At 43.4% G+C, this 144,179-nt stretch overlaps 1 protein-coding gene across 2 annotated transcripts; it reads right to left on the bottom strand.

Moving 5' to 3' along the window:
- Positions 1–38,058: 38,058 nt before the first annotated feature.
- On the bottom strand, positions 38,059–108,498 carry MARCHF11 (membrane associated ring-CH-type finger 11). 2 transcript variants are annotated; one of them, XM_075585928.1, is made up of 5 exons: positions 107,578–108,498; positions 80,450–80,605; positions 61,518–61,580; positions 46,585–46,777; positions 38,059–38,528 (listed from the first exon to the last, which is right to left on the bottom strand). In XM_075585928.1, exons 1-5 carry the CDS (start codon positions 107,827–107,829, stop codon positions 38,203–38,205), a joined length of 990 nt encoding a protein of 329 aa, XP_075442043.1. In that variant the 5' UTR covers positions 107,830–108,498; the 3' UTR covers positions 38,059–38,202. The 2 variants fall into 2 exon arrangements, with proteins under 2 accessions (XP_075442043.1, XP_075442044.1); XM_075585929.1 differs by lacking the exon at positions 61,518–61,580 and having other exon boundaries at positions 107,578–108,494.
- Between the last annotated feature and the right edge of the window lie 35,681 nt (positions 108,499–144,179).

Raw genomic sequence — 144,179 nt, 5'->3', positions numbered from 1 at the left:
CATTAAGGGGCACATATGAATAAGTATAAATTTATAAAGGAATACTCAGAAAAGCCCCATATAGATAGCATGTTTATAGCACATTGCCCTGCTTTGTCTACGTTGAATTGCATAATATTATTAAAACATCATTATTGTTATTAATATGTAATTACACACTCCTATTTGGACAAATAGAGCTTAGTAATATTTTTCATTTTTTAATATCAATTAGTATTATTCGTTTAATTAATTGAATTATTATATGCTCTCCCAATCCGTGTTCATGCCTTTGTAATTATAATGCAAGCAATTTATCATATCTCATGTTATATGTTATTGATATATGTTATTCACATATGGCATATGATTAAGTATATAAACGATATTGTATTATCCACACAAGAGATCAGGTTCTATTTCATAATAGTCATCTGTGCAGGGAATATATTATTAACATTATCATTAGTGTTCTATGGATTACATCTCTAGAGGTACACTTCAATTTAATATTTGTTCCCATCAACTGTATTCACTGTACAGACTGACTTCTGATCATATTCACTTCACGAACTATCAAGCATCACTCACTCAAGTATATACCAAAACATGCTATCTATATGGGGCTTTTCTGAGTATTCCTTTATAAATTTATACTTATTCATATGTGCCCCTTAATGTTTCAAGCTCACACTGGTTATACTTGTGTTGATCCACTGCTAATATATTATTTCATATGTGATTTTAATTTGTTTTTATTTAAGTGTTGTTCATGTATTGTTAATAAAGTTTGTTTTAGGGAAAAAAAAGTGAAAAAAAGACAGTCAGAAAAAATCCAGTATACCACCTGACTGGCTGAGCCAATGGCTGTGCACACAGCGTCACCGCGACCCGTTGCGACGCGGGACGATGACGTCACACCAGGTAGCGCGAGGCACAGTCCAGGTGAGTATAAATTATGCAGTATCGTGTATGTTTGTCACCTTGATAAAGTGCTTAGTGCACGAAACGCGTAGGTGCGTTAGTGTTGCTCCGTTGTCCCCTTGCTGCACCACCCTGCAATAAAACCTGACCTGTTTTTCAATTGAAAGCTTACCTCATCATTTTTCCGGTTTCACTGGGAGCTGGAAATTGCGGCAGTGCTACACATCTCTACCCTTCTTCTTGCTGCATACTTACCTGGATGAACAGCACGCCCTGGATATCGAGGAGTCCTGCTAGCACCAAGGTAAAGGGCCATAGTGCCCCCACATATATATATATGGTTACCGGTGCCTGTTATCACGTTCTATTGGTTACTAGGAGGGGTCGTCATGGGGTTTTTTTCTGTGATGGTCAAGTGGACCTCACTAGACTCCTAGCCCTTACCTGACAAATTACCACAACATTTATGGACTTGCTCATGTTATCCAGTATTATCTACATATGTCATGGAGGAATTCTGACCGATTTTGATGCATCACAAACACATTTTTGTTCTTTACGCATCTTACAGTGATTGCTCATTGGACTGTATTCCATTATATTGAGGTATGCACTCTGTATAGGTCATTATATCATTGGTTACTGCAATAGTGGTGGTGCAAGCAATTTTCTTTCCCCTATTCTATGTTTAATAGAAGGGGAGTTACACGAGCTTAATGAATTTTTTCAACAAATAGTTATATGAATAAATACACAATATCATCTTCAGAAATATATATCAATTTAAAGTTTTTCACATTTTATTCATTTTTTTCATTTCTTCTGTAACTATGGACATGGAAGAAAGTGAACATGCTGATCCTGAAGATTCCACCAATTACATGTCTGGGTATTTTGATAATACACAAAGGCTTAGAAAAGCCAAAAAGGTTTTTGAGAGCCAAACAATTCTGGATGTTGAGGATATAACAGATCTGGAAGATCACTTCCAGAAACTCAGTAAATTGATGACCAATGATACCAGAATCTGGTGGGACCTTGTCTCTTTGGAAAATTATCTGCTTGTTAAGAGAATTCCAAGAGGCTTAAGAGTCAAAAAATCTCCGACATTTGGGTTTGTAAGCCCACAATTTGAAAACGATTGGAAAAGCATTTTAAATGACTGCTCGTTCAAATTGATGGAACTAATTGTGAAATTAAAAACTAAAGAAAAATTGGTTCTTGAAAAAGAAATTAAGGACTTGCAAACTTACCTGGCCAAATTCTGTAGAATGGATGGCTTTAAAGAATTAGACAATAATTTGGAAAAAAGCATTAAAGATCTAGAAAAAAATATTATGGATAAAAAACAACAAAAGTTTGAAAGGGACAAGTTAGATTACGTTCGGCATCAAGTGTACTCATGGGAAAGAACAACACCTAACAAACGTTTTAAAGATGCACGTCCCTATCACTCAACACCAGACGGTAAATCTAATCAGTCCAAAAAATCTATTCTTAAACCAAGGGGCTATTCTAACACTGCATATAGTGGAGACTCAGACACAGCGGACACTGACAATATGGCACACACAGTTTCCTTTGTCACCACACATGAGGAAGATCATTCCCAATCAGATGTGGATGCCCCTAAAGAACAACGCCCCTTCTGGGAGAGGAAGTATAAAGAAAGAGATCCAGAACAAAGACCCCAACAAGGATATTCCTCTGAGTCCTCAAGACCCTCTGAGATGTCAAAAAACCCAAAAGGACGAGGCGGGGGACAAAAACAACAAAATCTAAAAGGAGCTCCAGCGAAGAGAAAGAAAAACTCTTAAATCAGGACTGTGGTGTGATAAACATCTCCAATGTAGTTCTCTCAGACGACGAACTATCACTACTTAACAAGGGCTTAGGATATGTTCCGGACACTGATTTCAACTTATTCCACACTGTGATAGATTTGAATAAATTTATTAGTAAATGTACCCTGAAAAAATTCTATCATGACAAAAATAATCAGGGTAATGAGAATATTAGTGTAACATCTGATATAGAATGTATTTCTCCCATTGTAAGTAATGATATTAACATAAATTCTTTCAGGGAACAGTGTCTGGTTCAGGACATGGATGAGATTCAGGGATTTCAAGACCCCGAATTTAACCCCGAGAATTTTCTAGGGAGTTACAAAACAGGTTTGAGGAGAAAATCAGTATTTTTTCCCGCATTCATTAAAGGTAAATTTATATCCACATTTGAGTCCCTAGTAGAAAGAGACCTAAGACTTCTACACAAAGGTTTTTCATTCACTACCAAACATCGTGCCAAACAAGGTGATAATTTATCAATAAACGAAAGACAGGCACTAAAGGATTTACAGACCAATAAACAGTTGGTTATTAAAAAAGCCGACAAAGGAGGGGCGGTGGTGGTGCAGCATAGGGATGACTATCTCAGGGAGGCCTTGCGCCAACTTGGGGATCTGACTTCTTATGCTGCACTACCCTCTGATCCCACCCTTAAATTTCAAAGGGATCTCAAAAATCTACTAGACATAGGCTCTATGCTAAAAGTATTAAATGACAATGACATTGATTACCTGTTTAACCCCATGCCCACCACGCCCGTGTTTCACCATCTCCCGAAGATTCATAAGACATTGGTGTCCCCTCCTGGGAGGCCAATTGTCTCCAGTATTGATTCTTTGGGAGATGGTGTCTCACGGTACGTGGATTATTTCCTACAGCCCCTTGTTCAACAATTGCCTTCATACATTCGTGACAGCAGTGATTTATTAACCACTCTAGACCAAATTGTATGGAACCATAATATGGTGTGGGTAACGTTAGACGTAACGTCATTGTATACCATCATTTCCCATGAACATGGCTTGACAGCAGCACGTCACTTTCTTAATCTCTCTGATCTAGCACCAGCACAAGTCACTTTCTTGTTAGATGCCATTCACTTTTTGCTCACTCACAATTTTTTTCTTTTTGATGGGGTTCATTATCTCCAGAGACGTGGAACGGCTATGGGCACGAGTTTTTCCCCCTCATACGCCAACCTCTTTATGGGGTGGTGGGAGTCGTTCCACGTCTTTGGAGATAAGAACAAATTTAGGGAGCACATTGTATTCTTTAGACGCTACATAGATGATCTCCTGTTCATTTGGGAAGGAGACAGCAACACACTCCGGGAGTTCATTTCTGCACTTAATGACAATGAGTTTAATCTCTCTTTCACTTTTTCTTATCACCATCATCACATTTATTATTTAGATTTATGTTTATATGTTGACACAGCACTGTCTATTCAAACTACACTATACCGTAAGCCAAATTCACGGAACACATTCTTAAGACCAAGTAGTTGTCACCCTCAAGCCACGTTCATGGGAATACCAAAAAGTCAATTCATCAGAACCCGCCGCAATTGTTCAAATGATGAAGAGTTTAAAGTGAAAGCACAAGAATTATATGTTCGTTTCTTACAGAGAGGATATAAAAAAACAGACTTAGACAGACTGCTCGATGGCGTATGGAAGATGGACAGAAATAGTTTACTTAGACAATCAACAGTGAAAAGATCTAGAATTGATCTCAGTCCATCTTTCATAACACCATTCAGCAAACAAGCTCAATCTATTAAAGCTATCTTTAAAAAACATTGGAGCGTACTGTCGCTTGATCCTGTGCTGAAACCATACATGTCGCTAGGCCCAAACATCATTTTCAAAAGGGCAAAAACAATAGCCAACACGATATCACCCAGCCTATTCACCACAGCAGACGAGAATAAATCTCCTTTACCTAAAGGAATGTTTAAATGCACTAAATGTAAAGCATGTGTTTCCATGTGTCAGAGTAAAACATTTACTGTACATCTACAGTTACGAGAATGACATATAATTTCCCAGGTTTCATCAATTGTAATTCCACACACATAGTATATTTACTGAAATGTGGTTGTGGACGCCAATACGTTGGGAGGACCACGAGAAAACTAAAGACCAGAGTCCTAGAACATCTCCGACTAATTAGGAACAAAGATATGAATCACCCTGTACCAAAACATTTCTCCAATTGTCCTTATGGTAATGCCAATCTATGCACGGTCCAAGGTATTGAACATATTCCTGCTTCCCCTAGAGGAGGAGATAGGGTTAAGATGTTAGACAGACGCGAATCCTATTGGATTTTCACTCTAAGAACCAGGGAACCTCTCGGCATGAACATTGATTGGGATATAAGTCATTTCTTATAATTGAACACATTGCCCTGCTTTGTCTACGTTGAATTGCATAATATTATTAAAACATCATTATTGTTATTAATATGTAATTACACACTCCTATTTGGACAAATAGAGCTTAGTAATATTTTTCATTTTTTAATATCAATTAGTATTATTCGTTTAATTAATTGAATTATTATATGCTCTCCCAATCCGTGTTCATGCCTTTGTAATTATAATGCAAGCAATTTATCATATCTCATGTTATATGTTATTGATATATGTTATTCACATATGGCATATGATTAAGTATATAAACGATATTGTATTATCCACACAAGAGATCAGGTTCTATTTCATAATAGTCATCTGTGCAGGGAATATATTATTAACATTATCATTAGTGTTCTATGGATTACATCTCTAGAGGTACACTTCAATTTAATATTTGTTCCCATCAACTGTATTCACTGTACAGACTGACTTCTGATCATATTCACTTCACGAACTATCAAGCATCACTCACTCAAGTATATACCAAAACATGCTATCTATATGGGGCTTTTCTGAGTATTCCTTTATAAATTTATACTTATTCATATGTGCCCCTTAATGTTTCAAGCTCACACTGGTTATACTTGTGTTGATCCACTGCTAATATATTATTTCATATGTGATTTTAATTTGTTTTTATTTAAGTGTTGTTCATGTATTGTTAATAAAGTTTGTTTTAGGGAAAAAAAAGTGAAAAAAAGACAGTCAGAAAAAAATCCAGTATACCACCTGACTGGCTGAGCCAATGGCTGTGCACGCAGCGTCACCGCGACCCGTTGCGACGCGGGACGATGACGTCACACCCGGTAGCGCGAGGCACAGTCCAGGTGAGTATAAATTATGCAGTATCGTGTATGTTTGTCACCTTGATAAAGTGCTTAGTGCACGAAACGCGTAGGTGCGTTAGTGTTGCTCCGTTGTCCCCTTGCTGCACCACCCTGCAATAAAACCTGACCTGTTTTTCAATTGAAAGCTTACCTCATCATTTTTCCGGTTTCACTGGGAGCTGGAAATTGCGGCAGTGCTACACATCTCTACCCTTCTTCTTGCTGCATACTTACCTGGATGAACAGCACGCCCTGGATATCGAGGAGTCCTGCTAGCACCAAGGTAAAGGGCCATAGTGCCCCCACATATATATATATGGTTACCGGTGCCTGTTATCACGTTCTATTGGTTACTAGGAGGGGTCGTCATGGGGTTTTTTTCTGTGATGGTCAAGTGGACCTCACTAGACTCCTAGCCCTTACCTGACAAATTACCACAACATTTATGGACTTGCTCATGTTATCCAGTATTATCTACATATGTCATGGAGGAATTCTGACCGATTTTGATGCATCACAAACACATTTTTGTTCTCAAAACCGATGTGGAAGACTGACCAGCAGTTACAGGAAATGTTTAGTTGAAGTCATTGCTGCTAAAGGGGCGCCAGCAGGTACTGAATCCAAAGGTTCACATACTTTTTCAGACATGGATATTGAATTTTGAATCATTTGTGGATAAATAAATGTTGAAAAAGTATCATAGTTTTTGTTTCATTTGTTTGATCAGGTTATCTATTATTAAGACTTAGATTAAGATCTAATAACATTTTTGGTTTGAAATATGTGAAAATCCGAATGCGTTCACAAACTTGTTCTCAGGATTTTATACCACCTTCCTGGGTGTGCAGCAGTATGATCCTTTTACATTGAATGTTCTATGGTTTGGGACTGGCTGTGGGATCTTAGCATGTTTGCAAACTTTTCAGTGTGTGATGTTGCATGGTCGTGTACCATTCTCAGTGTCCTTAGTTCATTAGGAAGTTTTCTGTTGACTAACTTCTGTCTGAGGTTTGGTGGTTGCTGAAGTGCAAGGATGGGAGGTTTGGGGAAGGTGTCTTTTAATGTGTCATCATTTGTTCCATGGGTTGCAGATCTAACGTTTCACATACCACTAGTGGTATGCGTGTGGTGGTTTAATATTTTTGTATTGCAGCAGGTGTTCTCGTGGGGCTTTAAGTGCGGTTGTGATTGTTTTGGCAACAATCTTTGGCTTGTATCCTATGGGTCCAGAAAGTCGAGGGAGCGAGGGTCATCCTTCACGTTATGCAAAAGAGTATAAAAAGACACCAATAGTATAGTATAATATATTATAGTATGCAAATACTGGTATTGAAAACTATCTAATCAAACTCCAATGGTTACACTCACATTTAAGTGATTGAAAACAGGCAAATCACAGCCTGTGGCAATGTCAACGGATGCTGTGATGTGTGTGAGTTAATTCGAAGAAAAACAGAGAAACCTCATAGCGCAAATGTCTGTAACATTCTTTATAAAATGGAATTAAAAATAACACCCAACCTCAAGAGTGGACACTTACAAGAGGGCCACTCTTTGAAGGCGATGTATCATCAAACAAGTGAAAACAGGGTCTCGCTGACAAGTGGCAATCTCACCGCTTCCGCGACACTACACCAGTCGACATTATACAGCCATCCGTATCGGCGTCGCGAAAGTGGTGAGATTGCATTTCAAGAAACTGGGAAACGTTTTTTCTATTGAAGGTTGAGTGGAGGGTCCCATTTCACTTATCTGTGATTTTCTCTCTGTATATGACACATACAGTAATTTCACGTGATTCGACTTACTGATTTTCACTATAGTTATTCCTGTTGTTGGTATTTTTGTTCACGGCAATAGTGGCTTTTGCCACTAATCACATTTAGTCATTGCACTTGATCACATTTTATCCATACACAGTGTTATTGGATTTGGATCATAAATTTGACGTATCCACAATAATTACTACTGTATCACTTATCACTGTCTGCTGGAGAGCGATCCTAGTATTTTGTTCTTGTATCCACATGCCTCCTTTTGTCTGAAGGATTCAAGCAGGGTTGTGAGGTGTCTGTTCCTGTCTTTAGTGTCAGAGCATATACTGTACAGTGATATCTTATAGCCTGGTTTTGTATGAGTGGGATGGAAGCTGGAGTTATGGAGGTAACTATATTTGTCTGTGAGTCTCTTGTATACAGATGTATGTAGTTTCTTCAGTGCTACTGTTGTATCCAGAAAGTTCACTAGGTTTGCCGCATAAGAGCAATCACCGCAATATGCCAACCTATTTACAGATGCAGCGGCTGTTATTCGAACATATCATGGAGCTGTTTTCGTGTGCGCTTCTGTACTCCAGTTGGCCAATTACACGGTTGCTTTGTTTGAATTTCATGGATCCCGATTTCTTTGGGTGCAATTCTTTACGTTTCCGTGGCAGAAATGAATGAATTGTAATGTGTACAGTACTGTGTCAATTTGCAGGTGTTTAAAAACCAGAACACTAAAATGCCATTTTCTGCACTCGATAAAAACGAGTCAACACGCGGTAATGATGCACCATGACATGAGTATTTCGAGGTACACAACGCGTTATAAGTTCGAATAACGGTCGCTGCATCTGTATGGCAAATCTTAAACAGAGATTCCTAACCACATGCCTCCCCAAACCTTATAAATATTACATATACATTGATGATCTGTTTATAATATGGACAGAGGGGAAGAAAATCTAAAGCAATTTCTAAAATAATTTCAGGAGCCCTTCAATTCTTTCCATCCACCAATTAAACTCAATCATTATTATTATTCGGCAAACCTAGCTTTGTGAACTTTTTTTGGTACTCTTGTTCTATTCTAAATTTGGGATACATTTCCCCAACTACTCAGCAACCAACATCTATCAAACCGTTAGGTGTGTTCCCTGCTACATTATAATTTAAAAGGTGAACCATATGCTAATACATATAAAATAGAGAAATGAGGCAGTGTTTCTCAACCAGAATACCAGGGAACCCTGATGTGTCCCGCGACTCTCAACCAAGGGTGCCACAGTCCCAGTGGAAAAACTTAGGCAGCTGCTTAGTGGTCAGATTCCATGCTGTCTGCAGACATAGAGGCTGTGATCTACCTTTCCTATCTCCGCCTAATATAGATGAGAGAGAAGACTCTTCATCTCCAGACAGTGCAGGATGCGCCTGCTAAACTTCTGACATTTTTGAGGTGTGGGAAGAAAAGAGAAGGTTGTGTGTGGGAAGACTGAGGAAGGTCTTGGTGGGAAGGCTGAGGAAGCTTTGTGTGGGGTGGAGAAGGTGTGTGGTGTAAGTAAGAGAAGGGGGGGTTATGATTAAGAAATAGGATGAGTGCTGTGTGAGAAGGGGGTGGTGAATGTGGAGTGTGTGTTCAGTAGAATGGTGAATATGATGTGTGAAGGTAAATGTGGGGTGTGTACGAACAGGGTAGGTGAGTGTGATGGGTGTCTGGTTGTGAAAAGGAGAGTGAGTGTGAATGCATGATAGTGAGAAGGAGGTGAGTGAGGTCTGAAGAGCAGGGGGTTCCCAAAATTAAAAAAAAACCTTCAGGGTTGCCACTGCTCAAATAAGGTTGAGAACCACTGATCTAGAGAATCGAGTAACCACACATAAAAGATGGCCTTTAAGAATTACTCTACAATACATTATTTATATAAGGTACTTAATAGTAAACAGTGCACATTTGTATTGTTGCTTATCCAAAATGCCCCACTAGCTGTCACATACTTGGTACACCTATTCACAGCTTTTAAGAACAATCCAAGGATTAGAATGGAGCACAGCTGTAAAAGAATTAAGGCTAAACACCAGAAAAAAATGAGGTAAAAAAATTATACTTTAATCATGGCATATGCATGGGGAATATCAGGTAAAACACTCTGACGCGTTTCGGGCAAACGCGTCAGAGTGTTTTACCTGATGTTCCCCATGCATATGCCATGATTAAAGTATAATTTTTTTACCTCATTTTTGCTGGTGTTTAGCCCCAATTCTTTTACAGCTGTGCTCCGTTCTAGTCCTTGGATTGTTCTTCTCTGCTATTGACTGGCGTGATGCACGCAACAGGATAAACTGCCATTCATGTGAGTACTACATTTTCTCCATTATTCAGTTGGGGAGAAGCTGACCATTATAAGTGCTACTCTAGAGGAATATTTTCCAGTGGTGTACATTTACTGTATTATTATATATCTACACAGTAATTTGTCACCACTATGTAGATGGTTATTGCATTTTAAACCCTCATACTGTATGATATGCTTATGCACTGGGTCTATGAGTCTCACCAGGCTTGATCAGAGTTTATCCAACATACAATTACAGTACATTCATTATTCAGGACTTTATCTGAACTATTTGTTTCCTTTACATACTGAGCACCAATATTTGGAACTTGTTTCTATATATTCACAGCTTTTGTTTGTTTGTTTGTTTTGTTTTTTTAATACAGCTTTTAAGGTGCCACTGTCTCATGGACCTGATCAGAATCATACCAACATACAATATTAGACTACAGCAGCTACTTTGTGTCAACTTCCAAAACCAACATCATGGTGACATTAAATTAACACCAATAAGTTAATAATCTACAATGCCGTGACCTTGCTTTTGCATTAGCATGCGATTTTGGAAGTGATTACAATGAGCAACATGATTCAGTTGCTAGATATGATAATACAATTTGAGTGTAAAATGGGGTTAGTGATGTATCATTTAGAACAGGAGGAACTCCATCTGTCAAGTTTCTTAATTATGAGAGGTTGAATTTTGTTTCTGGAGACTGAAGAAGCTGTGCCAATTCTGAACAAGTGACCTTAAAAGGAATTAGACTAAGATAGAGGAAAAGTTTCCGTACAAAGGAAACAAATACATTGGCCGTCAGAAGCTGATGATCAATTAGAAGATGACAGTTATGTGAATTCATCTGATACAACAAAACCCGAAGTTTCAATGCCTTATCTCAACACCATTTCTCTTGTTTTCGGTAGTAGGAGATGACAACGCCTTGATAGACTATCTTTTATGGAGTTGACTAGACAAACTGGTAGACTCCTGTATCTTGCTAAAATGTATTAGTGTAAGAGGCCAAGCTAGTAGATGAAATCCAGGTCAAAGGAGTCTGTAGAAGGTCTGATTGTTCCAAAAGGAATGTAGCTAGGAGTTTGAGAAGATTGTGACAATAGTGGGTTCTCGATCAGGAGGCAACATATTGGAACCAGGGGTCTGGATATGAAAATGTCTTTAGAGTAGCTTGATGGATAGATTTGATATGATGAAAGGTTTGTTGGGATATGTGAATGTGAGGTTATGTTGGACACTTTATAAATTATCTCACATCATTATCAAGCTATATTTAAGAGACCTAAAACAATGGATAGTAAAAAGGCCAAAATGGCTTCTATCGAATATGAATAAGATACTGTTTGGCATTCCTGAATTAAACCTATGCTAAGGAGTATACCTTCATAGTGTTGGAGGCGGAAGCATGGCAAATTAGTTCATGATCTTTAGCAGTAAAGGATTTTATTGCATCATTAGATCAGTAAAGTCTGGAGAAGGTGTACGGTTCAATTCAGCTGCCAGGTAAAGGCTGAATAACAGCAATATAAAACATGAAAATGTATAGCTGCAGTATTAGTACAGCTAGGGATGAATTTACAGTTCATTTTACAGTTTGCTAAAGATGGCAAAGTCTCCACATGAACAGCATTATTGTTGGGAGGTAGATGTGGCTAAGTTGTCTCTTTAGAATTAGATGGGTTGGTGTGTCAAAGGATGGCTCCAACTGACAGCTGTGGCAATGATTGGATAGATTTTGAATAAAGCGGCTGTTTTATGGAAGTTTTGAAGAGTGAAGATTCGGAAGCTATTTTCAGAATCCAGACTTTTCAAAGATACTGTAGCATGTAGCTAAACTTGGGTGATGCATCTATAGTAATTTGAGGAAAGTCTCAAATGGGCTCAAAGAAGTAAAGGGAGCAGCCATCTCTTATTTACCTTTGCAGCCAATGCCCGGCAATGAGCACTATTGCTAAGCTTGTTGTCTATAAGCACTCCTTGATCCTTCTCCATCAAGGATTGACTTAATTTTGCCCCCTTTTATTTGTAAGTAGCCTCTTTATTCTTGCTTCCCAAATGCATACCCTTACATTTATCTGTACTAAACCTCATTTCCATTTACCAGGCCCAGTTTCCATTTTATCCAAATCCTTCTGTAAATAAATTGTACCCTGCTCTGGTTTCACTACCTTACATCATTTAGTGTCTTCTGTTGCTCTCTATTCCAACCTCAAGGTAATTAATGAACACGTTAAAAAAGTATCGGCCCCAGTACTGAACCTTGAGGTACTCAGTTTACAATTTTAGCCCAACCTGAAAAGGTTCCATTTATGACAACTCTCTGATGTCTATCCTTCAATCAGTTTTCAATCCAGGTGCAAATATTTTTTCCAACATCAATTTCCTTTTTTTTGTACACTAACCTCTTGTGTGGCACCAATCTAAGTAGACCACATCAACTGCATTATCCTGGTCTAAATTCCTATTTACCTCCTCAAAGAAACTAATTTGGCACAACCCATCCCTCATAAATCCATGCTGACTATTACTAATGATATTGTTATCCATTAGTTATACCTGAATATTGTCCCGTACTAAACTTTCAAGTAGCTTCCCCAGTATTGATGTCAGGCTTGCAGGTCTATTATTCTCGGTTGTGATCTAGCTCCTTTTTAAATGTAGGCACTACATCTGCTTTACGCCAATCTTATCGCTCTGAGTCTGTGGAAATTGAATCCTTCAATATTAAATATAATGGTTTGGCTATTACTGAACTTTGCTCCCTGAGAACTGGGTGCATGCCATCGGGGTGATTTATTTAACTTTATTTTATTATGCCGCCTTTGCACTTCTCCAGTTAACGGAGTGTTTGTTAATATAGAGATTGTGGCTTCCTCCTGTCGCAATATTTTTGCAATTGACTCCTCCAAGGTAAATAGCAAGGTAAGGCAATGAAACTAGCTAAAATTGTATTTTTATTGTTGAGGATTGTTACAGGAGGCCAACATGGACCCCCAGAGATCTGCAGGAACCCCTGGGGACCCCCAGAGATGAAGGACTACCTGGAAGCCTATGGGGACCCTGTTGCAGGCTACATGCAACGACACACGCGGGTTTCTTGACAAGGCTTATTTATTTAGCCTTAAAAGATATACAGCACACAAAAACAAAAATAGCTTTTCATCAGCAAACAAAAAGAAAACTGGCTTTTTCTTCAGCAGACAAAACAAAACAGTTTTTCTTTAGCAGACAGTGTAAAAATCAGGCAGCTATCCTTTTCTATGCAGGAGACAGACAGTTCATAATTCATGTACTTTAATAACAGACCTTGTTTCAGTAATCTCTTCAGTAGCTTACTCCTCTCTCCTCAATAGCCAGCCCCCATGTGTCTACAGCCTGGGGTTTTAACACACCTTGATTAGGCAGCTGGGATCCAACTAATTGTCCTGAGGTTCCCAGCTGAAGTTAACCTAGTCACTGCTGCACTGCAGACTAGACATAGGTTTTCCAGGCATATAGCTGGTGGCTTTTATTTACCCTGTCACAGACCCCCAAAGATGCAGAAACACAAGAGGACAGTGGAAACCCCAGGGGACCTGCGGGGACCTCTAGATTTCCTGTGCAGTAAAACTAAAATAAACTCTTTTTATGCCTCTTTCAATTCCTTTAGCGCCAGTCTGTAGCTGTAAGACTGCAAGTTTCTGTAGTACTATCTTCTTAGCACAGTTTAGTGAATAGCAGTTTCTGGCAAAAAAATGCAATTTCTGGCATTTTTGGCTTACCTCACGGCTTGTTTTTGCCAGAGTGTTATAGTACTATATAAAGCTGTTTTAGTGCGATATTGTCCCATTATCGGAGCTCTGTGAATAGAAACGCAGGCAATATCGGACTTGAGACGGGAGGGAGTAATCAGACTATATAATAAAAAGTTAAGCCCACCTGTTTACCCCTGGGACTGTGGGGTCCCTGGCAGCACCATAAGCCAGGGGCCCGGGATTATACATGTAATATGTATATATAAAATAAAGTGACCCCTGCTTTTCTTGTTTCTTGTTCCCTTTGCCCGGGAAACGTGAAACTTCTTGTGTGTAAGTTTTATGTCGGATATTTGGGTCGAAATGCAATTATTTTGTTTGCAGGAGTTCGGGGGCCAAAGTTACTGGTAGTCCCCTAATTCTCCCCGGCGTGCAGGCACTGTTTGCCGGTACACAGGTTAAAATACTGCGGGGCTGCCCAGTGTCCCCCAGACTCCTGGTTTTCAAGCCCAGATATCCCAGATCCGTTTCCCTTACATGTTGGCTTCGATAGCCAAGTTTCTTGATGTAATGAATGCTGTATGTCTGGGTATATTGAAAGCAAAACTACTCTGATTGGTGAATTGATGCCTGGAACTACAGTAATTAGGAATGAGATGCAGATAACTCAATGATAGACCTTTTCATATGGAAGGATTTCCTGTTTGCGATGCTGATTGAGCCGACTCTCCAAAGTGGGGAGGAGAAGAGAACAATAATAAATTATTTGTGGATGAGATGATCAATTTCTCGTGCACGGATATCGGAGAGGAAGTTGGGACACCTGTAAAGGGATGCTGGAATGGATCAAATGCCTGTATAAAATGTTTGGGAAATTAGATGAGATAATAGGCTAAAGCTTGACCAATGCTTCCCCCTGGGCCTTTGATAGGGCAGTTACATAAACAGAGGATGAGTGTGCTACTGATTTGACTAGAAATAGATTTTGGGCAAACTGGGGTTAGCTCTGTGACAGAGATATGTAGTGATCAGCATGAGCTGAATGAGCATCCCTGTTTATTAAAATGGTTATAGTACATATAGCTGAATGGCTTAAGTGGTGGATAGTTCTGCCAAGTTAGTCCACTTGAGGGCAATCGCTTGGAGAGTTGCAAATTGTGCATGAAATTAAGTTAAAGATATATTTTGTAGAGAAGAGCGAGGTTTAGAATCTTGCATTGTTAGAGGATACAGATGAGGGATAAGAAAAGGACAGCAGAATAGTTTGTTGTCTAGGACGTTCCTCTCAAATCTGATGTTAATTGGGACAATGCTGTTTCTTTTACAGAGCATGAAAGATGATGGTCATAGAAAGAAGTATCCCCATATCTCCAGTCTTGATCCACAATCTTGTACTGTATACTGTAGTAAATTATCAAATTCTTCCCTTTTATTTGTCTGGATGATTAGATGTAGGCGTTGTTGGCTGATCTTGGAAAAGGACATGAGCCTGCATAGAGGAGAGATATCCTTGGAAATCTGATATGAATAAATAAAGGTTAGTGAGAAGGTATCAGCACAAGTTCACTGCATGGTTTATTTAGAAGACATGATGAGTCGGGATATGATTGTGACCCTGTAGGTGAGCAGGGAACGGCAGATAAAACAGGTGTGATTTCTTGGGAGCGATGGAAAAAGGTATTAGTCTTTAATTCAATTCTGCGCTGAATTGAGACTAGACCTCTGACAAATGGATTGTTGAATTGTTGAGGACTATGACTGCAGGGACTTGGAGTGCATTAAGAAGTCTTCTTCGCATCTGACATGTTTGCATATTAAGCGGCGGTGAAGGAGAAGGAGAGGAACTGCAGGAGACAGAAGGAGCAGGAGTGATGACAGCTTGCACTGCAAGGTTCTCGTTGTCTTCCAGGTAAGGGGAGCGCATAGAAAACAACGCGGTAGATATGTGGAATAAAAATACAAATAATGGTGTAGCCAGTCATCAAAAAGTGAACTCCTCAACTATAAAATGTGTTAATCCCACTCACAGATTTCCGGTGGGTATATGGGCATATCAGAGATCCACCTCTCTCTGATGGGGGAAATGGTAATCCTCCTTAGGGGTTAAAGTGCTAGTATATCGTATTTCTCGGAAAATTAGAAGATAGACTCAATGGTGTACAGTAGTATATCTACAAAGTTACAGTATAATGAACAGATGTACAATATAAAAAAATTCACATTTTGTCCAAAATTGTGATTTGCGGAAGAGAACTTGGTCGGAGGTGTCTGCCAGTCGCTGTCTGCTCAGTTCTGCATACGTCACTTCCTGTAGTGACGTAACTTCAGGGCGGATGTAGCTATGGTCCGGTCACTCGGCTGCCAGGGCTCTGATCTCCAAGTCTCCAGTGATGATTCAACGCTTTTCGCCGGAGCTTCGTCAGGAAGCTGACGATCAGCTGCTATACATTTACCTATTTCCATTTGTTTTACTGTTTGGTGAAGGTTGCACATGTTTTTACTACGGTTATTTCACTTGTTTATTGTATTTAGATATATACACACTCACTTGGGGGCACTTGCATTTGTGTTATCTTTGCATAGAGATACATTCACTTTATTAGGAGCACCTGGGTAGACCCCTCTTTTACTGCAAGGTACTGGCAGATCGTAGGAACTATTGGCTAGAGTTGGATGAAATTTCTGTTAGAGTCAAATTCCACCACAGATTGGCCATTTCCTTTTAGCTGCGGAATTCCAGATTCTGTTTTTTTTCTATCACTAAAAATCCACCTAAGAGGATTGCTTAAGAACAATATTGAGTTGAAATCTAAGAGCTGGAGCACACTTGTGGCTTTGCGACGCTGCGTGGCTGCGTCCGCGTGTGCGCACCTCCGTCTGCTGGGCGATGTGTATATGGGCACTCGGAATGATCCGACACCATGCCCACACGTGACGCACTCAGCCTCCTACCCTGAGGGAGCAGGAAGCCAGGGTCCCTCTCGGCATCTCAAGCAACAGAGATCCCCCCTCCCCAAAACAAGGGGCTGCAATAAAGTTGTGTAGGACAGCCTGTGATTGCCTGAGACACTGACAAATAATCACACCGTCCAAGGATAATCTTGTCATGTGTATAATGTGCAGCGGGGACCGGGGTGTGTGAGCAGAGGGGACCAGGAGCAGTGGGGGCCGGGGGGTAAAAGCAAATAGTATTTTTTTTTCTGCCCCAGCTCCTATTGCGCACAGTCCCCCATCCCAATTTCAGCAGCCAATCAATGAAAACTGCAAAAAGGGTGTGTGTGAGGCACTTCTAATAGAGGTGCAGTGATTAAACCTTAAAAAGTGCTTAATAAATCAAGTGAATAATATATGTGTAGCCCCGGTAAGAAATGGGGGCTATATATCTTTCTCCTGCTGGTGTAAGTCCTGCTAAGGGCAAGCCGCCAGTAGTTAACATGGGTTTTCCCTGCTTCAAGCCTTGCCCTGATTGGTGGAGGTAGGCCCCCTGACTCTGTGTGGAAAGGCAGAGGCACAGGGGAGGGGCCTGCTGACATCATGATGGGCAGGGCTGTCTCAATTTAGTTGCAGTTCCTGTGTGTTCTGTGTCTGTTGGAGTTGGAGTGTCTGGCTGGACAGTCAGACTGTGTGAGCTAGCTAGGTTCCAGAGGAGTAGGGCCTAGTTAGCAAGAGGTGGACCAGTGCCTCTCACCCTGCCTAGGGGGTGAGGGAAGAGCTAGCCCCACCCTGAGCGCTTGCGGCTTGGGGTGGAGGCAGCGACACAGTGAGCACCCACAGACCATCCTGAGGGTGTGCAGTCTGAGGAGAGAAGAGACCCTGTACCTGATACCAGCGTGTGTGCTGTGACTACTGCTGCTGCTGTGTGCTGCTACTGATCTGCTGTGAGTACAATAAAGAGAGTTGCTGCTGCTTTTATAAAGAACTGACTGAGACTGGAATATCTCTTCCCTGAGTGGGAATTCTCTGTAAGGGTTCCACCCCATATCCCGGGGGCTTATAGAGATGGAGGCGTTGCACCATTAGAACCAGATGAAGGCATACACCCCAGAAGCCTGTCCCTGTTATCCCTAATACCACCACGGGAGACTCAGGCCCTCCTGTTCCTCACAGGTACACACCACCCACATACATGTAACCAGCCCTCACTACACCCTAGGGGTCCAATCTGCGACCGGGGGGGGGGACATGGGTTACATATGTGAATGAATATGTGAACCAGTAAACTTCGCAGCTTAACCCTTAAGGGGAAGATCCAATTCCTCCTTTTGTTGATTGCAGAAAGAAACTTGTGGGAAGCGCAGATGTCACCGTATGTGGAAAAAAAAATATATATATAGTGTAGTATGTTCTACAGGAAAAAACAGCTTCAAAAATCACAAGTGGGGACTCATAATTTCTCAATAAAATACCAGCAGTGTGTATATAGTATGGAAGACGTGCTTGACATGAAGTACCAGGCTTCAGCAGGACAAACCCTCAATGAAAGAGATTACACTCTTAGTGCAACATTGCACGTTCACTGTAAATGTATTTATAAAGCAATAAATATTGCACTCACATTTTGCACTATGTGCATAGACACGTAAAATTATAGATGCGCAGCTTTAGTGTTCTCCGTCAGCCCCACTCCCGAGGTCGCGCCGCGTCACTTCCGGTTTGCGATCGATCGCAGAATTGGTCCACACGGGTTCAGGGGGGTTCAGGGTGCACTTCTGGACTGCTGCTGTTCACTCAACGCGTTTCGCTTGTCTCCAAGCTTCGTCAGGACTCCTGACGAAGCTTGAAGACAAGCGAAACGTGTTGAGTGAACAGCAGCAGTCCAGAAGTGCACCTTGAACCCCCCTGAACCCATGTGGACCAATTCTGCGATCGATCGCAAACCGGAAGTGACCTGACGGGCCAAACCGGAAGTGATGCGGCGCGACCTCGGGAGTGGGGCTGACGGAGAACACTAAAGCTGCGCATCTATAATTTTACGTGTCTATGCACATAGTGCAAAATGTGAGTGCAATATTTATTGCTTTATAAATACATTTACAGTGAACATGCAATGTTGCACTGAGTGTCATCTCTTTCATTGAGGGTTTGTCCTACTGAAGCCTGGTACTTAATGTCAAGCACGTCTTCCATACTACATACACACTGCTGGTATTTAATTGAGAAATTGTGAGTCCCCACTTGTGATTTTTGAAGCTATTTTTTCCTGTAGAACATACTACACTATATATATATATTTTTTTTCCACATACGGTGACATCTGCGCTTCCCACAAGTTTCTTTCAGCAATCAATGAAAACGTCTGGACATTGATTGGCTGCTGAAACTGACGTCACGCTGCTGCAGCCTGGAATCACAGTTTTGAAAGACTACAGCTACAGCAGCGGCGACGACGCCGAGCTTCACAGCCAATGGTAGTTTCAACAATGAACACTACCATTGGCCGCCAGGGGTCGGTGACGAATGCGCGCGCACGAAAGCAGGCGCACGTCGTGTAGCGCAGTGTGTGCTCCAGCCCTAAGGCATCTTGTCTTGTGGGAATAGAAAATGAATAGAAGAACCCACACAGCCTTTGCTATTCTGGGTAGCAGTGTGAGCTAAAGCAGCAGCCGGGTAGCAGCATTGTCACAGCATACATTTCAGTCTATAACTGTTCACCCATGTAGCCCCCTCCCCTTGGCTTTCTTTAGATGCAGACCACTTCTACTTCCTGGCTGCCATTGTCTGTCAATGGTTCTTGTGCACAAAAAATAGCTGTAGATACAGGAGTGAACAGTAGAGGTCAAAAGAATGCTGTGACAACACTACTACTCACCAGCTGGTTTATCTCACACTGCTAGTACCCAGAATAGTGAATGTTGTGGTTTCTAACCCTGTTGGGCCTGACATCAGCACCCCATTCCTCACCTGGTGCTTTAGATGTAAACTCAATATAGTTCTTATGGAAATAATTTTAGGAGGTGTGGGATGTGAGTCCTTTTAAATATACTTTGCATATTTCATTAGCATATATCTCAGGTGTGCTCCTTTTATGAGCACAGGGGACTCTCCCTATATTGTTTCTGTCTCGCATTCTGAGGTATCTGGCTGGATTTATTTATTTATTTTTAGTGGCCAATCTGCCTTTGATGTCCAGTGTGCGGATCAGATTTTGATAAACCCAGAGCTGAAAATCTGCAGAATAGATTCCCACTGCTTCGCCCATCTCTACTGTTGGTTGACCTGGTCACTAAACCTAATGCAGTTCCGAAGCAAAACAATATTTTGGGGGGAAGGATGAAGTTGAGTGTGTTTTTTCAGGGGGGGGGGACTAAATATGGGAGGGATATAAAAAGGACAGGAAGGAAAAGGTTAAGTGTTCTACAATTCAATAAGTAAAAAGCTCTAAAAGGAGATCACCTTAACTGAAAAAAATAAAGCCTTGTTTATTTGACTTAATCTCAATGGCTGAGGTAAGGTAGTGTAGACCAGCGGTGCGCAAACTGGGGGGCGCGCCCACCCCCCCCCCCAGGGGGGCAGGAGATTTGTCTGGGGGGGCACAGGCGGTTGCAGAGGTCCCGCGCTCTTCCCTCAGGAATTTAAATTAAATGACGGGAGATCGCGTGAGGCCCCTGCAACTAACTCACCGGGATTCTGAAGAGCTGCAGGGACGTGTTGCAATGGCAACGCGGTGTTAAATTATGCCATGCTGAGTGATGTCACATGTCCATCTCCATGGCAACGGGGTCACGTCACGTGACCACCGCAGCATCATTTGACGCCGCAAGCAAGGTGAGGGGGGAGCGAGAGCAAAGTGGAACAGGCAGGGTTACGCAGCTGAAAAACTTTGCGCTCCCCTGGTGTAGATGAAGTAAAACTGCCAAATTAGTACCTAACAAACTAAAAACTATAGCTGGTGTTAGACCTGACTAAATTGAAAGCATCGGGGGGAGCTTCTATCTAAGCCACCAATGGAGAGCAGGGTTAGTCTTGGGATGGAAGGGAAGTCAACGGTAAGAGCGCAGACAAAAAAGGCAAGGAGAGCCCAGAGCTGCAGAGACACTTAAATGATGTACAGATGTAGCAAGCCTAACAGTCTTCTGTGCCACTGCCATGCTAGGTCACGTGACCACGGTGGCCATGGCACCGAAAGATTAAAGCTGCGGGGGTCCATTCAGAAGCACGGAGCCCCCACTAATCCTTCACGTCAATTGTCCCCGGCACCACAGACCTTTGCTTGTTCATCCACGGTGCCTGGGATAGTAAGTTTGGCTATATCTGTACAGGTAGGCTGCTGACACCAACTGCTCACTAGCACTTCCTGCATGCACTGATGACAGACAGCACTCCCTAATGAAGGGACTGAGGTCGGAGGCAGCACAATATTTAAAGCAGGTGTGAAAGGGGCCTATGCCACCCCCCCTCACAAATGCAAGCTTAAGCCTTATAAATATACATGTTTTCACCTCTTATCACATTTCTGCATATTCTGTTGTGTCAATAAAACCGAGCATACAGTACTTAAATATATTTATGAAATCTGCATTAAATGCATGTTACTTGAATTACAATTTCCCTGCATTTGATGCAGACAATTGGGATAGTAAATAACTTCTGCGCTGAATGATTCTCAGTCTACATTATACATAAAGAAATCTATATATATACTTATAGGAAGTTCACTTTTTTAAAGTGAAATTTGTGTTGCAAGAGTGTATTCCAAATACAAACAATTTCTCCGTGTGAAAAAGGCTTAAAATTCAGACGTGTGTAATGTTTCCAAGAATAAAACCATATTACTGATTAAAGACACTGGCGAGATTTCCAAAGGAAGCTTTTTGCCTAAGGCAACCAGCCTTGTCTGGATGAAGGTATGTTGAATAAAACCAGACATTTGAATTTGAAGATATAAGAAGAGTAGCCAGCTGTAAATAGCAAAATATGATGCAATTTATGGATACAGGTGACATCATGAACCACAGGCTAAATTGAAAACAGCAGTCCAGAAAAACAAGATTTTTATAGATGAGTTTAAATTCTAGTCTCTCTTATACTTTGATATGGCTTGATCTTCCCATCTACAAGAAAAGCCACAAAAAGTAATTTGTAGAATTATTTTCGTGTTGATCAAAATAATGTGCAATTAAAGTTGCAAGTGCAAACTATAATCAGGTCACACTTAAAAAAATAAAAATAAATTACCTACAAAAACGAAAAATGTAGCACATGATGCTTCTGTGTGTTTTCAGTATTGAAGATCAGCCTTTGGCAGACAGCTGAAACGATCCAAAACAAAAGAAACAGCGCAATACGCTCATGGTGAAGAAAATCAAAACAATATTGTATTAATAGAGGGTAAATATTCTGCGTACATAAAATAGATAGATTGTAAGCATATCATGTGATCAACACATGTGTTGCCGAACAACGGATAGGCGAGCTGGTCAGGAACGGGACCCTCAGGTGGACAGCCTCAGAAGATCTCAGGATGGCATCTTCTCCCCTCACGGAAGGTGGCTTCTCACACAGACAGCACTATCAGTCCTTTCCGCATGCGCCTCATCAGCAAACCCTTCTCGGGACATGTGGTGGGTGTAGAATACACCAAGTTGAAAAAAGTCCAGAATCGGAGAGAAACCTCTCACTCTTTCACTGCTCAGTCCTGCAGTCACCAAGTCTGTGTCGGTAAATAAACAGAATCATAGGATCACAGCAGTGGCAAAATCCAGAAATCACACTAATGATCATTTCATTAATGGTGGAAGCCCCAAGCAAACACAACCGGTGCAGGGTAACAGTCAGTGACGTCACGCGGGACTGAGCAGTGAAAGGGCGAGAGGTTTCTCTCTGATTCAGGTAGAAATGTGGATAGGAGGAGGGTGGGGGGAGTTGGAGAAAACAGAAAAATGTACAAAGGAATGAGGAAACGGCAAACAGAAAATGCAATAGTGAGGGCGTATTGGGGTGCAGGGAGAGCTAGGAGGGGAGAGTTCACAGGTATTGGAGATGAGGCATAGGAGGTGAAAGAGCAGATGTATGAAATCAGGCCTGGGAGGGCAGTGATTAAACAGCAGCTTAGAAAGTTAGTCTTTAGATGTGAAAAAATTGTCAGAGCATTTAGAAAGCCAAGTTCTCACAGTTTCATGGTTGATGATGAAGAGTCTAATTATTGTATTGTTCACCTCGAATTCACATGTGCCACTTAAGATGTTACACAGCCAATGTACAGTCTCATTACACAGGATTTGCAGCCTCATTGGCTGGGTGAGTGGCACTCAGCCTATCACAGAGGAATGTGCAGACATCCTTAAGAATAATATATATATAGATGTAAAACCAGGTTAGGAAAAACAGTTGTAAACAATTGCAGAATCCTCAATTATAATACATTTAATTTTCTATTTCTACTTAGCCTTCACACATGATCACTAGAAACAGTGAGGCTTTTTTCCTGATCACCCTGGCAGTGGGCACCATTGGGTTAATCCCTTCTCACTTTAGGTAGGACAGGAAGTAGACTTTTGCAGGTAGACCATATAAGGCCCATCCCTCTACCTGCACACTAGTCTTTTTCCTGTCCTCACAGCTAGGTGTAGGATTTGTTATTTTTTAAACAGGGCTCACCTACTGCACTTTGTGCAGAGAACCAGGGTCTCAACCTCTCTCCCCTGAAGCTCCGCGGTGCGCCCTGCGGGGGGCAAGTCGGAGACCCCTTAGAGTCGGGGGTGCCCCTGTTGGGTGGGGGGAAACGGCTGCAGCAGGAGGAACTTAGTGCAATGCCCAAGACACGAGGCGCACAATGCTGCAGCAGGGATCAATGGAGGCCCAGACTCACCGCATAAGCGCCAGTACGCTGCGGTAAAGTACCCGGCAGCCCGCCACAGCGGAAGGGGGAGCAGCAATAGCTGCGAACGGAGGAGCTCTGAGACCGCAACAGCGTGACAACGCGGCGGTACTACCCCAGGAAGCTGCGGGAAACTGAGGAGGTTCAGAGGACCGCAGGATACTGCGGGGAAGGGTACAAGGCACGTAGCCGCTCGGGAGCGCGCGCGTGCAGGCCGGCAGGTGCGTGCAGGGACACGCGAGCCGTGCGGGTGCACGAGCACAAGCACTGGATGACGTCACGGATGCGACGGCCACACGAGGATGTGTGAGTGAAGCTGCAGCATGGAACGCTCAGCAGGGAGAAGCCAAGTGCTGGATATGGATGCAAAACTGGAAACACCCAAAACATCAGTTCCCAAGACTGGGTGAGTCCTTAGTTTAGTTCTACAATGGGAAAAAAGAGATGGTATATATATGCATTAGGGTGTATGTTTAGCATTTATTTTGTTTTTATAATTTAGTGCGTTGGTTACCCTCCCAGAAGCGGAATCTTCTAAGGGGGCTGGGGAATCCCTGCAACATAAAAGTAAAGGAAAAGTTACTAAAAAAACGAAGTGGTGTGCAGCATGTGAGAATCCAGCTGTTATAGGAAAGAAATTATGCAAAGAATGTATTAAAACTGCAGCAGGTGATACCAGTGAACAGATGAGCACTTTCCTTGTGTTAATGAAGGAGGCAGTTAAACAGAGTGTGGATGAAGCAGTCCAGCAAGCTGTTAACCCTACGCAAAAAAGATCTAGATCCCAAACCAGTCTGGATAAAGGGAAAGGTTTTTCGTCAGATGAGTCTGAGATTGATTGTTTCCAGGTGTCAGAGGCAGATAGGGATTCATCAGAACTAGAGATTCAGGAAGAGGAATCTGAATTTGAAGTTGTGGATCCACTGATTAAAGCCATGAGGCTGGCATTGGAACTAGAAGACTCTGAGGAGTTAACCCATAAGAGGGATAAACTTTTTGGGGCAAGACAAAGAAAGGATAGAGAGTTTCCCATCCATCAAGTAATTAAAGATCTTATTCAGGTGGAATTGTCCCGACCAGATGCCAAAATATTTGCGCCTAAAAGATTGGGGAAAATGTATCCATTCCCACAAAAGGAAATGAGAAATTGGGAGGTTAGCCCAAAGGTGGATCTTGCTATTTCCAGAATAGTAAAAAAGACCACGATCCCCTTAGAAGAGGCAGCGTCATTAAAAGATCCTATGGATAAAAGGATGGATTATGCATTAAAGAAAGCATATGTTACAGCAGGAACAGCTTACAAGCCAGCTATAGCAATTACATCAACTGCTAGGGCTATGCGAGTGTGGATTGCCAATATTGAAGAGGCAATAGACAAAGGTGTAAAAAGAAGTACTATTCTTAAGGCATTGTCAGAGGTGAGATGGGCAACTGATTACATAGCAGAAGCCTCATTGGATGCAGTAAAAATAGCAGCCAAGTCTATGGCACTGGCGGTATCTGCAAGAAGAGCTTTATGGCTCAGGCAGTGGATGGCTGACACACCATCAAAGAACACTTTATGTACATTGCCATTTGAAGGTGAATTCCTATTCGGCAGCAAACTTGATGCAATAATAACAAAGGCATCAGGGGGAAAGAGTATTTTTTTGCCGCAGGAATACAGAGCCAGGAGATTCAATCTTCAACAGATGAATAAGAATCAATATAGAGAAGCAAAGGCATACAAACCTGGTAGGGCTGCTCCAAGGCAAACAACATGGAGAGGTGGCCAGAACCGGCTTTTTCGTGGCCCTAGAGGAAGAGGATCATTCACAAAGAATAAATCCACATGAAGGTCAGAGGGCCCAGCAGTTGTCCGTAGGAGGACGGCTGAGAAGGTTTTACACAGCATGGGCCCAAATAATACAGGACGAGTGGGTGTTACAAACCATCCGTCAAGGATACAGTATGGAATTCAGGGAAGTACCAAAAAGAAATATGGGAGTAATAACATGGATACACTCCAAAGAAAAGAAAAAGCAGATGAAGATAGCTTTAAGGAAATTACTACAGGCAGAAGTAATAGAAAAGGTACCTCAGGAAATCAGAGGAAGCGGAATTTATTCCAGAATATTTTTGGTAAGGAAACCTACAGGGGATTACAGAGCAATCCTAGACCTAAGAAGGGTAAATACATTCTTGAAGATAAGAAAGTTCAAGATGGTGTCTGTAAATCTGATTATACAAGAGGTACAACCAGGAGACTGGATGGTGGCGATAGACTTAAAAGACGCTTATTTACATGTACCGATAGCAAAAGGACATCAAAGATTCCTAAGGTTTGCAGTAAATCAGGAGCATTATCAATACACAGCACTACCATTTGGTCTGGCAACTTCCCCAAGGTCATTTACAAAGGTCCTAGCCCCGTTAGTGGCAGAAATGAGAAAAAGGGGGGTAGAGATATACCCTTACCTGGACGACATCCTGGTAAAATCAAGGGATCGGGAGAAACTCCAACAGGACCAGAAGATGGTTATAACCTTCCTAGAACATCACGGTTGGTTAATAAACAGAGACAAGAGCCAATTGGTACCCACTCAGCTCTTAAAATTCCTGGGAGTAGAATTCGATACAGAGAAAGGAGAAGTGAGATTACCAGAGGCAAAGAGGCTAGACATAGCCATGCGAACAAGGAAGCTCAGAAAAGCTACCAGGACTTCTGCAGAAGAATGCATGAGACTCCTGGGGAAATTCGCTTCAACATTAAGCGTCACAAAGTGGGCAGCGTTGCACATGAGACCTCTGCAAAATAATTTTCTACAACAATGGAACGGGAATCACAAAGACACAAGACAAAGAATCTTGTTATACCCACAAACAAAACAAGAGTTAAAATGGTGGGAAGATACCCAGAACCTGGTCAAAGGGAAAACGCTACAACCTGTGCACTGGTAAAAAATTACAACAGATGCGAGCAAGACAGGTTGGGGGGCTCAGATGGGAGAAAAAGTGGTGCAAGGAACCTGGGGAAATCAGGTAAACCACTTACCATCAAATCTACTGGAATTAAAGGCAGTACAAAAAGCCCTAGAGGTTTTCCAGGACGAAATAAGAGGTGGCTGTATAAAGATAGAATCAGACAACAGCTCTGTGGTCAAATATATAGCCAAACAAGGAGGAACCAGGAGCAGAAAGCTGATGAAGCTCACAGCAGAAATACTCGGTTGGGCAGAGTGCCACTTGTTGGACATCACAGCCATACATATCCCAGGACTAGAAAATGTCACAGCAGACTTTCTAAGTCGCAATATTATTCACTCAGGAGAATGGGCGTTAAATCCAGGAGTGTTTCAAGAACTGGTAGAGCGATGGGGTCAACCAGACATCGATCTGATGGCGACACACCAGAATCGCAAAGTAAGGAACTATTGTTCCAGACAATTTCACCCAAGCGCACAAGCTACAGATGCTCTCAGTCTCAAATGGGACTTCAAATTGGGATACCTGTTCCCTCCAATTCCTCTGATTCCAAAAACAATCAGGAAAATCAGAGAAGAAAGAGCAGAGGTGATATTCATAGCACCATACTGGCCAAGAAGGCTTTGGTTTACACACCTGGTAAATATGGCAGTGGATACACCATGGCGCATACCAGATCAAAAAGACCTGATGCAACAGGGGCCAATATGTCATCCGAATACCAAACAATGGGCTTTGACGGCATGGCGATTGAGCGGGAGACATTGAGACTGAAGGGTTGTTCAGAGAAAACAATTCAAACCCAATTACAAGCAAGGAAAAGTTCCACATCAACAGTATACCATAGAATCTGGCTTTGCTTTTGTGATTGGTGTGAAAAAGAGAGAGAAAATTTCCTTTCACCAAGAATTGTTTCTATAGTGGAGTTCCTGCATAAAGGATTTGAGAAAGGTCTCAGTCTCCGCTCATTAAAGGTACAAGTGTCGGCACTATCAGCTTTGTTGGAAAGAAATCTGGCAAGGGAAAGATTGATAATCAGGTTCTTTCAAGCAGTTAAAAGGTTAAAACCTCAAATTAAGAACAGAGTACCTACATGGGACTTGTCTTTAGTCTTGGATGTATTAACAGCAGCTCCGTTTGAACCAATACAGGACATAGGCCTAAAATGGTTGTCATGGAAAATGGCGTTTCTGATAGCAATCACCTCGGCAAGGAGAGTGGGAGAACTACAGGCGCTATCTGCTAAGGAACCATTCCTAATTATACATCAAGACAAGGCAGTTCTTAGACCGATACATCAATTCCTGCCGAAGGTGGTGTCACAGTTCCACATGAATCAGGAGATTGTGATCCCGTCATTTTGTCCAGAACCAAAAAATAAGAAAGAGGAAAGGTTACACAAATTGGACGTGGTAAGATGTCTTAAGGTGTACCTAGAAAGGATGAGAGATATCAGAAAGTCGGACAAATTATTTGTCATTCCAGAGGGACCAAAGAAAGGACAAGCAGCATCGAAGACTACAATTGCACAGTGGATTGTGTCTTGTATCAAAAGAGCGTATGAAACCAAAGGACAAGATAAACCTTTGAACGTGAAGGCCCATTCTACAAGGGCCATGGCTACTTCATGGGCATTCAAAGCCCAGGCCACACCAGGGCAGATATGCAAAGCAGCAGTATGGTCCTCATTCAATACATTTTTGAAATACTACAGACTAGACGTACAATCATCAGCTGACGCAAGCTTTGGGCGTAGAGTCTTAGAAACTGTAGTGAAATAAAGTGTAAAAGTGTATTAATAAAAGTTGAACTGATAAGACATTAAACTGGTGTTGTCTATTCTGATGTATCCCTCCCTAAAAATTGCACTGCTTGGGTATGTCCCAATGGTGCCCACTGCCAGGGTGATCAGGAAAGGAGAAAATGGAAACAACTTACCGTAATTTTCTTTTCCTGGAACCATGGCAGTGGGCACATAGTTACCCTCCCTAAGTATGTCTAATGCCTATCAGTTATATATTTTCAGCTATGGAAGAATCGTAAGACTAGTGTGCAGGTAGAGGGAGGGGCCTTATATGGTCTACCTGCAAAAGTCTACTTCCTGTCCTACCTAAAGTGAGAAGGGATTAACCCAATGGTGCCCACTGCCATGGTTCCAGGAAAAGAAAATTACGGTAAGTTGTTTAAATTTTCTCCTTTCCTATTCCCAGTTAGTATGTATATTACCGAAGACAGTCAATTAACATATTATGAAATGACAAATAACATCTTCATGATCAATGTATATTGTTTTGTTACATTTTATTTGCAGGGAATGGGATATTATTAAATAGATACTAGTAATTACTATAGTAGTAAATGGAAATGGTCCTATATTGTATTCAAACACTAGAGAGTGTCTGTCTGCAGCCACACGAGACAAAATTGAAACAAAGGCATGTTAGTGAATAGTGCTGCCTAGTGAATTCAGGAAGAATAGTAGCATATTTAAACTTTTCAGTACCATAAGGCAGCCCAATGGTTAACATACACTAGGCAATATTATGGCAACACGAACATCAACATTGCAATTTTGGTCAAGTATTTGTATATAGAAAAATATTTTGCCATCTTTAAGAGGCCTATTCATGAAACTCAAAGAGTGACATTTCTGTGTGAAAATGCCAATTTTTGCATGGAAACCCATCGTATTTATGAAATAGTTCTTTCGGGTCCAAACTGAATTTTAGTTCACTTTCTATATCTCTCCCTTTCCTCTCTGTAAAATCCATCCATCTTGTCTGCACGTGGGAAGTGAGAAACACATTGCATAATATAGAACACATTTGATGTGGAAACTGCATACACGTTATATATAATTTTTTTGTAGCAATCTTTCTTCAAAGATAATTCTTAATGAATATGACAAAAACTCCAGATTGTTACCACATCAAAGTGCATTCCACTTTTGGACGATTTTGTACGTCAAACTCGCAGTTTAATAAACAGGCCCTGAAGAGCTTTATAAATTGAGCATTTCAATTTAAAAAAGACTGGAGTGCGCAACAGGTTGACTTGTGACCTCAAGATGGCAACATCACTTTTTGCAGTTGGGATCACTTTTTGCATTTAACTATAACATTTTGAACACCTAATTCAAACATATGGGGAGACAGCATCTACCTAAACTCTGTGCACAAAATAACGAGACACAAAACTGGTAATAATTATGTATAATTATTAAGTTGGACATACACTGTCTCAGTGAGCTTGCTAAGACTGTGCATGTCTAATTGTAAATTGGAAACTATTTTGTGATTTAATCAGTAGGTCCTGGTACACACATGTGACTGATTAGTCTATTAAGAGATGTCTTCCCCCAGGAGAGACGAGGAGATGACCTTTACTGTAGCAACTAGCATGGGAAGTATAAATATATATTTTTTTCTTGCACTTTATTTTGTAGAATAGTTTTTTCACTATATTTATTAGGGCCCTTCTGGTTTATGACCAGTTTTAGCTGCAGTGTAGGAACTGCTGATAGGGTCTACCTTGATGTGGTTGCAAGCTTGGAATGTATTGGCCACAGGATTACACTAAATTAGCTATACTTATGAGAAGCATAAACAGAGAAAAAACAGAGAGTAATGAATTAAATAATATGTCATATTGGATGTAGCATTGGGGCTTCTTTATTTATTGTTGCAAGTATTCATTTGCCAGTAGCCTTGTGTATGATGCACTTCTAAACAGCTTGCTTTGGTGATTTGCATAGGAGGGAGGTGGAATCCAGCTCTGTGCTGCAAGGATCTGTGAGGTCCTTTTTGGTATGGTTCACCCTCTCCTAAAGCCCCAGAACTCTCTCCCTCTCCTGTGTACATGTATTTTTCAGATCTATGGTATTGGAGACATTTTTGAGCAAATGTACAACTACCAGGAGAAGCTACACCAGAGGAACGGCTACCACTTCTTCTAAAGATGAAAGAACCACTCTGTGGCCTAGTACCAAAGATGTAAGACCAAAATGGAAGCAAAGACGAGCAAATGTTTGGACTATGACACAAACCGGTATCAGGCAAAGTGGCTCCTCCGATACCAAACAGACAATATCCCCTCTTTAATGACAATGACCGATATAATGGACACAAGAGACATACTGTATGTGTTTTTTTAACTGTTTTATACTGTACATACTTACATACTGTAGCACCCAAAAGCAAATACCAAGATTGATGGAACATGCTTGAAATTAGCAGTGCCTGTGAAAACTAATTAAATGTTCCCAGGCACTAGAGAAAGTTTGGGAAAGTGAATTCCACCATGTTTCAATATCTGTAGTATGGAATAAGGGAGATCATATAAAGATTTTCTGCTACTGTGAATATCAGGAAGGATTTACCTGGTATCACAATGGTATAATTGAATCCCAGAATCACACTGTTAAGGCTCTGCTAAAATGTGCCATCAGGCTAATTGTAAAGTAAACATAATTATTGTTACAGGAGAGGGGAGAAAAGTGTGTTTCAATCACAGTACAACTACTTTTCTAGTTTCAAAAGAGCTTACACCTTCTATCATTGTCACTGTTACAAAATGTACAAGTGGAAAGTTAAACAAGAGATAGCGATGTGAGCAGATCAGAGAAGATCAATATGAATGTATTGGTTTTATCTGACCCAGAGCAGACACAATTAGTGTCTAAAAGAATAAACTCTATAAAGTATGTACAAATCTACAGTTAAATATATTTAGGAGAAGGGAAATTCTGTTGGTATCAATATATGGATCAGTAGAGATACAGACCCATAATTGCACCATCGTTAAAATGGATAAAACAAGAATTAAGACGCACTCTATTTGAAAGTCACTATATGGGCCCCAATAATATAAAATAGTACGCATAATTTTGTACACACAAGGAATGGATTGTACATTTAGGATTTGGGAAATAAATCTATTAATCTAGTAGACACAAATAATCCGAAGGAGGTGATCAAGAATGTAAATAAGTAATTAGAGGAGGCCAGGGCGGTCTTAGAGTATAACACCAAAGAACTGATATCTAGCAGACAAGAATATGACGATACAGAAAAGGTTTTTAGGACAAGCTCCATTTTATTATATTGCTAATTGTATTAACGCTACATATGTTTAGACTTATATTACTAACATTTTCATTACCAAAATCATAATGGCAGAATCACATGTTCCAGAATTTTTTTATATTTTTTAGGGGGAGACTTGTAAATGGAATTAAAGTGATTTGGAATCCATGTTGTCTGTTAGAATTCATTTTGTTTCCCACGACTGAACTGAGAAAGATTGTAAAATATATTCAAAAAACACATTTACGGGAAACAATTGATTTGTTGAACAAGTAATTGTTTATAGTACATTTTGGGTACAAGATGACGTTTGTCCAAGGCCAAGATAAGAGTATAGGCTTTGTGCCCAGACTTTTCCAAGGATTGTTTAATTGTATTATTGTTTCATGCTAACAAGCTATGCATAGGTTACATTAGTAGATTGGAATTGCTACATTAATCCTGTTTGAGAACAAATGTGTCACAGTATAGATAAATAGCACAAGACTGTTCTCCATTGTTAACATGTTTTCTGTATTTGCCTGCATTTGCCTGCAGATTATTGTAACTGCCTCTAGGAAGAATAAATATTTGGAACTGCAAGAAATCTGTGTCAGACCACTTTACTGGGACAAAGAATCTGTATTTTCACACGCTTGGAACGTTTATTTTCAATCAGGATTTAGGAATTGGACTGATGTATGAAAACATTAAAAAAAAAAGTCAGTACTGTATAATTTAGCAGTCCTTACTTAGGACAGATTAATGGTTGTCTCATAAAAAGATTGTAAGGATCCGCGAGTCACGCCGCCCTTGGCGCACTCTTGGCTTATTTTGGCTTGCGACAAGGTGCTCCGCTTCCTCCGCTCCCTGCTACACATCAGCTTGGCCTTCCACCACCAACCACCGTACTATGCGCATCACGCACGCAAGTAAATGTGGAATCTCCAGGCCCACCTCCAGGTTGCGCCCGCGCGGTGACGGCATCGGTGCGTGGCGCAACCACGTGATGCGCGCGCCTGGACCACGTCATCTATCATCATCTGCAATCCTTCCCACACCTGTCTCCTGCACCACTTCAGCCAATCACAGCCTGCACTGAGGACGCGCCTCCACTTTGTCTGTCCATTCATTGGTTCCTTTCTCACATTTATGCTCAGCCGGCCCACTGGCTATTGGCTGAGCATAAACCTTTGTAGTTTCGAAGTGTTCACTGCTACCCTTGCCTCCACAGTCTTGTCTTGAAATCTTGGTTCCTAGCTACTGTGCTCCTGATCCTGTTAAAACGACGATCTGCATCTCTCCAACCCAGACCTCGGTAAATATACCATGACTATCCTCATCTCTCCAATCCTGACCACAGCTAATAGTACCTGCAATGATCCACACCTCTCCAACCCAGAAATCGGCAAGTATCTTGACTATCCTTACCTCTCCAACCTCGACCCGGCTACCTCGACCAATCTACACACCAGATGCGCCCACGCGGCTGTGGGTGGTGTTATATATCTATCCCCACCTCGGCCTCGCGGTCACGCCTTGTTTGAGGTGAGCACTCCGTTACAAAGTTACATTTCTGATTTATTAACATCACACGCACGCCGAGTTGTTCATGTCAATGTAAATAAACATCTACAAAATCCCATCAAATCTATCCCCGAAGTTCTGTCAAACGAAACGCGCGTTGTGTATTAGTCAGATGTGACGTTACGATCGTAACTGAGACTCATGTCTTATAGATATACTGTACTCAGCAGCATACAATACTACCATATTGTAGTAACATTTGGAAGTGCATCTATTAGAGTTACTATAAGTGGATAAACTGCACTAACAATAGTGGACAGACATTTGTGAGGCTCTGTGCAGTCCATTTATAGACTTAAGTCTCCAGCTTCTGAAAGAGTATTCTGCTCCATTTGTATTTTATACAGGAGCTCGGTTTGAGAGCTACCACTCTCCCCTCTGCACCACTCACCTTGTCACTGTATATACACTCGTGATTTACAGATTTTGATTGGTAGTTTGTATCATAATACTGATTTCTTATGGGACCATCTTAGTTGCACCCTAGTACCTTCAAACACATAGACATTCTATATGGACCACACGAGGGGTCCACAATTTTTTGGTGCCCAAGGGCATCTTTGTGAGTTCAAGAGAGTGGCGGGCACCAACCAATTAATGCACGCACTCACACACAATACACTTTGGGGGGGAATGCCTCCAGTGCTGTACCAGTCCCTCTCGCAGATGTGGTAGTTGGGCCTGACTTCCGGCACGAGAAAGAAAGGCACACAGCAGCTGTTGGCGGCACTGTATGGGCACCCACAAAAGGCTTGGCGGGCACCATGGTGCCCTGTCCTGGTCCAGACTAAGTACCTATTCAGTGACATCATGTTTTGTCCTCATGCAACAGATTAAACCATATTAGTCAATACAGCCACTGATCAATTAGTTTTTATTTGTTTTATTAAGTTCTCTCCTTATTTGCTCATTATTTTAATGATTAGATTAAAAGTTATATTGTATTTATATTTTGTTAAGGCGCTTCTTGAGTGCATCATATTGGGAACACTTTTGTAAATATTATTAAGTTCAACGGTTCCCAGATAGCACCCCTCCAGTACTAGAATTTATATAGAGCTGAGCAAGCCTCCCCTTCAACTATTGTGTCAATGTAAATAAATATCTACAAAATTCAATCAACGTTTGACCCTATTATTAGTCAATGTAGCTTGTGAGAACCAATGAACAAGCATTACATATTACACATATCCAGCCAGTGTATTGAATCCAATCTCTAGAATGGGCACTCAAACTGTCTAGAAGAATAGCACAATTTAGTAAATATGGATCTATATGCATTATCATTGATTTTTTTATGATGACATTCACCAGCTTAACATTTTAAATGACTATTCTTCCACCAGAGTACTGTAGGACACTAGTTGTCAAGGTTTTATGACTAAGCATTAATTAAACAATATTATAAGTAGGCAAGTCACAGGTTTACATTCCTAATGCTTTTTTTCATGTATGTGATTGAAATACCCTTGATATAGTTGCTCTTTCAATTACAATACAAGTGTGTGTCATATACATTTACTGTATATGATACTTGTGTTTCCTGGTTGTCACTTGTGAATATTAAGACAACTAATGTTTTTTTTTTTTTTTTAAATCTTATGTCAGACCAGTTTGAATTGTTGTCTTCCAACAGCTGGTTTGATCTCCCAAACTGTTTCATGGATCTAAAGTACTATCAGCCAGTTCCGCTAATTTTGAGAATATATCAAACTTTTGGTACTGCTTAGCAAGAGTACACCGCACTAGAATGATCAAGCAAAATCCTTTGTTTTCAATAGGCTTTTTTTTTAAACTAAAATAGGTGCTAATTTAATCAGTTTGGCAGAATATATTCTTTGATATGTATATTCATTCTACGGTAATAATGGAATTCCAGTGTAAAACTGCCTGCGAGAGGGATGGAGAAGGAAAGATATATTTGGGAATGGTGCGATTTGCTTGTAGACCCCGAAACAGATTATCCATACTCTACAGTACATGATAAAACAAATAATACTAGGGAAAATAACTGGAAAAAGTGGAATTATTTGTACAGATTAACAATAATTCAATTTCTTCTGGTCCCTACATGCCAATACAAATTAATAGAAATTAAATCCCACTCAACTCTTGCCCAAAAGGTAGCAGGGCTGACAAACTCTTGGTCAAAAGGTGGCAGGGCAGACTGGCTTTTGCAGAATAATAGCAGCACAGCTCATGGACAATAGAGCGCTTAAACGCTGGACAAGAAGCAGAGAATCATGCATGCAGGGCTTATAGCCTAGTGCACTTGCAGGGTGGAGGCACAACAATCAAACTGATATAATTGGTAATTAGCCTGAACAAGATAGTCTCAGGTAACAGAAGTCAGCCACACCCAAGGTCTGGAAAAGCAACAAAACTTTTTCTTACCCTCAAAACTAAAAAGGAACTAAATAAGATATTTACCTGCTTCTGAAGTACACATGCCAGAGGAAACATGCAAATTGTGCTGCAGTAGCAAGAGGACAATCCATAAATCTAATAGTTCAGGAGTTGCCAACACGTGGTCCATGGGCCACTTCGGCATTTGTAATGGCCCGTGTGATACTTGGGGATCAGCTGCTCCTTAGCTCTCCTCATGCCATTTCCCCCCTCCCAACCGGCGCCAGAAGTTGAGTTCAGCTTCAGTATTCACCTGTGGGTCCCCAGCTCCCCTCTACCGTGGGTCCGTAGGCCTCCCCCACTCCGAACAAAAACTTCCTAGAGGGATGGAATTGAGTGAGAGGGGGGACTGAGTGAGAGGCTATGGGGAAGGGGGCATGAGGACAGTGGCCCACCAAAAATGTGTACCCATTTTTTGGCATGCCTGAAAAAAGGGATGGCCACCCCTGGTATAGAACAAGAGGGTAGCCGAGCACACCAAACAAAAGATGCAATAGAATTAGTGCAAAAATATCATTTTAATGACTGAACACAGTCATAGAACATCCAACGTTTCGGTGACTAGCACCTTCATCATGGATTGTTTGGTGTGCATGGCTACCGTCGTGTTCTATATACTGTTACCCTGTTAAATCTTTTTGCCTGCTGCACCCATATCTTTCCCCTGTTGTGCTTGCTTTTGTCCTCATTTAGTTGGGGCATCGCAAGTTGCATATATCCTGATTCCTTTGTTTTTCACCCCTGGTATAGATCATAGAAGGCATATCCTGCTTTGGAATACTAGGCATCACAAGCGTGGTCTGTTTCCATACTTATGGCTCTTACACCTCTGACTGGGGAGGCATCAAACGACAGTAGCAAAATCCTCTAACTGATTTGAAATTCTCTTGGAAGTAAGCAAGAGGGCATACCACAAATGCAGGATGAATATTTTTAGCCTGATGGCTAGGACACTGGGCAAGCCCACACCTGGTTGCTTCTCACTGGCCAAACGAGAATATTGTAGCATTTCGGGCCTTTCAGCAAATCTTCTCCTTTGCCCAGGAAAACCCATTTTTTAATCTGTGTATTATGTAGTCACGATTGATTCTATAATATTGAGTGTCAATCACAAGGATCCTGTTCTCGTTTAGCCAGGAAAAAGAAAGCCTGAAGGGTTCCTGTACCAACATGTACCAGAAAAATAACAAAACCTGTGAGGAGAAACCGTTAGGACAAAAATACATGTGGGGAGCCTTGTAGTGGCTAATGGAGCCTGATTTGTTGGAAGTTTAGTCTTGAACCACAACTGGGTGGGGCTTAATTCCCATTAGTTTGTACTGGCATAGGAGAGACGTAGAGAGAAATAACTAATACAGTATGTAAAATTATTGAAATGTTTCTTTGTATGCATATTTCCCAGGTATAAAGCTTTCCCCAGGTATCATTCATAAGAAATTAGTCTCCCACTCTCTTTCTAGTCCTCTCCAGGCAATGCCCATATCTCAGGGAGGCAAGATTTCTCTAAATTTTCTAGATCATTCTTAATAAATATGGCCCAAACACCTGTTTTTTTTATTGCATCAAATTGTATTCCGTTTTCGGACAATTTTGCATTGGCAATATCAGAGTTTAATGATATACCTCGTTGTGTAAAAAAATAACTCACTTTAACAATTTGCTGGGAAATGAAATAAAATGTATACTTATAGACATACACATGCACCTACATTTACAGAAATATTTCAGACACATACATAAATTCAAAGAGAGGCACGGATATACATAGACACACAAACAGACATACAGATATACTGTACATAGACATGCATACACAAATGCAGACTTTCCCAGATATACTGTACACACATACAATAGACATACACAGACATACATAGACATATTCATAGAGCAGACACACGTAAAGACATGTACAAACAAACATATATACAGTTATGCAGACAGACAAAGAAATACAGTGTTTAACAAAGACATACATACACACAGAAAAACAAACATTTCCGCTCTTTCTCCATTTCTTCTGTGTGCTTTCATCAGACATGACCTGTCAGTCCAAGCACTTCTCCAAGTCTCGCGGTAGTAAATGCAAGCAGAGCTGCTTTGGGGAGAGCTGCAGTACCGACAGGTTAATGGTTAAAGCTCAGCCCAACAGAGCTTGGAATACAACACTGAATATCTGGCTGCAAGAATGAATCTCTAATACTACCTGCATTTAATATGCTAGTTTGTTTTCATTATTTTGCTTCTAAAATGTTTTCACTGCAGTTTCTCCTAATTTCATACTAAAAAATACAAAAAGCCAAATACCAGAAAAATACTTCCTTTTTTTTTCTGAAAACTGTATTTTTAATATAACAGATGATATAAAAAGAATGAAGTTAAAAAAGTTTTAATATATATTTTAAATATTTTAAAAGTGCTTTGGGTTCACCATTCATTGCACCAACATTCCAAAATACTGTCCACAACTGGAGAGTTGTTATTATCCTCTTCTTTAGAGTAGGGCAGTTGTATTCTTTATACTGAAGTCACTCTCATTACAACTTCACTAGAACAACTGTCCTCTAGGGAGTCTTCCTGAGGAGGCCTCATTCGATTGAACAAATGTAGCAGTACATATCCACATTGCAACCGGGGAGAGCTTAACTGGGTATTATGAACTAAGGTCCTGGATCTGAATGCATTTAATGGCAACCACAATGTCCTACTGGTTAAAGGTACTGCCCGACTGCTTTCCTCTATGTCTGTGGCTTTGTCATAATTCATTACATCCCAGTGTAGGTTTACAGCTCGCCAGCGCTTGAAAACCTTGTACACAGCTGCTCCTTCGTGGACAATTAGACCTGAAATCAGATTACATTTTGAGTTAAAAGCGGGCACACTATGAATACAAATTCTTGTTTTAAAATGTAGACTCACAACGTTTACCATGTACGGGGTATATACAATGTACGGGATCCATGCAAACAGGAGATCTAAGAAAATAATTGAGCTGTTTTTCACTATATATTTAAAAGAAACAATTTTTGGTTTGTGATCGCATTTATGACACTGGAAGTATTGGAATGGTTGAAATGCATTACTAATCCCTCTGGTTTCTGCTTCTTCTGGAACAGCACAAAGCAGTCCCATTTCCAACTGCTGTTATCTAAAACATTGGGGAGGATAGGAAGTCGCAAAAAACAAATGCATTCACAATTAATCTCATTACACGTCATAAGGCCCTCTATGTGTCATCTATGATACACAAGTCAAAGTGCCATTTCTACATAGCGAGATAGAGCCAGTCCGGTGCTACTGCATAGAAAGTCTTGTTGCTATTTATCGCACTTTATAGAGAATGACCCAAACACTGCTTTCTCCTGACTGTAAGAAAATAAGGCTATCACAAATGTTTTATTTTAGATTTTAATTTGTAGAAGGGTAAAAGAACATTTTACATTTTGAGGCTACATTTTATAAAGGGTGCACCTTGCCTTAAACAGCTGTAACAATTATATTTATTTAAGAAATATTTTATATGCTTAGTGAATGACATAATTTAAGATGTGATATCAATAGCAACTGCAGGATATGAAAATATCTGTACAGTGTCACTTGGCATACATATTACGCCGCCCGCTTTTTTTATGAAGGGCAGGCGTGATGGCGGTTCCATCGGTGTCACTGCACCGAGCCCCACAGGTACAGAGGCCCCGTGCTCTCCCCCATGACAAACTGATTGCGGGTTGAGAGCGCAGGCCTTTGTAACTCTCTTACGTTCCCCGGCGGCTTCACCCGGCACCTCCTCCTGCATGGTCCCTTCATCATGGCTCCGCAATGAACAATGGCATCACCTTGCCATGATAACGGGACATAACTTGATGTCACAACGCCAGGCAGCATCCCCTTGCCATGACAACAGGATGCCTCATGGCACCGTGATGCCATTTGACGTCGCAGAGCCATGATTACTAGACTATGCCGAAGGGAATATGCTGGGAGGAGATGGTAAGAGCAGAGGCCCCGCAGACATTCCAGCCGGACCTGTTATTATGCTTAAATAAATCAAGACTAAAGTCACAGACAGTAACAGAAAAAAGTCCCCTGTAGATCGAGGTGATAAAGAGACCCTAATTGCATGCACACGATACAGAAATTGCTAACATATGAACAAGGAAACCGTATTGTGTCAATTTCAAATTGAATAGATGAGATTTCATACCGATGCCAATAAAGTCTGTAGAAAAACTCCAGAGAAAATGATCCATAGCAGAGAGATTATAACAAAGTATTAAGCAGTATATTTCTCTGTATGTCATTACATACCTTGATTAAATATAATATTAAACAGCAATGACTGATAGATAACCCGTTTATTTGACAATTAACAGCTAGTTACTGCTGATCACTGGAATCAGTGGTCAGTCTAGTACATCTAACAGACTATATATATATATATATACATATATATATATATATATATATATATATATTTAGTTTACAAGTAAATCCAGAGAGAGTGTGACGCACAGCCAAAGAGAGTGGGTCCACAATATCATAAAAAATAAGTCCTTTGTTCGTCCATATGCAGAAACAGAAGTGAAAACCTCCACATGTTTGGTGCCCCAGCACTTTATCAAGGAGTATACTCTCATTACAACTTCACAGTGTACAAAGTATACTCCTTGATAAAGTGCTGGGGCACGAAACATGTGGGAAGTTTTCACTTCTGTTTTCTGCATATGGACGAATAAAGGACTTATTTTTTATGATATTGTGGACCCACTCTCTTTGGCTGTGCGTCACACTCTCTCTGGATTTGCTTGTGGACGTCTCAACAGTGACAGCACGCCTGAGCACGGATATAAGACAGGGGCACTTCTGATATGTGAGTTACAGTTTCTATATTATTATATATGTGGTTCAGCTAGATCCAGGGATAATCCTAATGAGGGGCTTTGTAATGGGTTAATTCCCGGTACCTTGCCCCTTCAGGGATTATTGGTCCCCATCAAGACGGCAGACCACTGAAGAACTGTGTTTAGTCTATCCTGTAGCCCCTGTACCAGTGCTGTGGACTTATATAATAGATACTTATATCCTAGATCCGTCACTAGAGCGCTTGCATCACTGAACATTCTCTGCACATATATATTTAGTTTGACTTTTTTTTGCTGTTTTTGGTTTGCTTTTTGTCTTTTTTACACAAACTCAAATTGAGAACATTTTGTTTGCCTTTTAACATAGTTAAACTGTTTGTTTCACTAGAGCGATATTGTAGTCTATCAGGGATAGAAATACCACCGCTCATTGAAAAGACTCACTCTTTATTTCCTCTTTCATGTTCCCTTTGAAACCTTTAATGAGCATGCCATAAGGGCCGTGCTTTTTTTTTTTATCCATTACCTTAAATGTCTTGTACATTATATTTTACTCTGAAAATGGTTCCTTCCTCAGTGCATTACTGTTTAGGAGCACCTATTGTATGTTCTGTAAAAGGAAAACTGTTATGCAAATGAATGAATATAAATGATATAAACAGTGGTTAGCAAATATAATTTCTGATTATCCCACAGAGCAAAATGTGACAGGATGTGTCACATTATTATATTTGCTAATGAGGCTCAATTTTTGCATGGCAGCATTGTGAACAAAGAATATAATGTTGCAGTGAAATAGCTGTAGTCGCTACATTAACGTTTTGACAGATATGTGTGTTAGGTGAAATGTTGGCTCTTCTGAAATTTCTACTCAGTGTTGTCAAATAAATAACTGCATATCCCAACAGTGGATATTTTCTTTCTTTATGTGTGTAGATAATTCTATGTGCACAGTTTCTAAAGATATAGAATACCACAGTGCAAAACGTATAACAAATATTTTATAAAGTTTGAAAGCTGCAGAGTGTGCACTCGCATTTGGTACATTCTTTTCAGCAATATAAAAACATAAGATCAGTAAAACCTATGCCGCAGACAAACTGCAGTCTCACCGCCTCCGCTGGTAATGCCGCCTCCGCTCTTGCTGTTGTCTCGCGTGCTGCACAGGTTATCACTTCCGGTTCCATCCTACAGTGGGATAAAACAGGTCCTGCTCCTAAGGTTGGACTCAATGCGTTTTGCTGCATCAGATTGACCCCTGATTAAGCTGATGCATTAAAACCCCAACCCCAGGAGCAGGACATATTTCATCCCATAGTAAGATGGAACCGGAAATGATAACCCGACCAGCATGCGGGATGCCAGCAATAGCGGAGGCGGTGAGACCGCAGCTTGTATGTGGCGCGGGTGTTACTGATCTTATGTTTTTGTATTGCTGAACAGAATGCACCAAATGTGAGTGCACACTCTACAGCTTTTACATTTTATAAAGTATTTGTTATACGATCTGCACTGTGGTATTCTATATTGTTTATTTTTTGATATTGTCTACATGGAATTATCTACACACACAAAGAAAGTCAATAGCCACACTTGGGATATGCGATTATTTATTTGACAACAATGTGAGTAGAAATTTCAGAAGAGCCAAGATTTCACCTAACACACATATCTGTCAAAACATTATTGCACTATTTTCGTGTTTTTTCTATTTCCTCTTTTGATGCCTTCTTGTGCTCCCCGTGGCTTTGGAGAGATAAGATAATGCAACAGTCATATTTTTCTTAGCCCAGATAATTTTCTATAAACAAGACTATTCAAAAATAGTTTGAGAAATAGCTTTTGCATTTACTAACACAAAATGTAAAAGATAAAACACGCATCCCTGCATACAGTAGTTGCATAGACGATTTTCTCCATCAAGCTGCAAAATGTGTGCTTACTGAAAAGTATCTTCAGACATAGCTGGTGTAAGTCATACTGTTTCTGTCAACCCTTTACAGACAAAATGAGAGTCAAGATTTTAAAGATCAACTAGCATTAGAACTGTAATTTTTGGTTACAAAAAAAGAATACAAACGTAAAACATATTTCCTTCCAGTACTTGAATGGCCTGCAGTAAATCATGCCCTTATTGTGATGCTTATCCACTTAGCTTGTTTCATATATGTTTAGCTGAATTGAAAAGATGTAAAGATGTATGCATTGTAGTGGAAAGCCAATAAATGTCACAAGCTGCCTTTCCTTGCTTTGTCCAGAAGCCTTTTTATTAATTGTACCCAGAGCCTTGCAAGCCAACATTTTCTGCTTTAGTAAAGATTCTTTGTATAGACATCTTTCACATTCGGAAAGAAATGGAGATTTATTTTAACTGCTGAACGCAATATAAAAATATAAAAAAATTGGGGTTTTGCATTTTTTTAAAAATGTGTAAATTTTGTAATAAATTAATTGGATGAAGAGTTGTGAGTATTCTAAAATGTTGCTGGATGTGAAGGGTAATTGTTACCAGTGACCATACAAAAATATGCATTATGAGAATGATGGATAGGAAGTCAGCACTCTGGCCAGCTCCAATTAGTAAACCTAAAAAGTCATTATTACTTTGTACAGTACTGTACTACCTTTTTAGGAAGGTCCCTCATTTACCAGAAAACATAGAATACACTTAATAGCCTCAGAAATTCGATACGAAGAATACTACACTACTGGATAAACTATACTCTCGTTTTATATATAAATCTGTAAAATTTTCATGAACTACAGTACTATTGTCTATCTGCAACCTGGACAAAGACGTCCTGATATAAATCTTGTTGCAAATGGCATACAAAGTGACGAGGGGGACCCCTTATAATCCCAAGAAACTATTATATATATATATATATTTATATATATATACACACACACACAATGGAAATAGCCGTGTTAGTCCAGTTGTGGTAGTGCAGAATAAATGAGTTCTTCAGTATTAGGTGATACCTTTTTTATTTGGACTAACAATTTATGTCATAGGACAAGCTTGCGAGAGTTCTCTCTTCCTCAGGTCAGCAATACTGATATACAAAGGTCTCTATGGCTTAGACATGGATTGGAAAAAAAAAAAAGGAAGAATAAAGAACAGAGAGATGTATATGAGGTGGCGTGTGGGAGGCACTGGGAGGGTGTTAAAACATAGATAAGGAAGGTGAGAATTGGGGATGGGGGGGCTGTACATCCACAGCATCCTATACATTCCCCCCACCCCCCACAGCATCCTCTTCCCCCTCTCTGCTGCTGTGGATGTACAGCCCCCCATCCCCAATTCTCATTTTCCTTATCTATGTTTTAACACCCTCCCAGTGCCTTCCCCACCCCACCTCATATACATCTCTCTGTTCTTTATTCTTCCTTTTTTTTTTTTTTTTTCCAATCCATGTCTAAGCCATAGAGACCTTTGTATATCAGTATTGTTGACCTGAGGAAGAGCGGAGAACTCTCGAAAGCTTGTCCTATGACATAAATAGTTCGTCCAAATAAAAAAGGTATCACCTAATACTGAACAACTTTTTTGCAAATCCTGGACTCTCAGTTCATTTTTGTCCATATCCTATTATATACTATTGACAATTATTTTCTGTTATCCATCAAGTAGTGTAGATAGAAACACATTTGAACACCCATTGCTGGATGATCTAAAGCATTATCTGGATGGATTGCATTAGTATTTTATACTAATATATATATATAATATATATATAACCGTGGTCACTACAGTATATATATATATATATATATATATATATATAATATATATATATATATAACCGTGGTCACTACAGTATATATATATATATATATATATATATATATATATATATATATACTGTAGTGACCACGGTTATATATATATATTATATAATATATAACCGTGGTCACTACAGTATATATATATATATATATATATATATATATATATATATATATATATACTGTAGTGACCACGGTTATTCTAACACAAACCAGTGGCAATCGCCAAAAAGACCCAAGTACATGCTGGGTACATGCCTTAAACTTGCCTTAAACTAGACCCAGCATTTCTGCATTGATTAATGGCCCATCAGATTAACAGCGGGGGTCCCTAGCAGTCCCATTCAAACTGAATGGGACTGCCAGGGACCCCTGCTGTGTTAATCCGATGGGTCATTAGTCAATGCAGAAATGCCTTAAATTTGCCTTAAACTAGCCAGGTTACACCCAGCATATACCCAAAATGTAACCGGGCTAGTCTAAGGCAAGCTTTAGAATACTCGGTGTCTCGTCTGTATATCACACAGCGAACAGCAGCCACTCCACTGGAAATAATGTAGGTGCTAATCCCATAAGGCAATAATAGGAAATACGATACCGTTGTTGAGACGAAAATACACGGGCAGCACTCAGTTGTAAGGTCAAAAAAGAGTATATTGTGAAACAAAGACACAGAACCAACGCTTCGGTCCGCCAGAGGGACCTTTGTCATGGTGGTCACCACCTTGACAAAGGTCCCTCTGGCGGACCGAAACGTTTTTCCTATATAAATATCGTATTTCCTATATATATATCTATCTATAGATAGATATATAGATATACTGTAGTGCCGACGGTTATTCTAACACAAACCAGTGGCAATCGCCAAAAAGACCCAGGTACATGCTGGGTCTAGTTTAAGGCAAGTTTAAGGCATTTCTGCATTGACTAATGGCCCATCAGATTAACCGCGGGGGTCCCTGGCAGTCCCATTCAAACTGAATGGGACTGCCAGGGACCCCTGCTGTGTTAATCCGATGGGTCATTAGTCAATGCAGAAATGCCTTAAACTTGCCGTAAACTAGCCAGGTTACACCCAGCATGTACCCAGCATGTAAACGGGCTAGTTTAAGGCAAGCTTTAGAATACTCGTTGTCTCGTCTGTATATATATCTATATATATATATATCTATATATATAGTAAGTCTGCTTACAATTCATATTCACACTTGCGTAAAGAGGCATATGAATACCACTGTGGATAATTCTGTGGACACACAATACATAAAGCTTGGCCCCCTGCAGACGTACTTACCAGGATGCCCTCCTACTGTCTCTGTACGTTCTCCCTACCAATTAGATTGTAAGCTCTTCGGAGCAGGGACTCCTCTTCCACAATGTTACTTTTAGGTCTGATGCACTTATTCCCATGATGTGTTATTTGTAGTTATTTGTTATTTATATGATTGTCAACTGTATTACTACTCTTAAGTGCTATGTTCATTAATGGCGCTATATAAATAAAGACATACACTGGCGACACACTTTATTCGAGCTCGGCTAGTCCCACGAATTCGGGTATACCCGGGTGTATTGAGGTTTGAGACTGTTTTCTGCCCGAGTATATTGGGTTATTTTCTAGGCAGGGATTGAAGCATTTTATTCCCCCTGGCTGCAATACTGCACAGTATATATATATATACTGCATTACAATTCATGAATTTATGCCATCTGGTAGACACGCGAAGCATTGCAGCCTATTAAATCCTAATCATTATCATTTAACAAATCAGCCGCCCATCAGCCAGGCATGAACCCAGGCTGGGAAGGCAAATGCAACGGGGCTTGTCAGAGGTGAGGAGCGGCGCATTCCAGGTATCTGCCAGGTACATACCGGGTATTTGCTCGAATAAAGTGTGTCGGTGCAGTACATACATTCCTAATTCACAGATCCTTGCTAGTCTGACATAAAGATCAGACTCTCTCATACCTTTTTATCTGCAATCAGGGTCCTGACATCCTGCTCCCACCTGTTCTTTATTCACTTACTACACTGTACATGGTTCTTTGCATCCATTGTCTGAAGCTCAGCACATAAACCAGTATAACCAATTCCTCTGCACCCACATCTCGACAATTTCTTTGATAGCATTTTTATGACGATTGCATTGTCATGTGATGAGGAATGAGACCTGGTTTACCTATGAAGTACTTTTTTATATAAAAACTGTTCATACACTATCTGCAGATTGTTATTTAACCAACCTACCTATGCAAACTAGATCCATAAAACCGTACATGCCGTAGCAGATTTGAAAGAGGATGTCTCTTCTTTGCCATACTGCATAAGGACTGAAGGCTGACCACAGAAGCCAAGTCACACTTGACACCAGGAAGAGTGATCCAAGGATTACAGCAATCATCTGGACCTTTTCAACAAGTGTTACAGTTATACGTTGCCACTGAAAAGGTAAGCAGAATTTATTGATTAATAGGGAAAAAAAATCACATAATATATTGTAATATATATTAAGAGGTGGGAAACTCCAACAAAAGGAATTAAGACTACGGCCCTTATCAGGCTACTGTCATCTGAATATGAACACATCATCTTCAATTTTCCAATAAACTACAAAGGGGGGTGTCTAATAAAGAGTATTAGCTAGAAAGTGACTGCAATCAACTTAACAGCTGCTTGGAATGTTTAGGTGCTCATAAAGCCTGCTTAGCTATCATTATGCCTGTTTAACCTAATTTAACAAACAACACTTATGTTTTACCAAGGTTTGGTTTTATTCATAAAACAGTGATAAAAAATTTACATTTGATTTATAATGTATATTGTGTGACTTTCCATATTCAAATTGATCATATGCTATTTTATATTGCTAGGCAGAAAGAACAAATAGAACAGCTGTAATCATTCAAATAGCAAAAAACTTGTTTCACAGAACATGTACATAAAAATATGCAATTTCCATTAAATTGTGGGGGAGTCTCTAAATAGGAAAATTAAATTAGTATGATAGAGGTACGGTAGCAACACAGGAGTGGGTGGAGTTTAGCAGTATGCAATGCCCCTAGTTTTCATAATACTATGCCGGTTATATACAGTATCAAGATACATTTAGAGCAAAATTGAAGCAGATTGCATCAATTTCTCCGTGTGTCTCTTTGCGTTTATGTATCAAGGTCTTACCTCCATGTGAATCAGCTTGTGATTCGGGGAGTGCCAATAAGAGTAAGGAAGGAGTTTCACAACACAGATTATAATGTCATGTATTAAATTCAGTGTCCCTGTATCTTGTATTTGCATAAATCTGCCAGATCTGAGGTAGAGTAAACGTTTCTGACTAGCAATTTGCATCAAATGTAAGGAACACGCTTACATTTGATGCAAAATTAAGCAATGTGTCAAAACAAACTTCTAGCCAGACTCTCGTAAGGATTTTACAAGTGTGGAAAGGTTTTATTGTATACACATTTTTACTTCTACTTTGAAGTGTTGGTATCCTGGATTTATTAAAAAGATTAAGTAGATAAGCAAACATGGAGTTCAAACAAACCTCTAGCTATGGGTGTGGTTCAATACAGTATGTGAAAATCCTGCTTCTACACTTGAAAATGATAGTGCTGCAATTTGAAGCGAGGAGTATGACTGTAGACTTCAAACTACTACATGGAGAGCCAAAAAGTAATATCAGAATATTTCCCAAATCAAACGAGCTGATCTTCCACACACACTATTTCTTTTTTCTATTCTCTAATTGCCCCATTTATTATCTTACAGTAGTATCCTCACAGATGTGTCAGCGAATAAGGTGCATGCCGTAGGAGTCAGATCTATTTGGGACGCTGGCATGTCCCTCGCAGTTTTTAAAGCTTTATAAGGTGTCTGAATAAAGCATTTTGATTTGAATCTTTTAAGCACACACATGGAAGAACACTAAGCAATCTGGGCAGATGTCAGATAAGTGATAATCTACATTATTGACATTATTGATTCTTACATGAACCTCGGTTTTGGGGGTTTATAGAGCACTAGAGTTTTGTGCACTTTACTATAACGTACAGTACTATTTCTCCTCTTTTACACCCTCAAAGCACCAACAGAGAAACCATTGCTGGCATGAAAACACAAATTTTTGGCAAACATGAGTTCTGTCTTCTATAAGGAGAAGATTTTAGGGACTACAAGAATATCAAGATATAATAACCTGCTCCCCCATGTTTACTTTTTAGGTTGAATAAAAAAAGATGTCTGTATAAATGTCCCGTATTTGTAAATTTTTTTTGTCTGCGGCCGAGAGGCAAAATGCAAATATATAGAGACATTACACAAACATTGCACAAATATTACATTTTACACCATGGGAGACAACAGTATATGATTATTTTACACTGTCCAGAGGAAATCATAGATGTTTCCTATAGGAACTCTAGTGCGCTTGCTTTGTGCTCAGCACTCAAAGTTGTTTATATTTTATATTTTCAAAGTGCAGAATTTTGATAAATGGATACAGACTCATTGTAGATTATACGCAGGACAAAATGTGCTGAAATGTGGAGTATTTTATCCATGACTGAATCAGATTGATCATTCCGACTGAAGAGAATTTAACACATATGGTAACACAAGCTACATCAATGAAGAAGATGAATAAAACGTCAAAATCACATTCTGTGCTGTTATTTTAGGAGTGAGATGTACAATTTGTTTTTACATCATCTGATGTAAACCAGAAATATTCGTCCATCTATCTGTATTTGAACATTTTAATCCCCAAATCATTCAGAATGATACAATAAACCCCCTTACATCATGCAACTCAGATAAATGTTTTATAGATCTTGCATGTTCTCCTTGCATTGTGTTCATTTGGTTGTGTTGAACGCTATTAATCTTAGTCTCCTATCCAGAAATAGATGTGTATGAGGTATAGTCTGTAGCTACATATTTTATAAGCAATAATCTACTAATAAGTGAAAAATCAAATATTCCATAAATTTTCCATCCTATTTCTTCACTAAATCTACAATGCATAACAAATAGTTGTGTTTAATTAATTACTGCATTCAATACAACAGTGGGAGAGTGAACCACAAGCATATAGAATATGCCATGCATTAAAATTTCACATACCAGACTGTAACATATGTACTGTATTGCATATGCACGAGTGAATCATTCTAACATAAAAAAAATCAGTGAGGAATGCACACTAGCTACACTCTGTTATCTGACTGCATTCTTGTTTTTGCTGTGTATGTATACCCATGTGATATTCCATCGGTGATAGTATGATGATGTTCAACCACTAGTTTTTGCTCAATCATTGCAAACATTGCACAGCTTTTTACTGATGGCTCGCATTGCCAATTCCTCTTTAAGATTCCTATGAAGCTGAACATCTGAGTATGCCGACCTGCATATATTTAACGAAGACCCTTGGTAACACTGTTCACCATTCATAACTTGATAACATACGTGTTTTGGCAAAGATTGCAGAGTTGAATTCTTACTTTTACTATACAGAATGTAGCCAAGCAAATGGAAAATTATACTTCATGGAAAAAATGTTTCATTTACCTATTGTGTAGCAGCCAAGATATCATCATAGATTGCTTTATTTTTAGTTGCAGTATAATTTTATGATACTGTAATGCTCTGCAAATGATTACCTCAAGGTCATCTAAACTACTACAAGCCCAGATATATATGTGTTCAGCAAGCAGATCACTCACAAATGAGAGCTGCGGCAACCAGCATCCATCTACCATCCTCATGGACTTCATAACTTTAACATTTAACACACTATAGAGCAGGTATTCTGTTTGATAGTGTTGTTATAAGCACCTACAATATGTTTTTGTGACACCACTTTTTTAATTAAATGCACTGAAGATATGTTTTCACATGCAGATTATACAATGTATGGCAAGATAAATATTACAGCTGTGAAGTCTATGTAATTGAAAAGCAGATATCTGCTGTTTTACAGCTATTAAAAATGTTTACAGCCATTATTTAATGAATATTGGTGTAATTCAGAGCTATGCTTTAACGCAAAAGTAATGGAATTCTTGGGCAAAATACACTACACCACATGTATTAGGGGTAAACTAAAAAGCACAGCAGAGAGCGACTTAAACAATACCGTTTTCTAAATAATCTCCCCTTCTCTAGCTTCCTATTCCCTCCATGATACAAGTCTCTCCTGAAACTGAGTGCATGAGCTCACACATGCAAAAGCAATGTAATGTGGTGCCAGATTTACATTGGGTTGCAATGTACACATTAACCTCCTTAATTTTCCAAATTGCTGGTTACACACAAATGGCAATTTTTGATCATTAGCAGTATTGTGGTTTTGCCCCACCCTCATAGTGCCTTTGGCCACAAACCCCAAAAGGTCACTAACTCCACCTCTGTATCACTACTAGTCGTGATTCCTTCATGACAGATGCAACATGTAATAACTCCCTGGATCCCCTTCCCCCTCCTGACTGCTGGAGACAGGTCTAAACTGTTTTTTCCCCAGATGAATTTAACATGCCTGGCAGCCTCTGCATATTTATTGATTTTTTTTTCCACATTTCAGGCTATCAGGAGATGCAGGGGGGTGAGAGGAAGGAATGGGACTGACCCCAAAATCGTGAGTCTCCCCACTAAATCGAGAGTGTTGGCATGTATGCAAGATTGTGTAATTGATGCAGAATTTGATACATCTAATTCGTTTCAGGTTTCTGTATAGCTCTACTTAATACCTTTTATAAAAAGTAATCATTGATTCATTTACATCTGAGAAAAAAATTAAGCATTGAGAGATACATACAGTACACAATCATGTTTTGTTTAAAATAGTTTCTTATCTACATGCTGAATTTTATGCCCAGTGTGATTTGTTTCATTATAATGAAGACACACCAATTGATAAATTGTCATAAATCTTTCCATTAAAAATAATTATATTGTCAATGGAAAACTAGCCTGATATACTGTATAACTTACCACAGCCCGAGACCTCACTACTTCACAGACAGGATTCAGTCAATCATATATGACACTTCTTCATGTAAAGCTCTACATGTAATACCTACCTCCCCTCACAAACCTAAAGACCCCCAGCTAATTTTACCCTGTGACTGAGGACATGGTCTCTGTGGTCCTCTCATCATTTTGCCCTACAACCTGCCCCTTTGATCCTGTTCCCCCAAATATCCTCGGCTCCCTCTCAGGCACCCAAATCCCCACTCTTTAATCTCTCCCTCACCTCCGACACATTCCCATCTTCTTTCAAACATGTACTCATCACACCCATTCTAAATAAATCCTTTCTTGACCCAGCCTCCCTCTCTATCGCTCTTCTACCTTTTGCCTCCAAGATACATGAGTGACTTCAATATAAACACCTGACTCGCGTTCTCTCCTCCAACTCCCTGCTTGACTCTTTGCAATCTGGTTTCTGTCCTCTACACTCAACTGACACAGCACTAACTAAAGTGGCTAATGACCTACTCACAGCTAAGTCTAAGGATCAGTTCTTACTAATTTTCCTTAATCTCTCTGCTTGCTTCAACACTGTTGATTACCCCCTTCTCCTGAACACTCTTCACTCCATTGGCCTCTGTGACACAGATGTTTCCTATTTTATGTCCTATCTATCAAACAGCTCTTTCAGTGTTTCCTTCTCTGGTGCCTCCTCCTCTTCCCTCTCTCTCTGTTGGGGTCACCCAAGCTCTGTCCTTGGCCCTCTGTTCTTCTCAGTCTACACCTCTTCTCTTAGCAAAATAATACAATATCCCCAAATATATCCCTAAACACCCTCTATGTTCTGCCCACAACATCCGCCTTTCTTTCTGCCTTGTCACTTCCTCTCACTCCCGCCTGCAAGACTTCTACTTTGTGGCCTCCTCTCTCTGGAATTCCATACCATGCACCATCAGACTCTCCCCCAGCTATCAGAGATGTAAAAACTCCCTGAAAATGCAAATTTTCAAGAAAGCCTATCTGTCATACCTATAACATCCAACTTCCCCCTCCCCCTCCCCCCCCCCCTAATTGGGACCAACTATGCGGTTGGACCAATCTCCACACCGTATAACAACCCCTAACATCGCCTCCCTCAAACCTTAATGGAATCAGCTATCTGGCTGTTCCATGCTCCAATCTAATGTATACTCGACCCCACAATGAGTAACCACTTTACCTTTTGTTTCACATTGTCCCTCATTCCCTCTAGACTATAAATTCTCACAAGCAGGGTCCTCATTACCTTTTTCTACCTGTTTGTGCATGTTTGTCCTTATTTTGTATGTAACACTGTTTATGTAATTATCAAATCTCTGTACCTCCATTGTACTGTGCTGCTGAATATATTGGGACTTTACAAATAAATGATAATAATGTTACTCTGTGAGGCTTTGCTTGTTAGACATTTCTCAACCACCCTTTGTGAATCAAGGCAAAAGTGGTACAATTCAGAGAGAAAAAAAACTGTACCAGATGTATAAAATAAAAATATTAGGCATGGGCACTTACGCTGTTGTTATGGTTTTGATTCTAAAAAATGTTGTGTGATCACAGCTGTTCCTGGCCCAGAGTGGCACCAGGTCCCAAAGAGGAGGCGCCGATTGAAGCAGTGTTCGCACCCCATCTCCCCAACCAGCGCTGAGCACTAACCTGTAGTCTGCAGTCTACTAGACTGGAGCAACGATGGAGGCAGCCCCCTAAATAAGCCTAAGCTCATGTCTGAATATGTGGTATGGGTCAGCGACCTTCGCAGTCACTTGCGGGGGGTCCAATGCAGATCAACCCTCCCGAGGGATCAAATGGTAGACTCGGCTTAAGATGAGGCCCTGTTGTGGCCTGCTCGGACTGAGAGGAGCCCATGTTTGTGGGCTCCACGGTTTGAGGTTGCGGCCTAGAGACATCAACAAATAACCGAGGTAACCCTCTGGGTCGCTAGGAGTCATGGGAGCTCTTGCCTTCTGAGCTTTGGAAATCTTCCCCCCTCACCCTGATAGGTTTTCCCGGTCAAGACCCCCCAGACAGTGCATAACATTAGTTCCTTGTTGATCAGACCTCGGTAGTGTGCCCCATGGGGAACGCCCAGTCCCTTTCTACAACACAAACAATTAACCATTGCCTACTGTTGTGGCCTCCACCAGTTCCCTTTCCACCCCCCCCCCCACTTTTTTAGTTTTCCCTCCCCCCTTTTTGTCCATTCTCTCTTCTTTTTTCCTCTGCCCTCCTACCCCCTTTCCTCTCCTTCCCAAGTTATAACAGGAATGTGGTCTCCTCTGGTTCCACACTCAATACAAATCACTATAAGGTTGCTCTGATTGAAAGGCACAGCCCCAATGGCCCAGGACGTCGCTCACCACTGCAAAAAAAAAATGTCACCCATATACTGTTTGATTGCTACATTTAAAGGTTGTGTTTGGCTCTACCTTAAAAGCTATAAATGAATATTTTCTACACTATTATTCTTACTGGGTAAAACATAATTGCTTAATGTTATTTCTCACAGTTCCATTCATTTAATGTCCTGTCTCTCCCTGCTCTGTAAGATATGGAACTCGCTGTGCTGACACCAACAGCTCAGGTTCTTGCTATCAGCCCAGACTCCCTCCCCCCCCCCCCCGCATCACCTTCCCCACCTCCCTCCCCATGTATGCTCAATCATTTCTCAGGTACTTTCCTATACAAACATACATATCCTCTCGCATATGCTCCTCAGGACCTCCCTCAGTGTTCCCACTCTCTATCCCTTCCCACGAGGTTTACAGAATACCCCATGGTCTGTGATGGATGTTTGGGGAGTCGCTCAAATTACAGGTACCCCACCAGCTCAACATGTCTTTCAAAGTAATCTCACATAACACCAAGGGCCTTAATACCCCATAAAAATGGTGTTTAGCAATGACAGACTACAAAAGGTTAGCCAGAGATGTTCTTTTCCTCCCGGAGACATACTTCAAACCCTCCAAAAAAGTAGATTCTTTGACAAAAGTTTCCCCACGGTCTTTTTGGCCTCGGCGCCCCTTAAGAAAAGAGGAGTTGCAATCCTCATTAACAAAAGAGTCCCCTTTCTTACAGATTGAACAGACAAAAATGGGCGATACTTAATTCTCACTGGCACCCTCTTTGGGGCTGAAATAACATTTGCCAATGCGTATGCCCCAAATGAAAACAAATCAGATTTTTTCAATGCATTAAGTACTGTACTGCCGACGGTTATTCTAACACAAACCAGTGGCAATCGCCAAAAAGACCCAGGTACATGCTGGGTACATGCTGGGTCGTGTTTAAGGCAAGTTTAAGGGATTTCTGCATTGACTAATGGCCCATTAGATTAACAGCAGGGGTCCCTGGCAGTCCCATTAAAATTGAATGGGACTGCCAGTGACCCCTGCTGTGTTAATCCAATGGGTCATTAGTCATTGCAGAAATGCCTTAAACTTGTCTTAAACTAGCCAGGTTACACCCAGCATGTAACCGGGCTAGTTTAAGGCAAGCCTTAGAATACTCGTTGTCTCGTCTGTATGTATGTTTATATATCTTATTTATATAGCACCAAATAACAAATAATACAAGTAACACATAATGGGAAGAAATACTTCAGACATAAAAGTAACATTTAGGAAAAGGAGTCCCTGCCCTGAAGAGCTCACAATCTAATTGGTAGTAGGAAGGACGTACAGAGACCGTAGGAGAGCGTTCTGGTAAGTGTGTCTGCAAAGGGCCAAGGTAGATGTATGAGATGTATCATATCAGCCACGTAGCTATTCATATGCTTCGTTAATGAGGTGGGTTTTAAGATGGGTCTTAAAGGTGGATAGAGAGGGTGCTGATCGGATTTTGTGGGGAAGGGCATTCAAGAGGTGTGGGGCAGTCAGTGAGAAAGGTTTAAGGTGGGAGGGGGGTAAAAGGGGTAGAGAGACATCCTTGAGAAGAACGCAAGAGTCGGGATGGTGTATAGCGAGAAGTTAGGGCTGAGCTGTAAGGAGGGGCAGAAGAGTGTAAATCTTTAAAAGTGAGGAGGAGAATAGAATGCATGATATGGATATGGGGAGGGTTTCAGCAGGGGAGATGCTTAGACAGATTTAAGAAAAAGTAAAGTGATTCTGGCAGCAGCGTTTAGGATAGATTGTAGGGGAGACAGGTGAGAGGCAAGAAGGCCGGGCAGCAGTATGTTACCGTAGTCGAGACGGGAGAGAATGTGGGCCTGTGTCAGAGTTTTAGCAGTAGAGCAACAGAGGAAAGGGTGTATCTTTGTAATATTGCGAAGGAATAAACATCAGGGTTTAGCTACCTTTTGAATGTGAGAGGAGAATGTTTTACACATTTTACTGTGAGTAAAAATACCACTCTGAAGGTTAACACAAATGAATCCTGATCCGTAAAAACATTATTATTCTTTAAACTGTAGAGAAAGGAGAAATTTATCAATTTGAATTCTTGAATGTTACATTTTTTTTTTTTTGGTCAATATCAGAATAGCAGGCAATTGTTTTTTTGTAATATTAAAAAGCATGCTAATTAAGGTCTGTATCATATATGTGTGGATCATGGAAAAGAAGGAAAAATTCTACCATGACTACTAATACACTTACATAGAATGTGTCTAGAGAATACTTGAGAATGTGTCAACAGGATATCAAAATACATGCACACTTTATTTCAGATTGTGTTACTATAAGATTGATACAAATGTATATTTTCAGTCTGACAACCCTAGATATTACAAACTCTTTTTTTATGGCTGAGTAGGAATGCTATACAAAGAAGAAAAGTAAAGGATTGCAAATATTGGCAACAAACTAACAACTGCACATTCTCCTTTATGTTGAGATTAACAGAACCTTATATTTAAGGACTTGCTGATGCCCTTAACCTTTCACAGTTCTGGGAGTGAGATCAAGTGGCAGAAATTCAACTGTTTCCAACAGTGTGCTAAGCTGGTCTTCAGCTTGTCTGAAACAGGACTTGAAATCCTTTGCTTCTTAATAAAAAGCAATAATTGATATTTTTCACTTCCAACAGTTCTTCACTTAAAGCAGCCAAACATTTTCTTATGAGGAATTACAATAGGGACATGTCTGCATAAAGATAAGACACTGCCAAATAGTTTTATCCTCATCAGTTCACTTTTACAGTGAAGATGCAAGATATTGGCATGGTGTATAGTATAACATTTATATTAGTTCTTGTAAAGAGAGAAATAAAGTTCCCAAATTCTGGAAAATGGCTAAATGCCACAGAACATGTTAAGCTCTGTCTCATCTTTTCCCTCTTAAAAATCGCTCGAAAGAACATTTATACTATAAAGTACTATTTACAATTCACAAATAGCTATTATGAGAAAATGTCCTCATTTGGCCAAATTGTTAAATGAAAGATAATATTGATTGTTCTATGAATACAGTATTACGTGATACTATTTCCAATTTAACAATGTTTTCATTAGCATTAATTACTAGAGTATAGTGACAATTATAGGCTAAAGCTCTAGAATTTTGGGCATTATTGAAATCCCTGCTCTGATTGGTTAGAATTCCGGGCATTATTCAACTCTTCCAGCCTGGGCATTATTGTCCAGTAATGCCTTGTTCTTCGGGGATTATTACTTAATTATAGACTAAAGCTGTCACATTCCGGGCATTACTGAAATCCATACTCTCTGATTGGTTAAAATTCCGGGCATTATTCATTCAGTAATGCCCAGAATTTTTGCAGCTTGCAATGTATTTATTTCCAGCCAATCAGCTTTCAGAACCGCTCTGAGACAGGGCAGGGGATTGGTCAGGAGGCAGGAACATCTCTCAGACAGGGCAGGGGATTGGCCAGATATGACTCCTCCCCCTCCCTCCGTGAACAGAGCTGACAGATTCAGTTGAATTAGGGAGGGAGAGAGAGTGTGTGGCTGCAAAGTAAGTGGCTGGTGGCTGTCGGCAGTTTGTTTGTGGCTGCAGTTTCTGTCTCTCTGTTTAGTGTGTGTGTGTGTGTGTGTGTGTGTGGCAGCAGCAGAAGCAGTGTTTATTGGTGTAGCAGCAGCAGTGTTTGTTCCGGTGTGTGTGTGGAGAGCTGTTGTATGTGTGTGTAGCAGCAGCAGAGTTTGTGTGTAGCAGCAGTTTGTGTGTGTGTAGAGGTGCTGTGTTGTGTGTTGAGCTGCTGAGTGTGTATGTTTGTGTGTGTGTGTGTGCGTGTGTGTGTGTAGAGCTGCAGTGTGTGTGTGTGTAGAGCTGCAGTGTGTGTGTGTGTAGAGCTGCAGTGTGTGTGTGTGTAGGGCTGCAGAGTGTGTGTGTGTGAGTGTGTGTAGAGCTGCGGTGTGTGTGTGTGTACACAGAGGGGGCGGCAGTGTGTGGATATAGATAGCTGCAGTGTAAGTGTATATAGAGGTGGTTTAATGTATTTACTATTTTATTTTAATAAAAAAAATCTATAAAGCTACACAAAAGTGTCTATCATTTATGAAAAAAGCCTACATTTAGCCTATAATAGTAATAATCCCCTCAGAACAGGGCATTGTAGAGGGAGAGGGGGATTGGCCCGGTATTAAAGGGGTTGCACCCCATATGGCCACCCCCTGACCTCACCAGGGAGGCAAGGGGTTAACTGGACTGCGGTACAGGAATGTGGTTTTTACCTTGCTGCAACATGAAAATGTGTGTTCCCCCTGTTCTAGTGTATTATCACCATGTAAGTGTCTGCACCACACACACACTGGGATCCATCCGGGAGGACAAGGGTTAATAGTTAGGAAGTGATTATAGCCCTTTGTTTAATGTTCCCGCCTTTTCAGGCTCCATTTTGCAGGGTCCCATAGGCCGCCATTGCAGCCCCATTCATTTCAATGGCGAATCCAGCGGTTTTGGACCTGTTTCCCTCGAAGACCAGCAGGTGGCGTCCAAGAGGAGGAGCGGCGGTTTCCCATTGTAAGTCAATGGGCTCATTGACTTCAATGGGGATTCCTCGACGCCGATCTCCAGGAACAGGTTGTCAGCCATCCAAACCGCAAAACCGCAGAAGCGGAAACAATGTCTGAAAAAGAGCTTTCATCACTATTAGGTCAAGTTCAACGACAAGTGGTGTGGGAACCCCAAGTTCTAGGGCACCCAGAAACAAAAATTCTTTTTGCCCCTAGCTCTTAGGCTCCACCACACTTGACCACCACCGGGTCCAAGAATCCAGGACCCTCAGAATGGGTCGCGCTGGCCAAGCGGGTCGCGCCATAGGCTTCAATGGCGGGAGAGGAGCAGCGTGAGAAAACGGCTAAGTCCGAAACCCTGAAAAGTATAAGCCCATATCTCCGGTTCTGGACGGACCAGAGGGCCGGGGTTTGGGGTGCCTGCAGTCACTGTTCCGGTATGACTGCAGGTCCATTCCCGGCCCTCTCCGACCAACCCGACGGAGTATGGACCACCGTAAAGGTCCGTGAGTTTTCCCATAGACATCAATGGCGGCGGTTCCCCATTGACCGGCTATGGCGGAGACGTCCCATAGACTCCAATGGCGGAATTTCCCCATTGAAAGTCTATGGCGGCGGAACCCATAGGCGCCAATGGCGGCGCTTCCCCATTGAAAGTCTATGCCGACGGAGCCCGTTGATTTCAATGGGAAAGAAGTGAAAAACTGAGATTTATTTTAAAGCGGAGAATTTTGTAATAAAGAAATAAAAGGTTTAACTTGTATTTGTGTATCTCCAGTCTGGAAGGTCGCAGCGGGCTGAAACTTGGCCACAATGGAGAGTCACTTCCGGCAAGAAGGACTGGCCCGTTTCGACCCGCTGGGCCCAACAGAACCGGTTATTTTAAAATGTCTGTATATTAAAAACAATACTGTGTTTCAAAGCGGGGACAAAAGCCCGCGAAGATTCCTGCAAAATGAGGAATGCAAATGGTCAGGGGGGTGACCTAATGTCTAAGAAACAGACCCTTGATCAAAGGCTCAGCCTCTCTAGCTGTTTACATGAGGGCGGAGAAGTGCAGGGCTTGAGTGGTTTGTAGGTGCTATAACTCACACCTACAAACAAAGAATATCCTGACCAGATACCCCATCTGGTAGACTGCCCGGCGCCCCTGACTTGGGTGTGGGACTACAGAAATGAGAGCCCCAGGGTCCCAGTACGCATGTGTCATCTAGCTGGGGGGCATGGGTTAACAATGTTCCCACGTTAGAGATTGGGTGCAGGTAATTGTTCTCCAATAGCCTGCACTCAATAATAAGAATAGGGTTGAAAAGGTATATAAACTGATGTCAACCCTACAGTCTTTCTCTTCTTGTTAATACCTGATTGATGCCTGATTACTGGAAAATTGCTATCTGATTACTTCTTCATTCCAATCCCTAAGTAAGGGTTACCTTCTTGTTCGTTATTTGTACTATATGTTGTGTTCACCTATCTAAGGAATAAATATACTTTATTATATCTAAAGCCGTGTTCAGTTCAACCCAGTTATTTGGTGTATATTATAACCTGTCACAAGCTACCGTGACAGGCATTACTGGCCAATAATGTCCTGGCTGGGTTAAAGTCTTCAACTTTTCCAGCCAGGGCATTATTGGCCAGTAATGCCCTGTTCTTCGGGGATTATTACTTAAATGTTGCAAAAGGAATAACATAATTTACAAATGGATGACACATGATAGAAAAGTAAATCTGGCAATTCCTCTACATGACAACCGCATAAGAAAGAAAAGACTTTGGCCATTATTCCGTAAAGTGCGACAGCGCAGTTTCAGAGCTACCGCACAGAAAATCCCATTGATTTAGAAACAGTGATTTTTGCCCCTTCCACAGTGTAGGGCAGTGTTTTTCAACCAGGGTTCCTAGGAACCTTTGGGTTCCCTGGGCATCCCTAAAGGGTTCCCTGTAAATTTCAGGTCATTTTAAAATTGTACCAAATACAGAAGAAATGACAATGCATCTGATGTCAGAGTGCCCTGTTAGAGAGGGTTGGGATTCCTAAGAATTTCCCATAGGCTTCCTTAACCAAAAAAAGGTTGGAAACCACTGGTGCAGTGGAACGGCAAAAAATACTTCTCCCAGACTAATGAGTGATCAAAGTTTAGACAGAATAGTCACGGTTATCCTTTTGCAAAAGAGAACGTCAAAGAACTTTGATAACAGCAAAATGTCCAAGCTGTTACCCTCTTGGATTTGAATTGGCTGCAGAAGTAGCCTTTTTTACATAGAAAGTATGACAAGTTTGGTGATTCTACTGTTTATGAACCTGCACCCCCCATAGAAAACAATATTTACAAAAATGGAATTGTAAAGCTAAGGTTGCATTCACAAAGCCAAAATGAAGATACATCTAAAATCAACGATATCTCATAGGTCACTCTCTCCTGATTTATAATACCATATCCCATATAACAAATAGGAAATATACAATTTCATGTACTGCCCATAACATTGAAAAAAAAACATTCTGCAAATAAATGTACAGCACATAATAGCAATAAAAACACAGTAATGTATTGTGCGAGGTATACATAACACAATAGAGCCAATGACACAGAACTTGGCATATCACAACCTGACCTTGTGACTGTGACCCATAACAAATATGCATAGGTATAAAGCTAGCCTAAGTAAAGCCCCCTTTTTGAAAAGCACCAAGAGGAAAATGTACTGGCAAAGATAGGTCGTTTTTTCCTTCACAAGATAGATTACTACGACCTTGGTCATGCTTCTGGCCTATAAAATATAAAGGTATAATTTGTCTTATAGCTGACATGTTCATAATTTTAGTGGGCAGATAGTATTCCTAGAATAAATTACTTACTGCTACTTAGTTTAGAAACTTGGTCTTACCTAGACTCTTGAGTTGTTAGCTCAATAAAAGTTGTATGAAAATGCAAAATGTCAACAATGGAGAATTTTGTCCATGTAAAGGTCATTGTAAAGGTCAAAACACTGTGGCCAGGATACTTCAATAACGTTTCAAACATATTTTTTTTAAATATCTGCTTTTCATTACAGTATCTGTAGGTTGTTTAAAGTACATAAGCCTTTTCTATTAGGTCGATAATATTTTATTTCCTTTGTTTATATCCTTCCTGCATCACTGCTCAGCTCTTCCTAATTTTCTACTCCTGTCGCCTAGACATTCAATGTGAGAACATGATAATATATGGTACACTGCTAAAAGATAGACATTTTCTATTTAGTTACATATTAGCTCACCTACTGTAAATGCAACAGAACACCACAGACCCTTGATAGTCACTGTGTTCATAGTAATAGGTTTCACCTAGAAAATACAAAAAAAGATGGGAGGGAACTATTAACTGCTGAAGAGTTGATGAAAACAGACAAAAAGTCAGGATTATCAACTCGGGGGTAGATACACAAAGCTCTGTTAAATCAGTGCTAAAAACGTGACATTACGTAAATTGGTAACATCCATTAGTTTCCCTCAGTTTAACGGGTTAACGGGTATCCACAAAGCTAACAATATGCCAAAACAATGGCCGTTCAGTGAGCTAGCATCGTTACGTTAGCTGTATTAACAGAGATTTCCATTGCACAGAGACGAGTTAAACAATACACTGCATATACGCATTGGAAAAACCTATAACATCTGTTCCAATTAACACACATACGTTACACATGTGCGTTATCTAAAACTAACGCTCATGACCACGTTGAAATTCAAGTTAAAACACATCACATACTGAAGTTACTCAGCCATACGGTAACAGCTAGACCTTTCAAATTTCAACCTGACTGAGCAGACATCTACCTCTGCTGCTGGTACTGCTGCCACAATATGAAGCCTGAAATTGACAGAGGAGGAATTGTACATCCTCATCAATGGAGTGGTGGACAAACACTCTAAATTACATGTTGCATTGTGCTCACGCACAAACACAGCAGGGAAGCAGAGGATTTGGGGCAGGATCGTGACCCGAATAAATGCCCTGGGCAACAGTGTCCACTTGTTGGGCATGCTGAAAAAGCGCTTGTCCGTCAGCAAGCGCAAGATGAAGCACAAGCTTGCTGACCATGCAGCCCACACCAGGAAGACAGGAGGGGGGCCACCTGCTCTGCTGAACCTCGCGGCTATTGAGAAGCGGCTGATGGAGGTCAGTCCACCTCCTAAGTAGTGAGACTTCCAGGCCTGGATGATACAGAGGATCTGGAGAGGAATCAACCTGGCAAGTGACAAGACAATATATATATTATACAATATACAGCTCAACTCCGTTATAGCACAATCCGCTATAACGCGGATCCACTTATAACGCGGATCCACTTATAACGCGGTTTGAGAATGGACCGCGAATTTAAAAAAAAATGTTTTTTTCACACTGCACACACTAACAGCACACTGCATACACTCACAGCACACTGCACACACTCACAGCATACTGCATACACTGCACACATTCACAGCACACTGCATACACTCACAGCACACTGCACACACTCACAGCACACTGCACACACTCACAGCACACTGCATACACTCACAGGACACTGCACATACTCACAGCACTCTGCACACACTCACAGCACACTGCATACACTCACAGCACACTGCACACACTCACAGCACACTGTATACACTCACAGCACACTGCACACACTCACAGCACACTGCACACAGTTACAGCACACTGCATAAACTCCACACACTCACAGCACACTGCACACACTCACAGCACACTGAACATACTCACAGCACAATGCACACACTCACAGCACACTGCATACACTCACAGACCACTGAACACACTCACAGACCACTGCACACACTCCCAGCACACTCTCACAGCACACTGCACACTCACAGCACACTGCACACACTCACAGCACACTGCATACACTCACAGCACACACAGCCCCCCGCCCCCTTCCCCTACCTGTGGTGGCATCGTGGTGCTGCTGGGGGGGGTGGTGCGAGGCTGGGTGATCGGCGCGAGGCTGGGGGGTCAGTGCGGGGATCGGCGCGAGGCTGGGGGATCGGTGCGGGGATCAGTGCGAGGCTGGGGGGGGAAATCGGTGGGGGGGCGGATCAGTGCGAGGCTGGAGGATTGGTGCGGGGATCCATGGTTGCATGGTACGGAGCTGCTGAGGGGAGTGCGGGGAATGATGGGAGAATGACAGTTGCTGCTAGGGGACATGTAGGGCTGCCGGCGTCTCACTCCACCTCTTCCCCCCTCCTCCCCCCGATCAGGCGCACAGCGGCCATTTAAAAAAAAATAAGCGCGACCCCAGTTATAGCGCGGTCGGATCAGGTGGCCCCTGAGGACCGCGCTATAACGGAGTTGAGCTGTATATCAATCTCATGTAATTACTTTAGCCTGATTGCTAACTTACAGCAATGTGAAAGGCACGGCCTATAGTGTTTTCTAATCTTATGAGGGCAGACATCTAAGCATGTCACATACGTTATTTCGCGAACTACTCAACACCTGTATGTGTGACTGGACTGCAAATAATACAGCAATCTTTTTTCTGATCTTCATGGTTGTATATGAAGTGATATGTATACATGAGATTGATATATATTGTATTATATATGTATTGTCTTGTCACTTGCAAGGTTGATGGCTAAAGCAGGGATATTCACAAAACCTGGCCTGGTGGTGGCCCTTGAGGAATGAGTTTGGAGACCCCTGTCTAAGACGATACTATTATTTGGGACAATGAGTTTGGTGATATTATGGATTTATTTTTACAGTTCAATTCTAACACTTTAGGGTTCATTTTTATCATACGATAGATCCCTAACAGATTGTATTTTTTGTATCTTTTATTATCAGTCGATGTTGATCAGACCATTAATATACACATTAAACCTGTGGCCACAAACAGTTACCTGCTCGCTAACAGCAACCATGATACAGTAGGAGATGGTTGAAAAACATACGGTTTAGTCAATGTAATCGCCTGAGGCGAATCTGTTTTTCTAAGGATGATTTCTGTGCATAGGCAGGACAATTGATGGAGAGGTTTCTGTGAAAGTGGTTACAATTTTTACAACAAGGCATAATCAATCGGTCATGAAAATTAAGGGTATTCTGGCTAAACATTGGTATGTACTTACTATTGATCTTATTTTTTTTAAAACTTGAGCAATAAACCCTCTGAAGTTTACAGAAGAGCAAAAAGCTGTAAGAACATTCTGGCTCCAAGTAAACTGAGGTTACTACATGATCCAATTTCATTCATTGGTGCTAAACCCTCTGTGAACATTAAATGCCACGAGGGCAGATGAATAACATGCAACTTTTACATGCTAAAAATGAGTTTGTCTTCTTTTTTTTTAAATCAATCTTTTTTTTTATTGGCAACAAACACATATAGGCATGGGTACAGGGGGAGGTGGAGACGAACAGACAAGGAGGGGTAGGAAGGGGGGAGGGGTCTTCGGGGGTCTCCGACCTCACTTGGCGGCTTCCGCATAGTCCTGGTCTAGTGTAGTCCCAGACCCTGTGGTCCGATCCAGGGACCCCAAATGTTCCAGAACTGATGGCATTTTTTTGTGGAGCATGGCTGTAAGTTTCTCCATAGACATTACTTCGTCTATCCTTCTAATTACCGTGCTTCTCTCAGGAGCGTTGGTCTGCTTCCACGCTGCCATCACCGAGCATCTGGCCGCTGTCAGAATGGATGAAACCAATCTGGATAGTGGCGGGGGTAGATCATTGATAGGTTTGCTCAGCACAAAGGTCAAGGGGTCCAGGGGGAAAAGAAGCCCCGCGGTCTTACAGAGGAGCGTCTGGATCATGGTCCAGAACCTCTGAATCTCCGGACATGACCACCAAATATGGGCCATGTCACCCTTTTGACCACATCCCCTCCAGCACAGGTCAGGTGTGCCGGGGAAGATCTGGCTCAGCCTAGCTGGGGTCAGGTACCACTGGAATAATGGTGAAAAATAATTAAAGTGCGCAACTAAATAACCACAATTGATAGTATCAAGTGATATAGAGCAAGTTAATACTGCAAAAACCCCTAAAATTAAACTAAATAGTTAAAACCACATATTACCACAGTGTTATCTAATAATAAAATTGTACAAAACCGTGACAAGTGGCTAATAATAGCGTCTGCAGCCGTAAATGTGGGGGTGGCCCAGCACCCCCTTGACACTGGAGAAATGGAAACAAAAAAACAGCGCAAAACGCAAATGGTGAAGTAAATCAAGATATTATTACATAAAATATAGGGATAAATATTCTGCGTACATCAAAAGACTAGAACATGAGCATTGAGTGTGCAAAGCACACAAGTTACCAATCGACAGGTCGGGGTTCAGGAATCAGGAACAGGTCCCTCTGGTAGGCGTCTCAGATTATATCTGTATGATTCCTCCTCTGGAGTAACCGGTAATGGTAGATCCGCCTCAGTAGGAACCACCCGACCGAAGGCTGGTAAAGGGACCCGAAGGAGCTTGAGATTTTCACTCCAAGGTATTTGATGTGAGTAGTACTCCACTTATATTTATAATTAGATTGTAATAGTTTCCACATCGGGTCTGGAAGGGATATATTGAGGGCTAGTCTCCCCACTTGCGCACAGCTTCGGTACAGGTAGGGAGGTGGTATTGCATTTCAGGACGTGCTGACAGGCGCATGCGTGAGCTGCCATTTGCCTATTGGGTGATATGTCCTTACTCGCGAGTGTACTTAAAGTGAGTGTCCTTAAACCGGGGTATGCCTGTAAATCTAATTTAGCTAGCCTCTCCTCATAAGTTAGATTGTCCATCCTTTTTATTAATTTGTGGCTCTTCTCTGCACTCTCTCTAGTTCCATAATGTCTTTTCTAAGGAGTGGTGCCTAAAATTGTACTCCAAATTCAAGGTGTGGTCTTACTAATGCTTTATAAAGGGGCATAATTATGTTTACGTCCCTTCCATCCATTGCCTGTTTAATGCAAAATAAGATCTTGTTTTCCTTTGAAGCTACTGCATGATTTTGGGCACTATTGCTAAGCTTGCTGTCTACAAGCACTCCTAAATCCTTTTCCATCAAGGATTCCCCCAATATATCTCCATTTAATTTGTAAGTCGCCTGTTTATTCTTGCATACCAAATGCATAACCTTACATGTATCTGTATTAAACCTCATCTGCCATTCACCTGCCCAAGTTTCCAGTCTCTCCAAGTCCTTCTGGAGAGAAATGACATCCTGCTCTGATTCTATTACCCTACACAATTTAGTATCATCAGCAAAGATGGAGACTTTGCTCTCGATGCCAACTTCAAGGTCATTAATAAGCAAGTTAAAAAGCAGGGGTTCCAGTACCGATCCCTTTGGTCACCCCTTTAACATATCCCCAGTGTGGACAGTATTTCCAAGGGCATTTCTCCTGCTGAGGATATTGGCTCAAATGTGGTTCTTTTCCGCAGTATTGGTTCTTGGGCACAGTTCCCCATATAATTTGTAGTGGTGATCCACCACCCCATTGATTAGGATTTCCAAATTCTCATCAGTGAATTTGATGCTCCTGATTCTTCCAGCAGCAATATCAACAACAAAAGAGGTGAAAACCTCCTCAGCCATGTTCACACCTGTAGAATCAGGCTAATATGGCTGAAAACCTTCCCTATGTATTGTGAATTTGAATTTCAACATGAGCATGGGCGTTATGTTTAGTCAGCGCATGTGCTCCATGTCTGGAACGCATGTGCATTAACTGTAACACGCGTTATATTTTTCCCAATGCTAATGTGAATTGTATTGCTTAATGTGTCTCCACGCTATGAACATACCCACTAATGCATTTATCGCTACGTTACTGCTTTTGGTGACGGACACTATTTGTGCATATCATTAGCTTAGTGGCTACCCGTTAAACTTAAGGAAAATAACGTCCGTTACCTATTTAGGTAATGTCACGTGATCTGCCCTGATTTAACGGACCTTCGTGGATCTGGCCCCAATTTCACTTGAAGCATACATATAAAAGCAGATTAGTGAGTGAGTTCCTTTTTACAGGTCCCAATTTATGTGTGTATTTCAAGAATCTTACTGTGTTGTATCATAGTCTGTGTAGATGTAACCCTCTGTATGGTGCATGCTATATACTCACACTGCCCCCTGGCAGGTTCCTCTTTCAGTGTGATATGGACATTTGACTCATGATGGACATAGAAGCAGCCAATAGGAAAAGCTTTGGAAAAGGAGGGATAAAAGAGCTTCAAACAATACAGCTTTAAGGCAGCATACAAATAAACAAATAAAACGGACCTATCTATTTGTAATGGCTAACTCAAATTTCCCAGTCCCTAGCTGCAGGGCTGGGAGGCTTGGACTCTTGCCAACCTCTGACCCCAAAGACGAAAAAGAAACTTGGTATCAATGTGCTCTTTTCCGCAGACCAGGGTCTGGGTTGATGTTCCAGGCGTGATTAATCTGACAGATTCCAGGGTCCAGATGAACAAAAAATAGCCATTCATAGCTCAAAGGTAACTCATATGTATGAACTAAAACAAGTCCCGCAATATAGATCATATAAAGGAAAGTAATCAGTGTGTTTTCAGCAGTCTTGAAATGCAGGTGTAGTAAAATTGCTTTAATGGAACAACCTATTAGTTGTTGCAGAAGTCAAAGACAACACAGTTAATGTGCGGGATGAGCCCGATGGCTCTATGTGAATAACTGGCAGGGATATGTTTTCAAGAGGAGAAACAATTAATTACCTCTGAAACCCTGCTTGAGATGACGTTCTTTTGCCGTTCCTGTGGTCACGGCACTGCGTCCGACTGCTAGCGATGATACACCGTCTTCAAGCAAACAACTGGCACCAGTCCCTAATGTCCAATCCTGCACAACCGCTGTACGTCCATCCAATCGTGATGTGGAACATAAAAAAACTGCAGGGAATTGGTCAGACAACAAACATTCCGAAAAAGCACTGAACAACTCACCGGGTGTAGAAAAAATAAGAAACATTTATTGAACAAAATGATTAAAAATATGTCGTTCAATACATTTTTCTTATTTTTTCTACACCCGGTGAGTTGTTCAGTGCTTTTTTGGAGTGTTTGCTGTCTAACCAATCCCCTGCACTTTTTTTTAGGTTCCAGGGTCCATTGTGTCCTAGAATAAAAGGTCTGGTACCCTGGGATATCTCTCTGGTAGCACACACTTACATAGTGCTAGACAGATCCCCTGCAGTTTAAGCAGGAGGCTTTTTTACCTGACTGATGAGTCAGGTGGAAACTGGCTAATTGTCTGTAGCGCAATTAACCAGCTTTCTACTGAACTCAACAGCCAGGTACAGGCTTTCTATTTGAAGCCCATTTTAGAGAGGGGTTAAGGCCCTGTCAGATGAATGAAGAAAAGTGTAATTAAATATTACAAATTCTAAAGTAAATATGAATACATATGTGATATAAATACAGCAGAGGAGGATTACCAATTGATATAACAGACAAAGTGCTGCTGTTCTCATTGAGGTGAAATACGCTTCATGGCACATTTGAAAGAGAGCCCAAGCACAATCCCCTGAATCTACGTAGACTCTCCCAAAAGTGGTAATATATGCAAGAAAAAATAATATATATAGTGCAGATTGTATTACACTGTGCAGATGGATATAATCTATAAAATAGAACTCACAAAAATCGCAGAAAGTATCACATGTCAGAGATCCTTCTCTCTCTGACTGGAGCCCTTTGAACAGTAATGACCGGGAAGTCTCTCAAAGCACGGGTATGCAAGAATGAAGAAAAAGCCACAATAGTGCATACTATTCCAACATAATATATTTTACACAATTAACAAGAGTATATCACACTCACATTTGCCATGTTATAATCATGTGGGGGAGAGAACCGTTGCTCGTTGTTTGGTGCAGATGCAGGCAGCTTCACAGCGTCTTGGAATCTCTTACTGTGACTTCCGCATACGTCACAGCCGTCGCGTCACTTCCGCTATCGCGTCACGGCTAAGGGCGGAAGTTCCCACTGGACGAGACCTTTGCCTGGATTCTGCCAGTCCTTCAGAACAGGTTCCCTCACTACAAACTCTACGCGTTTCGCCAGATGCTTCGTCAGGAGTTATAATTAATTAGTTATAATTATAACTCCTGACGAAGCATCTGGCGAAACGCGTAGAGTTTGTAGTGAGGGAACCTGTTCTGAAGGACTGGCAGAATCCAGGCAAAGGTCTCGTCCAGTGGGAACTTCCGCCCTTAGCCGTGACGCGATAGCGGAAGTGACGCGACGGCTGTGATGTAGTTGGAAGTCACAGTAGAGATTCCAAGACGCTGTGAAGCTGCCTGCATCTGCACCAAACAACGAGCAACGGTTCTCTCCCCCACATGATTATAACATGGCAAATGTGAGTGTGATATACTCTTGTTAATTGTGTGAAATATATTATGATGGAATAGTATGCACTATTGTGGCTTTTTCTTCATTCTTGCATACCCGTGCTTTGAGGGACTTCCCGGCCATTACTGTTCAAAGGGCTCCAGTCAGAGAGAGAAGGATCTCTGACATGTGATACTTTCTGCGATTTTTGTGAGTTCTATTTTATAGATTATATCCATCTGCACAGTGTAATACAATCTGCACTATATATATTATTTTTTCTTGCATATATTACCACATTTTCCTGCGCTCCTCCTCATCTTCAAGCAAAACGGATCTACCATCCTGGGATCTGGAACTGTCCCATCAGAGGAAGTTGAGCTGCTCATTTTACACTTTCACTTATTCACAATTGGTGTTATATTTGTGTATATAAGTTGTATTCCTAACAACACTATTGGTTCATCTGGGAGCGCCCAGTCCATTCCCCACTCCCTTCCCTCCCCTTCCCCCACATCCCTTTGTTTTTGTCTCCCAAAAGTGACCTGGAATGCAAGCGCCAAACTGAAAGTGAGACGAAAAGTGAACCACAGATGCTATAGTATGGCATAGGGACTTGCTTTCTATGTTGGGCACATTTATAATCTGTATATGTGAGTGGAATTCATTTTTTTTGTATTAGATTTGAGTATTAAATCTATATATTTTGTATATTTTTTTCCATATATACACTGCAACCATTAGGCTGCGGTCCCAGTCATAACTGTGACACGCACGCCCGGCAGGGGGGGCGGCGCGTGCACAGCGCTAACCGCAATCTGCGGTCTGAGGGGAGAGAGGGAGCTTCGATGGGAGGGGGCGTGGTCGGGGATTTGCGGGGCGCGGCCATCACGTCACATTCGCCCTCATTGGGTGAACCGCCGGTGGGGGCGTGGCCACGTCTCCGTCGCAAGTTTTAAACTCAATTTCATTGAGTTTAAAAATCTTGCAGCACGGCGCGGCTGCACCTTCAGCGGGAAGGTGAGTACTGGGCCCTTCCCCATTGAGGGGCCGTGCTTACACGCACAGCGCACGCCGCGCCGTGCGCTGTGGCAGTAACTGGGACCGCAGCCTAATGCATCTAAGATCTGAAAAGTACTACACAATATTTTGTTTATTCTTTTCTCCTTTGCACATTGGTATGTGGATTTGAGCAGCCTGAACTGTTTATATTACATATTAGTGCATTAGAATACATTTGGAGATCTATGAATTTAAAACTACTAAATAATATATATCTATATTTCTCCCCCTTTATTTACATTGTTGCGCTTCTTATTAAAGGAACGCTCCTGGCAACACCTTATGTTTTTTTCCCCTTCATTTTAATAGGTCAGAAGCAGGGGGTCTCCGAAGTTGAACCGCATTGATTTCAGCTCCATGGACCCCTGCTTTCCGAGATACCAATCTTGCAGTTTAAATGTCCCACATCACTTGGGCCAATAGGAAGCCGCAATTGATGACATCACAACTCCCTATTGGCCAGCAAGATGCGGGACATTTAATCTGCCATATTGATAACCCTGCCTACACCCAGCAAGTCTACCCTCAGTCTCAGCTGCTACTGGCACCTCCTTCCGAGGTAAGTATCTTGAGCAGCAGGGGTTCTCCGGAGCTGAAATTAAAGCAGTTCAGATCTGGAGACCCCCTGCTTCAAACCTTTTTGAAGTAAAACTTCTTTGGTGGCACCTACAGGGTTTTGACGGGAAAAATGTTGTTGCTTGTAATGAAAATGCGCAACGAAAGTTATGTCATGGCCTGGTGATGGCTGCGCATGCGCAGAAGCAGCCGCCGGACTCCGCACATGTGCAGAAGGGGCCTCCGGACTCCGCGCATGCGCAGAAGGGGTCATCAGGCGCTGCCCATGCGCAGAAGCGGCCGCCGCGCATTCGCACAAGGGGCCACCAGACTCCACTGATGTGCAGAAGGGGTCACCGTGATGCATATGATGCATATTAACAATGAGCATGGAAATAAATAATATGCACAAGAGAAAAAAAATCACCCATATTCCTACCAAATATCAGTGAGAAGAATAACAATTTGCAGGTTCACAGGTATTATACAGAATAACCTTCATAGGAGTAGTGATGAAGGTCCTACTGGGGACCAACACTTTGGTATCACTTCTGGACCACAATACAATCTATTTACTTCCGATACTGAGAGTGCGGTGTCCTTTATCCATGTTCCTATCTGGGTGATGTATGTGTGATTGTGTGTGTATATATATATATATATATATATATATATATATATATATATATATATATATATATATATAGTGACAAACAGCTTACTCCGGGGCTCCGCCGTTTGTCCGGGACTGTTAGAACACGGTCTTTTAGGGTAGGTTAAATGATGAGGCGTCACGTGCTGTTCCTTTAAACAGGCTATGCCTGGTTTATTCAGTCCCAGGCACTGAGACTGCCACAGTGCATACAACAGAAACACATCAAAACAAAAGCTGCTCACCTGAGCGATAACTTAACTTAGATTTCCCTAACTCAGGGTGGAAGTGGCTTTTCCACTTCCAACAACAAAACAAGGTACTTTTGCAGTCTTAGACAAATGAACAGAATGATTGAACCTGTTTGGGGAAGAGGCTTCTCCCCACTGTAGTTCAGCAACCTTCCAGCCTCCAGGCTCTTGGGGAGAGGGGAGAGCAAACAGGAAATTAGTCTTACATACCTGATTTCTAATTAGCATGACAGGTGACAGAAATCAGGCAGCAGACAAACTCTGGTCTGGATCTCTCATCCCTCAGTTCCAGCGCTTGCCAAACTGTGGGATGGAGTGCATGTATTATAAGGCTGCACTCCCAGGCCAAACAGGATAGAAACTGTTCAGTATCCTGGGAGCCCTATATATGGAATTTATTACCATCCCCTGGTTTCTGTCACAATATATATATATATATATATATATATATATATATATATATATATATATATATATATACCTATACATACATACACACACACACGGCTCGACAAATGCGGAAGCACTATTCAAAATGGCTGTGCATCATCATATGACGCCGCGCTGCCATGTTAAAGGGACGCTGCGTGACAGCCATTTTGACTAGTGATGCAGGAGAAAAACATGATTTTAAAGGCGACAAACAAGATAGCAGAAGGCCAGGAGATGCCGTCCTAAACCAATCACCATGATAATCTTAGGGCTGGTGAGTCCATGACGTGATGACGTCATCGATAACACTCCCAGTGATTATTATTAGCTACAGCTGCTCTGTTTTAAGACTTTTGGCGTGAATTCTCCTCCTCTGCCTCCTCTATATATACTGGCCCATTCCTCCTAAACTCCACTCCCAGAAGAAGACCGTTCAGTTGAAACGCGTTGGAGTGGGAGTGTTTTGGAGTGGGACCCCGACTTTTCACCTAAGGGACATATCTGTGTTACTGGCTTTGCTCTATCAGCTTCTGGTGATGTATCAATTCCACCTTATGTGATTACATGCTGCTTATGCTTCTGGACTTTCTTAATTGGCACTTATCCTTTGAATTTCATCATAGTAACCACTGGATGAGGTTACTGATATCCTCTCCATGATTCCCTAGTATTCAGTCTCTGCAGCACTGAAATACTGTGTGTTTAATGTGGTTGCCTGTGCCATGCTGGCTGATATTTCCCTCTGTACCAATGACGTTGGTTGGGATACCTATTTCGGTTGCTATCTGCTTATTTCATCAATAGCAGTATTATTGCACCCTATGCCACGTATTTAGTCCTCTACGCCAGTGCATCCTTACAACCATTGAGTTTTTTATGTACTATGTTTAGTTCCCATGGTTACTAGAATTGTCGTTGTGGTGACCCCCTCCCTTTTTAATATTTCATCCCCTGTTTTTAGCCATCATTAATAAAATTCATTACTTAGATCCTACTTTGGTATACCCGTGTGCTTACTATATGGATGCTTTTTTGTTGTGCTATACACTGGCGACACACTTTATTCGAGCTCGGCTAGTCCCACGAATTCGGGTATACCCGGGTGTATTGAGGTTTGTGACTGTTTTCTGCCCGAGTGCATTGAGGTATTTTCCAAACAGGGATTGAAGCATTTTATTCCCGCTGGCTGCAATACTGCACAATATATATATATATACTGCATTACAATTCATGAATTTATGCCATCTGGTAGACACGCGAAGCATTGCAGCCTATTAAATCCTAATCATTATCATTTAACAGATCAGCCGCCCGTCAGCCAGGCATGAACCCAGGCTGGGAAGGCAAACGCAACGGGGCTTGTCAGAGGTGAGGAGCGGCGCATTCCAGGTATCTGCCAGGTACATACTGGGTATTTGCTCGAATAAAGTGTGTCGGTGCAGTACCATTATCCATTGAGCACCAGTGTCTATTGATTATATATCACACATTGAAGACAGTTTTTGGGTAACTTTTATATGTGGCGTGCGGTATAACTTTGTGTCTTATCATATATATATATATATATATATGGCTCGACAAATGCGGAAGCACTATTCAAAATGGCTGTGCATCATCATATGACGACGCGCTGCCATGGTAAAGGGACGCTGCGTGACAGCCATTTTGACTAGGGCTGCAGGAGCAAAACATGATTTTAAAGGCGACAAACAAGATAGCAGAAGGCCACGAGATGCCGTCAGGACCCCGCAACCGGACTTCGCCGCAGCTAAGTGTCGTGGGCGGGGGGGGGGGGGGCAAGTTACTTTTTTTGGGGGGGGGGGGTGACTTTTGGGGGGGGTGGGGCAAGTGTGTTTTGGTCCAATTTCTCGGGCCCTGTATATATATATATATATATATATATATATATATATATATATATATATAGAATCCAATGCACAGCCGGCACACCATATGCAAGTAAATAAGTTTTGGTGCTTATCCCATAAAGCAATAACAGACCATACGATACCGGTTGCAACACGACATCAAGGAACAGCACGCAGGTAACTAAATCATGAATTTTCTATATTTGATAGAAGACACAAAAAACGACGTTTCGGTCCCCCAGTGGGACCGAAACGTCGTTTTTTGTGTCTTCTATCAAATATAGAAAATTCATGATTTAGTTACCTGCGTGCTGTCCCTTGATGTCGTGTTGCAACCGGTATCGTATGGTTTTTATATATATATATATATATATATGATACGAACCAATCCAAAGACCAGTAAAGAGACAGCACACCGCACGGGGTTAATCCAAAAATCTATATTCACAACATGAAATACACGTAAGCCAACGTTTCGGTACCACAGAGAGACCTTCCTCAGGGCCGTGCAACCCACAAGTGCAAGTGACCACACATATATACCCTCACCCATAGTGCAATGCAAACAAAGGGAACCAATCACCAACATGCAATCAGACAGAATATGCAACATAGCTGTGCTCCGTGCCCCCTCCCCTGTTACCTGATTATCCAAATGACTCATCATGACATGAGAGTAGGCACTTAAACTATTAGGAGAAAGACACCCTTTAGACACTGGTCCCAGGGTCTACTGCCCTTGCGGGGGAAGGTCGCGCGCCGCGCATCTGCAGTGGGCCAAAACATATTGACTGCCAGAGCGCCAGCAAGGAGAGTACGCCGCGCATCACAGCTGTGAGCAGACGCCTCATTGACTCTCCCTGGCCACCAGGGACGCCGGCAGCGCAAAACGCACATGCGCAGTCTGAAAAACCGCCTCGGTGCACAGTTACCCACACACTGACAGTAATAATGGGCTAAACAGAATAGTAATACACAGAGCGTTAAGGTGAACCACAGGGGGACAGGTAGAGGTATAGAGCACAAGGAGCGCATAGCATCACCATAGTATATAAGGACAAAGGAAGTGCAAAAGTGCAGAGGGAGTGATGCAACAGAGTATGAGTGACAAACATAAAAAAGGCATAATGCAAAATCAAGTGAAAGCAGGGAGACTGCTACAAAAAGCAGCTAAGTGAAAGTTCCTCATTTAGGCCACCAGGTGTCATAGTTCTTAGTTCATAGATAAGCCTTGCTTCCTGTTTAAGCAAAGTCCTGCCCCTGTCACCCCCACGGGGGGGGGGACTGGAACCTGCAGAATAGGCATACAACGAAGTGTGGCCAGTGTATGCCTTTTTTCCTTGAAATGTCTAGCCACAGGTAGGCACTTCAGGTCTACATCAGAGGCATCACTCAGTAGGGCTTTTCTGATGTTTGAACGGTGCATGGCCATGCGTTCTTTCAGCATCCTTACAGTCTTCCCGATGTACAGCAATCCACAAGGACACTTAATAAGGTACACCACGAATTTAGACTCACAGTTCAGTTGTTGTTTGATTTTAATCGGTGCGCCACTATGCGGGTGATTGTAGCTAGGGCCCAGCTGCATATAGTTGCAGTTGGTACAGCCATGACAGCGGTACGAACCAGGTTTTTTGGCTAACCAAGTGGTGGGTGTGGCATATTTGTCTATTGGGTCAGATCCAGTGACCATGTCACCAATGTTTGGTCCCCGACGAAAGCAGAATAGAGGTGGCTCTCTAGCATATGCACCAATCCTCTCGTCATTCTCCAGAATGCGCCAATTGCCCCGAATGCAGCGCTTAATGCTGTTGGTAGCAGTACTGAATGTACTGACTATATTGAGCCTGTTGCTCACCGGTCTGCCTGTCGAAGGTATCAATAGTTCACCCCTATCAACCTGTCCAACCTTTTGCAAGGCAAAATTGATGTCCTTGGCCGAATAGCCCCTCTCCCGGAAGCGTGCGGCCATTTGGGCCAAGGCCCTTTGGGATTCTTCTGGATCAGTGGTGATTCTTTTCACTCGGAGAAGCTGGGAGTATGGGAGACCCCTCTTGAGTGGTACAGGATGGTGGCTGGCTGCACAAAGAAGGGAGTTCTTGTCTGTACTCTTCCGGTATATTCTAGTAGCCAGCGTGCCTCCAATTTTGTACACTATGGTGTCTAAAAAAGCGATTTCCTGGTAGCTGTGGTTGAGGGTAAAACGGATTGTGGAGGGGATTTTGTTTAAATCAGAAACAAATGTCAGCAGCTCCTCTTCACTGCCCGTCCACAGAATGAAGATGTCGTCAATATAGCGAAGGTATTTGACGATATGCCGTCCATGCGTGGTGTCAGTTAATATGTGCAACCGTTCATACAAATCCATAAACAGATTAGCGTACGACGGTGCCATATTTGAGCCCATGGCAGTGCCCGTAAGTTGCAAGTAGTAGTGTTTCTCAAATTTAAAGAAGTTCTTATGGAGGATGACCTCAATGAGCAACATGAGAAAGTCAACTGGTGGACCCTGTTCGACTCCCTGTTCTTCCAATTTTGTGCGTACTGCTTCTAGGCCCCCTGCATGGGGAATGTTGGTGTACAGGCTGGACACATCTAGCGTAGCAAGAATACATTCTGCTGTGTTAACGGAAAGATGGCTGAGCTGCTCAATAAAGTCCGTGGTGTCCTTGATGTATGAACCCATTCCAACCACCAGTGGCTGTAGATAGAAGTCCACAAATTGCGAGAGGGGGTGGCACAGCGACCCACGGGCCGAGATGATGGGTCTGCCCGGTGGTGCGACTATAGATTTGTGTACTTTGGGTAGTGTGTATAATACTGGCATCACAGGGTGGTCCTGAGTCAGGAATTTACTGGTTTCTTCTGTGATCCAGGCATTATTCAAGCCCAATCGGATGATGCCATCAATCTCCTTCTTGTAGGCTATCGTCGGATCCCCCGGGAGGCGTCTATAATGATGTACAACTGCAAGCTGTTGCTCAATCTCCTGCTTATAGTATTGATAATTTAAAACCACAATCCCTCCACCCTTGTCTGCTGCTCTCACTATAATCCCCTTGTTCTCCCGTAGCATTTTCAGGGCAGCTCTCTCCTCTCTCGATGTATTAAAAAAGCTGGTCTTATGATTCTTCAGAATTTTCCGTGTGTCTTTCGTCACCAAGTTCATAAATGCAGCTATGTTGGGGTTCAGTGAGTGCGGGTCAAAGGTGCTCCTGGTCTTAAATGGATTTGGGGTAATGTCTCCAGAAGAGTTAATATCAATATTCTTAGAGAAGAAATCCTTTAACTTCAATTGTCTGTGCAGTCTGTACATATCAACCTCCCAGTCAAAGGAATCCTGCATATGGGTTGGCACAAATGATAAGCCTTTCTGTAAAATACTAACCTCTGCCGGTGTCAGTGAGTGGTCCGATAGATTGTAGATCACCGTCTCGCTTGCCTGGTGCCCCTTGTCGCTTTTCCTTCGCGCACGGGATACCGCCGATCTCCGGCCACCTCTCCTGGTGGGTCTGTGCGCGTTGTGCCCTGCGGGAGAGTTCTCGCTCGACCGCCATCGCCCGGACCTAAAAAAGGCTCCATGGAGGTGTTGTCCGGGGCATCTGATGCATCAGTATCACTGGTCGTGTAGCCCATCCTGGCGGCATCACCCCGCCTAGACCGAGGCTGGTATCGTCGCTGTGGACCGCTTCTACCGCTCTTCGTCTCACCCAGCCCCAGGAGCCATCGGTAGACGTTGCGCTCCTTGTAGTCCGCAGTCACCTGCCGGAGCTTCTCCTTCTTAAACTTGATTAAATTTGCCCTATAGGCATCAATGGTATTCTGCATCTTATCCAGCCAGTTGGTATCCGTGTCCGCTGCCAGGGTGTCCACATGTTTGGTTTCTATTACTGCAATGTCCTTTTTCAATTTGGCGATTTCCTTGCTTGATTGGTCAATGACCAGAATCATTAGATCGAAAGAACATTTGTTTAAAATGGCTATCCAGCGTTTGCAGAAATCCATGTCACATCTGCCAATGGTAGGCTGATTTTTCACCCTGAACCCCCTTGGCAGCATCCTCGCTTTGTGGTAGTGTGACAGGGTGAGGCCATGTAAATAAAAATCCACTTCACGTTTCTTCAAAAATTGGAGGCACGCTGGCTACTAGAATATACCGGAAGAGTACAGACAAGAACTCCCTTCTTTGTGCAGCCAGCCACCATCCTGTACCACTCAAGAGGGGTCTCCCATACTCCCAGCTTCTCCGAGTGAAAAGAATCACCACTGATCCAGAAGAATCCCAAAGGGCCTTGGCCCAAATGGCCGCACGCTTCCGGGAGAGGGGCTATTCGGCCAAGGACATCAATTTTGCCTTGCAAAAGGTTGGACAGGTTGATAGGGGTGAACTATTGATACCTTCGACAGGCAGACCGGTGAGCAACAGGCTCAATATAGTCAGTACATTCAGTACTGCTACCAACAGCATTAAGCGCTGCATTCGGGGCAATTGGCGCATTCTGGAGAATGACGAGAGGATTGGTGCATATGCTAGAGAGCCACCTCTATTCTGCTTTCGTCGGGGACCAAACATTGGTGACATGGTCACTGGATCTGACCCAATAGACAAATATGCCACACCCACCACTTGGTTAGCCAAAAAACCTGGTTCGTACCGCTGTCATGGCTGTACCAACTGCAACTATATGCAGCTGGGCCCTAGCTACAATCACCCGCATAGTGGCGCACCGATTAAAATCAAACAACAACTGAACTGTGAGTCTAAATTCGTGGTGTACCTTATTAAGTGTCCTTGTGGATTGCTGTACATCGGGAAGACTGTAAGGATGCTGAAAGAACGCATGGCCATGCACCGTTCAAACATCAGAAAAGCCCTACTGAGTGATGCCTCTGATGTAGACCTGAAGTGCCTACCTGTGGCTAGACATTTCAAGGAAAAAAGGCATACACTGGCCACACTTCGTTGTATGCCTATTCTGCAGGTTCCAGTCCCCCCCCGTGGGGGTGACAGGGGCAGGACTTTGCTTAAACAGGAAGCAAGGCTTATCTATGAACTAAGAACTATGACACCTGGTGGCCTAAATGAGGAACTTTCACTTAGCTGCTTTTTGTAGCAGTCTCCCTGCTTTCACTTGATTTTGCATTATGCCTTTTTTATGTTTGTCACTCATACTCTGTTGCATCACTCCCTCTGCACTTTTGCACTTCCTTTGTCCTTATATACTATGGTGATGCTATGCGCTCCTTGTGCTCTATACCTCTACCTGTCCCCCTGTGGTTCACCTTAACGCTCTGTGTATTACTATTCTGTTTAGCCCATTATTACTGTCAGTGTGTGGGTAACTGTGCACCGAGGCGGTTTTTCAGACTGCGCATGTGCGTTTTGCGCTGCCGGCGTCCCTGGTGGCCAGGGAGAGTCAATGAGGCGTCTGCTCACAGCTGTGATGCGCGGCGTACTCTCCTTGTTGGCGCTCTGGCAGTCAATATGTTTTGGCCCACTGCAGATGCGCGGCGCGCGACCTTCCCCCGCAAGGGCAGTAGACCCTGGGACCAGTGTCTAAAGGGTGTCTTTCTCCTAATAGTTTAAGTGCCTACTCTCATGTCATGATGAGTCATTTGGATAATCAGGTAACAGGGGAGGGGGCACGGAGCACAGCTATGTTGCATATTCTGTCTGATTGCATGTTGGTGATTGGTTCCCTTTGTTTGGATTGCACTATGGGTGAGGGTATATATGTGTGGTCACTTGCACTTGTGGGTTGCACGGCCCTGAGGAAGGTCTCTCTGTGGGACCGAAACGTTGGCTTACGTGTATTTCATGTTGTGAATATAGATTTTTGGATTAACCCCGTGCGGTGTGCTGTCTCTTTACTGGTCTTTGGATTGGTTCGTATCATACTTATTTTCTATGGGACTAGCATCTGCTATTATAACCTTTTCTACTGCAGTGTGCTGACTGACCTTCATGTGTATATATATATATATATATATATATATATATAATGTGTATACGTCATTCTCTGTTCTTACCTGACATGGTCTCTTCATTTTGATTGCTATGACATGGTATCTGTAACAACACAGTTCGCAGGTCCACGACCCCCTTTCACTAATCCACTTTAAAAGGCAGAGCTGGTGTGTGTGTCTCACGGATCCATTGCATCGACATGGATTGAGTAATTCCCCCTTGGATGAAAACAAAACAAAAAATTAGATAATCATTATCTGGAGAAAAAAAAACTGTTTCTCCTGAGAATGGGTATAGACTGTAGCTAGTACAGTATATTCATAGGAAAAACAACTTCCCTTAAGTGTGCTCTGCAACAAGCTGAAGAGATTTTAGGATTAACATGGTTATAAACAAAATATTTGGTAAATCTGAAGTTAAACAATATAGTTCTAATATTTGATGTAAGGAAAATGCATACCGTAAACCAATAAATGTGGTTCAATATTAACGTGGGATGGAAATATCATTGTATTGCCTAAATACTTAACTTCTCCACTACTGAGATACACCCATCTCAATTCAGATGAAATCTAAGGTAAGAAATAAATTGTCTACAGGCTAAATCATGTAGTCATCATTATTATTGTTGCTTATGTTGCATTAACACTATACTCTGCGCTTCACAATATGGCACATAAACAGTACTACACAAGATATGTACTATGCATATCACACTGCAGTGTAGAGTTGCATCCTCTCTAAAAGCTATGAAACTTTGGAGTCTAGTGGGGAGCCGTACAATATGGCATTATGTTATGTGCAAGTCAAATAGTAACAACAGAAAAGAGGTGTAAAATCAAGTATGTGTGTCAGGATCCGTGATCCGCAACACGCACTTACCCCAACCCGTGATCGGGTCCCCCGCTCCTTCCGTCATCCATGATGCGCCCCTTCCTCCACCTGGCATCAACCGCCATCCTAGGGGCGCGAGCGCATCCCGCATGGAGATAAATACACTACCATCTGGTCCCGCCTCGAGGTTGCGCCCACACGGTGACATCATCGGCGGGCAGCGAGCGCCAGCACCGCGTCACTCACCATCATCACAGACTCTTCCCACACCTGTCTCCTGCACCGGAACTGCCAATCCCAGCAGGCGCTGCTGACGCGCCTCCACTCTGCTTCTTCCTCATTGGTGCTTGTCTCCTTTATATGCACAGCTTTCACACTGGAAATTCGGCTGAGCATAAACCTTTGTTTGTTCGAAGTGTTCACTGCTACTCTTGCCTCCACAGTCTTGTCTTGTACTCCGGTTCCTAGCTCCTTTGTTCCTGACCTCGGCTACTCTTTTGCACTCCGCTCTTCTAATCTACTGACCCCGGTTACCAACGACGATCCGCACCTCTCCAATCCTGACCTCGGCAAAGTACCACGACGATCCGCATCTCTCCCTTCCTAACCACGGCTAAGTACCTGTAACATTCCGCAGCTCTCCAACCCCAACCTTGGCAAGTACCCCTGACTATCCTTACCTCTCCAATCACGGCCCGGCTACCTCAACCAATCTACACTCCAGACGCGCCTACACGGCTGTGGGTTGGTGTTGTATATCTATCCCCACCTCGGCCTCGCGGTCACGCCTTGTTTGTGGTGAGCACTCAGTTACAGTATGCTCAGCCACGCAAACATGGACTCCGCTGAGGTGGGGCGAGTCTTGAGCATGCACGTCAGCATGTTCTCCAAAATTGAGAAATATCTAGAACTAAATGACCGTCGCATGGAGTTATTGCAGCAGAACCTCATGTTTCTTACTTACCGGGCACAAACCCCACTTCCTAGTCCTGTCACTTCGGGCCTTCTACTGCAACTCCAGCTGCTATCTCCATGACCTCTACATCAGAACCCTGACTTCTTACACCCAACCGTTATAGTGGTGACCCCCATGGGTTCCGAGGCTTTTTGAATCAATGCTTCATACAGTTTGAACTAATGCCTTCTCGATTCATTTCTCAAAGATCCAAGGTGGCGTACATCATCTCGCTGCTCACTGAAGCCCTGGCCTGGGCTTCTCCCATCTGGGAACGAAGACTGGACCTCACTCAGGATATCGGACAGTTTACCAGGGAATTCCTCAGAGTCTTTGATACACCTAGTCGCAAGGTAACTGCCGCTTCTTCTCTTTTTCACATTTCCCAGGGAGATCGATCCATGGCAAGATACACTCTGGAGTTCCGCACTATCGCCGCCGAGACCGGATGGAATAACGAGGCGTTGTCAGCCACCTTCTGGCAAGGTCTCTCTAAGACTTTAAAGGTCGAGCTCGCTGCACATGAACGCCCTACCGACCTCGAAGAACTCATCGCCATATGTATCCGCGTTGATCAATGAATGCAGGAGTGGAGGTCCGAATGATCCCGTCACCGGCAGCTCACACTGAGAGTCCTTTCTCTCCATGCTGGTATAGCCAAACCTCTTCCACCAGATATCCCAGAGCCCATGCAACTTGGTGGCAACAATTTGTCTTCCAGTGAGAAACAGCACCGATGCAGCGCCGTCCTCTGCCTGTACTGTGGTAATCCCGGACATCAGGTACTCAATTGTCTCCACAAGTCGGGAAATGCCAGCTCCCAATGAGGTCCAGGGAAATCACATTGGGAACACTTTCTAAACTCCCCTACCGAATAAATCATTGCCAAGCAGGATCCTTTTACCTGTTACGCTGACCGGCGAGAACTTCCACACCACCGCTCCAGCCTTTGTGGATTCCGGGTCGGGAGGCAATTTCATTGATGAGGGCTTCGCTGAGAGGAATAACATCCCCCTGGTCCACAAGAAATGCCCTGTAGGTAGGAATCAATTGATGGTTGACCACTGCAACCAGCTTTCGTCTCCTTACAGACCAGTCTCTTTCGTTTACGTACGGGTGAGGACCATACGGAAGAGCTCCAGCTGGATGCCATCCATACTCCATCAGTTGACGTGATTCCAACTTCACAATCCACGTATTGATTGGACTGGCAAGGAACCTGTCCTGTGGAGCGCTTCATGTTCTAAGAATTGCTTTGAGCCCATCAAAAGTATATGCGGGCACCGAGCCCCTAAAGAAGAGAAAATAATGTTAACTGAGGTTTACTCCGAATTCCGCGAAGTTTTTGATAAAGCATGATCAGAGGTCCTGCCCCTTCATCGCTAATTCAATTGTCCTATTGACCTGCTACCCAGTTCAGTACCCCCTAAGGGAAGCTCATATCCACTTTCCCTTCCAGAGACTAAAGCCATGAAAGAGTACATTCATGAAAATCTTCAAAAGGGCTTTATTCAGAAATCCTCTTCCCCAGCCAGAGCAGGCTTCTTCTTTGTGAAAAAAAGGACGGAACTCTATGACCCTGTATCGATTATAGAGGTCTTAACAAGATCGCCATCAAGAATCATTATCCCTTACCATTGATTTTGGAGCTCTTCAACCACCTCCAAGGAGCCACCATCTTCACCAAATTGGATCTGCGTGGGGCCTACAATTTCGTGAGAATTAGCCAGGGTGATGAATGGAAAACGGCTTTCAATACACGAGACGGCCACTATGAATACCTTGTCATGCCTTTCGGCCTCTGCAATGCCCCTGTCGTCTTTCAAGACTTCGTTAATGAGATCTTCAGAGACCTGCTTAACCAGTTTATTATTGTCTATTTGGACGACAATGATTTTTTCTAAGTCTTCACAGGAACATGTCGCCTATGTCAAACAGGTACTTCTACGCCTATGGGGAAACCATTTGTTCGCCAATCTGGAGAAGTGTCAGTTCCACCAAACCACCACGGCATTTCTGAGATACATCATTTCGAACACTAGCCTCACCATGGATCCTGTTAAGGTGAAGGCGGTCCTGGATTGGCCTTGTCCCACCACTCTTAAGGCCATACAACGCTTTCTGGGCTTTGCGAATTACTACCGCAGGTTCATTCAAAATTTCTCTTCTGCGGGAACCCCCATTACGGCGCTAACAGCCGGGACTGCTGTCCCGGGTCCGGTCAGTCAAGGAGTCTTGCCCCCTTGCTGGCAAACCAGGAGTTTATTTCCTGCACCTGTGCAGGCAAGAAGGGTGCTCCCCTTCAAAAAGCCCCCATGCAGGTTCCTCCCCTTTGCTGGCTAATGCCCATGTGGAAGGGGGATTCCCTAGGCTCTCATTCTGTGGGCCTCTACCAAGCCTGCAGGCCCATCACCCCTTTTAGCACCAGGCCCAATACACCCTTATACCCCCATCCCCAGTACCCTATACATCACCCTCTCCCAAGGCCCAGTAACCCCCACATGTCCTGTACCCCATTTTAGCCCCCTCCCAAGGCCCATTGCTCCTATAATCCACCTCCCCATGCCCACTACCCCCTGCATTCCCATGAGCCCCTTACACCCACTTATATTCCCAGGCCCAGTACCCCCAACATCCTCCCTCCCCAGGATCAGTACTCCCTTACCTCCTCCCCTGGACCTCCTTAACCTTCCCCCTATCCATTATATCCACCCCCCCCCTGTGGTCTTTATCCTTCTTATATCATTTTTTGGGGGGAAATGTTTGTTTTCATTTAATTGTAATGTATTTTATTTTGTGGATGTTTTTTTCATAGGTTGCCCATTCATTGCCATTGTGGTAATCCTTTCCCCCATTGTGGGCATAGCTTGCTAAAGTGACAATCAATGGGCAGATGATGTGGGTGATGAAGTAGTTGCCCCAGGGAGGGTGGTTAGGCCTCCCGTGGATAGGAGGGAGAGTTAACCACTTAATTACCATAGCGGTTAATTACCGCTAAGGTGATTAAGGGGTTTCAGGTTAGTAGCTAGTTTTTTTATTTTACTTGTCAGTGCCACGGAAGAGAAAATCGAGGAGGAACAGAATGACTAGGATGGCATACATCCTGGCAGGGATATGTACAACACTTTTATTTACTATATGCTGACTGGGTAATGTTTTACTTTTAATGGGCAAATGCGCTATTATCCAAATCTGGATTATAGAGATTTTACCCATTACTGTACTGTATGTGTTGCGGGGAGGGGGGGGTGTGGTGGAGGGGCCAATCAATGGGTGTATTGGCTAGTATTTTTTGTTGTATTGTATTTTAATGTTTATTTTATTTAATTTTGTATTTTTTGGGTTTTTTTGCGTCAGAAATGGACAAAAGCGCTACTGACCATTTGGCTACTAGTGCTTTTGCTCATTTGTGGGTGTGGTTTAATGGAATTAAGAGATTAGCCCATCCTGCAACCCTCCCGGGAGGACTACAACCCTCCCCGCGGCAACTACAGTATACCCTTCACCCACCCCATTAAAACACCAGTAACACCTTATTTACCGTAGCGGTAATAACCTGGAAGTAAGCGCTAAGGTAATTAAGGGGTTACTGGTGATTTAATGGTTGGGCATCAACCCTTACATGTTTATGCAGGAGTAGGACGCTTTCATCCTGGCAGGGGTAAGGAAAATATTTATTACTTTAATTTGTAATTTATTTTACCTTATGTATTTTATTGTTTTTAATGGGCAAAAGCGCTAGTAGCCATATTTGGCTACTAGGGCATTTGCCCATAACTTTATGGGGGGAGGGGAAAGAAGATTTGTTTGGGTTAGAGGGGGTGGATGAAGGCGGTAGTTGCCCCGGGTTGGGTGGGGGGTTTGGCCTTGGTGGGTAGTGGGAGGGGTTACTCTTTCATTACCTTAGGGGTGGTAACCCTCCCGGTAGGCCTAACCACCCAACTTGGGGCAACTAACCCCTTCACCCACCCCCTCTACCCCCAACAAATCAGGTTGTTTGGTTTTACCCCTTCATTACTTTAGCGGCTAGCCAATATGGTAATGAACCTGCTTTTATTTTATTTTAATGACATATTATTGAAGCAGTGGGTCTTCAAAGCTGAACCTCATTAATTTCCGCCCTGTAGCCCCCTGCTTCCCACGTTAGAGGCCCCGATATAGGGTGCCGTTATCTCCGGCCATGTTTACTTCTCATGTGTCATGGCCCACGTGACCGGGACATTTAAACATGGCAGAGATACCGGCACCCCATAAATAGATGTGTAGCTCTGAAAGCAGGTGTTCTCCGGGGCTGAAATTAATGTGGTTCAGTTCCGGAGACCCCCTGCTTCAATAATATGTTATTAAAATAAAAGCAGCGCAATCACCTGTTAGAGATGCGCAGAGAGAGTGACTGATTCTGTCTACTCTTACTGCACGGCTCTTCCAGACTGATGCAGCCCGGTAGGATTCATGCAGCGGGAGTCCCATTCAGAATCAGGGATCCCCACTGTGTTAATCCTGATGTGCCATTTCCCCCTGCTGTGCACTTTGCATGTTTCGTCCGCGGTTCACCAGCACATGTGTTGCGGCATGTTAGAGATACAACTAGCTGCATCTGTTCTGCTTCTCCTACTGTCTCTGTAAGTCTACTAACATACCACTTAGACTATAAGCCATCCAGGGCAGGGATTACTCTTCCTATCACACTTTTAAATATAATGCACTTATTGTATTATACTAGGAAAATGCTATATTTGATACCGCTATGTGGGATGAGTGAGTAAACGTTGCTTTTATTATGTGTATACAGTATGTTCAGTATTCTGTTTTATCCAAAACACCACAAGCCAGGTTCAAAACCTACTCTAATCAGCAGCTTTTAGCAAAGAATATAAATTATATAATCAATATTTTCAACATTCTGATTTGGAAAAATCGTAAAATGTTGTCCGTCACCGAAAAACAATAAGTAAAATACAATCTATTATCCGCCATTTTCTAACACTGCCACATAGATGTCAAAGTAAATCTACAGGCTGTTGCAGTAATACAGTGTTGTTTGTTACCATAGTTACCAATTTATTTTTATTTTAAATATTTAATTTCTCTGAAACAGTTTAAACAAATTGTCTGAAAATGTAGTACACATTGCAAAATAATACATTTAATAAAGAAATGCACCAGTTAATTTTTTTTTATCACTTCAAAAATATATACAGGCAGTCCTCGTTTTACAACGCTTCGCTTTACAACGAATGGCTTATCCAACGCTATGCAATGCATACCTATGTTCATTTTTACAACGCCAAAATGGCTTATCCAACGCTCTTACGACACTTTGCAAAGTTGTTTATGTGTATATAATATATATATATTATACTATATTATACTATATAATATTATATTTTTATATTATATTATATATTATGTTATATTATATATATATATATAATACAGTATATACACTATATAATGTATGTGTATGCTGCATATCTTATTGTCTGCGTAAAATATTTTGTTTATTTTAGCATTAAAAATGCCTTCAGGAACGGAACCTTTCATTTAAACAGTGTTCCTATGGGAAAACGTGTTTCGCTTTACAACGTTTCGCTATCCAACGCCATTTTGAGTAACGCACTGTGTCGGATAACCGAGGACTGCCTGTATATAATAATTCCAAGATGGGAGCTGCACCGATTTGGTTGAAACTTCTGGCAGATCAAAGTTAGGATAGTAGAAACGTACCCTCATTGGCCGAACCGCCTTGGGGGGCGTGGCCACCCCCCTGTCGCAAGTTCTAAATACAATTTTGCTGTCTTTTGAAAAACTGGTAATAGAGCGCGGCTGCCAAATGCGCGTGAAGGCACATACTGGGCCCAGCCCCATTGAGGGGCGGTACTTGTTCGGGCGTGCGCTGTAGAACGAACTGGGGCAGCATCCTTACAATGCCTCTAATCTTAGACGCATTATTAGAAAGAGTTGGGGTTCCTTACAATGCCTCTGATCTCAGACACGCTATAAGAGAGGGTTGGGGTTACTTACAATGCATCTGATCTCATATTCGCTATTTTAGCGGGTTGGGGTTCCATACAATACATCTGATCTCAGATGCGCTATTAGAGAGGGTTGGGGTTCCGCAGAATCTCACAATATAATTATAGGGTTCCTTAAACAAAAAAAAGGTTGGAAACCACAGTCCTAACATAACGACACGTGAAAACTAATGTCAACTAAGGACAATTAATATAACTTTAAGCCATGTCTTCTTCCGTGAAGAGTATAGCTTTTACCATAACGGATGATAAAGTCATAATGACTTACAAATGCAGCATTTATGTTATGACATCCAAATTATGCATTATCATAACACTGCTTATGCAAAAAAGTGTTAAGGTTAAAGCAGGGACCTACCGTGGCGTTATTTACGGGATACCTTGGCGTTATTCCTATCCAGATACTGAAATAGGGCTTTTGCGGTGCCTGGGTGGGAGTAACGTCACAGTTTGGCATAATTTAAATAACTTACTGTTATTTCCCAGCATTATTTCCCTCTCCTCTTTCTCTACTTCAGCAAACAGCAAAATCCCTATTTCAGTGATCGGGTAGGAATAACGCCAAGACTTGCATAATGTCACCTTACTGGAAGATAACGCAATGTAAAGCTACAATATCATCACGTTAAGCCTGTGCACATTAGAAGTCGCATTGTTTATGCATATAATTCACTTTCAAGATAACGTGTTAACTCAGGGAACATAATGTCCATTCCTGTTTAATAAACATCACATTATGAGTCCTGATTTAACAGAGCTTTGTGGATCTAGATCTTAGTTGGCTTTACTGAAAAAAACGTTATAATTTGCTATTCGCCTTTTATGGATCTTATTATACTTCAACAAATGCCCCAGTTTATTTAATTACATTCCTTAATAAAACCCCTTGATGAAGTACGATGTATGTATAAAACATGTCAAGATTATGTCGTTAGGTAATTACGTTGATCCGCTACCACGTTGTGCACAACTGACTGAATACACCGTGTCAGTGACTGCTATTGCCTCAGGGCATTCAAGCTAGCCTTATCCATTGCTGTATTTCAACTACGGAGACTGCGTGAGTGCCATGATCATAGAGCTCTGCACACTGTTTTTGAAGTGAAACTTCTTTGCTGGCTCCTACCAAAATATCACTTGTACAAAATCACCTTCATGGTGACGGAAGTTGGTAATGGAAGTGACATCACTGCTGGCAGAAGAGGCCGTCAGCAACGTCACTGTTGGTAGCAGTGCCCGACGCCACGCATGCACAGGAGCAGAAGCAACCCCCCCACACATGGGAGATGGAGACTCCACACAGAGACACGCACACACAAACACACGAGGAATTCAGTTAGTATAAATATAGAAGCGCTAATAGCTAAAACATGGGGGGTGCCGAGCACGCGCGTGCTAAGTCAAACGTCTTTGCGTTTTGTCATTGAAATTGTGATTTCATTCTTAATTAAAAACATCACCATCACAAATACAATTTCTGTGACAAAACAGTGACACAAGACAAAAACTTTTCACTTTAAATCCGCATGCTCGGCACAAACTTTTTTTTTTTTTTACTATTTTGTAAGTAATTTATAATTGACTTTATTAAATAATTTTGCTATTTTACTCATCTCTGGTGCCCTCCTTTCCTGCTCTTCTCATTAGTTTATACAGGACTTCTTCTATTTAATACTACAACCAATAACTTATTTGCCCATAGTTCTATTAGAGAAGTCACAAAACCATATTATAGGTCAGGGGTGGCAACCTGTGGCACAAGGGACACATGCGGCCCTTCAGTGCTTCAGGGGCTCTGACTACAGACAGTGTAGAAAGACTATAGAGACATGGAACAGGAGAAACCAGAGCGCCCTCTAGCCTAGGGGAGCGCAATCTTTTTTCCCTGCGCCCCCCTGCCGTCTGTCCCACTCTCCTCGCGCCCCTCCCCCACCCCCGTTTACCTTGCTTCAGATGTCCTGGAGTCATGACGTCACTTTGCCACAGAAACGCGACATCACATGACCACGCGGCGTCATTAGACGCCGCATTGCTATGGCGATGCGTGACCAGGAGCATCTGAAACAAGGTAAGTAGAAGTTTACAGAGGCCCTGCAGCTCTCCCCGGCATTCATTTAAATGCATTCGAGAAGCGCGCGGGGCTTCTGTAATCCCCGCGCCCCCCACTTTGCGCACCGCTGCTCTAGCCAGTTCATCTTCTGGGATCCTATGGACTAATGACCCCTGGCGGCTCCCAATCAGCGCAGGGTACAGTGAGTATACACCCTGTCTACTGAGAGCTCCACGTGGTGCTGCCTGTGGAGACTGGAGAGCAAGGTAGGAACAATCACCCCACTGCCTCCCTTGCCCCTCCTATCACTCCCGTGTCCCTCTGTACCCCCAACTGCTCCCATTTCCCCATGTCACCCCATCTTCCCAAGTGTCACACCCTCTTCCCCGCCTCTCCATGTGTCACTCCCTCCACATCTCACCCTCTCTTCCCCCCCTCCCTATGTGTCATCCCCTCTTCCCCTCCTCCCCATGTGTTACCCCCTCTTCCATCCCACCTCCCACTTGTACTCTGAATCAGGTTATACCCTGTGTCAGTGTATAGTGCCGTCAGGTTATCTCCTATGTCAATGTGTAGTTTCACTCACTACATACTCTGTCAGTGTATAGTGCTGTCAAGTTATATTCTGTACTACACACTGACCTAGAGTATAACCTGACTGCACTAAACTCTGGCACAGAGTATGTGGCCAGACGGTACTACACACTGACACAAAGCATAACCTGACGGTACTATACACGGTCAGGTTATACTCTCTGTCAGTGTATACAGGTTTAAATGTGATTTATTTTTATAATTGTGGCCCTTTGACAATGAGACAGGTAAATTCTGGCTCCAACTCCCAATCAGGTTGGACACCCCTGCTACAGGTTATTTAGATAGTACATTTCAGAAGAAAGAGTTATAGTAGTCATGTTGGTTATTTAAAATGATCGGTATTTTTCAGAATGTGATACACATTTATTGGAAATGCACAATAGAACTACATACAGTAGATGTGTTGTCACTGTACAATGCTTTCAGTGCATTACAAGGCTCTTCTAAGGCTATGCTAATGATCCATATCAGAGGCAGAGACTAATGAGGCTTTTCTCCAAGACTCGTGTTTAACATGCTGGCCAAGGTACTGTAATATCACACAACCTGAAAAATATGGTAATTTGTTTGATAATATATTTTTTAGTCATGAAGAAGAGAGAATAACCTTTCAGTGAGTAATTACTTCCAAAGCATTTCCATGTACATATACTTTATGTTCAATATTATTGGAAATAAAGAGTAATCATGTTTTAATTATATACAGAAATCAAAATGTGATAATTGTATTTCTAGCACTTCATAAAAAAGGAGCAGTGATATAAGTCTGAATTGGAACAGAAGGTGTGTGTATAGCAATAACCCTGTCAGACAAAGGGATATATTTTTGCTAAACAGTGCTAAACCTACAACCTCCTTGTGACTCAATCCAGTGAATGGGCCTTAAAATATGCTATGGTTTAGCACTGTTTAGTTACTCTGTCCGTATATGCTTTTATTAAATCTGGGGTATGTTTGTCATTTACTCACATATTTATAAAAAGTGATACAAAATTAAAATACTTGGCTGAAATCTATCAGAGTATAAATCTAGTGCATTTCATCAATGTCATCAAGATGTGTCAATAATCTAATCTAGCAAAATGTTAATGTAATGCCCTGGCAAGGTAACAAAAACAGCAACAGATGTTTAGCGCCTCCCAGTATGCTTTGTATTTCTGGACGCAAGCCATAAGCCACAGTGATGCCAACTTTTATTTCCCTGTGAAAGATGGACATTTTACTCGCTAACACTTATCAACTGCAGGTTAACTAAAGAGGAGCGCTTTACAGCCACTTATTAAAACACATAACACAAAAAAATGGAAAATGGAAATGAGCGCTTGTTCGCTCTCTCACTCTTGCCCTTGGGAAAACTTAAGTACTACAGCAGTCGTCTGAATACTTTTAAGTGGATAGTAAGATGCATTTGCCGGACATCTGTTCCTTATCGTGTACATCAGGGCTGCACAACACGCGGCCCGCGGGCCGCATGCGGCCCGCCTGGCCTCTCTGTGTGGCCCTCGATGAGATTTAAAAAAAAAAAAAAAACTTTGAAAAAATTTTTTTTTTGAAAAAAAAAAAACTTTGAAAAAAAAATGGCGCCAATTCCCTGCGGTCCCGGCGCGCATGCGCTAGGCCCGCTCCGTCCCCCCCCCCTTCCCTGCTCCCAACGCGGGGCGGAAGGGGAAGCAACATGCAGCTCCTCTGCGGGCCCGCTCCCCTCCCCCTTCCCTGCTCCCAACGCGGGGCGGAAGGGGAAGCAACATGCAGCTCCTCTGCGGGCCCGCTCCCCCCCCCTGCTCCCAACGTGGGCTGGAGGGGGAAGTAATAATTAAATAATTCAGCTCCTCCAGCGGCCTGCTTCTCACCGCTTCCCTCCGCGGCCAGCTTCTCGCGTCCCCCACGAGCTCACCTCCCGTGCCCTCCTCCCCCCCCCTTCCCCCAACCCGCGCCCCCAAGCCCACCTCCCGTCCCAGGCAGCTGCCGCAGGGATATCGGGGGCAGGAGGAGCAAGCGTCCGGCGGCAACCTGCACCCACCCGGGTCAAGGTAAGTCACTGTCACTGTTAGTCACTGTCACCCAAGTCACTGTCACCCACCCACCCACTGTCACCCACCCACCCAGTCACTGTCAAGTCACTGTCACCCACCCAGTCACTGTCACCCAGTCACTGTCAAGTCACTGTCACCCACCCAGTCACTGTCACCCACCCACCCAGTCACTGTCACCCACCCAGTCACTGTCACCCTGTCACCCAGTCACTGTCACCCAGTCACTGTCACCCACCCACCCACTGTCAGTGTCACCCACCCACCCAGTCACCCACCCACCCAGTCACTGTCCCACCCTGTCACTGTGTCCCACCCTGTCACTCTTCCCACCCAGTCACTGTGTCCCACCCCGTCACTGTCACCCACCCAGTCACTGTCACCCACCCAGTCACTGTCATAGTCACTGTCACCCACCCAGTCACTGTCACCCACCCAGTCACTGTCAAGTCACTGTCACCCACCCAGTCACTGTCACCTACCCACCCACTGTCACCCACCCACCCAGTCACTGTCACCCAGTCACTGTCAAGTCACTGTCACCCACCCAGTCACTGTCACCCAGTCACTGTCAAGTCACTGTCACCCACCCACCCAGTCACTGTCACCCACCCACCCAGTCACTGTCACCCACCCACCCAGTCACTGTCACCCACCCAGTCACTGTCACCCTGTCACCCAGTCACTGTCACCCACCCACCCAGTCACTGTCACCCACCCACCCACTGTCAGTGTCACTGTCACCCACCCACCCACCCAGTCACTGTCCCACCCTGTCACTGTGTCCCACCCTGTCACTCTTCCCACCCAGTCACTGTGTCCCACCCCGTCACTGTCACCCACCCAGTCACTGTCACCCACCCAGTCACTGTCACCCACCCAGTCACTGTCATAGTCACTGTCACCCACCCAGTCACTGTCACCCACCCAGTCACTGTCACCCACCCAGTCACTGTCACCCACCTATCCACCCAGTCACTGTCACCCACCCAGTCACTGTCACCCACCCAGTCACTATCACCCACCCACCCAGTCACTGTCAAGTCACTGTCACCCACCCAGTCACTGTCACCCACCCACCCACTGTCACCCACCCACCCAGTCACTGTCACTGTCAAGTCACTGTCACCCACCCACCCAGTCAAGGTCACTGTCACCCACCCACCCAGTCACTGTCACCCTGTCACCCAGTCACTGTCACCCACCCACCCAGTCACTGTCACCCACCCACCCAGTCACTGTCAGTGTCACTGTCACCCACCCACCCAGTCAGTCACCCACCCAGTCACTGTGTCCCACCCAGTCACTGTGTCCCACCCAGTCACTGTGTCCCACCCAGTCACTGTGTCCCACCCAGTCACTCTTCCCACCCAGTCACTGTGTCCCACCCCGTCACTGTCACCCACCCAGTCACTGTCACCCACCCAGTCACTGTCACCCACCCACCCAGTCACTGTCATAGTCACTGTCACCCACCCAGTCACTGTCACCCACCCAGTCACTGTCACCCACCCAGTCACTGTCACCCACCTATCCACCCAGTCACTGTCACCCACCCAGTCACTGTCACCCACCCAGTCACTGTCACCCACCCACCCAGTCACTGTCACCCACCCAGTCACTGTCACCCAGTCACTGTCACCCACCCAAGGGGGAGAGTGATGTGAGGTGCAAGGGGGGGAGAGTGATGTGAGGTGCAAGGGGGGGAGAGGGATGTGAGGTGCAAGGGGGGGAGAGGGATGTGAGGTGCAAGGGGGGGAGAGGGATGTGAGGTGCAAGGGGGGGGAGAGGGATGTGAGGTGCAAGGGGGGAGAGGGATGTGAGGTTCAGGGGGGGAGAGGGATGTGAGGTTCAAGGGGGGAGAGGGATGTGAGGTGCAAGGGGGAGAGGGATGTGAGGTGCAAGGGGGCAGAGGGATGTGAGCTGCAGGGGGGAGGGATGTGAGCTGCAGGGGGGAGGGATGTGAGCTGCAGGTGGTGGTGGGATGTGTGTGGGGTGTAGGGGGGTATTGTGTGTTTGATGTGGAGGGGGGTATTGTGTGTTTGATGTGGAGGGGTGTATTGTGTGTGGGTGAGGGGGAGAGATGGGGGTATGAGAGATAGATGGGGAGTATCGCAATGGTTGATAGTGTTGGGTTCTGGGGGAGATATGAGGATGATGATGGGTGCTGGAGGAGAGATGATGATGATGATGATGATGATGATGATGATGATGATGATGATGATGATGATTTTACCCGTGCGGCCCAATTTATTTTTCCTTGGAGCAGTTCGGCCCTTCGCACTTTACGAGTTGTGCAGGCCTGGTGTACATGACGTTTGGAAGAGGCTGCATTAGTGTCTCTGTTGTAGGATACAATGCCATACAGTAAGTATAGACACTATTGATTTTTTAGCAAAACCATGTATGTCTACACTTCTCAGATTCCCAATATTAGTCCAAAAGTGGCCTGGTGTTTTTGTTGACATAATATATAAGTATTTAATTTCTGACTGTTTTGCTGTTGATGAACTGACTTCCAATAGAGACATTCTTAGCACAGCCTACTGACAAACCAAGAACATCCCTGACTTACACTAATTGTATATGTATGTACAAAGCACAATAGTCCTAGCAAGTTGGACTTGGAAAAGGCACTATTCATTAAGGCAACATACACTTTTGCAGTAACAGGATACATTTAACAATGATCTGTTACAATAAATTACATTTGAGCATTTATATGCGAGTGCCGTCTTCTGTGTTTACAGTACTTATTGCATCACTACATTTCTTTATTGTGTTTGGTATCATAACCCATGGAATATGTATTACAGTTTATTCATAATATCATTTATGATGCATTGACAAGGTAGATAGTGGCTAATTCTTTGTACTCACCAAAACACTACTTCACATTACAGTAAGTAAGCAGCCCATGAGTATGGCAATGAATCAAACAGCCTACTCAAAGCCATACATATTTCTGCAGACAGGTACTAATATCGTGAAATAAAAGGTCAAAAGGTGCCCTGTGTACATTCTGTTATCTTAGCATTTATTAAAACAATAGCAAGAGGAACTTGGAAATGCTAAAGTGCCTATCCAAATGAAGAATTACAATATCAATAAAATATAAAGAAATGAAAGAAGAAATGGTGCAGCCTTATGTTTAGTATGATACGTGCATTAGAAAGTAAGTAGCGCAAAACGTGTAACCAAATGAATTGCAAATTTAGCCATACAACACTGGCAGAGACCTTTATCATTTGTCTGAAACAAATTACTATAAACGTGCTAAATTCATAAAATGTAGCACTTTTCAATAGGCTTAGTTTAGGTAATCTATGTTAAAACATTCAGTGCTTGAAGGGCCAGCAAGAAATATGGTGCTGGCCCATCTGGAACTAAGGGGGTTAATACAACTCTTTCAAATCAATTTGATTTTGTTTACTTAAAGGAGCACTTCTGCCTATGGCTTTTATTTATTAAAGCATTTGTGGGAAGCAGCAGGTCCCCTGGAACTGAACTGCATTAATTCAGCTCTGGGGACCCCCTGCTTCCCGAGATACTTATCACTGCCGGTACTGTCACCTCTAAGGCTGCGTCCATAGATGGACCAGCCGTGCTGAGGCGTGCGGACGCTCAGCGCTGAGCCCCTGCATCCTCAATGAGGATGCCTTGAGAGGGGGCTCACGCGAGCGTCCGCAGGCGTGCTAAGGCTTTGGAGTTTTCAGCCAAGCTGTTTTTCAGCACGCTGTCGGCTGAAAACCTCCAATCAGTCTTCAGCAGCGTCAACGTCACCGTGACGTCGGCGCCGTGACATTGACGTCAGTGCGTCGCGGGCGATTGGCCCAGCGACGTCACTGCCCCGCCTCCAACCACCTCCCCCCCGGCTCCCTTCGCGCACGCTGGCTCGCCTGCAAGTCCGTGCAATCGCGCTGACTGAAGCAGGCGAGCCTCTGCGTTAGCGCGCCTCCGCTCTCCCCACACCTCTATGGCCCGGGCCTTAGGTGAACAACGGAGGCTTAAAACTCCCACACCACGGAGGCCAGTAGGAAATCGCAATGTCATCTGTTACAACTTCCTATTGGCCCGCATGCAACGGGAGCTTCAACTGGCAGCACCCTGGCAGGTATGTATATCATGAAGCAGGGGGTCCCGGGGCTGAAGTGACATGGGATGCTGCTTTCAATAAAAAATGGAGCTGTGGTTTTTCAAATGTTTTTAACCCACTGTTCTACCTGCCATAGGACAACACACAACTCAAAACAAATGCAGTACTTATCTCATATTTTAAGCAATGATAGTATGCAAATGTATTAAGTAAGGAGAAGAAATATTAGTGAAGTATGTTAGAAAAGAAGAAAACAAATCACCTGAGAGATATGATAAGAAATAAAAAGAATGTAATACAATACCAATGTGTTGGCCATTTTAAAAAAAAATGCTTTATAGAATTGATTTTTATATGTGCGATGTGAAAACAAAAAATCAATACCAAATTAAATAATAGTCAGCCTCAAGCTTAAAATCAGATTCGGGAACATACACACTAACATGGAAATGATTACTGCATCAGTGGATCTATAGAAAAAGCCAGCTCTCTAAGGCACTTATTCAAAATGGTGAGAATCCATTAACAAGTGGCTAACCATACAATAATGTCCATACAACTGCACGTTAATGCATCGTTTGGTACTGTATAAGTCAACAGTTTCTCGCTATATTAAGTGCAGAAGGGTGCTATTTTATTAGACTTGTTAAGTTCTTATAAGCACACTCTTTTTAGAATGGAGCTTCAAAATGCCAATTGTATAGCTATGAAAATGGACATAACATGTCATTCTAAATGTAACTATAAAGGAGAATGAGTCTAGTAGTAAAACGCTGCATTTGATCTGGAGCAAGTGACCAACATGAGACTACAAGTTCAAAGGTCAGGGACACGTATAACAGTATTATTATTATTGACTGTGTAACCTCAAAATATGCAATGAAATAAGATATCCTTGGTTCCAGCCAAATAATCTGAAAGTGGTTTTGTGATAACATTTGTGACACCAAAATGCTCTTGTCATATTACAAATCCTCACTAATCCCTGTGAATGATGCTTTTTGGGCGATGGGGTGGGGAGGGGATATCACACACACCTGTGATCTTGCTGCTTTATTCTTTACCTGATGCTTTACACTGCAATACTAAAATATATAAGACAATCCTGTCTCGTTTTAGAAATAGTAGGAGCCTCTCTAACCTTTCAGATGTCACAAATACAACACAATCCTCTAATGATTCTCAAGTCATTGAACAGTATATTTTATATCAATGCTACATTTAACAGGGAGTTGTCTATCTTCAAAATACAACATATTCTATTAACAGTGTGTACAGGCATAACCCGGTTTAAGGACACTCACTTTAAGTACGCTCGCGAGTAAGGACATATTGACCAATAGGCAAACGGCAGTTCGCGCTTGAGCCTGTCAGCACGTCCTGAACAGCAATACCGGCTCCCTACCTGTACCGAAGCTGTGCGCAAGCGGGGAGACTCTAGCGCCTGTTACAAATGTGTTATTTACATCAGTTATGCACGTTGAAGACGATTGCAGTACAGTACGTGCATCGATAAGTGGCAAAAAGGTAGGGCTTCACTTTAAGTACATTTTCGCTTTACTTACATGCTCTGTACCCATTGCGTACGTTAATGTGGTGTATGCCTGTACTGTACAGTGTCACAAATCTACTAGGCATCATTATCTATAAACAGCTCACTACTCTATCAAAAAAAGAATGGTTAGGCAAATAGTGTGACTCTTTCCTAATTTCACAGTTATCGCAAGGTAAAGTGCTTTATTTAATGAAAAGCTAGAACATGAATGAGCAGGCCTGCCACTAGCTTGTACAGGGTCCGAGACACAAATGGAAGCCAGGTCCCCAAGTGAATGCGCTGGGGGTGTTGACAGCTTGTTCATCATGGTGCGGGGACATGGAGGCTGACGAGGAAGGGAGAAGGCCCATCTGCTTCTTGCTTTTTTCTCCCGGGAAAGAGGAAGAGGCCTGTCTGTCGGGCCCAGAACAGCTCTCTCCCTGATGGAAGCCCTGCCACTGAGTATAGCATTCAACCGGATAATTCAATTACAAAATAAAGGAACTGTTTTTGTTTTTGCTTATTCACCACCACCTTAAACAGCATATAATATCTGTTCTTTATGGCTGCACATGAGATTAAGAGTGATCTAACCTGCGACAATGCAAGGCATGCAACAAGTCTATAATTTACAGAAAGCAGAAACTGTAGCAATTTAACAGAAGCTGAAAATAAAAACACAGTGACCCACGTAATTAAGAGTAACACATCCCTTAATTTACATTGTGAACACTGCCTGTGAAATTTGCAGTCATCAGAGTATCTGGAACCCGTCATTTAATTTGAGAATGCTATTGAAATTAGAGCCAAGACATTGAGAGCAGATCACAAAGAGACAGATACTTTATGTCAGTGAACTGTTCTATTTAGGTCAATTAAAGTTTAAATAGCACATGAGTTACTTTAATTTTATAGTATTTCATCCAGAAGATTTTTTGGGGTGGTGTGAGAATTATTTTATATTGGTCAGTATTATTGTGAATTGATTACTTTATTATATATTCATTTAGCAAAACTCCAGTTACTAATAGAACTCTTTGGCAGAGATCCACAAAGCTCTGTTAACTCAGGGCTCATAAAGTTATGTTATCAAAATCAGTCACAGAAGTTGTGTTTCCTGAAGTTAACGCAAATCCACAAAGCTAATTATATGCAAGAACAGCAGGAGTTATTGATCTCATTAGCATAGGGTTAGCAGCATGTTAAGTTAGCACTGCTGCGCTTTACAGGAGAGAGTACACATTTACTAGAATCCCAAGTGCTATCGATATCCTCTCAAACTCACTTTCACACAACACGTGGCGAGGCACCTGGACTCAAAAAGCATATATCTCAGTTCTCTCTCTGTCTCCTCCAAAGCAAAAACTCCATTCAAGGCAATAGAACGTTCCTGTGATCGGCTGCTTTGGAGTTTATAGAATCAACAAATGACAAAAGGTTTATTAAAGGAGCAATCCAAGCGGGCTATTTATTTTTTGCGAACCCCATTATTTTCAGCTCCAGCGAAGCCGCTACCTATTGGTCTGTAGTGTGTTGGAGCTTTGAGAATTGGCCATTACGTGATCCCTGTTAGATGAGCAGAGCACCTAGCGGCAACCCCTATGGGGGTAAGTATCTCGGGAAGCAGGGGGTTCCCAAAGCGGAAATTAATGGTGTTCCGTTCCAGAAACCCCCTGCTTCAATCCTATGTTGAAAAGAATATAAATCACAAAGGAAATCTCCCACTTGGATTGCCGCCTTAAGGACTAATTTAGTGAGTCAAACTCTTTCATCATCTTTTTCTCTGATAACCATTGTTTTGTATCTGGGAAGGAATGTTTGCAATAAACATCCAGTATGCAGCACTATGTAGAATAGATCTCACCAGAAGCTCCAGTATCAACAACCAGTATCACACGTAAGCTCTTCTGATGTAATTTAAAAAAACAAACAAAAACTGTTAATCAAATACACGTAGTCCTCGTTATCCAACGTTTCACTTTACAACGAATGGCATATCGAACGCTTTAAAATGCAACCCTAAGGGCCGTTTTTCGATGCCAGAATGCGTTATCCGACGCCTGAATGCGTTATTCAATGCTTACCGCCACTGATTAACATGGTACTCATTTTACAACAGTTTCACTATCCAACGCTACTTCCAGAACAGATTCCGTTGGATGACCGATGACTGCCTGTAATGATAAATATATGTACAGGCAGTCCTCGGTTATCTGACACAATGCGTTACTCAAAATGGTGTTGGATAGTGAAACGTCTTAAAGCGAAACACTTTTTCCCATAGGAACACTGTCTAAATGAAAGGTTCCGTTCCTGAAGGTTTTTTAACACTAAAATACACCAAATATTTGACACAGGCAATAAGATTTGCAGCACACACATAAATTATATAGTGTATATCTTATACTATATTAGTGAAAGCACTGTATGCCTGTCTGGATGTCCGGTGTCCCTAGGGGAAATCTCATTGGTCCCTTGGCCCGCCCGCCCCCGCACACCCCTCATTGGCCTGAGGCGGAGTGACGGGCCAAAGGACACACAGGGACACACACACAGGGACACACACACAGTGACACACACACAGTGACACACACACACACACTGACACACACAGTGACACACACACAGTGACACACAGACACACAGTGACACACACACACACACCCGTCACTCTCCCCCGTCAGCTGAGGGGTCCCTTACCCGGAGTCCCGTTGTCCGGTTGGGCCTGCGCGGTTGATGCCTGGGGGAGAGTGTGATCTCTAGGAGCCGTTGGTGCGACCGCTTGATCCCCTCCCGCTCGACGGATCGGGGGCGCGCATTGCCCGCGCACTGCCGCCTCCATCACAGCAGATGGTCGGTGGTGGTTTGGCGCCAGGGACAGTGTGCTCGGCCGGGAGCGCGTGTCTCCCGCGCGGTGGTGCTGCCTTCGCCCCCAGTGGTCCGGCTACTGTTGGCTGGCGGTTGGGGTGGGGGCTCCGGCCGTAATCGGGGGGCGGGTGCGCAGGTTCCCCACGCGGTGTAGCCTCCAGCACAGCAGGAGGGCTGTGGTGGTGTGTTTGGGGTGGGTGGCACCGGGGGAGAGTATGCTCGCGCTGGGGCGGCCGCGTGTCTCCTGCGCTGCGCCATTTCTTGCCCCTGCACAAATTTGTGAGCCATGAAGTGTGTGCGCGCGCACACCCACCGACTGACACGCGCGCACACCCACCGACTGACGCGCGCGCACACCCACCGACTGACGCGCGCACACCCACCGACTGACGCGCGCGCACACCCACCGAGTGACGCGCGCGTACACCCACCGACTGACGCGCGCGCAAACCCACCGACTGACGCGCGCGCACACCCACCGAGTGACGCGCGCGTACACCCACCGACTGACACGCGCGCACACCCACCGACTGCCGCGCGCGCACACCCACCGACTGACGCGCGCGTACACCCACGAGTGACGCTCGCGCACACCCACCGACTGACGCACGCGCACACCCACCGACTGACGCGCGCACACCCACCGAGTGACGCGCGCGTACACCCACCGAGTGACGCGCGCGTACACCCACCTGGAAAGGGGTCGGGGGACCGGACTGGTAAATGGGGGGCAGGGACCGGACCTGTAAAGGGGGGGGGAGCTGGATTGATGGGAACGGGGGACAAACAGACAGGGGGGAGACGGGAAGAGAGAGGGGGGAGACGGGGGAAGAGAGAGAGAGATGGGGGAGACAGGGAAAGAGAGAGCGGGCAGAGGGAGAGGGCAGACAGGGAAAAAGAGAGAGAGGAGAGCAGGAACATTACATCCCGGGCAACGCCGGGTCTCTCAGCTAGTACTGTATTATATATATTATATATATAATATCACATAATACTGTATATAATATAATAAAATATATTATATAGTATAATATAATATTATATAATATATATATTATATACACATAAACAACTTTGCAAAGCGTCGTAAGAGCGTTGGATAAGCCGTTTTGGCGTTGTAAAAATTAATATGGGTATGCATTGCATAGCGTTGGATGAGCCATTCGTTGTAAAACGAAGCGTTGTAAAACGAGGACTGCCTGTAACTAGATTTTCCTGTTCCTTTCAATGGTGGAGCGCCAATCGCATACAGCCCCTAAAACAATGAGCAAAGGACAATGACATACAGCGTACGTCATAAAGATCTCTGGGGTGGGACCTTTCTTCACGTACACTGTACGTCAGGGCACCAAAGGGACTAATGTCACTCACCACTTTAAAGCCATGTATCAAATGCCCAGAAAACATGAAGACACAGCACAATGATGTTCAGACCTTGTTTTTTTTATGTTTCTGTTTCCCACTTTAAATATTTGCGGTTGTTGCTCAATAAAATAATTGCCAAATTGCTTTCAGTGACTGAGAGTAATTTGACAACTCCAGTTTACCAACTTGTCTCTTAATGTTCAAAAATGGTCTGTGAGCACTTTTAAACGACATGTATCCACATTTTAAACCTGCATCTTTAAATGAGTATACACAAAGTATCTTCACCAATTCTAAAAACTTAATAACAATCAAATTGATGTCATGCTTGCTTGTCGTGATACGGTGAACTCTCAGTACCTTTACAGGCTCTGATATGAAATAGTGAGAAGCAGGGTAACACAGTTGAAAATGCATTAACTTCCACTGACATTAATGTTAACGTGCTTCTCATAGTATTAGGTAGAGGGCACACTGTTTAAGGCTCAATACAACCCTATGCATTATCCACATACAGTAATACACACACTTCAACCACACCAACAAATAATGGAAAAGTAGGATATTCCAAAGCCAAACCAAACGCCACTGATTGTGTGGACTGTTTGTAAGAACTCTAGTTGGTGATACTATTGAAATAGTAAAACAGGTTCACCCTGCTGCAAACATATGGTTATATATGGACTCTACAATGTAATTCTACTCATCCATCTATTTCTGTGTACCACCTACAACAAAATACCCCTTACAAATAATGACTTGAATCCTAAATATGTTTTGTATTAAGATTATAAAGTGCCAGACAAAGCTTGAAGCTAATACAACAAACAAAAATGTCCAGTCATTCTGTTTAACTTCATCAAAGACATTGGGATACATTCCAGGTTAAAAATCTAATTTCCAGAGGATAAATCTTGGTAGACTGCAAAATGCATTACGCTAATGCCTAATCATTACCAATGTTTCAGTCTTGAACTTTAATTTCAGCAGAGATAAAAATAACAAGGATCTTCTTGGGCACTTTATAACTGAGCCAATAATCTATTTTGTCTGCTCTCTTAAAACTAACTTTCCCAAAAAATGTTCACAAATAGAACATAAGAGACTAGTTGTCATAAACAAAGTCTGTCAACTTTTATCTCTAATTATAGTTCACCTATAGAACCTATAGCTGTAGGACATTTAAAAAACAACCTGGTCCGAATTCTGGGCATTAATGTCATTGAAATGCACAGCAGTGTAATCGTAGAAAGTAAACATAAAACGTAAAATTTAAATAAATGATAGCATTAAATTAAAAACAAATTAAAACAAGTTTATTTCACAACAATAATAATCCCTGAAGAACAGAAAATTACCTAGCGATTAAAACCCCAGTTTGAGGGATTGAATGCCTGAGGCTCCTACCATATACATTTGGCAATACAGCTAACATCAGTGAATTAAGCTGTTAACCGTGAAATATTGTATTCAAATGTACATTATTTCATCTTATACCTGTAAAACCATTCAGCGAGGCCTTTTTAATTTCTGCAAAGGATCATTATGTTATGTTATGCTGTAGCCCTTCAAATATATTTTACTTGTATATTTTAGGTTTCATGTGCACGAGCAAATTATGCCTGTCATTGTCTCTCATTGAAAGTAATGATTCATATGGCTATTGGTTACAACTGATATTGATGATTAATACAGTATTGATATTAATTAAATGTGTATTATATCAATTCAAAAGTGCTGAATAGGTGTATTAGTCCATTAATTTCCTGTAATGTTCTTGAAATCTTAATTGTTACAACCTTTAAAGGAATAATCCATGATGCAATAATGTACAAAATAATTTTAGTGTTAGTTTTAATAACCCTTTTATGTCTACGCAATACAGACTTCTCTGTATTGTTTCTATATTTATAACAAAAGATGTGTTTTATTCTCCATGGAACGTCAGTTTTCCTGCGTATGATGCAGCAAATTATATGAATCACAATTACAAAGCAAACAGCAACATACAAAAAAATAACTCTTAGAAAAACTGACAACTATTTTTATAGACTTAATCAAGTTTTTTAAAAAAGTGATGACTCACACGGCAAACCCAAAACAGTCCTGAACACAAAGTCCCAATCAGACCTGAGAATGGGAAAGGCGTAATAACCAAAAAGTAAATGAAAAGCAGGAGCATTAACACAAATATATTCCCTGTGAGAAGAAGACTTCATACAGGCATACCCCGCTTTAAGGACACTCACTTTAAGTACACTCGCGAGTAAGTACATATTGCTCAATAGGAAAACAGCAGCTCACGCATGCGCCTGTCAGCACGTCCTGAACAGCAATACCGGCTCCCTACCTGTACCGAAGCTGCGCGCAAGCGGGGAGACTATAGAGCCTGTTACAAATGCGTTATTTACATCAGTTATGCACGTATATGACGATTGCAGATTACAGTACATGCATCGATAAGTGGGAAAAGGTAGTGCTTCAGTTTAAGTACATTTTCACTTTACATACATGCTCCGGTCCCATTGCGTACGTTAATGCGGGGTATGCCTGTACTCTGTTTATTAAACCTGCACTGGTGGAAATGGGACTAAATCCGCAGCAATAATGACTGCATCACTTCTACCCAACAAAGCGTCCCTTCCCTGTGTCACAAAAACTAGGGGGGAAGCGTCCCTTCCCTGTGTCACTGAGACTAGGGGGGAAGCGTCCCTTCCCTGTGTCACTGAGACTAGGGGGAAAGCGTCCCTTCCCTGTGTCACTGAGACTAGGGGGGAAGCGTCCCTTCCCTGTGTCACAGAAACTAGGGGGAAAGCGTCCCTTCCCTGTGTCACTGAGACTAGGGGGGAAGCGTCCCTTCCCTGTGTCACAGAAACTAGGGGGGAAGCGTCCCTTCCCTGTGTCACTGAGACTAGGGGGGAAGCGTCCCTTCCCTGTGTCACTGAGACTAGGGGGGAAGCGTCCCTTCCCTGTGTCACTGAGACTAGGGGGGAAGCGTCCCTTCCCTGTATCACTGAGACTAGGGGGGAAGCGTCCCTTCCCTGTGTCACTGAGACTAGGGGGGAAGCGTCCCTTCCCTGTGTCACTGAGACTAGGGGGGAAGCGTCCCTTCCCTGTGTCACAGAAACTAGGGGGGAAGCGTCCCTTCCCTGTGTCACTGAGACTAGGGGGGAAGCGTCCCTTCCCTGTGTCACTGAGACTAGGGGGGAAGCGTCCCTTCCCTGTGTCACTGAGACTAGGGGGGAAGCGTCCCTTCCCTGTGTCACTGAGACTAGGGGGGAAGCGTCCCTTCCCTGTGTCACAGAAACTAGGGGGGAAGCGTCCTTTCCCTGTGTCACTGAGACTAGGGGGGAAGCGTCCCTTCCCTGTGTCACAGAAACTAGGGGGGAAGCGTCCTTTCCCTGTGTCACTGAGACTAGGGGGGAAGCGTCCTTTCCCTGTGTCACTGAGACTAGGGGGGGAAGCGTCCCTTCCCTGTGTCACTGAGACTAGGGGGGAAGCGTCCCTTCCCTGTGTCACTGAGACTAGGGGGGAAGCGTCCTTTCCCTGTGTCACAGAAACTAGGGGGGAAGCGTCCTTTCCCTGTGTCACTGAGACTAGGGGGGAAGCGTCCTTTCCCTGTGTCACTGAGACTAGGGGGGGAAGCGTCCCTTCCCTGTGTCACTGAGACTAGCGGGGGAAGCGTCCCTTCCCTGTGTCACTGAGTACGTGGTGATGTTTCTTGGGTGCCTCTGCCACCCTCCTGTGCTGTATGAAGTTGCTGTATCCTCCTGTCCTGTGTTATCTCGGAGAGACTGCTAAGGGGAACTGTCCCTGGTGCTGATCAGCAAATCCCTCACCCCGGAGGCGGCTAATCACACCCCCGCACCAGGGGTGTGTTCACTCATACATACAGTACACCGGTCAGGGTGCATGTAATCACTATATACTTATGGCGATGATTACTGTGTCTGCTTACCTGTCCATAGAAGCAAATCCTGCAGGTGTGTGCGTACAGTATATATAAATATATATATATATATATATATATATACAGTATACACACACCTGTCTGGGCCCCTGGAAGCAGATCTTGGGGGAAAGGGGGTATATATATCTATAGATATATATACCCCCTTTCCCACAAGATCTGCTTCCAGGGGCCCAGACAGGTGTGTGTGTGTGTGTGTGTGTGTGTGTGTGTGTGTGTGTGTGTGTGTGTGTATATATATATATATATATATATATATATATTTATATACACTGTATATATACACATACATACACACACAAGGAGTAATATATATAGTCAGTACCTGCTCGGGCCCCTGGGAACAGATCTTGGGGAAAGGGGGGCTATATATATATATATATATACACACACACACACACACACACACACACACACAGAGTTATATATATATATACACACACACAGAGTAATATATATATATATATATATATATATATATATATATATATATATATACATACATACACACACACAGAGTAATATATATACATACACACACACACAGAGTAATATATATATATACACACACACACACACACACACACACACACACAGAGTAATATATATATATACACACACACACACACACAGAGTAATATATATATATATATATATATATATATATACATACATACACACACACAGAGTAATATATATATATAAATATATATACATACACACACACACAGAGTAATATATATATATACACACACACACACACACACACACACACACACACACACAGAGTAATATATATATATACACACACACACACACACACACACAGAGTAATATATATATATATAGTCAGTACCTGCTCGGGCCCCTGGAAGCAGATCTTGCAGGTGGGGCTCGGGCTGCTCTCTGTATCGCTGCTCTCCATGCTGTCCGTCCTGTGCTCCCCTCCGTGTACACACCGCTCCCCCTCCTCCTCCTCCTTGTCATGTGTATCCCCCGGCTCACCCTCCTGACACTGATCCCCCGCCACCGCCGGCTCATCCTGCTGCTGCTGCTCCCCGTCCTCCGGCATCCCGCCGCCGCCGCCGGGGACCGCCGGATCTGTCATACTGTATATATATATATATATATATATACACGCTGCTGCGGGGGGCGGGGGGGAGTATGTGTATATACACACAGTGTGATAGGCGCGGTATACAGATAGATACACACACACAGTGCAGCAGGTGCAGTGCGGGGTCAGTGTGTGTCCGGCTCCATCACAGGAGGAAAACCATCTGATACCCGAGACACGGGGAGGAGGAGGAGGAGACTGCTGCTGCTGATCTCTGCTATATATATATTGTGTGTGTGTGTGTGTGTATATACTCACATATGTACTCTATATACTATGTGTATGTGTGTGTGTGTGTGTATACTCACATATATGTGCTCTATATACTATGTGTGTATATATAAATATATATGCTTACGTTATTGATATAAGTGTGTTTTGAGGTCTGTATATATATATCTGCGGGTAGTTATGATTACAGAGGAGTTATACTTGCGGGATGTAGGTAGAGAGATATATATATAAGGTATGTTCTTGGTTACTTGCCCCCAGCTCGCCCTGCGCTCTGATACCTCTCCTCCTCCCTCACGCTATCTGTTACCCCCATGACGTAACACACACCCTGCTGCCCCCCATCCCCCCCCCGCGGGGGTGTGCCCGTGTGATAGACAGACCCGCTCTATCTGCAGGAGGGGTGCTAAGGCTGTGCCCGTGCGCGTGCGTGAGCGCGCCCCCCACAGCCCAACGGTTACTTTCATATCCAAACAGCTGCTGGGGGGCTGTGATTAGTCCAGCTCCGCCGTGACGTCACGCCGGGACTCGGCCATGGAGGGAAAGACAGATGGGAAGCGCTTGTGGTTGGATGGGAGAGGTGTTCACGCCTTCGCCTGCAGCCAATCAGGTGGGGGGAAGAGAGTAGCAGCGGATCTAGAGCCAGCACGTGGTTATGTTTCAGTTGGGTGGTTCAGACCGTTGGAGGACTTGTAGTGCCTTTAACCCCTTCGGTGCTGCAAAGGTCTTTATTTATAAACCTTAAAAAAAAAAACACAATTTTGATTTGTGAATTATATAGATGTAGCCCGCTCCCCCTGACTTTCCTGATCCTCCGGTTTCCCCTCTTCTTACCTCCATGGTCGGGAAGTGGGCGGGGGGCAGCTAGTGAGGCGGGCCGGGAGCTCGCGGGGCCGCCATATTGGATGCGCGCGCATGCACATTTAGTCGCGCATGCGCAGTTAGCTGCTGAGAGTTGCGGCGGCCATTAAACAATTGCGCATGCCCAGTGGAGCACTCAGAAGGCGGCCATTACACATAATAGGGTCTGTGGGGAACAACAGTTCCCAGCAGCCCTGGGGCTGCTACATGCCGCGATGCGGCCAATAGCGGCCTGGTTCCCCTGCTCTGACTTGGATACATTTCGCGTGCTCAGCCCACTTAGTCAGTTGGCAGAGGGACAGCAAAGGGTCAGGTAGTGTCCAGGGAGTGGTACTTCTCTGGGCTAGGACAGACTGTGTCCCCCAGACCCCAGTTAGGCCCCGACTCACGAGTAGAGCTAGTGGATGCTTTAGGGACAGGCCCTTAGGTAGGGATTCTGCCCCATTAGCTATTTGGTAGTCACGGATACAGCTGCTACGCTGCACATCCCTGCAAGATGGGTTCTGGGACCAGAACGCCACAAAGGACACAGACTATCCAGATGGTGATATTATCCACGCCGGAATTCACCCCACGCGGTGGCGGATGACGACGTCGGACTGGATTGATTTCCTGTTGTATTCTGCGTTACCCAGGTGCAGGAGCCCCGGGCAGGTATCATTCTACAAGTGCACCAACACTGAACAGCACGGCGCTGACCACGCCTAAAGGGTGGGGGTTTCACTTGGGGACACTTACGTGGTAGAGTGGCCAAGGGCCTCGGACAGCACGATGGACACGGTGTGGGGGTAACAAGAGTGGTGGGCTACTACAGATGGGCAGGGTGTATATGCAATTGACCCCCCTTATGCATTATAGAGTGATTGACATATATCATATGTGTGCTTAGTAAAGGTCAAAAAGGTAACAGTTATATTCTGTGTGGTATGATTATTTGTTCCTGCACGGGGCTATCCCAACCCATTGGGATCCCATACAGGCGGAGGCGCTGTCATCCAGTATCTCGGGTGTACCCCAGGCTCTCAATGGCAGAGCTCAGATCTCTGTGAGCCAGCAGGTAATATCAGCACCAGTAGACTCTTCACATAAAAGGGAAAGAGGGCTACATTTGGAGGCGCTGCTGAGATCTCAGACCAGGGGTGCTCAACTTAAATTACAAACAGTTCGCTCCGTATAGGACCATGTCCATACCTTCCGGCAAGAACGTCCACGAGTGGGCCCTGCGGCGCCACAAGTCGCCTCGCCACGTGGTCGCTGTTAGTCAAGTCCCAGTCACCCTGCCATTACCAAGCTTACGAACTGCCCTGAGACAGATACCAGGGTTCTCCAAAGCCCGTGTGGTAGACGCCCGATGTGACACCGACCTCAAGTGGAGTACCCTCCTGGTTGATTGTCGCTGCAACATTATGAGGGACACTGCCCTGCAGTTTTTACAGCTCCCTGAGGCCCCGCCCAGCGGGAATCCACTTATCTACCCTAGAATGCGCACCCGAACAGAAGCTAGCAAAGAGGAGTGTCCGACACCGCTAGCCTTCTCTCCCCCAGGTAGCGATGCCGGCAGCTGCCGGTCGGAACTAAGTCGCCAGTCTGACCAAAGCAGCCACATTGCCTGCGGCTTAGGTGAAGCTCAGTTATTCGTGGATGCTTTACAAAAGCTTACTGAAAAGATAGGTCGTAGATATAGGAGAGAAGGAACCCAATGTAGCACTCAGGTTCACACTCTGGGGATTAGTGAATGAATTAAAAACATAATCTTTATTAAACAGCACATATAAAATAATGGTCAAACGACATACTGAAGGTGAATTGATCCAAAATAAAGAAGGCCATATTGGCTCTGGATCAAAATAGATAGTGTGTGCCAGATGATTTTAATAAACCACTGGTACTGAGTTAACACAGTAATCCTAATGCGGACCTGTGTGGTGGGTGATTATTTCAGGTGTGTCCGGGTAAGTACTGAGATTGCAGGTCACAAGGATATAATATATTCTTGTACTTTGTGGTAGGTGTGACCCAACTGATGGACATATAAACAAATACACTATGTATATCAGTGGTGGTAATAATCAATCAGCTAAGCTCCTCTATAGAGATATGTATGCCCCTATCAGTGTCAAAATGACCTAAGGTAACCCTCTGGGTGCTGTACTCCAGGGGTGTGTGGACCTATATTAACCTGCGTGGCTAAAGTCAGAGGTAAGTATCCTGACTAAGGTCGTGAAGGAGGTCAGTGTCCCAATCTGGGAGACACTGATAGTAGGGGGCAGGCTAGGCTCCTAGTATACACGTGCACGCGCAGATCAGGACTGCCTCCGCATGTATCTCTGTGACCGCGAGTTAATGCGGTAGTCTGCGAGTGCAGTTTTACACAGGACAAAAGTGCCCCGACGGTCACTCTTAGCCTCTTAAAGGTGGTTATAGGGATAGTGTTCCGGAATATAAGTACTGAGGAACCTTACCTGCAGCACGCTACAGCTGCCCTGCCGTGTTGGTGTGCTGCTTAGCATCTGTGAGGTTTCCTTCAGCTTTTACCATTACCCAGCCCTCTGTTTATTTATGAGTTACTAGCCTGCCCCCTACTATCAGTGTCTCCCAGGTTGGGACACTGACCTCCTTCACGACCTTAGTCAGGATACATACCTCTGACTTTAGCCACGCAGGCTCAGTACTTACCCGGACACACCTGAAATAATCACCCACCACACAAGTCCGCATTGGATTACTGTGTTAACTCAGTACCAGTGGTTTATTAAAATCATCTGGCACACACTATCTATTTTGATCCAGAGCCAATATGGCCTTCTTTATTTAGGATCAATTCACCTTCAGTACGTCGTTTGACCATTATTTTATATGTGCTGTTTAATAAAGATTATGTTTTTAATTCATTCACTAATCCCCAGAGTGTGAACCTGAGTGCTACATTGGGTTCCTTCTCTCCTATATCTACTACAGTTTACACCCAAAGCACCGTTCATATCATCATCTCACTAAGGCCGCAGCAGGGGTTCCCCTACTATCTCTACCTGAAAAGATAGGTCAGCTGGTGCCAACTCCAGCCTCCCCACAACTAATGGAGGCTTTGACCCTGTCTTCCCTGTCGCAGAATTACCGGAAGCTCAAAGCTTTCTCTGGAGTCCTCCCCACGCCTGCGGGAGAGGAAGGGATACCCTCCTGGAAAGAGCATACGCTGACGGTGCTAGAAGAATGGTCCTGCTCCGATGCAGTAAAACGGCTATGCATCATGGAATGCCTTAGGCCGCCCGCCACTACCATAGTAAGCATTCACAGAGGACAACACCCAGACATGACGCCTCGAATGTTAGTGGATTTCCTGTTAGAAGCCTACGGGTTGGAAGAGGATGCCGGGGCAATATGGTCTAAATATTACCATCTCTACCAGAAAGAGGGAGAAGAATTGTCGGCATTCATCCACCGGATACCGTTGATCCTAGGGACCCTACTCGACCGCAAGTTGATTCCCGCCTCCGAAATGGACGAAGCCCGCCGTACACAGTATTAGTGAGGATCCAGCCCGAATTGCCCTATAGCCAATATGATTCGTTGTATTGTCATGCAAGTGAATCCTCTTACGTTTACGGGATTACTGCATCAAGTGAAAGTGCACGAAGTACATAGTCTATTACACTCTCCCCAGATATCCAAAGGAGCCTCTGCTATGAAAACCAAAGAGTCCTATAATAAGAATGGAGACTCGGCCGCAAAGCCAGCAGGGGTTAAGCCTAAAACCGTTGGGAGAGTATCCCCTACTTACAGCACCCACGCTGCCACCAGGGAAGTCGTCTGCTATCATTGCAGTAAGAAGGGTCATTTTGCCTATCAATGCCCCGAGAAGGAAGACAAGGAGGAAGATCCTAAGGTGATGGTCTGCGGGGTTTACATTGGCCAAGCCGAGAACCCGAACACCACCGAGGGAGACGTTTCCCCACCCTCAGATGAACCTTCGGAACCAAGGCCTGATGATGGAAACCTCCCAATTGATGCCTGCAGCAGAGTGGGACACGCAGCCATCATACGTGGTGTCGTGGACGTCGTTTATTCCTCAGCTTTATTGGACACCGGGTCTCAAGTGACCATTATATACCAGGGGTTTTACAATCGGCACCTTCAGAAGCGGCCGCTGCAGTCGGCGGAACAGAAGAAGGTAATTGGGCTGAGTAATGAAGATTACCCATTGATTGGATTGTGAAAGTCCACCTGGAAATCATGCAGTTGAACACTGGAAAATCCCACCCTATGTAAGTAGAAGCGCTAGTATGCCCGGAGCCCCAGGAACAGCCTAAGTATCCAATTATTCTGGGAACCAACACGGATATAGTGCAAACCATCATCCGATCTTTCTGCAAGAAGTTGGGGAACTGCCTTTGAGTAACCTCGACCTCCCCTCCCTCTTGTTAGAAGAATGCTGTCGAATTTCGTCCCTAGAGCGACATGGGGTCCTTTACAATCGGTGCGCCGGACTGACTGAAATTCCACCAGGGGGAGTGCGGCAGATGGCAGTCTGGTGTTGCTATCCCGACCGAGCCGAAGATGACCATCTGTTCTCCTTGTAAAGCATGAGGGCCGAAGATGCTCAGAGGGATACAAGTTAGTACCCGCAGTAAGAGAATGGGCATCCAAAATACCCTCCCAAATGTACGTATATGTCCAGAATATTTCTCCATTCACCATGGCTCTTGATGTCGGGCAGAAATTGGGCTATAAGTATCCTGTTAGCCCTGTAGAAATGATGCCTCAGGTGAATGCCGCTACCATGTCTGGGCAAGCAGCTGACCTGGAGTTCAACTTCGGAGAGTCTACGTTACCCACAGAATGGAGAGACCGGCTGATGGCCAAGTTGAATGAGTGACGGGCTGTATTCTCTACGAGTGACATGGATGTGGGGTGCAGTCAATGCGCCCAACACACCATCCGGATGAGTGACTCTACCCCCTTCCACGAGCGGTCGCGCCACATAGCACCCCGGGATGTGGATGATGTCGGGGGGTTTAATACACGAGATGGAAGAAGCTGGAATAATCTTCTCACAATCCAGGGGGAGCATGGGGAGTATAAACACAAGAAACAGAACTCTAAGTGTAGATGTACTAATAATTATAATAATTTCTAGTGAAACTTGGCCCCTATGGGTTCCTACTCACAGGAAGATAGTGATATTCAAGCAGAGGTAATCAAGGACTGGTCGTGGATATCAGGTAAACCGGAGTTGCCCCTTCATCGGGGGAATGGGACCTCAGCAAGAGAGAAATGCACGCACATAGCACAGATCATATGATTCCAACAATTTTATAAAATACCTCTTAAAAGTGCATACTTACAGTGTTGCAAATAAAAAACAGCATGTAAGCTATATTAAGCTTCAAATGACCACTTGCTGAGGTCCCATTCCCCCGATGAAGGGGCAACTCCGGTTTACCTGATATTCACGATCAGTCCTTGATTACCTCTGCTTGAATATCACTACCTTCCTGTGAGTAGGAACCCATAGGGGCCAAGTTTCACTAGAAATTATTATAATTATTAGTACATCTACACTTAGAGTTCTGTTTATTGTGTTTATACTCCCCATGCTCCTCCTGGATTGTGAGAAGATTATCTGCATTTTTGGGGATGAGTGAAGACAACCCCACCGGAGGGTAGAAGCAGAGGGGTGACACTTTTATTTATATTCACTGTTTTCATCACTTGATACATCACTTGTTTTATTGTCACATTTATTTGATAGTAGGCACCTAAGGGTGTTAGCGCCTGGTTTTTCACATTTGTCACATAGAAGCTGGAATAATGACTGAATCACGAAGCCCCTACGGCTTGCCCATCGTCGTAGTGAGGAAAAAGAATGGATCGGTGAGGCTGTGCGTCGACTATAGAACACTGAACAATCGCACAGTACCGGATCAGTACACTCTCCCTCGCATAGAGGAGATTCTCAACGCCTTAAACGGAAGTCAGTGGTTCAGTGTTCTGGACTTAAGATCCGGGTACTACTAAGTACCAATGAGTAAGGAGGATCAAGAAAAGGCCGCTTTCATCTGACCATAGGCTTCTATCAATTCACACGTATGCCCCAAGGTATCTGTGGTGCACCAGCCACATTCCAACGCCTAATGGAAAAGACGCTAGGGGATATGAATCCTCGGGAGTGTTTAGTGTACCTAGACGATATTATTGTGTTTGGAAAGACGTTGGAAGAGCATGAAGGTCGGCTACTGAAGGTACTGGACTGCCTTGGACAAAAAGGACTGAAGTTGTCACTCGACAAGTATCGGTTCGGTCACACCTCGGTGACCTACGTGGGACACATTGTGTCCGCCAAGGGAATCGCTACAAATCCAGCCAAAGTAGAAGCTGTTGTAAACTGGCCTCGCCCGGAAAATGTTATGGAGCTATGCTCATTCCTCAGCTTCTGTGGGTACTACCGTCGTTTTGTGATGGGGAACTCCCGTAGAGCCAAATCTCTCAACAACATCCTGAAGATATAACCCGAAGACACCGGGTGAAAAGCCACCTCTGCCCGACAGCCGTTTGGTGATAAGTGGACACCTGAATGTGAACGGGCCTTCCTGGGCCTGAAGAGAAGCCTGACTGCAGCCCCGGTTCTTGCTTATGCTGCCATCTTTTCCCCTGTAAATGGTGTTAACCTTCTGATTTAAAACTGACTAACCTTAAAACTCACCCCACAAGTTAAGCATCCCAACAGCCTGCACTCATGGTTACTGTCCCACACTCAGCCACTCCTACCACCCATTGTGGCCAACCACTGCCATACACAGCACTTATTCTCTCACCTGCTGTCTCTGTAAGTCTCCCACCATACCTCTTAGATTGTAAGCTCTTCGGGGCAGGGATTTTGCTGCACTTATTGTATAATTTTAATTCCGTGTACTGTACTCTTTGTGAAGCTCTGAGTACACTTTTGGCGCTATATAAATAAAGACATACAATACAATGCTGACCCTGAGCAGCCCTACATTCTACATGTGGATGCCAGTCTCAACGGACTGGGGGCAGTACTGCATCAGAAACATCCAGAAGGACTCCGGCCTGTGACCTACGTCAGTCATAGCCTGACCCCCAGCGAACAAAACTACCCAGTGCACAAGTTAGAGTTTCTGGCTGTCAAATGGGCAGTCGTGGATAAACTCCATGACTACCTCTACGGAGTCGCCTTTGAAGTAAAGACAGACAATAATCCCCTCACCTACATCATGACCTCAGCCAAGCTGGATGCTGCCGGTCATCGATGGCTGGCAGCGCTACCCAATTACAACTTCACCCTGAAGTACAAGCCAGGTCCCCTGAATATCGGAGCTGATGCCCTGCGTCGAAGGCCCGGATTAAGCGCCACTCCAGAGGACGATCAATGGGAAGAGATTCCGGGGCGAGGGCTGCGAACTATGTGCTACATGGCTGCCATTATCAATGACCACGTGGCCTTTTCAGAACTAAGAGTTGTAGATTCTCTAGGGTGCCAGTCCAAAGCCACCTGGCCGCTTACTGTGATCCCAGTGGAATGCACATCACACAAGATAAGATCATATCCTGGAAAGATATGGTTCACTATCAGAGTCGTGACCCCATAGCCGGTATCATACGCCAGGCCATTCCGAACAACCGTTTGTCCCTGCTAAAGCATGCCCCTAGCGATGTGGCCGCCGTCATTATGAGAGAGGCTGACAAGTTCGAGATTGATACTGGACTACTCTACAGTGGTGAGATACCACAATCACCCGGACAAAGGACAACTGGTTCTTCCCCGGAACCTGCAACATATTGTCCTGAAGGCGCTACACGATGAACACGGACATCTCGGTGTCGAGAAGACGTTCAAACTCGTCAGAAACCGTTTTTTCTGGCCGAAAATGCGAGAGGCGGTAGAGCGATATTGTCAACAATGCTCTAGGTGTATTCAACGGAAGACCCTCCTGATATGAGCTGTGCCCATGGCCCATCTGAAGAGCTCAGGCCCTATGGACTTAGTGTGCATGGACTTCCTGTGCATTGATGTGACAAGGTGATAGTGTAAAGAAGGCGCTGAAACAATACTAGTGTTCACCGTTCTATAAGTGAATAATTAATAGAGTGTATAAAAATACTTATAATAACTTAAGTGCATACAATAAGTGACTAATGATAGTGAAAAAAACGTATATAAATAGTTGTAACCCCTGCTCAAACCCTCTGGAAGGGACTGTCTTCAATGGTCCCAGATGATCGATATATGTTCTCACAACCCAGGGGGAGTATGAAGGAAAAAACAACAAAAAACACAAACTAAGTGCAGACTGTAAACTTCAATTTAGCAGTATGTGAGGAAACTTGGCTCTTCTGTAAAGCCTACTCACAGGATGGCAGATAATTAAGGGCAGTAACTGGATCTGGTGAATCTGTGATGTCGTCTGTATAGACAGGACAGCTCTCACACATAGGCATCAGGTAGATAGGAACATGGAAGAATAAAAAGAAATCTCCACGGTGCAGATCAGTATAAAAAGGATAACTTTATAGTGTAGTTTAAAAATGTGCACTTACAATAATACAAATAATAACAAGCATTTAGCACTTATGCCAAGTGACTCAGGAGTGTCTGGATGTGGCCACCGCTCACCGCTCACCGCACCGCAGCTGCTTGTCCTCTCCACACGGCAGTAACACTGGAATTGCCTCCAGGAACAGGCTTGACCGCCACACCTCCAAGGTAGCCCCTCTGTGCCCTGAGAAGGCAGGCTAGATCACCGCGCTGCTGTATCTGTCCCCTGGATGCCGGGTGGATCACCTTCAGTCATTTTTGCGGCGATCCGTCACTTCCGGTACTGCAGTTTGACAGGCGGCTGGCAGGGCCAATCAACACGTCTCCTGGGCGAAAAAATCTTTCCCTTTATTCCAAAAGGGCACAAAAGAGTTAGAAGAGGGAAGAGTGGGGGGGTTGGGGGGGGGGGAAGCGGGTACAGGTCTGCTCCCAAAAGAAAGAAGTTTTGAGTGACTTTCCTAACATTATTAATATCTCTGATCTCTCTCCCATTGGATTGTCACTTTTGGACAAAGGGCTAAAGTTTTCACCAAATATGAATTTTGATCTGTTTGGCACTACTATTGATGTATACAAATTGTTCGCAAATTGTCTTCAAAATTTTTTTTTGATAAAAATGATGAGGCAGTCGTGACAAGGGTGGGTGGCTTGGGTGAGGGGGCATGACCCATTACCGAGGGTGATGCCCCCCCACCCGATACCATACCGGCTGATCAGACAGCCCTGCATACTTTTGGGGACTTTTGTACCCTTCAGGATATGGAGGATCTCCTTTCTGAACAAATTTCTAATGAACAGGTTATTCCTACATTTTCAGAATGGAATTCAGGTCTTAAGAGAAGCTCTATTTTCTACCCTACTTATACCAAGGGTCAATTTCTAACTATGTTTGAAAATTTGGTTATTAGGGACCTTCGTCTTCTAGCTCAAGGTTTTTCTTTTTCACGTATTCATCAGGATAACTTGAATCAGGACGAATGTATTGCCTTGAAAGCCCTTCAAGGTAATTCTTCATTGATTATAAAAAGTGCTGACAAGGGTGGTGCAATGGTAGTGCAGAGTAAAGACGATTACGTCAGGGAAGCTTTACGCCAACTTGACAATACCTCGTCCTACTCTGTACTACCCAATGATCCCACCATGTCTTTTTTGGAGGCCCTTGTGGAGCTTGTGGATTCAGGTGTTATGATGGAAGTTCTTTCTAAAAATGAAGTTCAGTTTATTATTTAATCCCACCCTATCATTCCTATCTTTCACCATCTCCCAAAGATCCATAAGACATTGGTCGACCCTCCGGGCCGGCCAATAGTCTCTAGTATTGGATCTTTGGGAGATGGTCTTTCTAGATATGTTAATGTATTCCTTCAGCCCTTGTTAAGAGATTGCCCTCTTTCATTTTAGATTCTGGTGATCTCTTGAGTCAATTAAAATTTGTGACTTGGGATGATAATTGTATGTGGGTTACCCTTGACGTTGTCTCCCTTTATTCTGTTATACAACATAATCAGGGTTTGGAGACTGTCCGCCATTTTATTGAGATACCAGAAATTTCAATCTTTCAATCTTCATTTATTCTGGATACTATTTTGTTTCTTCTAACTCACAACTTTTTCACTTTCAATCACAAATTCTATCTACAATTAATTGGCACTGCTATGAGCACGAGTTTTGCACCGTCATATGCAAATCTCTTTATGGGGTGGTGGGAATCACAGTTTGTTTTTTCTTGCATGAACACTTTTCGTAAAAATATTATTTTTTATAAAAGATTTGTGGATGATTTAATTATATTTGGAAATGGGATGTTATTTCACTACACTCTTTTGTTGATTATATTAATAATAATAACTATAATCTTAAATTCACTTTAAACTTTCACTCACATCACATTGAGTTTCTGGATCTCCAGTTATATGTAGATATTAATAAAGTTATTCAGACAGACGTGTTTAGAAAAAAGAACTCAAGGAACACGTTCTTGAGGGCGGACAGTTGCCACCCGCCACAGATCATTCGGGCTGTCCCCAAAGGGCAGTTCCTCAGGCTGAGAAGGAATTGTTCTACTTTAGAATGTTTTCTTTCTCAGTCTGAGGAATTGGCCCAGAGATTTTTAGATAGGGGATACCCTATTACGGGCATTACTGAAGCATTTGAAATTGCACTTAATACAGAGAGAGTATCTTTATTACCTATTCAAGACAACAGATGCCCCACTTCCTGACACTAGTATTGTTGCTCATGGGAAGGGTGGTTTATCTAGAACGAAAAGCAAAAAAAAAATGTTGATAGATTTGACAACAAATGTCCACTTTTTATTTCTCAATATAATAAACAGAGTGGAAACGTTAAAGTTATCATTTCAAAACACTGGAATGTTTTATCTATGGAGCCCATTTTGAGCAAGTATATTGGGTCAGGACCTAAATTTGTATTTCGTAGGGCAAGAACTATAGGTTCTTATGTATCTCCTAGTAAACTTAGGGCACCCTATATGGGTAATACATCTTTTTCCACCAAGGGCTCTTTCAGATGTGGCTCATGTAGTATATGTGGTTTTATGAAACCCTCTTCTACTTTTTCTGATTGTCTCCCATCTTTGAGTGATACACAGGTGGATAATCATACAAAGAAATATCATATCAATGGTTTCATAAACTGCAAGAGCCAATTTGTCGTATACCTCATTATGTGCGGTTGTGGCAAAAGATATGTGGGGAGGACTATTAGAGCACTCAAAATTAGAATTCAAGAGCATTTAAGACTAATAAAATCAGGAGATCTTAACCACCCAGTGTCCAAACATTTTTCTGAATGTCGACAAGATGGTATTAAGAACTTTTCATTTTTAGGTATTGAATTGGTTCATAAGAAATCCAGAGGTGGTGATCATGTCAATCTGTTAGACCGAAGGGAGGATTATTGGATTTTTATTCTTAGAACACGTCATCCCTTTGGTTTGAACATTGATTGGCATCTAAGCCACTTTCTTTAATGGTTAAATAAATGTATACATTTTTCTTCCAAGTCCTTTAATATATTCTGGTATTATTATTATTTTTATTTTCATTTTTATTTTAAAATTGTTTTAGGAACTTCAAATATAATTTTGAGTTTTTGGTACAATTTTTCATTATATATTTTTTATTTTCGAGTTATGAACATATTTGTCATAAACATTGTAAGGATATTGTTAATAATTATAATTATTATTATTATTATTATTTTATTATTTCTAGAGATTTATCACCACTCATCAAGTTTTATATACTTTGTCGAGGTTTAGCACATTAGTTATATGTTCATGATTTTGTAAACATCAATAGATCATGATTATCTTGTTTTTTATGTATATCATAATATCATTTTTTTTGTTTCTTTTGTTGCTTTTCTTCACAGTTCTTGTTATTATTGTTTCCATATATTTTTTGTGATTATTATTATTAGAGTTCATGTTAACGTTTTCATTATATTATTTATTATGTTATGAAGCTTTTCCTTCTTTTCTTTTCTTGTTTTTTCTTTTCCTTCTCTATCCCCCCCTTACCCCCCATTCCCTTCCTTCTCTCCTTCCTTGCATTTTCTTTGGTTGAGGTCAAGTAAATGTTTTTATTATGTGTTATTATTTTTGTCCTTCTCTGCCCTCCGTTGGCTATTGCCATCAGGCTGTTTTAGTTGGTTGCCCCCCCCTTGCTGCCACTTCCGCCCTTAGATACTGTTGCTTCTGACGTCTTCGCTCCGCTGCGCTATCGCGCATGCGCGGACGTGGTGACATCATTGGCTATCGCGCATGCGCGGATGTGGTGACGTCATCGGCTATCGCGCATGCGCAGACGTCATGACGCAATTCCTTTTGGCACGAATGGGGCTACAGGTAGAGGGTATTTAAAGGAACTGATTACACAGTATGTTATCCTTGATAAAGAACGATAGCACGTTCGAAACGCGTTGGATTTTAATCTCTTGATGACCCAATACATTTGTACTTTACTACTTGGGTACTCCCTCTGCTCCTTATTGGATCGTGCGCTCCTTACATCTTTTGTACACAGTATACCTCATCTGGAAGCAACATATCCACCAGCCACGCCAGGAAACAAACAGTGAGTTATTTTTTACCACAGGGTTGGCCCCCAATGAGATTGATGGTGGGGGTTTCATTGCCTTACACTACCAGCCCTTAGGGGGTTTTCTTACCCATAATTGTTGGTTTATATATCACAAAACTCATTATTCTGAGGCTATTTTTCCTGGATTGTGGTCTGGTTTAATTGAATTTAATTTTGAACACCTGGCATTGAGCGCTCTTTACCCCAATTTACCTATGGCCTACCCAATCGCCTGCACCCGGATCAAGGTCGGGACTTTGAGACCAGCCTAATTCGGGAATTGCTGAAACTTCTGGATATCACTAAGTCCCGAACCACCCCATATCATCCAGAAGGTGACGTTCTGCAAGAATGATTTAATCGACACTGCTGGACATGCTGGGCACCTTAAACGGGGTGCAGAAGACAGAGTGGAGGCGGTATGTGGAAGTTCTGGTACATGCATACAACTGCACCCGCCATGAGTCCACTGGCTTCTCTCCTTATTTTCTTATGTTCAGGCGAGAAGCTCGGCTGCCAGTGGATGTACGCCTAAGGCCTCGGGCATGGTCAGCGCTTAGGCGCTGACCCGTGCTGAGGCACGCTGGTGCTTACCAGTGAGCCCCTGCAGCCGCAATGAGAGCGGCTTTAGTAGGGGCTTGCCTGCGCTTCCACAAGCGTGCGTAAGCGTAGGTCTTATCCAAATTTTAGATTTCGCGCTCATGGATTTCATTTTAGATTTTGCGCAATGAGGGCGAACCAGCTCCGTGACGTCACTGGCCCGCCCCCCGACACGCCCATAGACGGCACGCTAACCAAGGCCAGGGAAAGCACCCGCTTTCCCTCAGCCTCAGCGTGCCTCCGTACGGCTGCTGCAACCCTGGACGCAGCCTAAGAGTATCCACGGATGGAATACACAATTCCAATCATTTTCAATACGTAAGGCGACTTCAAGAAACTCTACAACAAGAGTATCAAACAAAAAACAAAAATGCCGAAAGCTACTTCCAATGTGACAAAAATACACAGTGCAATACCTATATATCTCTTGTAACAAGGTCAATTCGTTTAACCTTTTGGCCAAAGCATCTTAAGCCTGCTGCCACTTACAAGGCATGACCATAGTAGGTCCTAACACTCACCTGGGTTAAAATTCTTATTTACCTGTATGATTACAGGAAGAATGATCGCATTGGATCTGTCGTAACCTGGCAAAATGAAACTAACCTGCCAACTTGTAAAGTGGGGTGGGGCAAGCTTAAACCTTGGGGGCGGGGCTTGTGGGGCCACTACTCTCCCATAAGCAGCCGAGACCAGCTGCACACAGTTAACAAAATACACAGATTCCCAACAAGATCTGAGAAACCCCAACCATTACCACATATATATATATATATATATATATATATATATATGCATATAAGTGTCAAAATGAGTGCTAGTGGGCGTGGCTATATGTATACCACAAAAAAACAAAAATGCCCAAACAATGCGTATCAACAGGCTGAAAAGTCTACGTAAAAACTTAATGCTGCCAACAAAAGACGCTATGACCACAAGGTCAAACACCAGTAGATCCGGCCTGGAGACGTTGTGCTCCACCGCAACTTGGGAATCCTGGGAAATCATAAATTAGCCGATCGTTGGCAGGATGGCGTCTACGAAGTTGAGTCACAGATGCCAGGCCTTCCGGTCTACCGCATAAAAGACGCGGATGGCTGGATAAAGGTATGGCACCGGAATAATCTGCTCCCTATACCACAAGTGGGAGATGATGAACCCGAAATACCGGCTGTACCCCTGGATGGTGAGCCTGAGCCATCAGAGGTTGGCCAAGAGACTGCAGATAATACCACCTCTGAAATCTCTAAAGACTCTGAAGACCCTATGGAGGGAACCTCTCAAAGGGGCCCTCTACTTCAAGGAGCACCTCCTGGAGGAGACACGGGTAAAGGCCCTATCCACAAACTCCTACTAGGGAGGCTCCAGAGAGCCTGTCCCTGGATCCACAGAGCCTGTGCTTTGTGCCCCAAAGAGACTGTTCAGAGACATTACTCCCCTCAAGGGAAGAGGCTGAGCCTCAGGACTATGCTTATTACTCCCCCGAGGGAGATACTGAAGACCAGCTCCGAAGGAGCCAAAGAGTTAGGTACCCACCCAACCGGGTAACCTATGACATAATTGGGGCACCCCACTATGAGGCTCAGCAGTGGTCTCGGAGCAAAATCCAACCCGTGATTGCGATGCTCACAGAATTGTGTAACATTGTTTAAAGTCGATTCAATGTGATAAGTTGTATTGGTGAATGCATTTTTATTGTATAACTTATGTATGTAGTTATATTGTGTAAGAAACAAAAAATAGACAGCACGCAAAAGAGTATATGGAATAATGGGTGCAATGTGGAACAAGGAGGATTCCAATTCCTCCCGATCAAAAATATAGAAAACAATGGTTCCCAGAACACAAAAAAAAGAAAAGGAGGGGAGCAGTGAATCAAAAAGGTTTAATGAACAAAACACAAAGTGAATGAAAAACACAATGCAACAACAAGGGAGGAGGGGGGGGAGGGATGGGATAGGGTGTGAACAAACGTAAAAAAAAAAAAGTACAGGGGAAGGGGGGCGGCAATGTTTCTGGGTCTTAAACCACTTCTTCAGGCCCGTTCCCAAAAGATGCGTTGTATCCAATGGTACTTCCCTCTGCCCTGTACCAAACACCCCCAAAAAAATACACCATAGAAAGGAGCACTGGTACATGAAGTATCCACACAAGGTTTAACACAAGTTCAAAGGACAAACAAGAGTCCTCAGTTAACCCTATAGAAAACCAGCAATCAGTCCAGAAAACTACATATAAGGCAAATGCGCCTAAGTGCAGTAGGTATACCAGTAATCGAGGTTATAGTTATACTCTGTGTGGTATGATTATTTTGTTCCTACACAGGGCTATCCCAACCCATTGGAATCCCATACAGGTGGAGGCGCTGTCATCCAGTATCTTGGTTCTACTCCAGGCTCTCAGTGGCGGAGGCTCAGATCTCTGTGAGCCAGCAGGTAATATCAGCACCATTATACTCTTCACATAAAAGGGAAAGAGGGCTACATATATAATAGAATAGTTTGATCTCTTGTATGCCATGCATTGGCTGACGGACGCTGCACAGGGATATTTATCCTTATAATGCACTAGATTCACCATTACAACTTTCTATTATAATATCACAATTACCTAACAGTGGACAAGGACAAACACTAGCCTTGAAATTTACTGCAGATTACCGAGCTGGTATAGCAGTGGTTTATACATCGGAATAGTTTGTAACTTTTGTGTTTTCATCCACTAGTGAGCGGTTCATTTGACCGCATATAGCTTCATTTTGGTAACAGTGTAGGCCTATTGACACAATTGTAACACTACTAATACCTGTTACATGGTGGTTACATCTATGCACATAAAACTACTGTTGACCACACTGGTGTTGTTTCAACTTTACCATTAGCTACAGGGACTGTGTATAGGATCCCTGCTCAATAGAGCTAATTGATGGTACACCAGTAAGCATCAGGATACCTACACTGATGCATGTATGTTTCTCTCCTGAGGAGAAAACACTCCCATTATATCTCCACTAGGATTTAAAACATAGTATCAATAAGACTGTGTGATGATATAATATCCTCCACTGCTGCACTTTCTCCTTGTTATTTTATTTATATTGTTCACACATTGTATATATGTTTAATAAGTAATTTTTATATTATTAGTGAGTGGCTATAGGGGTCCTTACCCCAGGATTGAATATTTCTTGCACTCAATGGGTTAATAGTGAGTGCACATAGGTTCTTTAGGTTGTATCTTTAACCTTTTCTCTCTCCTTGTTGTTTCATACTCCCATATGCACCCTATGTACCCCTCAATCATTAGCACACATGTAAGTGAGCGGTAGCACCTGTGTATATATTATATATATATATATATATATATATATGTAGCCAGGTCCCCCTCTGGCTCCCTGGTTCCCTGGGTACCTCCGCTGCTGTGGGTGGCGATGGGTTAGCCGGTGGCTCCCTCTGCAGGGCGCCGCCATGTCGGTGGTGCGCGTGCATCGTGATAGTTCGCGCATGCGCAGTAAGCTGTGGCTACCATTATAGAGTTGTGCATGCGCAGTACACTATGCGCATATGGCGGCAATAGAATAGGGGCTCCGCGGGGACTACAACTCCCAGCAGCCCCCGGGGTTCGCGTCAGATGGCGAAACAGGCCAATAGGGCTGCCAGGATCACGGGCAGCTAGGAGGGGGGTTTGGGCTCGTTAGTCAGTCGGTGCTGGGACACAGGTAGGGGAGGGTGTATGTGCAGGGCGTCTGTGGCCCCTGCACTAGGCCAGAGACCCCCCCAATAGGGACTAACGTGAGCAGCGTGGCAGGCGTGCTTTGATCTGACAAGCAGGAAGAGGTTCTTCTCCTCGACGTCCGCCCCCAGTGTCAGAGCATCTCTCCCAGGAGCGCATGATAGCATCGGAGCACATCTACAGAGACTCCAGTGTTACCGGAGGACAAGCCGTTACCTCACTGCGGTCGATACACTGTGCCTGTTTACTCTCATCATCTTGTGAGTAGGATTCGGGTTTTACCCAGCGGACCAGCTGCATCACTGTCATCCTTATTTTAGCCATTTTTATTGTTTTATATGTTGTATTAAATTAGCTCTTTATATATTTTCAGCCTTGCTATTATCATCTGTTATCATTGTTCTCGTTTGGTGTGTATGTCTTGTATGTGGTGTTAGTCTTATGTTTTACATGTCACTATTTGTTGTTTAGTAGCAGTGTTACAGTATGATTTTCTCTTGTGTTTGATCCACATATCACGGGACGCACGGCCGTGGAATCATCAAGTCTTTTGGAAGCACAGGACTAGAAGGGTTCTTTGGACACTTCCTCCATTTGGACTTTAAAGAGACATATACATTTACTTGTAAGGCGCCGGATCTTATTGTTTAATTTATACTGTAAAAGTGGCAGTATTTGGATTTCATGGAATAAATACATATGCATCTCTAGTTTCCAAGTTCTTTGCTTTTAATATTTTTAATATGTTTCAGTTTTTTTAATAATTAGTTCTAGTTTCATGCATGTGTGCATGAATATTTTTTACTGTAGGGTAGTTAGATCTGATATTATCATCCTTTATGTTACTAAATTTTTGGACCAACATGTATGAATACATGGAGGATTTAAATACTGCAGCACCTTACATATCAGTGGAGCTAAGATCGAGTTAAATTGTTTAACACTCTCCACTGGTAGCATTCTAGTGTTAGCAACATAATAGGCTGCAATTTTGTAGCTAGTTTATCACCTACATGCAGATACACAGCTGCCATGATGTATCACTGATTGTATAACAATTTTGCAACAACCAATAAGGATGCATTGTAGGGTATTTAGGAGCCTCGATACCAATTACCAATACTCCTGATGAAACCTGTAGAAGGTGAAATGCGTAGAATGTTCATGTGAAGGTAGATACTGCATACACTGCTGTCTACCGCTTGAGAAAATTGTCAGCCGTCCAACATCCGGGGATTCCAACCCAGAAGTACGGAGACGCGAGACGCTTGCCGAGCTGAACCACAGAGGGAAGAAAGCACTCCAGGTTCCAGTTGTCGGTGTCGATCATTGGATCAAACTGCTTGAATTGTTTTAGCACCATGTCACATCCAACTATGTGTGTTCCTGACCATCCTTTCTTGGGATTATCGTTGAAAACTACCCTCTAAAAGATACCTTTCCGTATATTTAAAGTTTTTTGAATCTGTGAGTACCATTCTCATGGTGGCTGGGAAGCATTAACTCCACAATATTTGAAACATACCTGTATTGCACCATCGGATATATGTTTTCTTTTTACATGTCTGCGCTCCCCGTCAATTTGGAGATCTGAGAGAACTACTGCATGGATTGAGAAAGCAATTCACATTTGGGTTGAAGCTGCATACCTAATTTGTTTGTATATTCACTATATTACCTAACCACATGATTTCACGTGCACTATTATGTCATACACTTGTTAGTGATTTAGTTATCACATATATATATATTTTTTTTTATTTGTATATATGTGCACTTCGTTCACATTTTCTAATTTGAGAGACTTTGTATTATTTAGATTCAATGGCGCCACTTGGATAACACTTTTTGTTTGTACTGTTGGAAGAGTGTTGCAAAATATCTGCTCTAGACCATCATGGAGTTCTCTTCAACCTGCGAGCAGGACTAACAGAAATTCCACCAAGGGGAGTGAAGCGTATGGCCGCATTGTGCTGCTACCCTGACCGAGATGAGGTGCTCAGCGAGGTTACAAGCTGATACCAGATGTGCGGGAATGGACGTCCAAGATTCCTGGACGAATTAAAGTGTTTGTCCAAAATATCACTCCGTACCCCATGGCCTTCGATCCAGGATGAAGATTGGGCCGCATATACCCCGTTACCCCAGTGGAGATGATGCCTCAGGTGAATGCTGCCGCAGTGTCTGAACAACCAGCCGAGCTGACATTCAACTTCGGAGACTCAACCCTACCGGTCAAATGGAAAGACCGGTTAACAGCAAATTGGAAGAACGCCGGACCGTGTTCTCCATGAGTGAGATGGATGTGGGTTGCAGCCGCAGCACCCAACACACCATCATGCTGAGTGATACTACACCCTTCCGAGAACGTTATAGCGTCGCATCGCCCCTCGGGATGGGGACGATGTAAGGGTCGTCTTACAAGAGATGGAAACAGCGGGGATTGTGACTGAATAATCAGCATGGATTTATGATGGATAGATCTTGCCAAACTAACCTTATTTGTTTCTTTGAGGAGGTAAGTAGGAATCTAGACCAGGGTAATGCCGTTGATGTGGTCTACTTAGATTTTGCAAAGGCTTTTGATACGGTTTCACACAAGAGGTTGGTGTACAAAATAAAGAAAGTTGGACTCAGTAATAATATATGCACTTGGATTGAAAACTGGTTAAAGGACAGACAACAGAGGGTTATCATAAATGGAACTTTTTCAGGTTGGGCTAAAGTCGTGAGTGGAGTACCTCAGGGATCGGTACTGGGACCCCTGCATTTTAACTTGTTTATTAATGACCTTGAGGTTGGGATCGAGAGCAAAGTCTCCATCTTTGCTGATGATACTAAATTGTGTAAGGTAATAGAATCAGAGCAGGATGTAATTTCTCTTCAGAAGGACTTGGAGAGACTAGAAACGTGGGCAGGTAAATGGCAGATGAGGTTTAATACAGATAAATGTAAGGTTATGCATTTGGGATACAAGAATAAAAAGGCGACTTACAAATTAAATGGAGATATATTGGGGGAATCCTTGATGGAGAAGGATTTAGGAGTGCTTGTAGACAGCAGGCTTAGCAATAGTGCCCAATGTCATGCAGTAGCTGCAAAGGCAAACAAGATCTTATCTTGCATCAAACGGGCAATGGATGGAAGGGAAGTAAACATAATTATGCCCCTTTACAAAGCATTAGTAAGACCACACCTTGAATATGGAGTACAATTTTGGGCACCAATCCTAAGAAAAGACATTATGGAACTAGAGAGAGTGCAGAGAAGAGCCACCAAATTAATAAAGGGGATGGACATTCTAACTTATGAGGAGAGGCTAGCTAAATTAGATATATTTACATTAGAAAAGAGGCGTCTAAGAGGGGATATGATAACTATATACAAATATATTCAGGGACAATACAAGGAGCTTTCAAATGAACTATTCATCCCACGGGCAGTACAAAGGACTCGGGGCCATCCCTTAAGTTTGGAGGAAAGGAAATTTCACCAGCAACAAAGGAAAGAGAGCTTTACAGTATGGGCCATTAAACTATGGAATTCATTACCCATGGAGACTGTGATGGCAGATACAATAGATTTGTTCAAAAAAAGGTTGGACATCTTTTTAGATGGGAAAGGTATACAGGGATATACCAAATAAGTATACATGGGAAGGATGTTGATCCAGGGATTAATCCAATTGCCAATTCTTGGAGTCAGGAAGGAATTAATTTTTCCCCTTAATGGGGTTTTTTGTTTGCCTTCCTCTGGATCAATAAGTATAGATATAGGATAAAGTATCTGTTGTCTAAATTTAGCATAGGTTGAACTTGATGGACGTAAGTCTTTTTTCAACCTCATCTACTATGTAACTATGTAATCCCAGAGTCCCTACACCTCGCCCATCGTGGTGGTGAGAAAGAAGAATGGATCAGTAAGATTGTGTGTTGACTACTGAACAACCGTACCGTGCCTGATCAGTACACTCTTGCGCGCATCAAAATGATTCTCAACGCACTAACTGGGAGCCAGTGGTTCAGTGTTCTGGACTTTCGATCTGGGTACTACCATGTACCGATGAGTGAAGAAGACCAGGAGAAGACTGCCTTCATCTGTCCCCTGGGCTTATACCAGTTTACGCGCATGCCCCAAAGCATCTGCGGGGCTGCAGCAACATTTCAATGCCTAATGGAGAAAACCATTGGAGACATGAACCCTCAGGAATGCTTGGTCTACCTGGACGATATTGTCTTCGGTAAAACCCTGGAAGAACATGAAGAACGGCTGCTTAAAGTGCTGGACCATCTGGGGCTAGAGGGCCTGAAACTGTCACTTGACAAGTGCCAGTTCTGACACACCTCGGTGACCTACGTGGGACACATTGTGTCTGCCGATGGAATCGCCACTGATCCGGCCAAAGTTGAGGCTGTGGTGAATTGTCCGTGACCTGAGAACGTCATGGAGCTGCGCTCTTTCCTCTGCTTCTGTGGCTACAATCGGCACTTTGTGGAGGGGTATTCCAGTAAGGCCAAGTCTCTAAATTATCTCCTCAAGATATACCCCGAGGACAACGGGCGAAAAGCCACCTCTGCTCGACACCCGGTTTTTTTTATAACTGGACGACTGAATGCGAATGGACCTTCCTGGGCCTGAAGAGGAGCTTAACCAAGGCACCTGTTCTTGCTTATGCTGATCCGGAACAGCCCTACATCCTCCAGGTAGACACGAGTCTTAATGGCTTAGGTCCAGTCTTACACCAGAAGCACCCGGAAGGCCTCCGACCGGTAGCCTACATTAGCTGCAGTTTGACTCCCAGCAAGCAGAATTATCCAGTACACAAGCTGGAGTTCCTCACCCTCAAGTGGGCCATCAAGGAAAAACTCCATGATTACTTGTACGGCGTATCTTTCGAAGTGAGGACAGATAACAATCCCCTCACTTACATACTAACATCCGCCAAATTAGATGCTACCGGCCACCGATGGCTGGCAGCGTTATCAAACTACCAGTTCACGCTGAAATATAAACCAGGGCCTCTGAATGTCGGAGCAGATACCCTATCCCGAAAATCAGGGCTGAGCCCCACTTCAGACGATGATTACTGGGAGGAGAGCCATGTACAACACGGCCGCTGTCATAGAAGATAGAGTGGCCTTTGCAGAATTAAGGGTCGGGGACTCCTTAGGATGTCAATTCAAAGCCATCCCTGTCGCTTACTGTGATCCAGAAGGGATTCTTTCTAGGAATTTATTCAATTTCTTTTTTACAAAGCGGGGCTGTGGGCGATGCTAGGTGGCAGGTATATTTTTGGGTTCGGCGTGTAGATTTTTGGTTGATTTTTCAAGCACTGTATATATATATATATATATATATATATATATATATATACACACATATATATAAATATATATATATATATATATATATATATGTAGCACCTGTTCCCCCACCTTAAGTGAGATCATCCGGCTACCTGGTGTTGCTGGTGCAGTGCGTACCTGTGAGGCTCTGAGTACTCCGGGGTGGTGTGGGAGAAATCACGACAGGTTTTCAGGGTGGTTACATAGTTACATAGTATATGAGGTTGAAAAAAAACGTACGTCCATCAAGTTCAACCTATGCTAAATTTAGACAACAGATACTTTAATCTATATCTATACTTCCTTATTGATCCAGAGGAAGGTAAACAAAAAAAACCCAGTGCCATATTATCCAATGATATCTCATAAGGGGAAAAATAAATTCCCTCCTGACTTCTAGAATTTGTAATCGGATTAAACCCTGGATCAACATCCTTCCCATGTATACTTATTTGGTATATCCTTTATACCTTTCCTTTCTAAAAAATGTCCAACCTTTTTTTGAACAAATCTATTGTATCTGCCATCACAGTCGCCATGAGTAATGAATTCCATATTTTAACTGCCTTTACTGTAAAGAACTCTTTCCTTTGTTGCTGGTGAAATCGCCTTTCCTCCAACCTTAAGGGATGCCCCCGAGTCCTTGGGATGAATAGTTCTTTTGAAAGCTCCCTGTACTGTCCCCGAATATACTAGTATATAGTTATCATATCCCCTCTTTGACGCCTCTTTTCTAATGTAAATAAATCTAATTTAGCTAGCCTCTCCTCATAAGTTAGATTGCCCATCCCCTTTATTAATTTAGTGGCTCTTCTCTGCCTTTAGTTCCATAATGTCTTTTCTAAGGAGTGGTGCCCAAAATTGTACTCCATATTCAAGGTGTGGTCTTACTAATGCTTTGTAAAGGGGAATAATTATGTTTACTTCCCTTCCATCCATTGCCTGTTTAATGCAAGATAAGATCTTGTTTGCCTTTGCAGCTACTGCATGACTTTGGGCACTATTACTAAGCCTGCTGTCTACAAGCACTCCTAAATCCTTCTCCATCAAGGATTCCCCCAATTTATCCCCATTTAATTTGTAAGTCGCTAGTTTATTCTTGCATCCCAAATGCATAACCTTACATTTATCTTTATTAAACCTCATCTGCCATTTACCTGCCTAGGTTTCCAGTCTCTCCAAGTCCTTTTGGAGAGAAATTACATCCTGCTCTGATTCTACTACCTTACACAATTTAGAATCATGAGCAAAGATGGAGACTTTGCTCCCAATGCCAACCTCAAGGTCATTCGTACACAAGTTATAAAGCAGGGGTCCCAGTACCGATCCCTGAGGTACTACACTCACAACTTTAGCCCAACTTGAAAAAGTTCCATTTATGACAACCCTCTGTTGATTCCTCCCTGATAGCACCCCTCTGGTTACAGTATTTCTACCACAAGCTGAGCAGGCATTCTCTCTAATATTGCACTAAGTCATAAAAATCTCTCAGTTATGGTAAAAGATAAATACAAGTTTATAGTAAATGTCCTTAACTGCGATGCCACGTATGCTTTTATTACTGGACTGACATTTCCATAAATCACCAGTAATGGTTACCACAAAGGATTATAGTAGTTCATCTGTTTGATAAATAAATTATTCCCATTATAGGCTCCAAACAGAGTCCTTGGATATTCCTAGATATACATTTGACAGACCACTCAAATATACAAGACGTCATTCAAATGCAACTATTGGTTCACTATTGCACCCTTAAGTGCCAAAGCACATGCACAATATCCTCCAGATGCTATATAGAAATATATTGCTCCCAGTAAAAGTTCATACATGTCTTTAGCCCAGCATAACAGAAATGTTCACATCTAAATTCAGTGGTGCAATATATTGCTCCCGGCAAAACGTTGAGATACTACAGTGTTTTTTAAGAGGAGTTCCTAGGACCCCTTTGGTTCCGTGGGCATCCTTAAAGGGCTCTCAGCAACATTTAGGTAATTTGAAAATTGTACCAAATACAGAAGAATTTACAATGCATTTGATCTCGGACACACTATTAGAGAGGGTTGGGGTTCCTTAAAATGCATCTGATCTCAGACGCATTATTAGAGAGGGTTGGGGTTCCTTAGAATACATCTGATCTCAGATGCGCTATTAGAGAGGGTTGGGGTTCCTTACAATGCATCTGTGTTAGGACCTGCATACTGGTCATGGTGTGATGTGGCTGCAGGCATATAATGCTTTGGTCAAAGGCTTTAACTAAATGACTCTTACTCAGGGGCAAGCTAGAGCCCGGGCAAAGCCCGGAGGCTTGCGCTCTTGGGGGGACCATCTTCTCCCCCCCATGTAGACACAGGCGGGGAGATTGTATGGGGCGGAGGGCCCCCGGCATTAAATGATAAGCCAGTGGAGGAATCAACACATGTAGAACAGAATGTCGTGGGAGGAGTGCCCTCTAGCAGTCTCACCTGGAAGTCTTTCTTCTGGTGTCTGCTGCCAGAGCGCAGCTCCATACCTCTACCGGCTGCTCCTCTGGTCATCATCTCCTCCCGTCAAAGGTAGGCATGGGAGAGAGAGCTGAGGCGCAGAGAGAGAGAGATAGAAAGCTTAGGGGCAGAGAGAGAGAGAGATATAGAACTTAGGGGCAGAGAGAGCTGAGGGGCAGAGAGAGTTGATGAGGGGCAGAGGGAGTGTTGAGGGGCAGAGAGATAGAGAGAGCTGAGGGGTAGAGAAAGAGCTGAGGGGCAGAGAGAGAGCTGAGGGGCAGAGAGAGAGAGAGCTTCTGAGGGGCAGAGACAGAGCTGATTAGGGGGAAGGAGAGATGATTAGGGGTGAGAGAGCTGATTAGGGGGAGAGAGAGAGATAATGATGAGGGGGAGAGAGAGCTGATGAGGGGGAGAGATGGGGATGATGAGGGGGAAAGATGATGATGGTGATGAGGGGGAGAGATGGTGATGAGGGGAGATATGGTGTTGTTGATGAGGGGGAGAGATGGTGATGATGATGAGGTGAGGGGAAGAGATAGTGATGAGGAGGATGGGGAGAGATGATTATGAGGAGGGATGATGAGAGAGTGGATCAGTCAGTATTAATGGGGCCCTGAATTTTTTTTTGCCCGGGGGCCTGCACATGTCTAGCTACGCTACTGCCCTTACTCATGAGAATACAAACAATTAAGTATTTAACTATGTATTTTGTCACATTGGATGTAGCAATGGGTATTTTTGTCTTTTGTTGTTCTTTACAATGCATCAGATCTCAGACGCGCTATTAGAGAGGGTTGGGGTTCTTTACAATGCATTAGATCTCAGACGCACTATTAGAGAGGGTTGGGGTTCCACAGAATTTACAATATAATTATTGGTTTCCTTAACCCAAAAAGGTTACAAAACACAGATAATATATGGTATACTGTAGGACTGATTCAGAAATAGAAGTACGAAGACCTGGAAGATAACAATATCTCCCCGTGGCATTTGGAGTTCAATTATCATAAACTGTGTTTTGAACTGCAATAATTTCATTGCATCCATCAATAAATGACGTAATCAAGCATAATTGTAATCCATCTGCTCTTCTATAAAATATCCCAATTATTGGTACAAAATTGAATCCTTGGATATTGTGAGAGCTATTAGCAGAAAAAGAAAGTGGAATGTACTTTGTTCCACTGTACTATAGAATTCGAACCCGAAGGTAGATATTAGACTAATGTGCACACTTAAGTGTTCATGCATGTGCACAAATTGTGGAACCATTGTCTTTATCAATCAATGTAACATCCCAATTGTAAACTCTCATTAAGACCGTTAGGAGACAAGGAATCCATCAGGCTTCGGTTCTTCATAGTAAAATTGATCTATTGTCGCCCCTTAAGCTGTGTTTTTACCTTATCAATAATTATGTGCCGGAGAGAGGGTAATTGCTGTCCTGCCACAAAAAAAATGTGATTCCACTGGTTGTTCACTATTTTATCCTCAAGGGCTGCTCGTATTGCTGAAGAGTGCTGTGCCATTCTTTCCCTGAATGTCAGTTTAGTCTTGCCCACATAATAAAAAACACATGGGCATATGATCAAATATACAACAAATTGACTTGGACAGGTAACATGAGACTTGATTTTGAATGTTGTGCCCATATGTGGATGTTTAAATGTATTACCGGTTGTCATGTTTCTGCATGTAGTGCAACCCGAACATTTGTAGCAGCCAGGCTTTAAACTCAAAAAGGATGTATGTTTTTCAATTGCCATCTCTGATTTAACCAAATAGTCTATGAGGTTTTTACCTCTATGATAGAAGAACAGTGATTGAGTTTTAGTGCATCAAAACATGTACTGTAGCACTGCACAATGTTTTTTTTGTTTTTTTATTATAGGATTGAAGCAGGGAGTTTCCGGAGCTGAGCTGTTTACTTTCAGCTCCGGGGCCCTCTACTTTCAGAGATACTTAACTCCGTAAGGGGTGCCAGTATCTCTGTGGAGTTTAAATGTCCAGGTCACGTGGAAGCTGCAAGGGATGAGGTCACGGCTTCCTATTGGCCCGCGTGAGGCGGGTATTTAAGCTGCCATTTTGTTAGGCACACAAGCTTCAGAGATACTGACACACACTACAGAGGTAAGTATCTCTGGAAGCAGGGGGTCCCCGGAGCTGAAATGAACATAGTTCAGCTCCGGAGACCTCCTGCTTCAATCCTGTAGTACAATATGAAACAAATCATGCAGTGGCACATATATTGCTGCTTTAAAACTTTCGGTAAATTACTATCTATAGAAAGAATCATACAATTATCCCTAATATTTAAGGATACAAACATAGAGGAAGTGGTGAATGTATCTTGCCATGGGAATCGTTCCAATTTGGTTGTGTTCATCTTCATGGGGGACTGATTGTTTCATCTGTCTTATACGTTGCAAACTGCTTTGTATCTCTGAGCTAATGCATTCTCTTTCAAGAAAGCGATTACCCATCTCTTTAATTTCTGCATCAAAAATCCTGTCTTCACTGCTGTGAGGATCGGATGTAGGCTCCGGCCTAGAGTTTGATTCTGACTTGCTGCAGCCTTTCTGCATGAGCTCCTGCTGTGTGCACTCTGCCCAGCAACGAATCAATACTCTGGTTTCACTTTCAGCCTCTGCTGACCACCAGTTCACTGATTGGCTGAGTCGCCCTTTATATGCTCAGTCTTTGCCTCTGCAATTTGGCTGAGCATAATACTTTGTTTCTTGTGACGTTGTGCTGATCGCATGCACTTAGTTATTTCTTGTCCTAAAATGTAACAGTAAAAAGGGGGATTTTTCAGTGTGCGCAGTCCCTTTAAATCCTCTCTCCGAATTTTAATAAATTGTAATATTTGGGGGTTTATATGAGCTTACTGGGTATCTGTGTGTTTATTAACTTTGTCCAGCTGGTCTCAGTTGTTTTGGAGGTTAGTGGCCCCTCCTCCCCAGGTTTTAAGCTCACCCCTCCCCACTTTCCATGTACAGGTCTTTTCATGCAGATATTTGTGACAGATCCAATGCAGATCATTCTTCCAGTAATTATAGAGGTAAATAAGAAAAAAATTCTCCTGTCTCCAGTCCTGACCTTAGCTAAGTACTCCAACGATCCGATACTCTCCTATCCTCAACCTGGCTATGTACCCCAACTATCCGATACTCTCCTATCCTGAACCTGGCTACGTACCCCGACGATCCGCTACTATCCAATCCTGAACTTGGCTACGCACCTTGACGATCCTCAACTTTCCACTCCTGACCTGGCAAGTACTTATGACTTTTCTCCAATATATAATCCTGACCTGACTTGTACGACTACTCTACATCCTAGGCGCGCCCGCGTGGCTGTGGGTCGGCGTTAACCAATTCCCTACCTCAGCACCGCGGTCGTGCTTCGTTTGTGGTGAGCTACGCGTTACAGTATGCTCAGCCACACAAACTTCGACTCCGCTGACGTAGGACGAGTCCTGCGCACATACGCAAGCTACCTGTCTACCCTAGAGGAAAAAATTGTGGGTAGTGAGCAAAACATGCTCTCCCTTCAGGGGGACTTCCGATCTCTTTCTTGTATCCTACAGGAACCGCGTCCCCCTCGTGTCTGCTGTTCCTGACCTTACCACTACTCCATCTTTGCCTTTCCCCCTAGAACCTCGTTTTCCTGCCCCCAACCGCTATGGGGGTAACCCTCACGAACGCCGGGGTTTTTTCAATCAATGCTTTATACAATTTGAAATGAATCCTTCACGCTACACTGCACCCCGCGCCGAAGGTGGCGTATATTGCTTCTCTTCTTATAGATAACGCTCTTGCCTGGGCTTCTCCCATCTGGGAACGAAGATCCGACCTCACGCAGGATATAGAAGCCTTTGCCCGGGAGTTCCGGAAAGTGTTTGACAGACCCGGTCATAAGGTATGTGCTTCCTCTGCACTTTTTCATGTTTCTCAACACAATCGTCCAGTTGCCAAATACGCACTCGTGTTTAGAACTATAGCTGCAGAAACTGACTGGAACGACGAAGCTTTGGCCGCAGCCTTTTGGCCGGGATTATCTGACGCCTTGAAGGATGAGCTGGCAGCCTATGACCGTCCCACCGATTTGGAGGAATTTATCGCCGTCTGTATTAAGGTGGATCATCGCCTCCTGGAGAGGAGATCAGAGAAGGCTCATCATCGTGTCACTCCATCCTGGATCAATCCCGGTCAGGTGAGCCAAGCTGAGATTCCTTCCCCGGATACGTCCGAGCCAATGCAATTAGGGGGTACTAGTCTCTCCTAATCTGAGAAATTACGACGCAAGAATGCCGGTCTATGCCTTTACTGCGGTGTTTCTGGACATTTTGCATATTTCTGTCCCCAAAAGTCGGGAAACGCAAAGTTCCCATGAGACTCGGGGGAGTTTCCTTGGGAATGCCTTTTCTCGCATTCTTATCCCCATTACTCTCTATGGGGAGGGCTTCCAAGTATCTATGCTTGCTTTCCTCGATTCAGGTTCCGGAGGAAACTTCATAGATCAAACTTTCGCAGAACGCCATCTAGTTCTGACCAGATGCAGAAAGAAGCCCATCGCCCTTGAAGCCATTGACGGAAGACCTCTGCAGCCGGCATTTATCTCCTTGGAGACAGAGGTGCTTCAGCTCAAGATAGACAATAAACACCTGGAAAAGATTAAATTCAATGTTATCCACACTCCTTCCATTTGCGTGATCCTCGGGCTACCCTGGCTACAGATACACAACCCTCAGGTGGATTGGCTCAATAAGGAACCCATTTAATGGAGCGCATTTTGCCATAAGAACTGCACCCTTGAAGCAAGCAGCATTGGGGGTACCACCGTGTCCGAGGAAAAGGAAAGAGTACAATTGCCAGAAGAGTACGCTGAGTTCCGGGACGTCTTCGATAAGGTCAGATCGGAGGTTCTTCCCCCTCATCGCCCATTCGATTGTCCCGTTGATCTACTTCCAGGCACCACACCTCCTAGAGGGACCTCTTACCCATTGTCTATGTCAGAAACTAAGGCAATCAAGGAATATATTGCAGAGAACTTACAGAAGGGATTTATACATAAGTCCACATCTCCTGCGGGCGCAGGGTTTTTCTTTGTGAAGAAGAAGGACGGAACCTTACGCCCTTGCATAGACTATCGGTCCCTCAACAAAATCACCGTCAAAAACTGCTACCCTTTGCCCCTCATTTCTGAACTGTTTGTAAGGAATCCTGTACTGCTTTGGCTTATAGCCTTGCAGAACTGTGCAGTTTCCAATTACTCCCTCTGGCAATCTATAAGCACCTGTGCTTGCTATCTTTGCTGCCCTAGCCGGTGCTTAATCATTGGATAAATTCTCACACACCTCCCTCCTGTGATTGGATGTCCGCCCTTTATATGCTGGGCTTTGGCACTGATTCAAAGCCGAGCATAATCCTTCTTTGGATGTTACTGTGTTCTGCCACAAGCCTCCTGGCTTGTCTCGTTTGTGCATTAACCTCTCTAGTTTTCGTTATTAGTTCCTGAGTATCCTGAGGTCTGCTGCTACTCTCCACGCAGAGGCCTGTGTTCCAGTGTTTCCTGAGGCCTGCTGCTACTCTCCACACAGAGGCCCGTGTTCCCGTGTTTCCTGAGGTCTGCTGCTACTCTCCACACAGAGGCCTGTTCCAGACTCCTGTACTGAAGCGTTGGTTTGCCAGCACTAGTTCCTGGTACCTGCTGCATTCTCCTCTAGCCGAGGTACCTTTCGTTTCCTGAGGTCTGCTGCTACTCTCCACGCAGAGGCCTGTGTTCCTGTGTTTCCTGAGGTCTGCTGCTTCTCTCCACGCAGGGGCCTGTGTTCCCGTGTTTCCTGAGACCTGCTGCTACTGTCCACGCAGAGGCCTGTGTTCCTGTTTTCCTGAGGTCTGCTGCTACTCTCCACGCAGAGGCCTGTGTTCCTGAGGTCTGCTGCTACTCTCCACACAGAGGCCTGTGTTCCTGAGTATCCTGAGGTCTGCTGCTACTCTCCACGCAGAGGCCTGTGTTCCCGTGTTTCCTGAGGTCTGCTGCTACTGTCCACGCAGAGGCCTGTGTTTCCTGAGGTCTGCTGCTACTTTCCATGCAGGGGCCTGTTTTGGACTCCTGTGCTGAAGCGTTGGTTTGCCAGCACTGGTTCCTGGTACCTGCTGCATTCTCCCCTAGCAGAGGTAACTTTAGTTTCCTGAGGTCTGTTGCTACTCTCCATGCAGAGGCCTGTTTTGGACCCCTGTGCTAAAGCGCTGGTTTTCCCCGGCGCTGCCCTGCAGTGTTCCTCGACCAGCCTGCTGTCTTCTCCTACAGACACTGGCGTCATGGGCCGAGGCCGCTCCTCACGCAGAGGTCGCTCACGCTACTATGCTGAAGCGGGGATCTCCTGTCTACCCGTTGCCGAACTCCTGCTTGAATAACGACGATGTTGCCTTCTCCAATCCTGACCCTGCTATGTACGACTATGAACTGCGCAATCCGGATCCGACTACGTGGTCTCAGGTCGGTGATTATATAACCCCAACTTCAGACCCGCGGTCCGGTCCTGGTTTGTGGCGAGCACAACCATAACAGTATGCTCGGCCCCACAAAACCGGACCGCGCCGTGGCGGGGGTTGGTAAATGTTTGACTGAATCTATGTCCCAGGCTGCGGACCAGTCCCTGTTTGAAAAACCATACCTGTTTGAGAGACTGCCTCCGCCTGAAACTGCGGGCATGTGTGATGGTTTAACCCTCCCGGAAAGACTGATTCGTAATGAACTCCTTACTAAAGCTCAGCGCCATAGAGAGATGAAACAGTCCCTGGCTCCCCAACTGTACCCTTCTACTTCCACTATAGACTGGGAGACTGTGGATCTTAGGGTACTGGCCCAAGCTTATGATGCGTTTCATATGCTGTGTCTAGATTGCGACCACTCCATTCGAGTACAGGACCCTCTCCTCGCTGCCTACGCATGTTCAATTACACCCACTTTCCCTCAAGCCCTTTTGCTGAACCCTTGGGGGTATCACCCCCTCCTAAGAATTGCCAAACCGTCTCCCTGTCGCTGTCCGCTAAGGAAGACGCTGCCACGGTCCCTAGTCCCGAGTTAACTTCCCTGTGTTCAGACCCCAAGATTATTCCTGTCTTAACCCCTGCTAGTCAGGCCTATGAGTCCCCCACTGTAAATCCCTGCATTTCCCAAGCCAAAGTTATTTCTCTAGTCTCTGAGAATGAACCCCTTCTGCCCTCACTTTCAAAGTCAAAATTCATAAGCTCTGTCACCGAGGTTATTTCTGTTTTAACCCCTGCTAGTCTGCTCTATGAGGCCCCCATTGTTAAACCTTGTATTCCGCAAACTAAGGTTACGTCCCTAGGGACCCCAGTTTCAGAGGTTAACTTCTCTTTTTCTGATTCTCAGGCACAGCATGACTTAACACTTGTGAGTTCACCGCCCCCAAGTCTGACAGCAGATGTTGCACTTAATGCCTCCCCTAAAGTTCTGGTTGCTGAGCATTTGGAGGATAATTGCTATAATCCCCCTGGCCCAGCTAAAGTTCCCGTTGCCGCGCCCCCTGAGCCTTCTGCGGAAATACTGGTCCCCGTTAAAAGTATTGTTCAGGAACCAGTTTCTGCCCTAAGCCTATTCGCAGAATCCCTGCTCCCAGGTATTTTGCTGTCCCCTTCTGTCCCCTTGATGCTTACTATGCCCTTCGCCCAAGGCCAGAACTTCGGATTTGATTCTCCCTAAATATCAGAGGCCAAAGGAGGTGGACCCTTCTTCAACTACCAGTACCAGGATCAAGAATTACGTATACACTGCTACCGACTCTCTCGAATTGCTTGGGATAGCAAGCTGGCTTTGTATCAAAAGTACCGCGTCAATATCTTGCAGTGAACCCTCCCGCCCAATACCCTCACTAACCACCACCCGGAATTCCTTGGGAGCTAAAGTGTCTCGCAACTTCCTACGTGCTGATCCCATCAAAGCCATTGCCTGCCCTGAAGGCCCCAATGTCATTCATGTCTGACAATCAGTGTCCTGTGTCCCGTACTCTTGAACTATTACTATGCACTGGACACCTGGCTGCTGTCCTTCTGATGTCCCTATTCCGGAGTCTCCTGTCCTTTCTCAGCTTTGGATTTCCAAGTCCCCTGGTCCCATTTCCCATGTACCGAGAACCGCAGTTCCACCGCTCTCCTTTGTGGCAATCGCCAATGAACGCCTGGATTTTGGACCTAATTCTCGCCTGAGACACTTCAGGAACAACTCAATGTCTCCCAGACCTATGAATGGTCATGTCCACCAAGGCTTCTCACCCAGAGGTGGGGGTACTGTAAGGAATTCCAACAAACTGAGGGCTTTCAATGCTACCTTCCACCTAAGGAAGTTTAGGAACAATTCCATGTCCCCCAGATCTATGAATGATCCTGTTCGGCTGGAGGTCTTACCTGAAGTGGGGGGGGGGGGGGGGTACTGTAAAGAATCCGGTTCTGCTTTTGCTTATAGCCTTGCAGAACTGTGCAGTTTCCAATTACTCTGGCAATCTATAAGCACCTGTGCTAGCTATCTCTGCTGCCCTAGCCGGTGCTTAATCATTGGAGGACTTCTCACACACCTCCCTCCTGTGATTGGATCTCCTCCCTTTATATGCTGGGCTTTGGCACTGATTCAGAGCCGAGCATAATCCTTCTTTGGATGTTACTGTGTTCTGCCACAAGCCTCCTGGCTTGTCTCGTTTGTGCATTAACCTCTCTAGTTTTCGTTATTAGTTCCTGAGTATCCTGAGGTCTGCTGCTACTCTCCACGCAGAGGCTTGTGTTCCCGTGTTTCTTGAGGCCTGCTGCTACTCTCCTGAGATCTGCTGCTACTCTCCACGCAGAGGACTGTATTCCTGAGTATCCTGAGGTCTGCTGCTTCTCTCCACGCAGAGGCCTGTGTTACCGTGTTTTCTGAGGCCTGCTGCTACTCTTCATGCAGAGGCCTGTTTTGGACTCCTGTGCTGAAGCGTTGGTTGGTCAGCACTGGTTTCTTGTACCTGCTACATTCTCCCCTAGCAGAGGTACCTTTCATTTCTTGAGGTCTGTCGCTACTCTCCATGCAGAGACCTATTTTTGACCCCTGTGCTGAAGTGCTGGTTTTCCCCGGCGCTGCCCTGTGGTGTTCCTCGGTCAGCCTGCTGTCTTCTCCTAAAGACACCGGCGTCATGGGCCGAGGACGCTCCTCGCGCAGAGGTCGCTCACGCTCCTACACTGAAGTGGGGAGCTGTCTACCTGTTGCCGAACTCCTGCTTGAATAACGCCGATTCTGCCTTCTCCAATCTTGATTAACACACATATTCCCAGGTAGCGCAAACTCCTACATCCACCACATCATGAATATATATTTATGCCAAAATGAGTGCTACTGAGCGTGGCAAATCTATACAACAGAAGACTGGAGTGCCCAATGCTACATCAAATTGACAAAACATATATGTTTTGTCAATTTGATGTAGCATTGGGCACCCCTGTTATGTACGACTACGAACTGCGCAATCCGGATCCGACTACGTGGTCTCAGGTCGGTGATTATATAACCCCACCTCATTCCCGTGGTCCGGTCCTGGTTTGTGGCGAGCACAACCGTAACACTGTTTGATCGATTACAAGGAGCTAATATTTTTTCTAAATTGGATTTACGAGGTGCCTATAATCTTGTTAGGATTGGTCAAGTTGATGAATGGAAAACTGCTTTCAACCAGAGATTGACATTATGAGTACTTGGTCATGCTTTCGGTCTGTGCAATGCCCCAGCCGTGTTTCAGGATTTCGTAAATGAAATTTTCAGGGACCTTCTCAACTCCTTTGTAATCATCTATCTTGATGACATATTAATCTTCTCTAAATCCAGACAGGAACACATCTCTCACGTGAAACAAGTGCTCCTTCGCTTACGCAATAACAAACTTTTTGCCAAACTGGAGAAATGTAATTTTCATCAAACATCTACCATTTTCCTAGGGTACATCATTTCAGATACTGGCCTCACCATGGATCCTGCCAAGGTCAAAGCATTCCTGGATTGGCCACAACCCATTACCCTTAAAGCAGTACAGAGGTTTCTTGGATTCTGTAATTATTATTGTAGGTTCATCCAAAATTTCTCTTCCTTAGTGACTCCACTTACGGAATTAATCAAGAAAGGAGCGGACCCTGCTTCCTGGCCCGCTGCTGCGGTTCAGTCTTTTGCCCGTCTCAAGAAGGCCTTTGTGTCCGCCCCCATTCTTATTCATCCTGATCCCAAACTTCCTTTAAGTCTTGAGGTTGACGCCTCTGATGTGGGTGTAGGCACTGTTTTGTCTCAAAGGAAGAATTCCCTATCCAGGTTACATCCATGTGCGTACTTTTCGGAAAAAAATTCTCCGGCCCAACGCAACTACGATATCAGGAACCAGGAATTCTTA

Source organism: Ascaphus truei, chromosome 2, assembly GCF_040206685.1.
Source record: "Ascaphus truei isolate aAscTru1 chromosome 2, aAscTru1.hap1, whole genome shotgun sequence".
Lineage (NCBI taxonomy): Eukaryota > Metazoa > Chordata > Amphibia > Anura > Ascaphidae > Ascaphus > Ascaphus truei.
The sequence above is the reverse complement of the archived record's forward strand: the minus strand, read 5'-3'. Positions and strand labels throughout refer to the sequence as shown.

Coding starts and splice junctions, on each gene's coding strand:
- MARCHF11 (XM_075585928.1), bottom strand. CDS start 107,829: ATGACAGATCCGGCGGTCCCCGGCGGCGGCGGCGGGATGCCGGAGGAC. Junction 61,581..80,449: donor AAATGAAGAGACCATGTCAG/GTAAGAACAGAG, acceptor TGTATTTTCTAG/GTGAAACCTATTACTATGAA. Junction 46,778..61,517: donor GGTGTTCTGTTGCATTTACA/GTAGGTGAGCTA, acceptor TTACCTTTTCAG/TGGCAACGTATAACTGTAAC.